This window comes from Leptinotarsa decemlineata, unplaced genomic scaffold (genome assembly GCF_025532065.1).
Source record: "Leptinotarsa decemlineata unplaced genomic scaffold, Ldec_3_MD MMD2_tig00003736_RagTag_RagTag, whole genome shotgun sequence".
In the NCBI taxonomy this organism is placed as follows: Eukaryota; Metazoa; Arthropoda; class Insecta; order Coleoptera; family Chrysomelidae; genus Leptinotarsa; species Leptinotarsa decemlineata.
Genome location: NW_027412593.1, coordinates 744,713 through 884,694, shown reverse-complemented (window position 1 = coordinate 884,694; position 139,982 = coordinate 744,713). Strand labels below are relative to the sequence as shown.

Here is a 139,982-nt window from a genome sequence, read left to right as displayed (position 1 = left end):
AAGCTTCAAAGGGCGAAAAAACACCATGGAGTGAACATATACTGGAAGACTCTGTAATACAAAGGAATGTCTCGAGAAGGAACTAGACATCATCAAAAATGATCTTCAGCGGAATGGATACTCCAAAGCGATGGTAGAAAAGACTTTGGCTAAAAGACAGCAGGAGCCTCGCAAGGAAGAGAAGCCGTCACAACCAGTGCTTGCACTTCCCTACATCAGAGGATTATCGGAGAGGATAAGAAGAATTGGTTCCAAGTACAACATTAGAACCTGTTTCAGATCCGGTAACACTATCCGTAGCAGTCTCACGAAAACCAGGCCCCCAAACGCGGACTGCGATTCCAAGAATTGCATTTACCGGATACCCTGTGAGTGCGGAAAATCCTATATTGGTGAAACTAAGAGGCCATTGAATGTTCGCATTGCCGAGCACAAGAAGCACACACAGCGAGGAGAAACCAGCAAATCAGGAATAGCAGACCATGTTTGGACCCATCAACACAACATCGAGTGGTCCCAAGCTGAGATCTTGCACAGAGAGGAACATTGGTTTAGGAGAAAATATAAGGAAGCCGCATACATGTTGTCCAACAACGTATTCAGCCAGGCCAGCGTAGATATACGAAACATATGGAAACCCATCATCAAACGAACAATTACCAACTCCCGCCAAAACGGTCATCTCTCACGGAATCAGTGAAGCGGAAAATGGAAAGTAGAGAAAGTGAAAGTATTTCAACGACCTATAAAATAGTCATCTCTCGGAGGAATCAGTTCAGTCATCACCCGAAGACGATTGTAGATACCAACAATCGAAACGTCGTGAACTAACGTGACTTGGAATCTCTACACTTTATTTTTATTATTTTCTTTTTGCAGTCCTTTAATTTTTGTTTATCCAATTATTATATTTTTACTCGTAGGTTATTTCACTATCATTTCATTTCAGGTTTATTGTTGCTTAATATAATTGTTATTTTCAACTATTCTTTTTAATTATTCTTTTTTACTTGTTTCAGGGATTTCAAATCATTTCATATAGTAGACAATGGAAGTCCGAACTAGTGAAATTCATCACGAAACATTGTCAATCACCTTCAAACAAACTGTTAGGTATTTTTATCGAGGAGAGTCGATTTTGGCAATTTGATACCAATTTAGACTTGGTTCGGTAGGAGCCAAGAGCTTCCAATGCCGATTGACTATCCGAGAATATTTTCAATAACTTGTGTGTGAGGTTGGATTCTTCTAATCTCTCCGCACACAATTCAATAGCGTAAATTTCCGCTTGAAATACAGTCGCATAGGTTCCTAGGCAGGTTGAAATATGTGTCCTGGGTCTGCGACTGAAAACACCTGCACCAGAACCGGAAGGTGTTTTTGAACCATTTGTGAACCAACAGCTATCTGCTCTGAATATTTCCTTCTCCCAGAGGATCCAGTCTTCTCTACTCGTGAACAGTACTTCATGAGGCAGTTCGTCGTTAACAGTTGGAGGCACCACAGTGAAACCAGATCGAGAAAATATATACACACACACATATACTACACAAAACTCAATAACATTATCCGGCACACTTCTTGGACCTCTGTTTATACTGCGTCCAATTTAGACACTGCAGCACACAACTTTGTTGCATACTTATCAAAAACAATAGATGACTGTACAAATCATGTGAAAATTATTAGAAAAAATACAAAACAGTACCATCGATGGCTGAAGGTCTATTGAAATCTGTGGATACAAAAAATGACTTATATAGATCGTTGACAACGTCATCTTGGAACAACGTTACATCAATTCACAACACAACAAAGTTTCTGTTTCGGGGTTGAATTTAGATGATTTTAATGTATTTCCACGTGTTAAAACCGAAAGTGACCATGAAAAGTATATATTAGCTCTTGTTTTCAAGATATAGTATCATTATATTTGATATATGTATATTGAGTTTTCAACAAATGAAATATTTCATCACCAACAGTTGGTACACATGTTTGTTTACATAACACCCCTCTCATCAGCTGTTCTTAAGTAGTAAACATAACCTATGTGAGTTTGTCAATTGTACGCACGTGGTTGCTATTGAAATTATCGTGTGAAGTTGATTTTTAAATTAATTTAAGTGCTGATCTGAAATTCCTCGAAAGTGTGTGAATTCTGTTGATAGCTTTTGCTATATATGTGGTGAAATAACATTTAAGGCTCAGAAACGTAAAATGACACCTATCGTTAAGACAGCCTATGAACATTATTTTGGTGTGAAAGTTGGGGACCAAGATAAATCATGGGCTCCTCATATATGTTGTAATTCTTGTTCCGTCATATTGCGAGAGTGGCTGAAAAATAAAAACCGGGCAATGGCTTTTGCAGTACCTATGGTTTGGCGTGAGCCTACCAATCATACATACGACTGTTATTTCTGCTTAACTCCTCCCATTAAGCAAGGTTTATCTATGAAGAAAAGAGGAACGGTTAAATACCCTAATCTCCCATCTGCTCTTCGGCCTGTACCACACTCAGACAATTTGCCAGTCCCTTCTCCACCCCAAAACTATGAAATTTTAGAGAAAGGTGATGAAGACTGTTTAGAAGGAGCAACCCATCCTTCTACATCCTATGACCCTGATTTTGAGGTAAGCGATAGGTCTAGTGATCCGCACAGAATTAGTCAAGCAGAGTTGAGTGACCTTATAAGAGATCTTCGCTTGTCTAAGGAAAAGGCTGAGCTGTTAGGGTCAAGACTACAACAGTGGAATCTTCTAAAACATGATGTGAAAATATCTCAGTACAGACAGCGTCAAAAAGATTTGCTTCCTTTTTTTGAGAAAAAAGAAAACCTCGTAGTTTGTTCTGATGTTAATGGTTTGATGGACTGCTTGAATTTGGATCACACTCCATCTGAATGGAGACTGTTTATAGACTCTTCAAAACTAAGCTTAAAAGCTGTACTTCTGCATAATGGAAATCAGCTACCCTCTATTCCTATAGGTCATGCAGTTCACATGAAGGAAACGTATATAAATATGAAAACATTTCTCCAATCAATCAAATATGAACAACACAAGTGGCACATCTGTGGTGATCTGAAAGTCATTGCTATACTCCTAGGAATGCAATTAGGGTTCACCAAGTACTGTTGTTTTTTGTGTTTGTGGGACAGTCGGGATAGAAAATCTCACTATAAAAAAATGAACTGGCCTACACGAGACCTAAACCCTAATGAGAAAAATATAGTTTACGAGCCTCTTGTAGATCCTAAGGATGTTCTCCTTCCCCCATTACATATTAAGTTGGGACTAATGAAAAACTTTGTGAAGGCCATGGACCAGGAAGGCATCTTTATTAGGCCTCAAATCCGTGAAATCATAAATGATCCTGCTTTTGACATGATTTTAACAGGAAATGAAAAAAGAGCCTGGGAAGCCTTTAAGGGGGTTGTACATGGGTTTTTAGGTAACAAAAGAGATGATAACTTCACAGCATTGATTAAACAGCTTCTTCAATCTTACCACCAACTTGGATGCAACATGTTCTTAAAAATTCATTTTCTTCACTCTCACCTTAATTTCTTCCCACAAAACTGTGGAGCTGTGAGTGACGAACATGGAGAAATATTCCATCAAGACATTGCCTTAATGGAACAGAGATATCAGGGCCGTTGGAATGAAGCAATGCTTGCAGACTACTGCTGGTCTGTGTGTAGGGATGCTCCAGAAGTGTTTTATAAAAGACAAGCTAAACTACAGCGATCTTACAATGAATCGGATGGACTTAATTGAAATTTGGTGGTACAAACTTCTTTTATTTGTCAAAACACTAAGAATAATGTTTTTTTTTTTATTAATTTTGTACTTAAAATATTCTAAAAGGAACATAACAATATTGTTTTATGTACTTTCACTTTTCACGTATAGTATAACTACTCTTTAAGATTAAGTACTGTGTATCTCAAAAACCAGAGCTAATAAAAATTTTTCATTGTTATTTTCGTTTTTATCACCCCAAAATTAGTAGAAATTGACTAATTTAGTGTAGGAAACATTAAAAAAATATTTTTTTTGTTGTGTTAATTATAAAAACAAACTCACAAAGTTGATAAAAAAATGAAAGCTTAATTACTATTGCAACAAAATAAGCAAAAAATCAGATTCTAAACAACTGTGGAAAATAGTCAACGAAATAAGTCCTACCAGAAAAAAGCGGGAAAAATTGACTCTACCATCGATTCTACTGTAAACCTGTTAACCAATAAAACAGCCATAACCAACGAATTCAATGCATCTTTCATAACAGCTGGTTTGACATTATCAAATAAAATAAGGTAGATCCACACTATGTTATCCAAAGAACGTATACTTTGAACTCGTTCTTCCTAGCACCGACTGATGCATCTGAAATGCAAAGTGTCATTGATGAGCTCAAACCAAACGAATCTCCTGGGGTAGATGGCATACGAGCTGAAACCTTAAAATGTATTTCTGAATATATCATTGAACCACTGACCTATATAATCAATGAATGCATGAGAGTTGGAATTTGGCCACGAGTTTTCAAAGAAAGTGTAGTTGTGCCCATCTATAAAAAAGGAGACAAAAATAATGTGTCAAACTACTGACCAATAACTTTAATAACTCACTTGACGAAGGTTTTCGAGAAAATTCTTGAAAAACGCCTCAGTTGATACTTTGCGAAATATAATCTACATGAAAAACAGTACGGATTCAGAAAACAAAAATCAACTGAAGATGCTATATTGAAATTAATTCAATTGATTCCTTCATGGAGGAAAGTAAACTATGCTTATGTGTTTTCGTGGACCTTTTCAAAGCCTTCAATACGGTGAGCCATCAATCATTGCTTGAAACCCTACAATATATTGGAGTCAGAAGTAATACTTTGAATTTATTCAAACCTTATCTCCCACATAGACACCAATTTGTGAAAATAGACGACAACTGCAGCAATCCCAGCACTATTCAGTATGGAGTACCTCACGGAACAATTTTGGGACCACTTTCCTCTAATATTAACGTGAACGAAATGTTTTTGCTGAAGTCTAGGGGAGATATACTAGGTTTTGCTGATGATACAGCCATTTTTTACGAAGGTAATTCGTGAGATGAACTAAGGGACATAGTTGCATCGGACTTTCATATTATCTGGAAATGGTTAAATTATAAATTACTCACAATTGATGTTGATGAGACACACTTCCTACCATTTTGCTGCAATAGGACAACTTCCCCTAACTTCGATAAAATTTAAGTTAATATTCCAACAGAACAGTTCGTTATCAAATCAGCAACATCTTCAAAATATTTGGGAGTACATATAGATACGCATCTCAGGTGGAACATTCATATTCAATCTCTATGCCAAAAGCTGTCCTAACTACCACGAAAACAAGTAAAAACACTGTATTATGCCCTAGTTGAGAGCCATCTTCGATACGGCTCATTAGTATGGAGTAGTGCCCTAAAAACTCATTTATATCCTAAATTATCTTAAAAAAAGAATCCACTTTTCCATCTGATGCTCTCTATGCGGAATTTCATGTATTTGATGTCTACCAACTTTTTTCCTGAGAATAAATATGTATTACCACCAAAAAAAAATTTGAATTACCCACATATGAATATGATACACGTAAACGAACTCAGCATATCACACCACAAATGCAAAAACTAATATCCCAACGCTCATATAAATACCTTGCTCCAAAATTATACAACACACTTCCACATGAAATCAAAATAATTATGAATCCACATCGCTTCAGAAAAGAACTGAAATCTTTCATACATAGAGAACCCCGGAAAAAATTTCGTGAAGTCATTGTTAGTCGACTCGAATGATTAATATTTTTTATATTCTTGCATCTCTCCTCTCATTCACTACTCGCTAGTATATAACCTAATGTATTACAACATTATACAGGGCTTTTCATGATGAGCGTTAATTAGCCGTTTCTGACAAACTATTTAACGGATTAACCTGAAAATTCCACAGTATGCATAAATCAATATGACCTACACGCCTAAAATATTTCAGACGAAGCGGCGCTGTCGCTTCTACTATAAAGTAGCGGCTTCTTTGATTTTTCGAATGGAACATCCCGTATATAATATCATATTATGATTCATTATCACTTTGTCAACAAATTCATATACAATTTCCCTATACCTATCTATTACCGTTTAGAAGATATAAATTAATTTCGATATTTTTTTTACCAAACATGAACTTTTATAAATGCTGATAATCTTGAACTCTCTTGCACTAAAACGATCAAATTTGAAATGGAGTGGAGTGATACTATTAGGATCTTCACTCCGAGGCATATTTTCATTTGCCTCATACAGGGTCTTCAAAAAATGCAGATACTTTGATTTCATGAAAAAATGAGTGGAACTCAATTTTTTCAAATGGAACACCCTGTATATTTCAACATTTTTGAGCTCTACATACAATTTTAGATCAACTTTGTTCAGATAATACTATTTCTATTTTGAACCGTTTTCGAGATAAACTGTTTCAAACGGAAACTGACGTGGTTTTCTTGGTCGTTTTTTTGAATTCATCACTTATTTTGGATATTCAACATTTTTTTCATACTTAGTAATATTTCTTTTTGATCCAGTTTTTTAACTGTCTCAGATCAGTCAATTCGAAATTGGTATGTACCTACCTTAGAAAAAGTTACAATTTGTATACATTGAGGTATTGGTCTCTAACGTACAACAGTACACATTAATATTTTTCAATAGTGTGCTTTGGAAAAATAAATAAACCAATTATTTAACGTCAGACTTTCGTTGGTAGTTTTGACTGATTGTGATAGCTACCAATTATAATAGAATATCAAGATTAAGTTACAGTAATGAAGATTTCTTGAATTTATCAATAACTTATGGTGAGTGCAATAGAATTGCAAGTAGAACATGCCGAGTATTTCATGAAAGATATCCACATCTTTCGAAGCCGAATAATAATGTGATAAATCGACTACTGAAAAACTGTAGGTTGAATGGAATCTTCCGTACAAAAATCATTCGTAAGAAGACTAAAGTGGATGGTGATGACAATGGTATAACAGTTTTGGGATAATTTCATGCATTTCCAAATGCTTCTCTGCACGAGGGTGAAAGGGAGATAGGTATACCCTACGTGACAATTTGTCGAATTCTTAATAAGCATAAGTGGCATCCCTATAAGTTCTACTGTGTCCAACATTTGAAAGAGACTGATTTACCTCGTAGAGTGGAATTCTTTGAATGGTTACTTGTCAAGACTCAAGAGGATGAACATTTCCTTGACAATATCATATGAACAGATGAGGCTAAGTTCACAAAAAATGGAGTTTTCAATAGACACAACAGTCATTATTGGGCACCAGAAAATCCCCATGTTGTCCGCCAAAGGGGTTTTCAAGAAAGATGGCAATTCAATGTATTTTGTGCCATAAAGAATGAGTAAATTTTTTATATCGAGTTTTATGATGATAATTTGAATGCATCAAAATATGAAGATTTACTGAGGAATGGAATTCAAATGATTTTAAATAATAGACCAGGAAGAGAACGTGTATGATACCATATGGATGGTGCTCCACCCCATAATGCTCATTCAGTCAGCGAAGCTTTAACCGAAATCTTTGAAGACAGATGGATTGGTAATAATGGACCTTTTCGTTGGCCTCCTAGAACACCAGATGACAATCCATTAGATTATTTCGTGTGGGGTTTCATTGAGAATATGGTTTACTCTAGTCCAATAACAACAATGGAAGATATGAAATCGAGAGTTACAACTGCTTTCAATAGTATGACTCCAGACTTGATCAGAAGCGCTATACATAACAATCTTTTGAAGAGATTACATGTTTGTTCAAGTAGAGGTGGAGATAGATGTGTTTGAACATATTCTGAAATACACTGACGATTAAATTAACTCATTAATTTATGGGTTTATTATTTTCAGTTCGTGTTTCAGCGTTAAAAAAACTATTGTTTGAAGAGAAGTTTCATTCGATGGTTGAGGAGTATTTTAATAATTATCTTTCCATTGTATTATCTGTGACTAATTGAGAAACATCAAACGGTTTCTGTTTTACAAAAATGAGTGATGCATGTCAATTTCCGTTTGAAACGGTTCAAAATAGAAATAGTATTATCTGAACAAAGTTACTCTAAAATTGGATATAGAGCTCAGAAATGTTGAAATATTTCCAGATATTTTACATACGACTGTCTTCATTTCTCATTAGTTCATTTTGGTTACGTTTTATTTTTATGTACATAATCAGTTCAAGAATATATAAACATGGAAGGGTTAGTATTTGGAGATTCTCAAATAAAGGTTTACATGTTGTGGTTGGATGAGCATGACAAATCGTTCTTATTATTGAGTTCCACTCATTTTTTCATGAGATCAAAGTATTTGAGGACCCTATATGAGGAAAATGAAAATATGACTCAGAGTAAAGATCCTCATAGTATCACTCCACTCCATTTCAAATTTGAACGTTTTAGTACAAGAGAGTTCAAGATTATCAGCATTTATAAAAGTTCATGTTTGGTAAAAAAATATCGAAATTAATTCATATCTTCTAAACGGTAATAGATAGGTATAGGGAAATTGTATATGAGTTTGTTGACAAAGTGATAATGAATCATAATATGATATTATATACGGGGTGTTCCATTCGAAAAACCACAGAAGCCGCTACTTTATATTAGAAGCGACAACGCCGCTTCGTCTAAAATATTTTTGGCGAGTAGGTCATATTGACTTATGCATACTGTGAAATTTTCAGCTTGATCCGTTGAATAGTTTGCAGAAACGGCTAATTAACGCTCATTATGAAAAGCCCTGTATTATAGGTGACAGGTATAAGTTTATATTGCTCTATCGTAATTTTATCGATATTGTCTTTGTCTTTTGTCATTCATTATATATATATATATATATATATATATATATATATATATATATATATAATATATATATATATATATATATATATATTCATTCATACATTCATACATAAATCTTATATAATGAACTTTATTAATATTATTATGAACTCAGAGGTCATTTTCAGAATGCTGTGACCTCCAGTGTCAACTAACAGTCTGTTGCACTTTGCATTAAATTGATTTGTGCGATTGGCAAAGTGCACAAGTCTGTAGGCAGTCCATCTAGCCTCTATTTCCAGAAAAATGTGGAGAGTAAGTAGGTCTAGAAGGATCTCCATAGCCGCTGACGGTGTGGTACTGATGGCACCACTGATAGCCAGACAAGCCTGTCTCTGTAAGCCAGAGAGCTTCGCCTGGGCCATTTTCTGTCAAGCATTTGACCACCAGGCAATCGCACCATAAGTGATCATTGGTCTGACAATCATCACATAAATCCAAGGATTTGTTTGGGACCTGAACTCCAAGTTTCACCACAAAGCCTTCGACATGTCCATAGGAACAGTCTGGCTTCGAGTAAAACTTTTTCTAAATGAGCATTGCAGGTGAGTTTTTTATGAAGGACAAAGCCAAGATATTTCACCTCCGTTCCAAACGGAATGACCTCACTATTGAGGGAAAGGGGGCGTAAGTTCGTCCAATTTTCTCTTACTGATGAAGGGGAGTCTGAAAGTTATTTCTTTGCATAAGTTCGATTTTAAATTAATTGCTTTCTTCCCATCTCTGGAAGATTCACACATTATTATTGTATAAAGATGGAGAAGTAGAAAGCCAAAACCTTCATCATCAAAAATAAATTTTTCCTGAAAATATGCTCCATCAAGACTAGAGAAAGTATTATCAGTGATACATTCTAGAAATCCGTTTGGTAATTGCAGAACTTGTTGATCTGAAATTCTAAGCTTCTTGCTAATAGAAAACATGCAATTCATAGAAGAAAATATCTATATTCTACACAGGTAACACATATATTTCTATATCCTACCCTATCACAATAGTAATGTTCGATCAAAACTCTAAACACCCGAAGTTATATCTGGAACAACATGATCGAAATTTACCATTGTGATAGGTCAGAATCAAGTTGAGATAAGCATTCTGCGGAAGTGAAAAAAGCAATGTTGGTGCCAGTTGGGACAGAGTGGGTGTTTTTGGATTCTAATACGATATCAAAGCCAAAACGTACCATTTCATTAATTCGGCTGCAAGTCCTCTGAGGGTAAGGTGTGAAATGCAAACACGCTTTTTTTTTTCATAAATTTACTTTGTAGGCTATTAGTACATATCCATTATCACCTTTTTCATTGGCAATAGGATTACATTTCTGTAGGTTTACTTCACTTACTTTGGACACCTGTCCCAGCTGACACTAACATTAACATCTACTAAGTCAATGTTCTAATTGGACAAAAACAAGGCATTTGTCGAGATTAAACAAAAATTGCAACGACTAGCTACTACCTAAATATAATTTTTACAATATTGTCATTTTGTGAAACTAGTAGACTACAGACAGGTGACAGGTATGTATAGACATACGTTTCGGGTAAAATTTCGGATAGGCTGGATCCGCCGATTTTGATGAAAAATTGTATGTACTTATTTGACGTTGAAATCGGTGCTCCTCCACATTTACAGCCCTCAAAAGTTCCGTAACTTTTCATCCTTCTTTTTGCACTATACAAAATATAGCTTCACATCTATTTATTCACCACATCACATTCACATTTCATTTCAATTTCATTGACATTTTCCAGTTTGATAATCGATATATTTCGTATGAAAATCTCGATTCGGAAATAGACTTCTTTTTTAGTAACATTCCCTCATTTTCAGGTTATTTATTAGCGGAAAAAGCAACCCCGTTTTTTATAGGATTATGAACTGAAAAGTAATTTTATAAACTACACCTCACGATTTGAAATTTTTTAAAAAACTCTACGGAAAAGCGATTCGAGACGTTTTTTCTATTAATAAGTTAGATAATCAAAATCAAAATTATGCAGCTTCAACGTATTTTGGACAAATAACGGAAAAAGTGGCTTCATTTTTGAGGAAACGATACCTATATTAAAATTGCGTATTTGGATGTTCCACTTGGATGTTCCAGGTGGAACATCCAAATACGAGAAATCAGGAGTTTATAAATTAAAGTATGAAACGTGTCCTAAGGTATATATTGGTCAAAATGTCAGAACATTTAAAAATCGAATCCAGGAACATCATATGAGCTTTGTAAATAAGAAAACAAGTTCAACATATTCAAATCTTCTTTTACAAGAAAATCATATCTTTGACGAAGAGTTCAAAATTTTACACATAGAAAGTAAATGTTTGAAACTGAATTATTTGAAAGCAATGGAAATTATTCAACTCAAAAATTCAAATATTCTAATAAATGACCAACTGGATTTGAATAGATCACCATTATTGAACTATTATTGAAATATTATTATTGATGTAGAAGTGAGGTAATATCTGTTTAAAAAAAATCTGTTTAAAATATGTTTTTCCGTTAATCAGCTTCAGGTAATCATAATTGAGAATTGTAGAGGTTCAGGTGATTAGATGGAGGTAGTCCCAATTGAAATTACCTCTGGTATATAATTATTAGCGTAAGAACCAACTTTTAGTATGACTGTTGAAGAATCTACTGTGTTAGCGAAAGATGTCGTAATATATTTTTCAAATAAAGTTCATGGAGATCAAAAATCATGAGGTGTAGTTTATATTTTCATCAAGTAACGGCCGGATAAATCAGAAAATAACTGAAAAGTGTCAAAGACGGTAAAATAAGTTGAGAAGGTGATGTGGTACCTAAATACTTGTGTTTCTGTTGTTTGTATTGTGCAAAACGAAGGCTGTAAAGTTGTGATTATTTAAAATTTTGAGGGTTGTAGCTCTGACAATAAGAAAAGGCATCGATTTCTTCATTCGGATTTTTTTTAAATCGTCGGATGCAGCCTAAATTTTACGAAATTTCGGATCACGTCTGATAGAGAATTATATTTTCAGAGAAATTGTTTCTTTTGAATATATATATATCTGAATTATTTGGTATTTTCGCCTCTTTAGATTACGGCAACACTGATTGGTCCATTATACTATTATAATAATTTCAACCTTGAACTCTTCAAGTTCGGACTTTCATTATCTGAATAAGGTTTTAATGGATTTGATTTGAAGAACAAATAAAATGAAAATGATGGAATGTTAAAATAATTGAAAATGCTAAAAATTACCGAACTGAAGTGTTCGGATGAGTTAGTTGAAACAGAGTATGAAAATTAATAATAAACTTGAGAACGCTAATTGGTGAATAAAACCATTTATTTCGACTTGAAATGGAAATGGAATAAAAATTAGATGATATAATAAGCTAAATGATGGGAATTGCAAAAAAAAGTGAAGAAAATATTTCAAATCAACTTACTCTACGACGTCATCACCTGAAGATGATTCTGAATACTAGTAATCGAAACATCGTGAAGTAAATTGACTTGAAACGATTTTCTTTTTTCATATTTCTGCACTTTCCATCATCTACCTTGATTATTTTACCTAAATTTTTGTTGTTTGTACATATTTGACATTCAATTGTCTTTAACCCATTAATTAATTAATTTTTATTCCAGGTCACAGTAATTTTTGTGTTCCACGAATTAGCGTTCTACCATTTTTTAAAATTCTTATACTTGTCTCGCTCATTTTTTTCTGTTTCAACTAATTTATCCCAATATTTTAGTCCGGTACTTAAGTGAGTTGAGTATTTTCAATAATTTCAACATTTCACTCATTTTTCTCGTTTTTCCATACATTTCAAAACTATTTTCAGATAATAGAAGTCAAAACTTATAACATTCACCAAAAACATTCAAGCAAATTATTTTGAACAACCACCTCAGATATTACTAATTTCGAAAAATAAAACTGAATGTAGTGGAGACCGAATCAAAAATTAGTTTTTCGATGTTCTGTGATTCAGTGTTTTTTAGTAGTGCTTAGATGATGACATTAATGTGACTGGTTTCTTCATAAGATCTTATAAACGATATCAATTGTAAGTTTGTCTGTGTGTGTGTGTGTGTAGCTGCCGGTGAGAAGCCCCTCCTTCAAGATGTGCAGTAGATATGTAGAAACCTGTTATCAGTCTGTTAGATTATTCGAGCCGTAAACGTGAACTTGCAAACAAACGTTCGCATTTATTTTTTCCTAATACTTTCTTTGTCAAACACCGACCCAAACTTTACACAGATACAATTTCTCTAACCGGCCATGACTCAGTCCGGTAGCTGTATGTGTGTATGAATGTCAGTTCTCCACAATGAAATGATTGTTACTTCGTCTATTCAAGTACAGTTGACACAGACCGAAATATAATTTACGGCCCATAACGATGCCTTTGCCATTGACTCCTGAACACTTATGAAGCATGTATACGGAGAATCTTGAAAGAATTTTCACAAGGCTGATCTTTTATATCGTGAACGTTTTCCACAGTTTCATCCATTCTCACTTTCAACTTTTCATGAAGTGAAACAAAAATTTCACTATGGATCTTGTGCATCTTTCGAAGCCCAACATCGAGCTCCAGCCAGATGTGGAGAAAATGGAATTACTATTTTGGCATAAGCTGAAATGAATTGAATTGGAAAGAATCGAAAATTTGAGGCTGGAATTTATCGCATGCCTTGATACTCAAGATGCTCACACACACTGAGAGGACTGATCATGAAAGGATGTCCACAGGGAGGGGCCTAATCACCCCTTCTTTGGAACATAGTTCTGGATACCCTGATTATTCACCTCAACAATAATGGATTCTACACAATTGCACAAGTGCGATAGAGCGCAGGATGAGCTCATATAAGAAGACTGAGATGGTCACCAGGAAAAGGAGTTTATTGGGCTCAAAATCTCCCGATATCATCAAAAGCAAACTCAACTTCTCTGAAGAGGTAAAATACCTTGGTACTATCCTCGACAGGAAGCTAACATGGAACTCTCACCTACACAGTAGAGCAAAAAGATCATATGTGGCTTATGAGCAATGTCGAAGGGCACTGGGACGCACATGGGGTCTTTTACCCCGTGTGATCATCTGGATCTACACTGCAATAATGAGACCTATGTTAACGTACGGAGCCATTGCATGGGGACCGAAAGTTCTACAAGCAACGGCCACCCAAAAATTATATCAAATACAGCGACTGGCTTGTTTAAACATCACAGGAGCCATGAGAACAACACCAACCGCGGCAATGGAATTAATTACGGGTCTGACCCTTCTGGACCTATATGTTAAGGATGTTGCGTTGATGGCCATGTTACGATTGCGCACGGCTGGTGTAAACCTCGAAGTAGGAATGGGTCAATTGAGGCTGAGTCTATGGCGAGAAGTGCTTACTGCGCAACCTCTGCTGCAGGCAACCAGTTATGCAATTGAACCCAGGTTGTTGTTTAACAAACCTTACAAAATACAAATAAAACAGAACACAGAGTCAAATTCTACAAATGCAATACATACGGCAAAAAACCAAAGAAGGCTAAGGATGTGATGTGTACTCCAGATCACTAAGCCTGAAAATCAAGAAGAGAATGGGAAAAAATACCAACAGAATACCAAACAGAACTGGCTGGTATCTCAATCGCCACAAAAGAAATAATCAGGAAAAGAATTTCTCGCAAAAACATAACAATCTGTACTGACAGCAGACAATCTCTATTAGACTTGAACACAAACAATGTGTAACCTCAGGGCTAGTACTAGAGTACCATCAAGATTTATCCAACGGTAGATAATAACATCATCCTGATGTGGGTGAAAGGGCAAGACAGGAGTAAAGGTAATCGCATTGCCGACTCTTTAGCCAAGAAAGTGGCTGGATTAAGAATGTTAGGACCCAGTGGCATCTACGGCCTGATGACTCCGACAATTGTGGAACTAGCCAAATGTTACACCCATGCTCAATCCCTAAAGAGATGAGGTGGAGTCAAAGGATGCAATCTTGCCAGGATCACCCTGGGCGACCCTGGGAAGCTGGCGCCAAAAAAATTTCTGGCGATGACCTGCCGATATAAAGGAGATGTATCCCAGTGACCTGTACACCTTCCTGGAAAGGACAGGATGGACGAGTACCTAAGAGGACAACTCCTCGGGAGGATGTACAATGGGTGACATGTGGCCTAAGTGCTGTGGGCTTACATTTACCCACCCTACTCTACAGATACAGAGATTATCGCATGCCTCCAGGTTATGGTTAATGACAATCCAGAGGTCCTAAATCGAATCTTCTGGAGTGATGAAAGAAGGTTTCAGAATAATGTTGTGGTCAAAACACAACGCACATTACTGATCCAATTACAATCCCCATCGGATTGCAAAAACTCGTTTTCAAGCAATGTGGAGTGTAAACGTGTGGTGTGGTTTGGACTTAACAATGGGTATGGTCACAATGGACATAACCACGATATTTAGATTTTCTACTGACGCCTTACCAGAACCATTAGACAATATTGAACGGAAATCATTTTCTGTGAAGGAAAATCAGTTTTTTCTCGATTTTCTTTGGCTATTTTCCCCTCTCACAACATGAAAAATATGAAAATTGAAATGGAGAACTTCTACATAAGAAAAATAGCAAAATACCTTTTGAAAGTCTTCTCACAATTGTTCCTTTTTCAAATTGTAAGATCCAGGTTGGGAAATGACTCAACTTTAGGATATCGAACGAAAATGGATGTTGGTTTAATATCAGAACTTTCAAGATTATGTAAATAAAAATGGCATTTATGAGATACCTTGTTTTTGTGGTACGAGTTATATTGGTAAAACTTCGAGACGATTAGAAATTCGAGAAAATGAACATCAACATCAGAAATATACAATTAACAGGATCGAAATTGCCAGAACACATTTTGAAATCAGACGTTGAACATCGAGTTGAGTGAAAGAAGACAAGCATAATTGCCAATGAGCCTCATCTTGAGAGATATAAATAATAGCACTTATTCTCATACCTAGAGAGAAGTGTATTTCGAACAGCTTCTCAGAAATAGTTCGTACTTGGCTACCCGTCTTGAAGAAAAATATGGATAGTGGTGAAATAGGAACAGACTGATAACAGAGAACACCTTGTAAATCGAATGTGAAATAGTGTGAACTATCTCTACCTTCATATCCTTCCGCGTTCGTCAATATTGGAAATGCAAATTGGGATTTATGCAGCTGCTTTCACACCTATATGAGCATGCTCAAGTGAACCCTCTGGCATTGCGAGGTCAGACATAAATACTGTATAACATTATAGGCAAGTAAGCAAAACAAATATCGAAGGTTTGCAGAAGCTCTGGCAAAACTTCAACAATACTTAGAGCAATTATACCAGAGCTAACAGAGGAGCCGATATAAAGTTCCATAGGATATCGAAAAACACCTCGATTTGTCTTTCACCCAAGCCTCAAAAGAAGTTGTGCTGCAGATTTGAATACAAGCACCCACCAACGAGATATAAATTTCCCAAAATAGATCTGCATATACATAGATGGTATAAATTCTAACATCTGGGAGCTGCATTCGAAGATAACGCTTTGGAAACTGATCGCGATAGCATAACAAAAAAATCAGGAAGAATCAATAGTAGACAAGCTACTACGAACCATATGCAAATGAATCAAACCGTATCAGAAAAAAAGGATTCTTCATGGAGGGGCACTGAAGAAACTATTTGAAATGGACGAGGTTTTACATCATACCAAGAAAGTATCCACTGAATGTAGTGAAATAGCAGATGCTCCAAAAACAAAGCGTAACAGAAAATTATCGCTAATATTTGAGAAAATGACAAATGCATAGTAAAGTCGATCAGAATTAAAATGGATTCTGGTAAGGAAATATATATCTTGGAGCTTCAAACCGCGAAGAAAGAAGAAATGATGCTTGATAACGGATTCTAAGGGACTGGATCTTTAAATAATGGATGATATGAGAAAAAGTAAAAAAAAAGACAATCTGAAGCTGGTTTGGAACTGTCTCAACAACGGAATTCGATCTGTTAGGCAGCAAATCTCCAAAAATGGTGTAGTCAAGCTGTATGAAGCTCAATACGAAAGAAAGGTCAAGGTCATATTCCGACTTACCACGAACGGAGTTAGTCGAAAAATTGTCAATGTTACGCCCCCCAGTATTGTTGCAACTAATGTGAAAATAATGAACGAGTCGTCTATGGACAAGCGATGTGTGTCTACCTACAATAGACGGCAATATAATAACTGCCATTGCGATGATTAACGTAAAATATTATTTTATTCATAGAGATCGAGGTCGATCACCCGGTTCTTCGGTGTCGATATTTTACCAGATGAAAAGGCGATTGAAATACTTTATGGCTGTCGGACCTTCAAGCGTCGTTGTGGTCATGTACAAGTTGGGCTTGACTAAACAAATGTATATATTACATCATACGCTTGGGTAAGTTAAAAACGCTGAGATGAGATTTGTGGCTAGCGTTGCTAACATGAGGGCTTGGGAAGTTTTGCGAGAACACAAAAAGTCAGTCATCAGAGCCCGTCGAGACGAGATCGGGGGTCTCATCCCTCATCCTTCGAGGTTGAGGAAGATGGTCTAAATAGGAGAGTTATTTTGTTTCTAAGCGCGTCGTGGGAAATTTCAGGAAAATCGGTAGTGAAATCGTAAACCGGTAATGGGCACAGGGAAGTTGAAAGTAAAAGTGACACACCAAGACCACCAAAGAGTGGTCAACTAACCAGTTGATATTGAGAAGAGAGTTCACACATTATTTTGTCTAAGTTCACTTCCTATTTGCAAATAGGTTTTACATTGTTGGGTTCTTAGTGCGGGTTGTTTAGCTAGAGTGTAGATGTTACACTGGTTCACACTACGGTGTGAATGAGATTTCACGAGGATTTCTCGGTTGAGAAATATAATTTCACAATTCAGACGATTTGTATTTTTGTTATCATCAGACCTTTTTCTATAATAGGGTAGCCCAAGCGGGGCAGATTAATATACAGGAAGATACCTTTTACCTGGTTGAGTACCTCCACCAAATATGAGCCCCATATATAAGGCTGCCCGTGAAGGATAAAGGATCAGATTAGTAAAAAAAAATGGATCATCAGAAATTCTCGAGCGCGTCAGATTAAGTTAGAGTGAGTTAATTACATGCTAAAAAGTGTATATTCCAGTAATCTGACGATTTGAGAGTGACGTAAAGAAAGGGGAGGGCAGCAAAGTTTAATGCGTGCAGCTGTGTGATACCTATATTTCCCTATCCGAATTTGTATTCCTCTATTCTTCATTCACTTTTTCCGTATCTATTACTCTCTCACTCAGTCCCCACTCAGAATTCTGTTACCGTGATGCCATCACAGTGGATCACAGAGACTCGTTCGTGATGAAGATGATGATTAATTGATCAATTGATTATAAAAAACCGATTTTTTGTTGAGCATTTAAAAAAAATATTTTCTCATAAATACAAGTATCGTACTTAAAAAACCAACAATTATTTATTTGCATGCTATTTCCTGAGCTTTTCAATTGATTAAGTTCAATGATTAAACAAAATAAAAAAAACTTTTTTTTGTCAGATTAGGCGAATCCCTCTAGATAATCGTCAGATTATGAGACAGCACGTCTAGAACATAAAGATGAACGATATATACCTCAATCTGACGCGCTTGAGTATTTCAAAATGACAAATTTTTTTGCACATCATAATAATGGTCGCGAGTTTGCGACAGATCGAAATCGTCAGATTATTTAATGAGAGCTTTTTTTTGTTGCACTCAACACCACCTTAGAAAATCTTTTTTTCTTTTCACCTTTAACCCTTACGTACAACCACCCGCACCATGCAAACGATCAGATTAACATAGGAACATTATTAAAAATACGTAGGACATTGATGCTATCAATATCTGACGCGCTTGAGTATGTCCATGCAACAGTATTTTTTACATATTTAAAATTCTATAGCCGCTTTCCCCACCGATGAAAAGGTATATATTATATAACATTTTTTTCTTCTTATCATCTAAGATTTGCAACCTAATATGTCTCTATGACGCTCGAGTAAATCCCCATTTTGCATCGTGTGCTCCCCTACTATTAATGTTTGTACGTTATTACACTGTTGACAAAAAGGATCCTACTGTAGATCATCACAGCAATGAGTCATCGTAGAAGGATTCAAAGTATTATGACGGAATAGCTGAGGACAAATAATGGGGAGAGCGCCCATATCGATGAGTGATATATGTTGTATATAGTAGGGGCCAAATGGAAGTTCAGACAAATTAATTCAGACAAGTGGGTATGCGAAAGTAAACAAGAGATTTTGAAGTATATCAAAACTTTCATCTTAGTTTGTTGGTCGCGGTCACATGTTTTTATGTTTGGCGTAGATCAAACGTTAGGCTCATTTCGTAGAATGATGGTCTTCGAATGCTGTATATATTACGAACAAAATGGAAATTTAGACTAATTAGTTCAGATTCGTTACGGGATGTGAATATGTGATAGTAAACAAGTGAAATAAATAAAATGACTGTAAACTTACATTGATGAGTATCAAAGTTTTTTTTTGGGTATATTAGTCGTTGTCTACAGGTTTTCATATCTGATGTATGTCAGTCACCTATCAATTAGTTACCGTAGTTCACCCCTGTTGTAGTCTAACAATTGTTTGTTAACATTCTTCAAAGGATATATGACTGTCTTGGAATCGGCCGCTTCTGGTGCTGGAAGTCTGAAACTTTTTTGCAGTTCATATCGTGTTTTATTGGCAAACAGATTCTGTTTCTTTGGTATTGTCTATAGTGTCAAGGCTTGCTGTCCGATGACGAATGGATACACTGCCTCCGAGATCAGAAAAGCTATTAAACCGAAGAGCACCACGGTTCAAAAAGCGAGAAAGGATCAGATGGTTGCACGCGCATATCTACCGTCTATCCCTAGAGTCACGGACAGAATTGGAAAACTATTGGATAAACACGACATCGAAACAGTCTTCAAACCCACGAGGAAGATACAACAAAGCCTCAGGTCGGCTAAAGACGAAAGAAACCCATTATCAGCAGCAGGGGTCTATCGCATACCGTGCATTTGTGGGAAGGTATATATTGGAACCACCAAACGATCCATGGGAACAAGACTGAAAGAGCATAAGAGGAACTGCAGACTAGGCCTAACGGACAAGTCAGCTGTGGCAGAACACGCACTAAGTGAAGGAGACCACATAATTTTGTTTGAAAACACAAAACTAATTGCCCCCAACCAGGGATACCATAGCCGATTGGTACGGGAGGCAATAGAGATCCATAAACACATGGAGAATTTCAACAGAAGAGAGGAAGCGGTGAACCTCAATCGAATATGGAACCCCATTTTGAGGAATTCGAGAATAACGAACAGAATGACGACAGGCGGCAAAATTGTTGATGTTCCAGGTTCAAGTACAGGTAAAAGTACACGTACAAGTAAGGTACAAGTGCAGGTACAAATACAACTGATTACCTGACAAGGCATAAATATGCTTTACGAAACCAAAAAGTTTGTCATCGGACATGGTTAAACCTCTGAAGAAGCTAGCCACTGGCGCCAGCGAAACGTCAGGAGGAAAATCCAAAAATCCATGGCTTTCAAACTCGAAAAACAGTGACACTGAAAACCTCAGCCGCGTTAGTCTAAACCATTTTGACTCTTCGTTGTATTTGTTTTTCGTTTTTGTTTTTGACTCCAATAAAATACAAAAGACAGTTTTTTTCTCAGACGATTTCTACAGTCATGGGAATGTGACAAAAACAAACAAGAAACAAAATGTTTCTGTATTTCTATTTCCCTATTTTTCTACAAAAACCAATCTCTTCTGAAAAATATACTTTTCAATTCAATCAAAAACGAATAGATGTTTTCATCTTGGAACATTTGTATCAAATTACTGAAAACTGCTCTTTCCATTTCAGTCGACTATTTTGATGTATGTTGTGAGGCAGTTGTTCATATGATTGTGGTACTACTTTAGAAAAAGTGTAATTTCTGAAAATGTTAGTTTCACTGTCGTTCAACAAAACTTCCAATCTAAGATACGAGTATCAATGTAACATCAAACTATACACATCAAACAAATAGGTACGGACACTTACCAGTATTGCCGTGTAAACTGAACCAATCCTAAACACTAGTAAATACCAGACGGTACACTTATTACAATTAACCAACGAATAATTTATGACATCGAACGAAGTAACGAAATATTGTTTGTGCTGTATTCTTTAAACAGTGCACCTGAGAAAATAATTATTTCACTCACAATCATTAAAAATGTGTTTTATTACGCAAATCATATTTTGTTTTGTTCGAGTTTGAATGAATGGTTATTCTAGCTTTTTATAATTTGAACTTAATTCTCGTTTTTGGTAGATTTGGTAGATCAAGAATCATAAAATCTACCAAAAAAATCAAAAGAGGCTTCTAAGACTTAACGTGTTCTGGTGTCGATAAGCTGTTATAAGTGATCCGCCTGCGAAACATAAACATGGAAAAACAGATGATATGTACATTCAGATAATTTTCTTAGATAATTCACAGACAAGTATACAAACATATATTTAAAGCTCTCAGTTTTGATTCTACTTCCTAATATACATTTCCTATAAAATTCACGATAGAAATAGCAGTCACAATGATTTCATGCAAATGATTATAAGAATAACCATGATACAGAAGAGATGCTTCTGAAGTTTTCATTTGGGTGAAAATTAGGAAGTCATGGAAATTTATAGGGAAGGTGTTGCGCGATTTTTTTGACTAGTCTAGTCGATTATGAACGATTTCACATTTTTCATTCCAAGAATGAGATTTATGTTTTGAAGTGTTCATAAATGAAATAACATCTTGCTATTAGATTGATGAAGGAATAATGATATTCAGTTATTTCAGTTGAAAACAATTCCGCTTTTCCTAGTAGTGAGGCCGACGAAGTCAGGTATCAGAATCAATATATTATTTTCAAATATGAAAGTGTCTATAGCAAAACAATTGAATTGCTCCCGAACATTTTCTATTTGTTTTACCCAAGAAAACATTTCCAGCAGAATATATGATGATGTAATCTCAAAAAAGGTATTGTAATGATTACTCAGTAACTAATCAAGAGGAGTCACAATATGGGATTTTGATCATTACATTTTTCAGAATATAATAGTTGTTTTCAATGATATTCATCATGAATAACAACCAAGTAACTATCTGTGTTTCAACTGCAATCATTATGTTAAATAAAATAACACCAAAAACGCCCCTCACTTTTTCTATTAAACAAACAAGATTGTATCATGATTCCTACAAATAATTGTGGATAATTAATGAAATGCCAAATTTCATTAAAAATTTTTCAAAAAATATTTAAGATATACCATCATAATATATGTTATCAATGTGGTAAGAAAATTGCAGGGTATTGAATTTTCGGCAGAATCTCACATTTTTGCATTTGGATATATTCAAATGGAGGCGTTTCTTGAGACACCAAACTTGTAATAAATCAATTTGCTTCTGTAAAGCAGTGCAGTCACCTGAACTGTTCAAAGATGTGTAAAGTTTCAAATCATCAGCAAACATTCATCTAATGCAGGTTGAAGACTTCCACAGATCGTTATTGAATAATAAAAACATTGAGAGACCAAGAGTAGTGGCTATTGGATAAGTACATATTTGAAGAGAAGTATATTGTGTTATATGAAAAAACCGAAATAGAACAAAGATAAAGAAGTCAAATCTGTACAAAAACTAAGAGCTATCAAATAGTATTTCGTGAAAATGGATTTTTTGAACTGCCCTCGTACTACATATATTTCATTTCCTGTTTAGAACAATTTCAAGAGGCCTCAGCCCATAGGTTGGGCTACCTATCGAGCGCGTCCCCCAGGTGGCGGATAGGGGAACGACCAGGGGACTGGAGGCCCTGTCCGGGAATCCAATGTGGCCTTGCTGAAGGGGTCGCCAGACTCTTGGTCAGTGGCAGAAATAAGTAGAGTGAGGGAAACTAAAACTCCCCAAAAGCTTTTGCAAAACATGCCAACGTGGAGTAGCCTACCCAAGCTAAGGTGTAAGGAATCGTGCTGACAGCTGAATGGCCGCAGGGTGATATGCGGTCATTAACGATCCCCTTGGGGAACTGGGCGAAACCTCATTGTAATCAGCCTACCTCTGGTAATGCGAGGCTCTGCCAGAGGTGACCAACTCTTCCCTTGCTACTCGTAAGAACACACATGAATGAATTAACAGAAACAACAAAAACCAATCCCGAGGCTGGACAGAAGTGCTCACCTCAATCTAAGGCGGTGGCTGGGGATGAACAGAAATGTCCACCCCAATCTACAGAAATGTCCACCTCAATCTACCGCTTTGAATGAAGCTGGACATGGCAGATCACCTCCAACAGCAAGGGCAATTCCTGCGGCGTGCGTCAAGAGCTCTGCCTTGAGTAAAGGCAAGGAACCGGCTGCCCCTGCAGGAAAGCTCCCTCACTTGTGCACCTCCACGGAGGGAACCCCAAGAAGGTTGAAGAAGCCGCGCAGCAACAGTAAAATCGCTGCACCTTCCAAAACCTTCGCGAAGGCCTCCGTGAGACACCTCAAGGTTGTCAAAGAGAGTGTGTGTTTGGCGAGTCTTGGCCTACACCTGCCTAGTGACCTGTTCACCTTCCTAGAAAGGACAGGATGGACAATGACGTAGGAGGATAACTCTTCGAGAGGATGTAACTCCTATGGAGTCTACACTCACCCTCCCTACTCTACAGATACCAGAGAAGGAGCCTCATTCTTCTCTCTTCAACTCGTACTTTTTTCTAGGGATCGTTAAAAAAACGTCTTGCGAAAAAAGCTGAGGACAAGGGTCGGCAAAGTTGGAATTGAATACTTTTTACCTGACACTAAGAGGTATTGGTGGTCACATGATGAATTTCAACTGTTTTTTTACATTGATGACACTGTATACAGGGTGAATCTCTAGGAACTACATCGATCGATTGTAGGAAAACTATGGTTAGAAAAAAACTGAAAATTGAGTTGATGAGGGCAAGTCGACTAAAATATTTTCAAAATGGCGGGACTTCCGGTCGTACTGGAAGTAGCTGTCAATTTTGTTATTCCAAATAGAACAACCTAAATATTATTATAGTTTTGGACTCTACATCAGAGTCTGAATACTTTTCGTGTATAATGTCCTATATGTGAGTCTAACCGTTATTGCCACATTCAAGTTTCTATGTCAAAAAAGATGTTTGCGGACCCTACAATGATTATCAAAGAAAACCTTTGTAATTATGTTTTAGTCGAGTGTCTTGTGGAGTAGAACCAAATTCAATAGCCTTCATATGAAATTTCGAAAATTAATAATATACCCTGATTTCATATGAACTCTACTAAATTGGTTCCCGTTTACAAAGAACTCGACCAAAACATGATGATAAAGGTTTCCTTATATGAAAAATTGATAATTATTGTAGGGTCTGCAAACATCATTCTTGACATTTAGACTTGAATCTGTCAAAAACGGTCAGACTTAGATATAGGATATCATAGGATATCATACACAAAAAGTATTTACATTCAGATGTAAAATCCAAAAATGTAATAATATATACGGTGTTCCATTTAAAATAACGAAGTTGACGGCTACTTCCGGGTATAACCGGAAGTGCCGCCACTTCGAAAATATTTCAGTTGACTTAGTATATTGTCAACATTTCAGATTTTTCCTAATTATAGTTTTCCCACAACCGATCGATGCAGTTCCTGGAGATTCACCCAGTATATGAAGAAAATTTTGCGTATGGAGACCAAAATCCCATATCGAGATCATATGTCCTTTGGGTCGTCCAATTTGGAGCTTCGGCAATAAACTGAAATTCTAAATGGAAATGTAATCTCTCGCAAAACACAGATTTGCCCGAGCATCAGTTTTCCATTTGTTGTCGACGAGTCACCCCTTTCACAAATTCAATTAGAAAATCTCGGTGATTGTCCACTGTCATTCTGATGGCAGTTTTGAATAAACCCTGTGTCAAAAATATCTATTGAGTATTTAGGTTAACCCACTCTGATTCGTACTCAAAATATTTGGATTATCACCGATTCGATATAATGTTCGATTGATATGAAATGGATCAGTCTGAATAATGAAGATATGTCAGGATAATATTCAAGTGAATATTGGGGAAAAATAGTGATAGAGATAATATATCCTTAACGATTTTATACCGGAGTTTTGGGTAGTTTCCGTCTTGTTGGGGAAGAAGGCGCCTTGTCTCCATCTGGTTCTGAAACAAAAATGATAGGTTTGTGTGAAAATAATACGAAACAATTCCACTTCATGTATTCAAGAATGATTTCATAACTTTGAAGACGACAAAAACAGATAATACGATGCAATTGCAGTCGCTAAAACTGTAAAATTTTACGTTGTGAATTTTGGCCAAGACAATATTTCAATAGTAGATAGATTACACATACGAAATCTGTTCGAAAAATGCGGTGAAAGTTCAAATTTCCCGAGCTACGTACATTAGATTAGTGGTATTTTTATGTTGGTACACTCACTCGTCTCAAAAATATGTTCGAGACGAGAAAAAGTCGCCTCGCCTTGAACGCTCCAGCACATCAACAACCGATGGAAATGTTGGGAAATTAAAGAAAATTGTTATAGAGAATCATCGAGTCACTATTAGAGAAGTTGCTGAGGATGTCGGGATATCGGTTGGCTTATGACGTGCAATTTTTTCGTAAATTTTCTTGAAAATGTCAGAACTGGAGACGAATCATGGGAAGGGTAAAACCGGGATAGATGCCCCAGCGGGATCGAAGCCTCATATCCTAAAAAGCTAACTTCCCGAACTCGCGACTAAGAATTAATTCTATAATAATAGGGGAGCCCAAGCGATGATTTCGGGATTTAGTAAAGCGCGGCAGATTAATATACAGGGGAATACCTTGTACCCGGTTAAGTACCTCCACTTAATAATATTAGGTGGAGGTATATATGGCGCTCATATTATGAGCCCCATATATAAGGCCGCCTGTGGCGGATAAAGGATCAGATTAGTAAAAAAAAATTTCATCAGAAATTATCGAGCGCGTCAGATTAAGGTAGGGTCAGTTAATTACCTGCTAAAAAGTGTATATTCCAGTAATCTGACAATTTGAGAGTGACGTAAAGAAAGGGGAGAGCAGCAAAGTTGTGAAAAAATAAAGTCATTTCGACATTCTCGAGCGTAGCTTTTTTTTTTTTATTTTGAAGAAAATAAGTCATGATTAACGAAAAATATATAATCTGACGATTTCCGCAATCCGAAATAACAAAAATTCGTCGATAAAGTTTAATGCGTGCAGCTGTATGATACCTATATTTCCCTCTCCCAGTTTCTATTCTTCTATTCTCTATTCACTTTTTCTCTATCTATTACTCTCTCACTCCGTTCCCACTCTGAATTCTGTTGCCATGACGCCATCACAGCTGATCACAGAGACCCATTCGTGATGAAGATGAAGATGATTAATAAATAATTGATGGATTTAGCCTTTACTTCGTGGTAGGAAAACACAATGAAGAAAAGAGAAATTAAACTTTCTATGTTTTTTACCACTTTTATTTGTAACTAACGTTTCTGCAGTTTCGTCCTATAAGGACATTTAAAACCTTATACTATATATGAGGACATTTTCAAACTTATACAATATATAAGTTTGAAAATGTCCTTATAGGAAAAATGTATTAACGTTAGTTACAAATAAAAGAGGTTAAAAACAAAGAAAGTTTCATTTCTCTTTCCTACATCAATTAATCAACTGATTATAAAAAATTAAATTTTTTTGAGCATTTAAAAAAAAATATTTTTAAGTATTCTACTAAAAAAACATACACTTATTTATTTGCATGCTATTTCCTGAGCTTTTCAATTGATTAAGTTCAATGAATTGAAAAAAAAATAAAAAAAATATTGTTTTTGTCAGATTAAGCGAATCCCTCTAGATAATCGTCAGCTTATGAGACAGCACGCCTGAAACATAAAGATGAACCATATATATCTTAATCTGACGCGTTTGAGTATTTGAAAATGGCGAATTTTTTTTGCACATTATAATAATGGCCGCGAGTTTGCGTCAGATCGAAATCGTCACATTATTGAATGAGAGATTTATTTTGTTGCACTCAACACTCCCTTAAAAAATCTGACGCGCTCGATTGAATTTTTTTCGTTTAACTTTTAACCCTCACGAACAACCACCCACATCATGCAAACGATCAGATCAACATACCAACATTATTAAAAATACGTAGGACATTGATGCTATCAATATTTGACGCGCTCGAGTATGTCCATGCAACAATATTTTTTTACTTATTCAAAAATCTATAGCCGCTTCCCCCACCGATGAAAAGTATTATATAACATTTTTTTTCCTCATTATCTAAGCTTTGCAACCTAATATGTCCCAATGACGCTCGAGTAAATCCCCATTTTGCATCGTGGGTTCCCCTGCTATAAGTAGGAGCCGCTGTCACCCCGTACCTCAGTTATACAAGGACGTCAAAGATTCAAAGGTTAGTATTTTGCGTTGTTCAACTTTTTATTACGTCAATATACTGGTTCATTGAGTCTACATCTAGGTGCAAATAGATTCTTTATTTTATAATTCATTTTAAAAAAATACTTGGGAATCTATCCCTATCAGAAAGGGTAGTTGCTCTGATTTCTCAAGGTATTGGTGCCCTAAGGGGCATCTATCTATCATTTATGATACACCGTCATTTTTGATTACAGCAGAACCTACAGTCAAGTTTTGATGAATTGGACAAGAAAATCATCGGAATAAGCGAAATATCCGAACAGTTTGGGATTCCATCGAGGACATTGCGAAGACGATATGCTGCTAGAAATACAACAAAGTCGAGCCTATGTATGTATCAGGACATTACAAACTTTCAATTAACTAATTGTTGAATATTACTGGAGTTTTATCCCAACACAAAACCGTTATTTTCAACACTTCGACACGTGTTTCGATCACCAAGTGAACATCTTCAATAGGAAGACTAAACTACAGTTCAGTCTTTAGATCACCAAGTGATCATCTTCAAGAGAAAGACTAAACTACAGTTTAGTCTTCCTCTTGAAGATGATCACTTGGTGATCGAAATACGTGACGAGGTGTTAACAATAACGATTGGGTGTTGGTATAAAACTCCAGTAATATTCATTACTACACCAAAGGTTCCAAACAGTATATTACAAGTAACTAATTGCTGTATAGAGACAGCAATTAGTTACTTGGAACTAGAGAGTTTCCAATACATCCATTAACGTAGGCATTTTTTAGGAAAACATCGTATTTTGGATTTTAACAACGGGAAAAGGCTAGTAAAGCACATTCTCAAGCTTGGTGATGCAGGATTTTCCCAAATAGACAAGCCATACGCATGTTAGCTTATCAATATGCTGAAAAGCTGGAGCTGAAACACACTTTCGACCACGAAAAGGAAATGGCTGGAGGTGTATGGTGCAGATGTTTTATTGAACGAAATCCGGAGCTCTCTATCAGACAAGCTGAAGGTTTATCCGTGGCTAGAGCTATAGGTCTTAGTAGAGAAGAAGTCAATAACTTCTATGATCTTTTGATCAAAGTTCTGAACCAAAATGCAAATGGATAAAATAATGGATATATCTTTATTGTGTTATTTCAATGTGAAAAAGAATGATTATGTGATGTACATGTTGGAACTTAATGTGAATGTTCCATAACAACAATTGAGAATTTATATTTTTATTGACAATAAATGCTTGTAAAATTTAATTTGAGAAATATGATTACCTACGCATGTTGAAACTTAAAAATTTATATTTCAGTTGAACAAACGCTTTAGAAATTTGATTATGATCATCAGTGCGATATTAGAATTATTTTCCAATGATAACAATCAAAAGATCAAAAAAAAAATACAAAATGTTTTTTATAATTTTGACTCATGCTTTTTGGAGACAACTGCTGTTTAAGGAGTGAAACTACTTAAAATTTGGTTTGGGTTTTTGTTTACCTACACGTTATAAAAAGCATTTATCTTGCACTGCAGGCATCTATTCTTTTCACTATTTTCATGGTGGGGCAGCTATCTATACAGATTGGCATCAATCCTCAAAAAAAAATGCTCCACGTAAAGTTAATTCTTGCGAAATCTGTATTTGATAGGTTGAATAATAATAATTCAACATAAAGGATTGAGCTAGCTATATTATTGAAATTATTCGTATAAAATTATTATTTTTGGGCTGAGAGATCCCAAGGACATACCAAAGAGTGCATATCAGAACTGCTTTGAGCAGTTCTGATATGCACGGCGGACTACGTTGACGGGGAAGATTTTAACGGCACCTACCGTTAAAATCTCAGAAATCCTCATTAAATTGATTCAAACCTATACCAATTTCAAGCCTAAATTTAGTATAAATGATTCTTATCAATTAGTGGATAACAATAAAGACGTAATCCTCCCAGATAACTCAAAATTAATATCGTTCGATGTCCAAAATGTATTTCCCAGTATCCCGCCAACTGAAACAATTGGTCTAGTGGAGTGTCTCTTAGACAAAAACCACGTGAATCCACATGATAAAACAGGAGATTGTTGATTTACTCACCATTTGTGTGTCTCAAAATTATTTCCAGTTTGACGGAGAATTCTTTTCATGCAATGAAGGACTAATAATGGGGAATCCTTTGAGTCCCTTACTGGCGGAAATTTTCATGGATAACATAGAGTATGAAATCCATAATAATCAGTTAGCCAACAATTTTTTGTACTGGTACAGATACGTAGATGATATCTTAGTATGTTTTACTGGTACAGATAGGCAATTAGGCAAGTTCATTGAATATGCCAATTCCATCCACCCGTCAATAAAATTCACCACTGAGAGGGAGGTAAATAATTCAATAAATTACCTGGACTTAACCATTACGAAAAACAACAATAAACATGAGTTTGCAATTTTCCACAAACCATCGTACACGGACATTATCATACATAATTCCTCCACACACCCGTACCAGCATAAAGTTGCTGCATTCAATAGTATGCTTCACAGATTATTGAATATTCCACTGTCTGATAGGGATTTCTAGAAAGAGCTGAATTTGATCAAACAAATCGCGATTAATAACGGTTATAAGGTAGATATTGTAAGCTCCATTCTTTCCAAAAAACGACAAAAGCAAGCCATGGATCTGGTCTACCCATATTCAAGATGTGATAATGTTAGTTATAAGACATTGACATATGTGGGTGAACCAAACAGGAATATTGCCCGTTTTTTGAAGAAAGAAGGTGTAAACGTAGCTTATAGAACGAATAATAACCTAAGTAAATTTATTAAAAACAATAAGGACAAAACTTTGGTGTGGAATAGATCAGGAGTATATAAGCTGACTGGTGGCTCTTGTCCAAAACTGTATATTGGCCAAACAGGAAGAACATTTTTCCAACGAATTAAAGAACATAGGAGTAGTTTTGTAAATAGAAAGACCAATTCTACATTTGCAAACCATCTTTTAGCAGAAGGACATGAGTTCTATCATGAGTACGAGGTGTTACATTTAGAAGAGAAGAGTTTGAAACTTAATCTTCTAGAATGTTTAGAAATCAATAGATTCAGGAATTCGGGTAATTTACTGAATTAGAACTCAATAACTCTCCGTTACTGAATATTTTTTCAAATGTGGAAAATGGAACATAAGTGCAGGTAATTTAATTCGTTAGAAACTCAGGTAAAATATCAGCTACTTAAAATTCAGGTACTTCGTTTACAGGTACTTTGATTTCAGGTACTCCATAAACTATATATATATTTAGTATTGAATGTGTAGAATTAGTTGAAAGACACGCCAGATGAAGCCATTTTATGGAGAAAGACGTGTTGCGTTTTTGTAAAACAATTTAGTGAAAATCTCACAATAAAGTGTTTTTGGAATATGTTACTTATGGATTTTCATCAAGTATCGGCCGATTCCATCATATATCCTTCATATATTCTTGTTGGTTTTGCTGATCTCTTCAGTGGTTCTTATACAGGACATTCCAACAACCTTCTTGGTACGAGTTCGGAACCAGCACAGGGTTATAATCAGTCGTTTGCGTGTTTGTGTGGCGTGCGTTATAGTATATTGTTTAAAATTGTTTTCCATGATGTCCAGTACAGACACTGCTGATTGATACTGTGAGTTGTCCTCTGAGTCCAGCCAGGAAACGATCCAAAAAAAACATTCGAGTGTTGAGATGAAAGAAGTGATTTTAAATGTCTTCAAGAAAGAGATTGAAGAAATTGAGACATCAACTGTCGACGAAGTCGTATCGAAAGTATCCGATAAAATTGGAGTTGCGCTTCGATTTACAATGTTTTACAGGAATATAAACAAAATCATACATTTTCCAAACCGAATACAAATCAGAATTGTCAAACCATAATAAAATCAATAGATGATGCTGATAAACATGCAATCAGGAGGAAAGTGCATGCGTACTGTTTCAGAAATGAAATACCCACGATAGACAAAGTACTCACAGAAATAAATGAAGATGTTTTATTGCCAAGTTTTAAGCGGTCAACATTCCATAAAGTATTGAAACATTTGAATTTTGTATGGAAAAAACGAGGGCGCAATAGTTTATTATTGGATAGAGAGGAAATTGTGTTATGGAGGAAAGAGTATTTGACCAAAATTAAATATTATAGGGAACAACAGAGAACAATTTATTATATGGATGAAACCAGGGTTAATGGTGGTCATACTACCCCTAAAGTATGAGTCGATGAAACTGTGACCTCATCTAGGAGGGCCTTTCTAGATGGACTATCCACCGGATCAACAAATCCATCAGGTAAACTTATATTTATATTAAGACCTGCCTCAATCTCAATATATAAAAAGTTAGCCTCGTATTTGTTTTATTTACTTACATACCTCTTCATAATTTCAGGTAAAGGAAAACGGCTTATTATTTGTCACATCGGCAATGAGAATGGGTTTGTTGCTGAAGGGCTGTGGTGTTTCGAGTCGAAGAAAACTGGAGATTATCACGAAGAAATGAACGGTGAATCTTTTAAACAGTGGTTTTCCAAAGTTCTACCCATCTGGAGGATAATGCTGTGATTGTAATGGACAATGCACCTTATCATTCGCGACGGTTACAGAATATTCCGACAACGTCTTCAAGGAAGGTTGAAATCCAAAATTGGCTACGATCGAAGAATATTAGCTTTGAAGACTCAATGCTAAGAGTACAGCTACTAAAAATCATCAAGGAGCGCAAGCTTGAATACCAAAAATATATAGTCGATGAGATGGCAGCAAGTCAAAACAAAATTGTCCTTCGCCTGCCTCCATACCACTGCGAGCTCAATCCCATCGAGTTAATATGGAAGGATGTGAAGAATTTTGTTGCTCAGCATAACACCACGTTCAAATTTGCATATCTCAAAGTACTTTTTGATGAGGCTTTGAAAAGAGTCGCAGCGGAGAAATGGGAGAAGTGTGTTCGGCATGTGATATCGGAAGTCGAGACAAAGATGTGGAAGCTTGATAACATAATAGAGGCACAAATCGAGCCACTGATAATTCAGATTGGTGAGGATGACACTACTGATGAAGAGACAAATTCATCCAGTTGAATAATTTTGATTAATATTCCTTTTGATTTTACATAAAATAAAAATTATCAATAAAGAAATGATTACGTCTCTTTTCATATAATGCTTGAATGAGGTGTGAAAAATCCAATGAAAATCTTTTTATATTACACATATTATCTGCATTTTTCCCGTTAAACTGCAAAATTCGTGCATTTCACTCGTTATTATAAAAAAGTTTTCCTAAGTATGATATAACATTTGCGATCAATAAGATGTTGATTCTGAATACGACCCTTGCCAATTCTTGGGATTTTCAATATCACGTGCGTAGGGCATGTCAATGTTCACATCCACTCTATCTTGGATTTGAATTTGCTTTAGTTCCATACAATAATACAGTCTACTCTCGAAAGCATTCCGTACATTATTCAAGATGTTCGCAGTCAGCAATCGGCCTTCCCGAACAATTCTCTGTCGCTGGTCTTCTAGATTTGTAGGAATCATTCAATTAATAGTGAATGTTTTGAAATCGATGATACTGTTAGTTTTTTCTGCACTGAGATCAGGTGATCTAGCTGGCCAGTCCACTGATCCTCTTCTGCCGATCCAACACCTTTGAAATCGTTCGTTCAAAAACTGTCTCATTCGAACATCAAAATGTGGGGATGCACCATGCTGCAGGAATATTATTTCATTTTCTACTAAATTGTCATCATTTTCTGACATTTGTGTAGTCATACGATGTACACAGTCTTGTAATAGATTCAAGTATGTGTCTCCATTGAGATTACCTTCAATGAAGAATGGTCCAACAATATGATCACCAAGAATGCCGGCCCAGACATTCAATTTTTGTTGAGTTTGTGAATGTGTTTCCATCACCAAATGAGAAGTCACGTCGCTCCAGTGACGACAATCATATCTGTTTTATTCACCATTCAACACGAAAGAACTTTCATCTGAAAAACATGTATTGTATAGAAGTTTTGGGTTATTGGTCAATTTCTCGCAGAAACCTCACAAAACTGTAGTCGACGATTAGGATCATCTTCGTTTAATTCCTAAACTAGTCTCATTTTGAAAGGATGGAATTTGCAGGTTTTCAATATCCGAAAAACACAAGTAGCTGATACACCAGACGCTCTAGCTACTTGTCTGACAGATTGTCGATTATCCATTTGTACATGCCCTAAAACTGCAACTTCAACTCCATCATTTCTGACAGGACGGGATACTTCATGTTTTCTGTTGTGAACAGAACCTGAAGTTCGAAACTTATCCATTAACTGTTCAACTTATTGATGACTCACGTTGTCATCTGGATGATTCCTATTATAAATTCTTGCAGTAGCTTTAGCATTTTCATTATTTCGTTAATACGTTGCAACAATTTCTATTCTTTCTTCAGTAGAATAAACCATATTGAAAGACAATGATTAAGGATAACTGAATAATAATTCGTGAAGAAGTGACAGTGGCCAATTATCTACTTTTTGTTCTGCGACAACTAGATTCAACAAAAACTACCAGTGCAGAAAAAACTCACAGTGTCGTCCATTTCAAAACATCAACTACTAATTGAATGAATTCTACAAATCTAGAAGACCTGCGACAGAGAATGTTCGGGAATGCCGATTTCTGACTCAGGACATCTTCAATAATGTAAGGAACGCTTTCGAAAGTAGACTGTATTATTGTATGGAACTAGACGGAGGTCATTTTAAACAATTTATCCATTGATTGTGTTGTCTTTGATATTAATTTTGTTGATTTACTCAATAAAATGAGCGACAGCGAATTTTCTGTTTTTTTTCAAATAAAACGGTCAACATTCAATTTCTCAATAACGTATGAACCAATTTCGAAAAAAAATACAGAAATAATAGAGAGACAAAAGACCTTTGAAATGATGTATCACTCAACCCCCCATGCCATTGAAAAAAATAGGGGGGTAGTTGCTGACCGCAGGGGGGTGAACTTTATTATGCCTGAAAACATCAAGTGTACCATCAATATGAACAAAATCGAAAGCCTGCCCAATTTTCAAGAAAAGAGATAACTCAATGGCCTCAAGTCTGTAGAATATCAAGCCACATCTGGTATACCACAAGGGTCAAACCTGAGACCCCTAATGTTCAATATGTTCATCAATGATATCGGAGCTGAGACTGATGTTAATTTCCTTCTATATGAAGATGCTTTGAAACCCTATCACAATATTACATGTTCTAACGATTGCGAACGTTTCACCCTGAATTTAAATCGCATTGCGGTATGGTGTCGAAATGATAATCTATGTCTCAGAATATCCAAATGTAATGTGATATCTTATTCACTGAATTTGACATTACTCAACTACGTCATAAAAAATCAAGTTCTGGAGCGTCCTGACACATTCACTGATATAGGTGTTACTTTTGATTCACCCTCTCTGTCAATAAACATATTGACACCTCTCTGATAGCTGATTATCGTATATATAGATTCTCAGTTAGAAATACTAAACACTTCGAAGAAGCTTCAACACTTAAATCACTTTATTTCACTTTCAATCGATCTAGGCAGGAATAGGCATCTGTTGTGTGGAGTCCCTACTATCGGGTTCATATAGATCATTTTGAAGCCCTTCAGAAGCTCTTCTTGAAGGCACGTATTCTACTGTAGGAACACCCTATTATGAATTGCTTGAAATTCATATTTTTTTTTAGTCTCGAGGTAAGGCGTGAATATTATTCTTTTTCTTATTCTATATCATAAACGATATCAATACCTCCTCTCAATTGTTAGATATGATGAATTTTTGGGTTTCTAGAAAATCATCTAGGAATAGTGTCACTTATTATCTTTTTATTCCCAATCTATACAATTTGCAATACTGGTTATTCTGTTAATCGTGTCCTAGATATATTCAACTAGCAGAATATAGAAATAAAAAAAAATTCTTAGCTAACTGACAGTTCTGTTCTTGATATAGAATCACAAATTATATCATGGAGTTATATATTTGCAAATGCCACCGTTTTCCCTATTATGTAATTGAACTCATCCTGTAAAATAGTGTATGGAATGAATAAATGACTAAATAAATAAATACCTATATGCAGTGCTGCGATCCCCGCTTCTGACGGCTTCCTCGTGACCAGCGAGCTCGACGGTGGTATGGGGTCGTCCAATAGATCGCACATCCGCAGATCGGTGGCGTGTTCTACCAGCAGCTCCACCATGTCTCCGGTTCTGTCCATGATGGAACACACCTCTTCGAAGGAGCGGTCGATGAGCGAGACGCCGCTCCACTCAAGGACTTTGTCGCCCTGCTGCAGACCGCCTTTCTCGGCGGGTCCCCCGGGGACGGTCCACACGATGTAGGCGAAGAGGCGGCCGTCGGGAGCCGTCTTGCCGCCCACGACGCGCATCCCGAAGCCGCGGGCTGCAAATGAATGATGTTCGAATTTATAATGAAAAATCTCTAGTAATACGACTTTATTTTGCCACAACAGAGTACATTGGAGAAGACAAGAACTTCTTTCAAATCTAGATATAGTGATAATGATGATGTGTCTATTGTTTTCAGGACAACTTTCACATAATCAGGGTGAAGACATTTTACATTGTTGCTTTCCCATGACACCCCCAAAATTAGCAACAGAATGAGAGATATGAGTGAAAATATAAAAACACATATTTTACCATTAACGCTGGTGTTCCTCAGGGATCCATATTTTCTTCAACCCTCTTCTTATTGTATTGAAAAAACCAAGAATTCAATATATTGTTTTGCTGACGACAGCACATTTGTCTCGTCATTCCATTTGGATTACAGGACAACGGCATGCAATTGCACATTTTCATCGGCAGCAGGAGGTTGCACATTTTAATGAGGTTCTAGAAGTGATTTCCAATTGGGGTAAAAGTAACCAGGTTTAGTTCAAGGCATTGGTTTTCTCCAGAAAGATAAATGTCTTCGAGCCGGAAGACAATTCCGCTTTCGGCTTCGATAAGTTTGTTGAAAGTTGAATTGGACACCAATATATCTTGGCACAATCATGCCGCTGGAATTGCAAATGTTGCTTACCTTTTTATCAAATTTTGAAAAATTAATGTTACGCCTGATGCTTCGTTTCAATTTTTCCAAAATCAACTCGATGGGATTGAAAACACAAAAATAGGGGGGAATACTCAGCAATACTCTCAAGGGCATACACTTTTTCGAATGTTTTTGTCTATAAAACTTCAAGTAGTTGGTTTTTGGTATAGTAATATTCAAAATACAAATTGATATCCATTGAGAAACTTTGTATTTCATCTTTCCTCGAATTTCCATTCGGTACTTTGATGAATTGTCGTAAATTTGGGATCAATGTGTTTTCAAACCATACCTCAAAAATATTAGCTTCCATGTTCTTATGATACTCAACATTGTGGTCCTCAAGTTTTCTCCACATAATTTCAAAGAATTTGGAACACATCTTTCACTTTCTCCGCAATGCACAATGATTATTCGCGATCCCTTGTTTGCAGGCATGCTAGGCATACACATTCTCGAACCATCAGTCCACCCTTTCGTAACTGTGTTGTGAGTGTCATACCAAGTTTCGTTCAGATAGAAAATTTGATGTTGTTCTTGTCTATATTTAGTTATTTGTTCTACCTATTTGTTACGCAATTCCACTATTCTTCTGCTTTCCATAACTGCTTGACGTTTGTTTATTATTTCGAAGCCAAATCCTGATTTCTTTATCCAATTCTGGAGAGTTTTGTCACAGCAGCTCACGTTATGGCCGGAAGTATTCAATTTCTTCCTTACGATTTCAGTTGTAGGAACCTTATTGCTTTTGAAACGGTTGTACATTGTTTTTTTCAATGATTTTATTGGATAAACATCTGAAGGTTTTGGTAGTACTGTGTCACATCGCGTCTTGCTTTCATAAATTTTGTTTTTGACTGTTTCACGTACAGTTGAGAGAGGAATTTTGGTCAAATCTGATGTTGCTTGTAATTGTTTGTTTCCTTCGAACCAAACTTGAGATGTAAATTCTTATATATATTGAAATATAATCTCTGTGTTTCAATATTCAAATGCATCCGAATTTTATTCACTGGTATCACTTTTTCGCATTGTTCACCATCGCTATTGTAATCACTACACAGGAAAAAGTCTGCGTTGTTATCACACTCGTTATTATTATCAGTACTTGTCTAAGGACGCTTCATTTTAAACGAATAACAAAAATTTTAGGTAATTATAACTGCACCAATATCGCGATCAGTTCCTGAATTGATACCCACATTCCCCGATTTCTATTCGTCACCGTAACATGACTTAAATTTAAGTTTGACTCTTCAGCAAGTCATAAAACTCGGTAAGTGGAAATTACCCAATACGAACCACCAAGTCTACAGTTCACGTGGACTAGTTTGCTGCCGGTTCATTTCTATGTATTGGATTTTTTGTCCTTTGAGAGTGTCAACAAATTTAGAAAAAACAATATCGTTTACTTCGACTATACCTAGTCTGAAGGACCTTTCACGTTCAGCATACCGTTTTGAGAAGAGAATAAAATATTAACTGTGGCAAGCATATTAATTTCAAAATTCTTGACATACTTTCATGAGAATATAAGACACCTTGACCTAGATCGGAAGTACATAATTATAATACTAGAAAAAACAGTATGCTCACAACCCGAAAACATAACTCTACAAAATATCGATATGTGTTTGTTGAAATGAGTATTTAACTTAAAAATCATTTTTATCGACAAATGGGTTCTATACAGTGGACGAATTTTTACTTGAAATTGTAAATATTTAATATTTTTCACAAAGTAATTGTCTAATTGGCTAAGGCTAATGTTGATGTGAAACTGAGATCTTTATGTATTTGTGAATAAGTAAATATGTGTATATATATGGGTCAATATATGTGAATATTATATTATACTATTTGTAGTACTTATTCATATGAATCAGATCAAAATATCATTTGACGTATCCTGTCTATGTAATGTAGCACAAAGGTTAAATGAATTTTATCTATAACAGTCCAAACATATGAGATTACGAGCTCATAAATTTCAGATTTCTCTATCTTGTCCGCTTCATCTTTGCCGCTAAGAAGTAAATTAGATAACCTGGCAAGAGGCCTGAATGCCACTTCTACGTTTTTTTTACTGAAAAATCCCGCAATTTTCTCTGTTCTTTTACCAAAATATGTTATAATTACAAATTTTTTGATTTCTGATTGTTTGATCTGGGGTGTATTAATCAGCACGTAAATTTGAGGCTTTGTTTCCTGACTAATAACGGTTTCAGTTCAGTTCAGTTTGTATGCGTAAACATAGGAAGTTTTCATTCTCATCTTTCATGAATCTCATATATCTCTTATTGCAAATTGAAAATATAGCCATTGGAGAGTATCAAACCTTATATCAAAGAAAACTCGTGAAACTTTTCATTGTATTAAAAAATTATATTTAAAAAAAAGAGTATATAAATGAATGATTGAATTTCAATATTCTTTTATACACCACTGTTACTTTTGCTGTCAGATAATAACTCCTAATCCTTCATAGGATGTTGAAGTGAAATTGACTGTACACGATTATGTTCATTCAAATATTTAACAATTTCTTTACTGCTATACACTGCTATCAACTCTTATATCTCTCTTCTATAAAAATTTGATATTAAAACAGAATTCATGTAATTCTGCCTTCACTTTGAACTGCTGTATCTTCTTTCGAAGCGGGTTATAAAGTGTTTTAATGGAAATATACAATATCCCCATAATCTAGACGTGCTACAAACAACTCGTTCACAAACATTGAGCGGATCATTTGAGTGTATCAATAACAGTAAACAGGTACGTTTCCACCCCATTTCGCGAATATTTCAGTTTGATAGACCTGAAAACTGTACTTTACCTCGTGAAATTCTCAACATCGCTAAAATGTTACTTTTTTCTTGGCGATTCTTCTCGGTAGGTAGCTTTTCAACTTTTGGAAAGTATATGTGAAATTTTCATGCTTCACGATCTAAGGGCTGGGTATTATTTACAGATTAATTCGAAGAATGCCATTCAATTCAAAGAATTGGTGAGTGATTTTTATATTCCAAAATATTCTATTTATTATAATGAATCAAAATTCAACCAAAATGATGGTGTCATAATTTATGTTAAAGATACATTACCGGTTCTTCCAAAAATATTTTATATGGTAGAATCTAACCTATTAAGAATAACATTGACAGTTTTCAATTTAACAATCGGGATTACCGCTTCCTACCGCCCACCTTCCACAAATATTAAGACGTATATACAAGAACTATCAGAATATTTGTCAACACTAAAATACTCCAACATAGAAATTTTTCTAGGAGACATAAATATCAACCTTTTGGATAAAACTTCAAATGACGTAATCAATTATGTAAATATCCTAACAGAAAGTGGATTTATATGCTACATAAATGAATCTACCCGTATAACAGAAGAAACAGAAACACTAATTGATCACATTTATATTAAAAAACATAAAATTGCAGAAAATTCAAAAAAAATGAGGTATTAACAGAAAGAGGTATGGATTCATTAATGGAAGTAATAATGAACTAGCTGTTTTAGATTTATTTAAGCAAGCATCGGATGCCTTAGACAATTCAAAATAGTGTCTTGCAATTTTTCTTGATTTGGCCAAGGCCTTTGATACAATTTCTCATGAAGCACTCTTAAATAAACTGAATTTATATGGAATACGAGGCCCAGCAAATAATGTTTTTACAGATTATCTTTCTTGTAGAACCCAACGGGTCAAAATAGGTAACAATGTTAGTGAACTGGCTAAAATCTCTAGTGGCGTACCTCAAGGTACCGTTTTAGGCCCAATACTATTTTTAGCATATATTAATAGTTTAAGTCGCATAAATAATTTCAAAGGGCACCTCATATCATATGCTGACCATACTGCAATTATCTGTACAGGTGATACATGGCAACAGGTATATAAAGTTGCAGAAGAGTGTTTGGGTAAAATACAAATTTGGTAAAGTAACAATCTTCTCAACCTTAATGTTGAAAAATCGAAATTTATTACTTTCACTCTTCTGAGCAACCACCAACCTGTCCAACAAAAAATTTATTTACATATGCCAAAGTGTTCTGAAACCATTTGTGAATGTTCATATATTGAAAAAGTAACTGAAATGAAGTATTTAGGAGTTGTAATGGACCAACATCTGAGATGGGATGAACATTTGCAATATATAGTAAAAAGACTTAGACATCTTAGCTATAAAATGTATGAACTCAGGGATATACTCACAAAAAAAAGCTTAATTATTGTTTACAAATCTCTTGTTGAGTCAGTTATACGATACTGTTTTACAGTGTGGGGTGGAATGTTTGAGAATATGCTAAATATTGTATAGGTGCTCCAGAATACAGTTTTAAAAATAATTTTGAAAATAAACAGACAATTTGATACAGAAAAACTCTATTCTGAAACTAATCTGCTTGATATAAGAAGTTTGTATGCACACCAGTGTCTTATATGGATATACTCAAACAATATCAATTATTCTAAGGCAAATACAAAGTACAACAGAAATGTACATAATTTATCCATTGATATACCCCTTTACAAAAAAAGTCATACCCAACGTTCAGCCTACTATTTCGCTCCAAAACTGTATAACATGCTTTCCCTTGAAATAAAGATAAATACCACATTTTTAAAGTATGAAAAAAATACAAAAGAATTCATAATTGTAAATAATACCCGTATAAACAGATTATTCAAACATACCCAATAACCCAGAAATATCACTCAGTACATTTTCTAATCTTCCAATGTGTCTTTCAGTGTATGTGTACCTATTTCCAATATTATGTAAACCTAGATGTATAGATAATTATAGGTACTTATTCTCATAAAATATACCAGCTTTCTCTGTCTATTCACTAATACAACTGCAACAGTTATTTAATCTTTTATTACTTTTTTGCCTGATATATTTTAAAAGTACTTCCACGGAAAGTACTTACAGACGGAAACACATTACAAGCCACCTGCGCTTAGGCTGCTTTCCTCAAACTCCAAGTGGTCCTAACCATAATATTAATAAATTGTTTATTAACATATTCCAAATGGATTGAATTGAATTGAATTGAATCTAAAGAAACCAATTCCCCCCTTCAGTGTTTTTACAAAAGTTGATCATCATTATTGAAACAGAGGCGACAGTCCGAGTCTCTGCATATGATGATTCATACGACATTGACCTGTAAGGAGGCCTGTTAGAAATCGTAGTTCATCCCTGTTGTATTCCAACAATTGTTTGGTTTCAAGCTTCGAACGTTTTGGATTAAGCCAAACCTGGAAGATTTTGCCAGAAGTCTTCAAATCTTCTTGCCATCCAGGTTTTCAATGTTCGTTTGGCAAAACTTGAAGCGATGCCAATGACAGGTTCTGATCCAATGAAACTGCTTGCAGCACCCTCCTTTGCAAGGGTGTCAGCAGCCTCATTGCCTTCCAGGCCAGTGTGATCAGGAATCCAGATCAGATACATTTTCGGCAATTTGCTACCAACTTAGTCATTGCTCGGTGGGAGCCAAGAACTTTCAACGCCGCTTGACTGTCCGAGAAAATTTTTATCGACAGTCGCATATATGCCTAGGTCCCGTCCTGGGTCTGCAATAGATGAGACATTGTAAAATCAATTCAAGACAATTAAGACCCAGGTACCCAGCAGAGGTATCTATGTTATCAATAAGGACAACATTGTATGTCGATTTAGTTCAACCTTTTTCTTGAAGATTATCACTTGGTGATTCAAACACGTGTCGAGGTGTTAGAAATAACGGTTTGGTGATGGGATAAAACTCCGGTAATATTCACTGTTTCAGAATATATTTAGAATATGAATATGGCGTCGTCGTAAGGAAAGATATCAGTTAGATGTCGCTCAGCTAGGCTTGTCCTTCAAGATAGTTGAGTCTAGCGAAGCATGTCGAATTCAGCCTAGTAACACTCATTAGACCTATGGCGAGTTAAAACTCTGGTGTCGATCGAAGTTCTTAGTGTCACTTTTTTTCGGGTTTGAAGGCCGTCGAGTTTTAGATTCACAACCTGACGTTTCGCTAGCGCCAGCGGCTAGCTACTTCAGAAGTTAATGCATCCTGAGTAATCTCAGTTGACCATATATTACGGCTGCGTAAGGTTTATTTATGTTGATGCAGGTAGTTTGGTGTGCTAATATCAGGTAAATTGTCAATAACATTTGTCGAACCGTTTCTACTGTCATGCTGTTTGCTATTCTTGAACTTCTTAGAATGGGTTTCCATATTCGATTGAGGTTTAGAGCTTCTTATTTTCTGCTGAAATTATCTGTGTATTTGAGAATCTCTATTGCTTATCGTACCAGTCGGCGATATGATATCCCTGGTTGGGAGTAGCGAGTTTCGTGTTTTCAAACAGCCTTATTGTCCGTTGAGCCCAGTATGCAGTTTCTATCATGCTCCTTCAGCCTTGTTTCCATAGATCTTCTGGTGGTTCCGATCTTTACCTTCCCACAAGTGTACGGTATGCGATACACAATTGCTGCTGATAATGAGTCTCTTTTGTCTTTAGCCGACCTGACACTTATATTTTCTTGGTCTTCAAACCAGAAAATTTGTTACGAGCCTCATTTATCTTCGATATTCGTGAATCCAGCCGATCCTATAGATAGCGTATTTGTCATCGCTCTCACTTATACAGTGCATTTCTTTAATGTCCCCTCCTTAAATTTTTTAAACCGATCCACTCAAAAAAATTAAATTTGGAATAATGAAATTAATGCATGAATACTTGATTTTGAAGTGAAATTGACAGATGAAACTTTCAAGATGGCGACTGTGCGCCGTTTGGGAAAAAATTAAATGGGAAGGGGAATCTTGTGACACATCTTTTTCAAGCTCCTGACGAATACTTCACAACTCTAGAATATGAAGTCAAATCGATATTTCTAGAAATATTTCTTTTTATCTGCCATATGACAATTCCAACAACCTGATAAGGTTTGTTCAGTTATTTTTTGTTTATAAAAACGACAAAAAATATCAGTACGACAATGAATATCATTGTTCAGTTAGAATATTCTAATTTAGTTTTCGGTTTTACTAGCAGAAAGGTACTACGTCAACAATCTCTAAAATGGTCAATTCTCGTGCATTGGAAGAAAAAATTGAAGTGATTTTTTTTACGGTGCAACACGTAACTTTCAAGAGACCGAAAGGATTCTCAATGAACGTTTTCCGAATCGTCCTATCTGTAGAAAATATTTGAGGGAACTTGTATTCAAATTCACAACTACCGGTAGTGTACGTAACAAAAAGCCCCCATGTCATCCGTCCATTCTGGAAGAACAGCAAGTGCAAATAATTGGTGAGATGGTAGTAAATCCTGAACAGTCTACCGTCGCGAATGTTTGTGAGGTGTCTCCTTCTACTGTGTGGAGACTTTTGAAGAGGAATAGGTATCATTCATACAAAAGTAAAATGGAACACCAATGACCTGAAGATGACCCTGATCGAAGAACAGAATTCTGCGAAATCATGACGGAAACCATTGCAAGGCATCCTACCTATCTCCACAATATTTGTTTTAGTGACGAATGTACATTGTTTTGAACAGCAATGTTCACAGACAAAATTGCCGTTATTAGACACCTACCCTCACGTTTTCCAAGAAACACATACCTATTATCCAGAAAAAACTATCGTGCGGGCAAGAATATTGGGAAACCATATTGTAGGAACCTCTATTGATCAAAATTTAACAGGAAAACTGTATTTGAGTATGCTGGAAACTACTGTCGACCCTCTCATCACTGAAATCGTCGAAGCGAATCCTAATGAATTCGATATGGATATTGTATTCCAACAAGATGTAGCACCACCATATTAGTTCACATAAATAAGAAACTATTTGGATACTACTTTTCCCGGTCGTTGGATTGGCCGTCGAGGTCCTACAGAATGGCCAGTCCGCTCGCCAGATTTGACACCTTTGGCATTTTTTTTACGGGGCTATTCGAAACAAAATGTGTACGAACCTGAACCTGCTTCAATATTGGATATACGACAGGAAATAATAAATATTTGTAGAGATATTGGCGTTACTGTGTTCGAAAATGTTCGGCGTGAAATATCGGATAGGCTGCTCATATGTCAAGAAGTTCAAGGCAACCATTTCGAGCATCTTCTGAACTGATCTCAAGCTTATTACCTCATATTATGTAGTTAAATGTCAATGTATTCAGGCAATTATTAAAAGTTCCGCCATTTTGTAGTAGGTGAAGATAATGACTTCATATTCTGAGGATGTGAAGTATTCGTCAGGAGCTTCAAAATGTTGTGTGACAAGATCCCCTTTTCTATTTATTTTCACTTCAAAATTAAGTATTCATGCATCAATTTCATTATCCCAAATTTCAGTTTTTCGAGTTGACTCTTTCAAAAAGAGGGGGACATTAATGAAATGCACTGTATATAAACAGATATCTTATGAATGCATCAGATTCCAATGTCTCAATGATATCATTTCAGGATATATTTGCTGGAAAAACTGATATTGAAACTCCCCACTAATCAACTATATCAACTTCTTTGCTTCACCATCCGTTTCTACTATTGACGGGAGCAACCATTTCGAAAGCCTCTTCTTCTATTTCCATATCACACGCTCCGACAAAAGCTCCCAAACTAATACATCTCAATTAGTGCAAAACATGGAGGTGTTTTATGTCAACAGGTTAGGATGATAGTTACCCTCGTCTCCTTATAACACAGTTTATTATAATAACGTGGGTTTTACTGGCATTTCGCCTTCGGAACTAAATTACTGTGTTCAAACGGAGATTTATTTCACACTATCTCCCAAGAAAAAAGTAATTACGAACTTGGCAATCGTGCAGGCGTTTGTTTTTTTGCTAGGTTGAAGATTCCTCATTGGGTACGCTATTTTTGAACGGTTTCATTTAGCTTGCTCTGTTTGTTTGTTCAGGCCAAATTTAGTATTTGACATTTGACCCCCATTCTGTTGACAAATTGATCTGATACTTACTACACACAAATAGTTTTGTGACAATACAATTTAATAAATTCAGAATCATTATAAATCCAAGATGGCCGCAGCTACAAAATGGCGGATGACATATTGTTTCAAAACTACCTCGATATGAATATCAAATGACATGGCTCGACTAGTAGAATAGCTTGAGGTCAGTTTAGAAGATGCTCGAAATGATTGCCTTGAAGTTCTTGATATATGAACAGCCTATCCCATATTTCACGCCGAAAATTTTCGAACACAGCAACGTCAATATCTCTGCAAATATTTATTATTTCCTGCTGTTTATTCAATATTGTTTCGTACACCTTTTGCTTCAAAAAGGATAATAAAAAAATTCCAACGGTATCAAATCTGGTGAGTGAGCTGGTCATTCTGTAGGACCTCGAAGGCTAATCCAACGACCGGGAAAAGTGATATTCAAATAGTTTCTCACTTGTCTGGAGTGATGTGGTGCTTCTGCATCTTGTTATCTTGTTGGAATACAATATCCATATCGAATTCATTAGGATTCGTCTCGACGATTTCAGTGATGAGAGGGTCAAATAAATAGAGGCCTACAATATGGTTTCCCAATATTCCTGCCCAAACGATCATTTTTCATATTGGGTATGTATTTCCCGGAAAACGTGGGGGTTGGTGTCACTCCAATAACGGCAATTTGTCTGTGAACATTACCGTTGAAAAAATGTACATTCGTCACCAAAACAAATATTGTGGAGATAGGTAGGATGCCTTGCAAAGGTTTTCGCAGAATTCTGTTCTTCGATCAAGGCCATTTTCAGTTAATTGGTGTACCATTTTAAGTTTGTATGGATGATACCTATTCCTCACAAACATTCGCGAATGAATAAGTAGACTGTTCAGAATTTACTACCATCTCACCAGTTATTTGCACTTGTTGTTCTTCCGGAACGGACGGATGACCTGTGGGCTTTTTGTTATGTACCTACACTACCGGTAGTTGTGAATTTGGATACAAATTCCCTCAAATATTTTCTAGAGATAGGACGATTCGGAAAACGTTCATTGAAAATCCTTTCGATCTGGTAAAAGTTACGCGTCGCACCGTAAATAAAAATCGCTTAAATTTCTTCTTCCAATGGACGATAATTGATCATTTTAGAGATTGTTGACGTGGTACCTTTCTGCTAGTAAAACCGAAAACTAAATGAGAATATTCTAACTGAACAATGATGTTCGTTGTCGTACTGACATTTTTTGTCGTTTTTATAAACAAAAAATAACCGAACAAACCTTATCAGGTTGTTGGAATTGCCATATGGCAGATAAAAAAGAATATTTTTAGAAATATCGATGATAATGTGTTTGTCTTCAGGAAATTATTAAATGTTCCGCCATTTTGTAGTAGGTGAAGATATTGAGTTCAAATTCTAGGGTTGTGAAGTATTAGTTAGGAGCTTCAAAATTATGTATCACAAGACTCCCCTTCCTATTTAATTTTTTTCCCGGATGGCGCCCAGTCGCCATCTTGAAAGTTTCATCTGCCAATTTCACTTCAAAATCAAGTATTCATGCATCAATTTCATTATCCAAAATTAAATTTTTTTCGGTTGACCCGTAATAAAAGGGGGGGGGGAATTTTAAAGAAATGCAATGCACAATAATTTCCAATTTGAAAAAATATAAATAAAAAATTCTCTCCAACAAGTTTTTTGATCGATTTAATTTTTTTTGAATACCTGCATATTCGTAACGATCAACGTGAAAAAAGTTTTCATCAACAAATTTGAGTGGCTTGTTGGAAAAACAGAGGTCACATTGAAGAAATGATGATCGAATTTGGGAGAAAAGCTTGCAGAAATTTTATAGGGAATTGTGTTCAGCTGCAAATGATGTTTTCCATATTGTCAAATCTTATGTGTATAGTCCGTTAGCTTGAGCTGAGGGCTTGCCAAAAATATTTTTTGTTTTGTGAGAGCAATATGAACCTTCATATCAGATTTCGCAATAAAGTGTTGCGTCGCTATAAATGATTTGGAATGAAAATTGTATAACCTTTTAACTCAGGTTGGAAATTCCACGGCTTGAGGTCTTGCAGTTTGGCTGTCACTTCAATTAAATAATACATATTTTGTCCAAATAGATTAAAAAAGGCGACAGCTGTAGGCTCATATAATTAATAAATCATGAGAAATTCAAGTTTTATGCTCAAAGTGCTAATAAATATTTGGTAATATCTCTTCTCATAATGGTCGGTCGGTATCCAGGCGGTTTGACGTGGATGCTTTATTCACTTACTCAAATTGAGTGCCGTGTTGGTCGGTGGTTCAAGTCCTAGTCTGAACGATCGATTTTACCTTGCTATCGTCCAACACGTGTTAGGAATCACACGTTAAAAGGTAAGACCTCGTTAATCCTTAGCTCGCACAATTTTTGACTTTTGAGGGTTGTCGTTCGTAGGGGTGCGACAGCTGATTAACGAAAAAACAGACTTTTTTAATACCATGTTGTCATGCCTGCTGAAACGACAAGGTAAACATTTTTACTATTGCAAAATTTCAGTCTTTTTCTTGAGAGTATAGAGTCCGGATCTTCCACCGGTATATTATACAGATGTCAAAATCATCCCACATATCATACCGAAGACACAGCCTTTTTTTGCAAGAGCTTGGAACATTTTTGAATCTCAGTTTCTAAGCAGTTCTTGAGCAACCATTTTTGTATACTAATTTCTAAACAGTTCTTGAGCAACCATTGTAGCGAACACTCTCTTTCTAATAAACTTATAGTATGATAACACACAAGTCAATGAAAATATTCTCCGATAGTCAAGTGGCGTTGGAAGCTCTTGGCTCCTACCGAGCAACGTCTAAATTGGTAGCAAATTGCTAAAAATGACTTTCCTCGGTAGAAAGGCATAACAAATTGTCTCTGGTCCGGGTTCCTGGCTATACTGGCCTGGAAAACAATGAGGTTACTGTCTCCTTTGCAAAGGAGGGTGCTGTAAGCAGCTTCATCTGACCAGAACATGTTATTGGCATCGTTTTAGGGTTTGCCAAATAAATATCGAACACCTGGATGGCAAGAAGATTTATGGACTTCCGGCAGAATCTTCTAGGATTGACTCACTTCAAAGCGTTTACTCATTCTTCGAAGCTTGATACCAGACAGTTGTTGAACTACAGCAGGGATGAACTACGATGTCTAACAGGCCTTCTTACAGTTCACTATCATTTGAATCATCATATGCAGAGACTCATACTATCGGAAGAAAGTGTGTGTCTCCTCTGTTTGGAAAATGATGAAACAGCAGAGTATATACTTTGTGTCTGCCCCGCTGGGGATCGAATCAGGTTTTTAGAATCGGTAGAGTCGTATTCTCATCATTTGACCTGAAAGACCACTCACCATACAAACTAATCGGCTTCGGTAAGAAGCTGGGTTTATTTGGTCGAGTGTGAATAGATGTCATCCACAAACTCTTGCGGGTTATGGTGGAGACTCGAATAGATCTTGGACCTAACCTAACCTAACCTAGAGTATGTTTTTTTTTGCGGCATCAACTGCTAGGTTATTAGCCGCGGACTTGTTGTTTGTTTTTCAAATTTCATCTATTATATTTGCATCTTTCAAAAATGCCATCATGTTGCTCAACGTTCGTCTATCATCAAATAGAATTTCTTTCATTGCCCCAGTTATATTATGTTGTCTCCTGGTTTCTTCATATTTTGGATATTCTACAAGTATATGTTGTATCGTTAGTACTGTTTGGCATGTAGTACATTCGCTTATTCACACTTGGTTTCGAGCATTTCAGTTTCGCATCAGTTTCATTCCAAAGAGTCTGCCAGTCAGATATTTCTTTGGTTTTATTAAAATTCTTCAGATCTTCTAAGTGGAGTGGTACATCTTCATATTCGTTAGAGTTAGCAATCATCCACATCCTCGTTGTTCTTTATGCCACAATGACTAGGCACCCACATGAAGCTGACAGTTCTACCGCTTTCCTTCATAATATGAATTCTGGCAAGAATAATCCTTACAAGGGGGTCAAGAATAAATTAATTTTGGAATGATCTTATGGAACTCAATGAGTCGGTACAAATTAGGAAATGAGTTTCGTTTCGTGCGAATTCACAGAATAATAAAGACTGGTATATAGCGTATAATTCTGCTGTGTAAACGCTGGTTGTTGAGTGCATCGACCAGCTATGGAGGTGTTCATCTACAAGGAATGCACAGCCCACCCTATACTCGGTCTTTGATCCATCAGTATATATTTTGCAGTAGTTTGGAAATTTACTGGTGTTATTGTAATAGTTCAGTTTGTGTTGTTGTGAATTCAATTCTGACTTTTTCATTTCACTTCCCGAAACATTGCAATATATATCAGCCAGTTTCCATGGAGGGAACTCCGGGAGAGCGAGCGTGAAAACTCTCGAATATGGGATAATACGTTGTTCTTTTATGCGTGTACCTGTTGGTCTGGTTGCCGTTGGGTTTTGTAGGAATAAATCATGGATTTTGTCATTGAAGAAGATATCATAATTAGGGTGGTTAGGTTGACAGTATATTTTCACAGCATAGTTTGCAAGAAGTCTCTTTCATCGAAATTCAAGAGGAGGGGAAGCAGTCTCACAGCAGAGTGATATTACAGGACTCGTTCTGAAACATCAGTCTCAGAGAATTATTTTGAAGTTTGTTTAAAGTTTTCAATCGTGTTGGTCTGGCCGAGGAGTATACTACACTACCATAATCCATTCGAGAGAGAATAAGGCTGCGATAAATATTCAGCAGAATTTCACGGTCTGCTCCCCATTTGATTCCTGCAAGAGCTTTTATGATATTCAGTGTTTTCTGGCATCTCTCCATCAAATTATCTATGTGAGCTCCCCAATTCAGTTTAGAGTCAAATATCTTCCCCAAGAATTTTATTTTGTTTTCAAACTGTATAGGTATTCCATTCATGTTGAGGTTGGGATTATTATGAAGTTTTCGCTTTCTACAAAAGTGAATCGCCTTTGTTTTGCTTGCTGAGAATTTGAGACCTGTACTGTGTGCTCTGCTGTGAAGCTCATTTATGGTGTTCTGGAGTTTCTCCTCAGCATCAGAAGTGACTGAATACGAATAGAATATAGCTAGATCATCCACATATGCAGTTATTTTCACTAGACCTTCTACTACTTCTATTATGGCGTTTATGGCAATTGCAAACAGAGTGACACTCAATGTAAAACCTTGGGGTATACCGTTCTCCATTTCTCGAAGGTTTGATATAGCTTCTTGAATTCTAGTCCTGAATTTCCTGTCATTGAGAAACTGTTGTAGAAAAAGTGGCAGATAGCCTCTGAATCCCCATTCATACAAAGTTCTCAGTACCCCATATCTCCACGTGAGATCGACAGCTTTTTCAATATAAAAAAATATAGCTGTTAGATGTTTTTGTTTGACGAAGCTGGACTGTATTTCATGTTCCAAACAAGACAGTGGATCTAAAGTCGAACGAAATTTTCGGAATCCTGCTTGGAATCTGGAGAGAAGGTTTCTATTCTCTAAACACCAGGTTAGACGGTTGTTCACTATTTTCTCCAACAACTTACTTAGGCAGCTGATAAGAGAAATTGGGCGATAACTCTCAGGTAAGGTGGGGTCTTTACCAGGTTTCAGAATTGGAATAATATGAACCTCTTTCCATATTTCAGGGTAGGTTCCTGTAGACCATACATCATTGAAAATGTGTAAAATGTTCATCTTTTGTTTTTCAGGAAGATGTTTTAGGTATTCGTAGTGGATTTTGTCAGGCCCAGGTGCTGAAGGTTTTGCTGTGCTTAGCGCTTCCCTGAATTCATCCATAGTGAGAGATGAGTTGTAATCATACAACTCCTCTGTCTGAAAATTCATTTTGTTTTGTTCGTATGCCTCTTTAATATCAAGAAATGTAGGATCATAGTTTTCTGATGAATTGATATGTTGAAAGTGGTCACTAAAAATTTCAGAGATTTCTTCTAGAGTATGTTAATTGCTCGTTTATTTCCAATTTGGTACGAGTGTTATTACTAGACTTACATGTAACCTTCCTTTAAAGTAACTTCACTATTATTATGTACAATTGTCAGCTTAAGTATAAAATATAATCATTAATTTTATTCGTAATACCACAATTCGCGGTAAACTAATCGTGACTCAAACAAGAAGAGAGTCGATTTGTCTACTTTGAAGGTAGAATTCGATTTGATTTCTAGCCAAGCCGACGACTGATATGTTCGAAAAAAAAAGAAACGTCATAAGTTTTTATATTCCACTAATAAGCTACCACCTACTTTAGGTTTACTCTGGAAAATTAATGATGGAATGTGTGATTGGGATTTGAAGGTTGATCCAAAAATCCATAATTTTCTATAACTTCTCCCTTGAAATGTAAAAATATATAGTATGCTGAAACCACTTATGGCACTGTATATTAGAGGTGTGTTTCAAATCAATTTCATAAACACAGTATTCGGAAACGATGAATAATCAACTATACCAGGATCATTTGGAAATATATAAGAGCCTCCGATCAATTCTCCCAAAATTCCTACCTACAAATGAGCAGACAATTTATTATAAGGTGAGGGATTTCGCTTCTTCCTTTTCCGGAATTTAGGGTTGAATTTACGTAATACTGTCATTATCATTAGGATGGCTGATATAATGGGTTTTTAAATATAGTTTCGAATAGATTGATGAATCAAGTCACGAGAAATAAGTATGAAAAATTCTTTCAAAAATTGTATACGGTGGTCAATCGAAAAGTAGCATCCCAAATAAAGAACCGACAATATTCATTCGTTACTAGATCGTGTGAATACGTTATGGATTTTTATCAAGTATCGCTACAATCAAATATTTGGGAGTAGTTCTAGATCGACATATGAAAAGGGATCTACATACAGTGTCACCATTAAAGTGCCCACCATATGGGAAACTTTTTTTTCGAAAAGTTCCAATGAAGATTAACTTCGGCACTTGTTTGTGCTTTGAATTTAACTTTAAATGATACGGCCAACTGTGACCCACTGACGTTCAGTGTTTGTCAAATTCAACTTTTTTTATAAAAAATGAAAAAGTGCATTTCTATATCGAATTCAACAAAAAGTAACTTGGAAAAGTTGTGTCTACGATAATTTTATATCTATATGCCAAATTTTATGCAACTAGGATGAAGTTGACGTTTTGCTTATTTTTGACAGATATCCCCTTTATTTTTAAAAACAAGTTCGGTTAATTGTCATCAATTCATGTATACATAACAAACTCATCATGGAGTTTGACTTTTCTGATACATTTTTACTTATTCGGACAGTTTTAGAGAGAAATTAAAAAATTGCTATAAAAATTGGTGCAAAGTTTCAATCACTTGGCTATTTTCTTGAACAAACCTTTGAATTCGAAAAAGCAGAGGCAACTAAAAAACTGCGAATAATTTCGATAGAAATATTATTATTATTATTATAAAATTCAAACAACAATAATATTATAGAAAATACAAATGGTACAAAAAAGGTTGTCAAACACTTACATACATTTCAGTATGTCGTCCTCCACGTTCAATACAAATCATGATCCTTCTACTGACATCTGTAACTGCATTTTTAATAAATCGGGGATTTATATTTGCACAGCACTCGCGAATGGTATTTTCCAGATGTTGTATGTCAGTAAATGGTCTACTTCGGTACACTTTTTGTTTCAGGTAACCCCACGAGAAAAAGTCTAAAGGCGTCAAGTCGGGTGATCTAGGTAGCCAATAATGTTCCCAGTTACGTCCAATAACTTTGCCTCTGAACATTTGTTGGAGGGACTATTTTACAGCAACCGTGTGATGTATTGGTGCGCCATCAAGCTGGTACCATAGGTCGTATTTAATATTCAAAGCCATATTATCTAAAACTTCACTAACCTCATTATTTTTAAGGTTGAGATATCCGACGGATGATAAATTTTCCCTAAAGAAAAATGGCTTAATAATTTGGTTGTTAAGTATCCCACACCATACATTAGTTTTAAAGGAATACTGATCACCACATTCAACTGTGAAATTGAGATTTTCTTGGGCCCACCATCGGGCCCAAGAACTTACCGTTCCATTTGAAGAGAACGTTGCCTCATCTGTCCATAAAATTTTATACGGAAACTTTACATTTTCTTCTCGCTCACCTTGAAACCAGAATGAAAACCCCAAACGGATATCAAAATCTCGCTCTCTCAATGTGTTAATAAATTTTGGCTTGTAAGGCCAGAATTTATTATTTAATAAAATTTTTCTAACACTTTCTCTCTCTTGTAATCGGTATTTTTTATAATATCGGTTATGCTCGTTTGCCCGTGTTCAATAACTTTTAAACAAATGTTAAGTTGGGCCTCCTCATCATATTTACTTGGAGTGTGCTTTTTCTTGAATTGATTTGCTACGGATCCTGTTTCTCTGAATTTCGACATTATCCTTGACACAGTAGTATGTTGAACATTTTTTCCTGGATGCCGTTCATTAAAAATGTTAGCTACTTGCCGGTATGGTGTATTCTCACCACATATTAAAACTATTTCTACTCTTTCCTGAAGAGACAGCATTATTGCAACAATAACTGTTGAAAATCTGACAAGCAAATCAACAACTTGACACTACCATAGCATGCATTTTATTATTACTTATTGCAGTATTTGAGTTGTGTCTGCTTTTTCAAAATTGAAGGTACTGCACCAGTCATGTTGAAATTTTTATAGCACATTTTTAATTTCTCTCTAAAAATATCCGTGTGAGTGAAAATGTATCAGAAAAGTTAAACTCCATATATATATATATATATATATATATATATATATATATATATATATATATATGTTATATATATATATATATATATATATATAATATTATATATATATATATATATATATATATATATATATATATATATATATATGCTACACACCGGTCCAATACTGATACTAAATATACTACAGAATGTCTTCATATACAACATTTACAACTCTTACAGTTGAAATATTTAAACATTCTTTCCTAATGCACACCTACATCATAAAATTAATCTACATATACCTAAAGTTACAGCCTCTGAAAATATAGCGGTACGGAAAAACAATGATAAAAAGGTGATTTTCATATTTAAATGCGCCCCTTTTATCTCCAGGGAGCTCCCCAGTTGGAATATTTAAAATGCATTCCTTATTGCAAATCTACAACATAAAACGAACCTACATACAAACTTATAGCCTCCGAAATTATAACAGTATGGAGAAACAGTGATTGACAGGCAATTTTCATATGTAAATGCGCCCCTTTCACCCCCCATGGGCAGCACTACAGTTGGAATATTCGAAAATCCTTTCTTAGTGCACATCTAAGACCTACGAAGCACCTATATATCAAATATATCGTAGTTATCGTACTATACTTTGATATGCTTCCACGGAAAAATGTTACCCCTACCTTCAACCCCCGTTGAATGACAGGTACAACCCCCAATTTTTCAAATCGGAGGTATAGGCTTGTGATATATCATTTGAAAGGTTTCTTCATTCTCTATTCAAAAATGTTATCGCTTTCAAGTTTATTGCAACAATTGAGAGACAATAAATTAAAATCATGTGGATACCGAAATTCGATAAACTACACTCAAAACTTATTGCAATATGCTCAAAACTTATTTCATTGGGGTATTGATAATAAGAAAGTAAGCAAAAACCATAGCAATTTTCTTTTTAGACGGTATCCTTTGAAAAACTGTAAATAATTTCCGTGGCAACGTTAGTTTAAAACACCTTGTCAACGTGTTTCGTATGTTACAACATTAGTTGTCAGTATTTTAATTCAAGTTCGAAGTTCGTTAACTTCAAGTGTGACAAATGGTTAGATCAATGGTAATTCATAAAATAACAGTTTTACAAATGATTGGTTACGGAGGTAAAATCCGAACACAACAGGAAGTAGCTCGCCTATTCATGAAAAATTTACTAATTTACCGCCCAAATCTCAAGGAACAATAAGCAAAATAGAGAAGCAGTTTCTCGAACTTGATCATGTGGAGCAGATAAAAAAAGCAGCTGCCAATGCAATGAGTGATGAACTCAAATTAGATGTGATGCTCGAGTTTGAGGAAAACCCACATGCATCGAGTAGACAGGCATCCACTACATTCAATGTTAGCCATACATCGATGTAAACATATTAAACGAAAATAAAGTGCATCACTTTGAAATTACACCTACTCAGGAGTTAATGGAAGACAATTTTGTAAAAAGAACTTATTTTTATGAGCAAATGATCGACATGTTGTATAACAATATTATCCAATTAGAAGCCGTTATGTTTTCTGATGAGTATACTTTATCTCTTAATGGTCATGCTAATCATGCTAATGTTTGGGCAGGGATCGTAGGAAACCATATCATTAGTCCCTTTTTCATTGAGGGAAACTTGAATGACGATAATTATTTGGCACTACTTCAAAATGATGACATTCCAAGTTTAGCAAATTTATATCCTGATCCAGGAAACCCTACAGTAAATAATATATGGTTTCAGCAGGACGGAGCTCCACTACATTACCAATTTAATGTCCGGCAATACCTCGATACATTTCCCAATCGGTGGATAGGGAGAGATATGTGAAGAGCAATGTGTACAAATCTAAACCTTCAGATTTGAATGACTTAAAAGAACGAATGTCGCTTGCGATTAGGTCGATTAGGACAGTTTTATTTGAGATTAGGATGTTGCCAAGACGTTCGCGGTAAACATTTTGAACATCTACTTCGTCAACATCCATAGTTCTCTTTCGTATTCTACATTTTATTACGTTTTGCAATACATTTCAATTTTTGAGTGTATTTTATCGAATTTCGGTAACCACATAATTTAAATTATTTTGTTTTGGTTGTTGCAATAAATACAAAAGCGATAACATTTTTGAATAGAGAATGAAGATATCATTACCTTCACTATACTTTCCATTCAAAAAATTGGGGGTTGTACCTGTAATTCGAAGGGGGTTGAAGGTAGGGGTGGCAATTACGTTGAAGAATATCAAATTATGATTTACATTTGACTTGTTTCGGGATTTTTGTCAAATATGCAGTAACCGAAATAATAAATGTATTCCATTTGACTTTTACACACTGTAGAATTATTTCAATGTCAACCCTCTGAAGCCTACCATACATTTGAATGATTTTTATATTTTTTGTTCATTCAGGAAGGTTTTGCTAGCTTGATACTAAGCTAGCAGTTTACCACGAATCAATCAAATATGTCAATGATCTGAGACACTTACTTCTGTGAGCTTTGTCGGTGGGATCTCTCCTGAGAACCACTCTTTTCTGAGCAGCAGCCGCCGTACCGGAATCAACATCGTGTATAACTATTCGAATAGCTTCGGCGTCCACAGAGGCTTGTCGCCTTGGAACCGCCTCTAAATCTTCTAAAGCCGGGGTTGGTCTTGGAGCAGCTAGCGGGCGCAGTCCCACTATGTCCGGCCTGAAAAAAAAACAAAAAGTTACCCAAAAAGGTTTGAAATTATCTCTTATATTATTTAACTTGGAAAGTATTGCAAAGTTATCGATGAAAATGTTTCAAAATTAGTCATGCCGTACTTATTATTATACCTTATAACCAGTATTGATATACTATATCTCAATCGGAATGCAATCCAGGTCAGTGATGAAAACTTCAATGAATTCCAAAAAAAAATCATTGAGGAGGTTTGCTGGTAGGTTATAGGTTTCTATGCCTGAGGTTTCATCTACAATATTGGTAGATATCATTTAAGCGATTATTTTTTTCAAACCGATAAAATGTTGGAAAAATTGAAGGTTGGACCACCAAAACAGAGAATTAAACTGGAATAACCATCTAGGTGTCATTATTCTTGAATAATATGTGACTCACAGGGCTTAGTCATGCATCATTATTACAATTTCAATCACTTTCAATGTCCCAATAAAATCGAACCAATGGAATCGAATGTTAATTATGACTGAGATCACTAAATGAAAAATCTAAACTAATCAATAAAACTGATTATTTCAGGAGAATAACCAAAGCAACTTTGAATAAACTAAAATCCTCCCTCTCGGAAACGAGCTGGGATATTTTCTAAAGCTCTACCGATGTTAACATGCTTGCTTCATATTTATCCAACACGTACACTTCTTTGGTTCACAAACACATGCCTCTAAGGAAATCCACACCAATCACCAATAAATCTCCAGTAACCTGGTTCGACGATTCCCTGAAAACTTTCAGAAAGACATTGACTAACGTCAAACTTATAGCTGACGTGAGCAAAGATTATTCTGATGTTGATCTATATAAGTACCTGAAGAGGGACTTTAAACAGCAAATAAAACTTGCTAAAAAACGAGCTTATGATGATTACATTCGTTCAGCAAAAAATGAATCTAATGCTTGCTGGAAGATCATCTATTTCGAACGAAATAAAAGAACTTGTCAAATTGCTTCCCATATCTCACCGGAAAATTTCAATGACTTTTTTGTGGATATTGCAGAAAGTATCATAAAATCTTTATCTAAATTACCCATATCTGATTTACAAAACTTTAAAAAATTTCCAGCTCCCTGCAACACCTTTTTTCTCAAGCCCGTTACCGAGCTTGAAATCACAAAAGCGGTAAAATCTCTAAGAGATTCAAACTGCCTAGATACCCAAGATTTAAATAGTTCTATTATCAAGAAAACACTTGACATCATACTATACCCGTTAACCATGTTAGTAAATCTGATTTTTGAAACAGGCATATTTCCGGATTCTTTTAAGTTCTCCAAAATGATCCCAATATTTAAAAAAGGAGATAATTCTTTCTTGGATAATTTCCGTCCTATTTCCATAATTTCAATTTTCAGTATAATTGTTGAAATAATTTTAAAAAGACGCCTATATTCCTATTTTGAAACAAATAAATTTTTCTCAAACTCCCAATATGGTTTCCGCAAAGAAAGATCCACCTCGCAAGCTGTTTTAGATATAGTTGGATATGTCATTGATGGCCTTGAAGATGGACTGCATACTGCCATTACACTTTTTGATTCATCTAAGGCTTTTGACTGCGTGTCACACACGCTGTTATTTGAAAAATTACAATATTATGGGGTGAGAGGAGTTTCGTTAACACTTATCAAATCGTACCTCACAAATAGATATCAAGCTGTTCCTTGCAATAATACCATTTCTAGCTTCAAACCTGTAGTACATGGAGTCCCTCAAAGATCTATCCTTGGGCCCTTACTTTTTATCATCTACGTAAATGATTTCTGCAATTTTATGACGCCAAATAAAACAATTCTTTATGCTGATGATACCACCTTAATCTACAGTGGAAACAGTATCAACAAACTAACAGAAATATCGGAAGACATTGAAAATAAAGCTAATACTTGGTTTCTAACAAATAATTTGAAATTAAATACCAATAAGACACAGCGTCTTCAATTCTCCACTGTAGCCCCTCAAATGATAGCGTGAAATTGCTTGGCATAACACTTGACAATACTTTATCTTGGCATCAACATAAAAATCAGCTTAGGAGCAAGTTATCCAGCACTATTTATGTTCTACGACAACTTCAAAATATTACCAGCTTCGATACATTAAAAATTACTTATTATTCGCTTTTTCATTCTCACATTGGTTATGGAATTGTTCTTTGGGGAAACTCACCTGGTTCTCTCAATATCTTTAGGTTATAAAAGCGAGCCATTCGAATATTGGCAGATGTCGGTTTTCGGGAACCGTGTCAGCCAATTTTCAGAAAACTAGGTATCATGCCTGTACCAACGTCATTCATTTTTCATGTTTTGCTAGACATCCACAGAATTGCGAGTACCTTACCTAAACGTTCTAATAGTTATCAGTACCGTACGAGAAACGCTGAAAAGATCTGTACAAATCGATATCGCCTAGTTAAATCACAAAAAAATTCTTTGGATTACAACTTATATAACTGTTTACCAGTCAAGCTGAAAGATCTTAGTGTGAATAAATTCAAACAATCCATCAAACAACTACTATTGGAGGGCTGCTTTTACTCTGTCTCTGATTACCTAAGTCTCAACATACAAGCAACATACTCATCTGACTACCGTAAATATGCTATATCATGTTGTTCTTTCATGTTTTTAATGTTAATCTTTATGTTGCTCTACTTTTTATCTCAAATTATATTTTATACTCATCCGATCTGAAATTACTTTTGCTGTGCGTAAGCATATGTAACAAATTTGTCATGACTTGCTACAAACATGTAAAGTGTAATGTGGTTAAATAAACTTCTATTCTATTCTATTCTATTCAATATTGTTACTTTTCTTAAATGTCTCTACATGCATTATGATATTATGATTATGATGTCGACTAGATCCTAACTCTAATACAACAACTTTAATGAATATTCAAATCATATAAATCTCAACAGTACAATGAACAGATACGAGAGACCAAATCGAAAAACGAACTGTTCTCTGTTTCATAAACCCTCACAAATATAAGAATAATCCTTCAATTCGAACTCCACTTTGAATATCAACAATTTATATATGCTATTCTTATATATAACAACAATAGTAGGTATCAAACTCAATTGGTAATTAGTGAAAGTGATACTAGGTAGAATTTGTAAACCTATTACACTCTTAGTCCTTGGACAGTAAGTAAATTTTTGAATATGAATGAACGTATTGATGTTGAAGAAGGTTCAACAATGATGAAAGGGTAACCTCTTGTTGGTCATTCACCAGGGAACCTGAACGTTTACCCTTATTTATTTCCAGAGACTCCAGCAGGTTCAACTTCTGTCCCAAAACTTTGCAGAAAAAAGAACAATTCAAAGAGCAAGAATTTAAATTGGCCGCGTGTCTGTTGACCAATAAAATTGATCGTATATAGAGCGGAGTTGCTGCCAATTTGACAGACGCCATTTTTGTAATTGTTGTCAACTCGGTCTGAAAACAACTGTTACAATTTTCTAATTAAAGAACGGTTTTTTATTAAAGGTAGGTCTCGGCTGATGCCTATTTTGCTACATATTCCGTGTCATTAGTTTACATCTCGAAAAATATTTTTTCAGGACATTTTTGGATTGAATTCTACTATTACTACCTTGGCCAAGCTAATATAAAAATTAAATGAAAACTTTCCATCCTTCGATAAAATACAAAGTCTGAAATGAATGCCATATAAATAAAAGTGACCTACTAAATGTGCCACCCATCGTTTCAATTTTTCATTCTTCATTTTGGTACCAAAGTATTGCAAATTTTTCAAGTAGTAGATCACTTCAAAATCGACTCTTGGTAAGCTGTCGAAGTCAGCTTTAACAAAACTAACATACAAAACAAAAATACGAATATTATGTGAAGAAACCATTGACATTAGAAAGAGCACATTTTCGCATATACTACAGAGGGCGATGGCTGACTGGATGACAATATGGCCATTATACCAGTAACATTGAATTTCTTATTTTTGGTGGGTGGCATGAATGCATAATTGATTTATTTTATTAGGGTTCATGAATATTCGAAAACCATTTGAAAATACAGTTCGTTAAATTCTATTTAGAATCATATCTAGATATAACTTGTACTATATCAGTTATCAAGGCAAATATTTTCCATTTTTATGCTTCATTTGTGGATTCGAGTTATCTTATTATTGTATATTCATTTGTTTGCTTGCTTCATTTCTAACAAAAATGAATGAATAATTACAAGAAATTTTAATTGATCGTTCATTTCCTCAGGAAAATGGAGTGCCCATATCACAATTTATTGGTTTATTTGGCATTGAAAATGTATGTCATATCGGATCCATTCTGCGTATTTTTGCAAATTGAGTTTCAACTTTTTCTTAGCTGACAGCTCGCCTAGGAACAATTCGTTTTTTCATCGAGTTTAGTTTATGTGTGTTTTAAAAGTGTTTTAGAGATATATTTGAATATTAATATGGTGCATTCTTGTGCTGATTTTAATTGTGCGGAGAGGCACAAGAAAACAGAAAGCGCATTGGGTTATAGATGAGTTATTTCATATAATGAGTTTAGGTTCCCAAAGGATAAAATGATGAGAAAAAAAATGGGTGGAAGTATTGAAAAGAAATAACTACAATCCTTCTACTCTTCCAAGACTTTATAGAAATCATTTAAAAAGTGAATATAAATGAAAGGGAGACAAAAATATTGAATTTGATGACACAGTTTTTCATTTCAACTTCAAGTATTCTCCACAGAAAGTATTATCTGGAGTTAATACTGTTTCTGAAAGTATTATACATTTCACTTCATTACATATCATTAATGGTATTACCTATAATGCTTGAATTCAGTAACAATATCAAAAAAAGATCTGTATGTAGGAAACTTTTTTTTTATAATAAATTGCAGTTGTAAATATTGTACATTAGTTTTTGTATTGAAAGGAGAGAATAGGGAAGGTTAATCAATTTATGAACAAATCAACCCAAATGATGAATCATACGGTTTTTCATATTGAGCCAGCGGGAGTTTTTAAAGGCTTCAGAAATGGAATCATATTTACCAAGTCCATAAATCAGGCGGCAATAAGAATTTTGCACTTTTTGTCTGAATTATATAAGTATGAATATATAAGTATGTGAAGTCACAGTAGTTGAAATGGCTTAGCACCAAACTATCACAGAGCATTCTTTTTAGAGGTTGGTTCAAAATGCATCGATTAGAGTATAACAGTTTCAATGACATATAAGCTTTTTTTCATTAAATTTTTAACATGACTAGTGAATTTGAGATCAGTACCAAGCATCACCCCCAAGTTTTTAGATGTATTAACAGTAGTCAAGATAGTATGACCTAGTTCTAAATGGAAATTGTTTTCTGCAAATTTACGATTCTTCTGCGATCCAAAATGCATCATCGTTTTATTAGGATCAACTTTCAAATCATGTTCACTTGATAGCCCATTGATGAAGTCGAGATCAGGGTTGAAGAGATTTTGTGCCTCAGCATACTCATCGATTTTAAAGTGCATATATAATTGTATATCATCAGCATACGCCTGTATTTTAATTTTCTTGATGGACGAGATAATGTCTGTATCATGAATGATGAACATTAAATGTCCCACAAGAGAACCCTGTGGTACTCCTGATATTATATCCAGAGGTAAGGAGTGATGACCATCAACAACAACTTTTTGAGATCGACCAAGTGAACAAGAGCAGATGAGAGATAAGGCACCACTATCAAAACCATAATATTTGCGTGTCATGCAAATCAGCTCATGATTGATGGTATCGAATGCTTTCGAAAAATCTAGTAGAACCAGAGTACTAATCATTCCCTTATCAAATCCCTCAACAATGTCTTGTGTAACAGTAGCAAAAGCTGTAGCCGTACTAAAACCCTGCCTAAAACCACATTGCTATGGTAATAACAGACTATTGGTATTGAAAAATTCATTAATTTATAAATGAATAACTCTTTCACAAATGTTACTCATGGTTCGGAGTATACTGATAATTCTGAGATCAGAATAACTAGCTGGATCATTTTTTTGGGAATGGGTTTCCCAACGGCAATTTTCCACAGGTCTGAAAAATATGAACGTTCAAAACAACAATTAATGATATGTGTGATATATTTATCCATAAACGGGCTACAAAGTTTCAACATTCTGATTGAAATATTATCAACCCCTGAAGCTTGACTTTTAAAATCATTTCAGATTTCATGAATAGCTTCTTCAGTAGTGAATTGCCTTGCCTGATTAAATAATTATTGCTATGAAATTCAATATTTTCATCACAATTATTATCAACATTTTGTATGAATTGGGCAAAATAGTTGTTTATTTCATCGGGATTCGAGAAGTGATTGGGAAATGAATATTGATTTTTTAAACGAACATTAAGGTTAGAGAGAGCATTCCAGGTTTTGCGTGGTATTTTTTCAGAACAGACAGACTTGAGATATGTCCTTTTTTCAGTTCTAACTATGACCAGGTATGAATGAATTGAAATTGTACAGTGTATTATCAATATAATTTTCACTTATAATTTCGAACCACGGCAGCTGGTATAAATCTGATAAGAAAGTATGCAAAGGGAAATTATTGAAACAACCGTGTGTTACAAATTTGGGCTGTATTTTGAATTTCTTTGTTGAATATTCAACGTAAACTAGGCTGTGATCTGAAATGCCTTGAGATGATAAAGTACCAGATCATATAACATGATTATTATTACTAACGAAAATTGGGTCAATAAGCGTGCTGAAAACGTTGGTGATTCTAGTAGGCTCATTGAGAATTTGTTGTAAATTATAGCATTCAAAGCTGTTGAGTAGGATTGGGTAGTTTGAAAAGGTCAACGTTGAAGTCTCCCATGCATATCACATGATCAGAAACAAGACAACCAGCGGATAAAATATCATTCAGGTCACCAATCATACTCAAGGAATTAGTATTTGGAGGCCTATGAAATATTCTTTGGACCAGACTCCTACATCCAAGTTCCAATAATGGAACTTCAAAAACTCTGTTGCACTCTGATTTCTTTTTTAGTTTTGTGGGCTCGTTAATTTCAACTCTGAGTCATGTAAAAAGGTTAAAAACTTGCTTGTGCACATGAATGAATGAAGTGTGGTGCATTCTCTGTTCATATCCGGTTAGTGAAAAAATGTTTTTTTTTCTTTCGAAGATCAACTACATCCGACAGATCTTTTTTCTAGTTTTTTTTTGACCACATACAAAAAGCATGCTCTCAATCATCTGAATATACAAACTCCCAAATTATGTGAATTTTGCAATACCCCGTTGACAGTGGAACACATCATATGTCTCTGCCCCTACTACAATGAAGAACGAAAACTAATAAACATCTGTGAGAACATAAAACTTACTTTGAATAACAATGTGGAGAAACCTTTACAATTTATAAAGGAAATTAATGTATACAATCAAATATGAAGTTCGTATATATGTGTGTATATATCTATATATGAGTGTATATATCTATTATAACTTGCAAAGTAACCCGCTAATGACCCTCTGTGGTTGATGCGGTTCTTGCTTGAATAAAAAAAAAATCCATTCAACATTTTTTCTCTGTGTGTTGAAGGAAGCAGGTTTCAGGCTCTCATGGACAGTCGATTCCAGCAATACATTCTTGGTTTAGCCTAGTACCACTAATAATAGCTATGGCAGGTCGCAATAGTGCTGTCTGGTGTCTGATTTGTTTTGGGCTCTGGTTCCAACTAGAAAACTTGTAGCGAAAGCTGTAGTGGAAGACAGAGGACGAATCTCGTTCGGCAGTCAATATTGAAGTTTGGCTTTTCAACAAACCTGCCTTTGGAAGCCTCGTTCATCTTTGATATTTGTGGAGTCTTCCACCGATCCCAGTAATAACGTATTCGTGGGGAAAATGTCATTGCTCTCTCCTACCCGGGCTCATTTTTCAAGGACAGTCGAATCCAGTAATGTATTCATTTTCTACCTTAGTATAACTTATGAGACACATGAAGGTCGAAATAGCGCTGTCTGATGTTGCATCATCATCTTATTTTCAGGCTCTGATTCAACAGTGGAAGCTTTAGAGAAAGACAGAGGACGAATCTTGATATTCGTAGATTGAGTTTTCTATCGATTCCTGAAATGACGTATTGCCGTGGGAAGATGCCACTGCCGGTTTTTTTTCTATCGCCGTTTCTTCAGGAGAAAGCTTACAAAGCAATCCGTTGCATAAGTTTCTGGAGATTTTTCAAGTATTGACTCAACAACCTGTTATAATGTATATGAAAATTGAAAAGAAAACATTATTAATTTCCGAAGAATACTGGTGGTATAAAGGCAAATGAATATTAATGTTTGTGGAATATTCAAAGGTATAAAAAAATATGGGAAATCAATGAGTTCATAAATAATTCGTACCAAAAATATTCTGAAAATCAATAAAAGAGACATTACTGCTTTTGGAGTTCAAATAGTGAGTATTTCTGTCATTGGGCCAAATTATTTCCCTAATAGCAAGTTTCATTTATCATCCCAAACATTACTACCTTAGATATCAGTGAAAATATAGATTTTTATCGTGACTAACGGTATGAATATTGATTTTTCAAAAGGTTTTTCGACGGGGTGAGTAATTGCCATAAATTTCTCTTGCATTTATAACCGATTTCAACCCTGTCACTGCTGATGTGTAATAATAATGTTTTGGTATCCAACTTTATCTATCGTAACAAATTTCCTCATTTCAATTGCTGACTCATGGAAAGTAATGATGGAATACGTGAAAAGAAGACTGGTGATTTTTTTCTTTATTTTTTGTGTTGGTGCAATTGTCTCGAATATATGTTCATTGTTTTAGCTGTTTAGTATGTTTCTTTTGTTGGTGAGAAGCACAAAAGTTGGATACAACATTTAGTAAAAAATTTTATGTAAAAAATGGAGTAAAGTGCTCAGAAACACTCGAAATGTTGTCAGTGGCATACTGTGACTATATTCTGAGTCATAAAAATGTTTACAAGTGGTACAAGCTTTTCACAGAAGTTCTAGAAGATGTAAACGTCGATGCTCGACCAATGAAAATTATTATGAAGAATCATAGAAACATTATTAGAGAAGTTGTTGCGGATGTTTGCTCATGACATGCAATTTTTTAGAAAATTATTTATTTATTTATTTTCAAACAGGTAAAATGATATGAAAATGTCAATACAGTCTAAATCATAAATAACATTCTAATATTTATACGTGACTACAGTTACATTGTATTTACGAGTAGTTACTATATAAAGCCGAATGCAAGGAAAAAACATAAAGTTATTCTAAGCTTGAAAAGTACGTTTTTATATCACTATAAACTTGTTTGGGAGGGAGAACAAAGTTGATATCTGACATTAACAGGAAGTTGTTTGTTATTTTGATCATTGTAATGCTAGGTTAACAGTTATTTGTTGATACATATGGTACATCAAATAATTGAATGAGTCTTGTTGTTCTTCTGGGAATTCTCTCTTTCAGTAAAGATTTGAGATTGGGACAGTTGAAATTTTTTCTATATACACATTAATACTATACTTGCCTAATTTATATTTTCTAGACTGGGTATTTTAAATTCGTTTCGTGGTACTACTGTTCTAATTGTATTATAATCTGTGTATACTTTATATTCTTTGTAATATGAATATCTCAAAAATCTGTTTTGAATTTTTCCTAATCAATTTTTATGAACAATATAGAAAAGATGTCATACTATAGCCCCGTATTCAAGTTTAGATTTGACCAAACTATTATAAAGTGTAGTAATCGCTTTAATATCATTGAAATGTGCACTTTGTCTCATTACATGTCTCATGTAATCCAAATGTGGTTTGTATGAGAGTGTGGAGTTATAGTATATCCCTTAATCTTGGTCAGTCTCTACCCTGGATAATTCAAAACCATTCATTGAATGATTGTATAGTATCTTATTTAGTTTTCGAGTACAAGACAGGACAGAACATTTGGATATATTAAACGGAAGATCATTTTTCACACTCTATCGATGAACACTATTGATGTCCTTTTGTAGTTTGACACAATCTTGAGAGTTTTCGATCTGTCTATAAAATTTAAGGTAATCTGCGAATAAGAGATACTCAGACTTTGAATTTTAAGTTAGATCATTAATGAATATAAGAAAAATTAATGGACCCAAGTTTGATCCTTGAGGGACTCCAGAGTTTGCGCGAAATTTCCGTGTACAAGTATGTGGCAGCAAAGTTCATTTCAAAATAGCCGAATTTCGATAAAAAAAACCGTTGCATGAGCATTGCTCAGGAATTGTTGAATGACGTCAACGATGATCCAGATTTGCTAAAAAGGCTCAAAAGGTGTGACGAATTATGGGTAGATGGTTAATACTTCGATATTAAAGTCCACTAGTCCTAATGGAAAAATTCAGGAGAGTCAAGACCAATAAAAGCAAGCTCTGTTACGCCGTTTTGTTTTCATCTTAATTTCTTGCAAGCACCTAATTGACACTTTATTACCACGCTTAGTTTATACCTGATAGAGCATTCGTCCTCGTTTTCGAGAGACCTGATTCTTAGATCTGTTGTTTAGCGAAATTGGAAACTTTTGTTTATCAATTAGAAAATTTTACGATCCTCACCGTTTAGCACTTGATTATCACCAAATAGTGTCCCCTTAACATTCATTATTTTATAATCATTTTCATTGCAAGTTTGATCCAATGTCAAGGTTTTCTCACTGTTTTCTTCGATTACCGTGGCGAAGTGCTCAAGATTGATCTTAGATTTTTTTGAGGACAGAACACGAGCACTACAGAAAAATCCTTAGGGTGCTCTAAGAGCGGTGTCTGTGCGAAAGTAGCGATTTATATTAGATTTAAATGTATGTGTCGCTCTTGGTGGAATCAAATATGCCAAGTCACTTGAACAGCTCCCGTGAAAGTATCTTTAAAAGAGAGGCAAGTCCCCAACCTTTCTTCGATGTTCCAGACTATCAAGGTTGCAAGTGATGTTCGCATCTCCAATCAGGCGGATGACTCTTTTCTGGATAGAATCCAGCAGCTTCAGGGTATGTTTAGGGTCGGAGCTCCATACGTGAGAACAATACTCCAAAGAAGGTCTGATCCGAGTTTTATAAAGCATCAAAAGTTGCTGAGGTGTGTACAGTTTTCTGGTTAAGAATAGTGTTTCAAGCTTTTGAGAAGCAGCCTTTGCAATTCCAGCCACATAATTGTGCCAAGACATATTGCTGTCCATTTTAACCCCAACAAAGTCATCGAAACAGAAAGCGGAATTGCCTGTCCTGACATTATTACATCCGGTTCGGAAACACTTATCTTTCTGGACAAAACCGATACCTTGGTTTTCGGGGCAGTGAATTGAACCTGGTTTCTTTTACCACAATTCGAAATCACCTCTAGATCCTCATTAAATATGCAACTTTATGCTGCTGGTGAAGATGTGCATCCGCAGCCGAAGTCTCAGAATCCAAATGGAATGACGAGACAAATGTGCTGTTATCAGCAAAGCGATATATTGGATTATTGTTTTTTCCAATAAGTTGTTGATATACCATAAAAAATTGGAGACAATATGGATCCCTGGGGAATACCTACGTTAATGATAATAGTATTCGTGTTATATCCACCGACGGTCACTGGCAGGGAACGTTCTTCCAGGTAGCTGGAGAGCCATACACAAAAATGTTCCAACAAGCCATATCATCGAAGTTCGGCCAGCAAATCCTCATTCCACAAACGGTAAAATGCCTTATAAATATTAAGCGCAACAGCTCTTGACTCTACATGTTTTTCGATTGCGTTATTTCAAATATAAGTGACATGTGATGAAAGGTCGCCTGTTGATCTTTGTTTCCGAAAGTCATATTGATGATCGCTCTAGACGTTGAAGCCTTCCAAATATCCAAGGATATAGTGGTTTACGGCTTTCTCCATGATTTTATTTTTTGTATCACTGAAAGAGGCAAGTTATATTCTTGAATTTTTTTTTGTTACGTTTGCTTCTTTAAAAGTTAAAACTACTTCGTGGATTGAATGTCTTTCAGTTTTCACCTGGTTCTTCCCAATTTCATGTAATATCTTGTTTCCTAGACTTTTTATGTGTGTACAAAGAGAGTGAAAAAATGGTTCGGCTCGTCAAGGACCCAGCAAAAGGATGTCCTTGGGCTTTGCTCTGCTCACCACACTCTGAATTCGCTATGAGGAAAAATAACTTTCAAGCAAGATACCAGAAACGAATATGCCGAAATGCTGAATATATAGAACTTACAAGTGGGATCCTCTTCTTCGCGTTCTACGATCTTCTTCAGGTGCCACCAAGACTGCGGGGGAACCAGTTTCCGGACTCGGAGGACTGCTTGGTTCTTGAGCTGCGATTCTGAACGAAGCTCTTCGGCCGACACCAGCAGGAGCAGTCACTGTGCTCAAACCAGGCACCGAGAAAACGTCATAGGCGGAGGCCCTCCTGGGCATAGGCGGAGGTAATGCGAGGCCGTTGTCCACGTTGTTGGCAGGTGCGGCTCCGGATTTCACTTCTTCGTCGTAACTATGTTGGCGAGCCACTCTCGAAGCTCTTCTGGATCGCGGGGCGATCGGAGCTGCGGTCGTTTCTCGAGGCGGACTGTTTTGCCGACTGGAAGCCTGGCTGCGGCCGCCTCTGCTTCGGCTCCAATCTGGGTCCGGGTTTTGTTACCGCAACCTTTCAGCTGGGGAATTATAATATATCAGTATCAATTCGTAATTGTGCCAATGGGGATGATGGACTGTTTGGAAAAAGCATAAGGAGGAATGCTATTGGAGAAAACTTCCCCATTACCAAGAAGAGGAGGGAAACATCTAGAAATGGAAAATTTACATTGATCTTCCAACAATTGTATTGTACAATTGTGTGTAACCACACATTATAAAACTTATAATTTGTCAATATATTTTCATTTTTATATCACATCAATAATAACTTGCTTTCACGAGTTGATTCAATTAAAGAAATAGGAGTTATTTTTGACTCCAAAATTATTTTCATTGAACATATAGATTATGTAATCAATAACAGTAGTAGAATTCTGGGATATGTCATGAGAAAATGTAAACTTTTCAATCAAACAAAATCCAATCTGGGTCCAGGGTTTTGTTACCGCAACCTTTCAGCTATGGAATTATACTATATCAGTATCTATTCGAAATTGTGCTAGTGGGGTCATATTATTGTCGAATAGTGGAGTTTATTTTGTGATTAGGACAATGGAATATTTGGAAAAAGCATAAGGAGGAATGACATTGGAGAAAACTCTTCCCTTACCAAGAGGAGGAGGGAAAAATCCAAAAATGTAAGTTACAAAAAGGATTTGAAGCTCTATCAACTGAAACCACAAATGTGCGGTTGGCTCCTGCTGGTGGCTCCGTGCATTTGTATTTCTATCTTTTGGTAACCAAGTGTTGCCCATCCTTACACTTGGCTGCACCATACTGATGCTGGGCCAAAAGCCCATCGTGTCTATGGTTTGCCACTTTCTTGAGTGCTATGTCCGATATTAACTTCTGTTTGTATATCAAGACACTCAATAACTTTCAAATTCGTATAATTTCCCGGACCCGGATGTCACGCAGGTAGCTCTAGCTGCCTCCGTGGTGATTTTGATAGTTTTCTTGTAAACACAAGATCTATCAACTGAAACCACAAATGTGCGGTTGGCTCCTGCTGGTGGCTCCGTGCATTTGTATTTCTATCTTTTGGTAACCAAGTGTTGCCCATCCTTACACTTGGCTGCACCATACTGATGATGGGCGAAAAGCCAGAAACACGTGTCTATGGTTTGCCACTTTCTTGAGTGCTATGTCCGATATTAACTTCTGTTTCTATATCAAGACACTCAATAACGTTCATATTCGTATAATTTCCTGGACCCGGATGTCACGCAGGTAGCTATAGCTGCCTCCGTGGTGATTTTGATAGTTTTCTTGTGAACACGAGATCTATCAACTGAAACCACAAATGTGCGGTTGGCTCTATCAACTGAAACCACAAATGTGCGGTTGGCTCCTGCTGGTGGCTCCGTGCATTTGTATTTCTATCTTTTGGTAACCAAGTGTTGCCCATCCTTACACTAGGCTGCACCATACTGATGATGGACCAAAAGTTTTTAATGATTATTGTTTTGTGTTAGGTCTTGTTGTGTTTCGATTTGTATTTGTTCCTCGATAAGTTTAAAAAAATCTGTTCAAAATCTGTTTTTTCGTTAATCAGCTGTCGCCCCCATACGAACGACAACTCTCAGAAATTGAGAAACTTGAGGGAGCTAAGGACTAACGAGGTCTTACCTTTTAACGTGTGATTTATAACACGGAGTGCGTAAATTATGAGTTTTGAATTTATGGATGTTTAGGTTTTCCCAGATGTTCATACGGTTTCCTTTATTGACTAAGTTTATGAGTTTGATGTTTTTTGGTAGGGGAAAGTTATGTTTCTTTTGTTTGACGTGTGTTGCGAGGTTTTATTCATACGTTGTTGGGTTTATGTATGCTTTTTTGGGCTCGTCGTACTTTTGGATCAGTTTGGCCGATATAGATTTTGTTGCAGTCCGAGCATTGTATGCTGTACACTCCGTTTAGATTTTTGTCTTTTTTCTTTTCATTGTTTCGCAACTTATGGGTTAGTTTTTGTATGTGGGAGTCCCATCAGTTGACTGAAAATGTTCAAAAATGTCAATTTTGCAAAATCTTCTCCGACGTTGTTGACTGAAGGACTCCATGAACTTTCAGAATGAAAGACTGCCGTATCGTCCACAAAACTGATGATATCTATATTATATAAATGATCTGAATATATATTGAACAATATAGGCCTCAAAATGGTATCTTGTGGAACTCCAAATTATACTGTTCAAAGTAACTATAATTGTCAACAAGAGTGAATGGTTGTGGGTAATCCCTTGTCCCCCTACCTGGCAAACCTGTTTATGAGTAGATTCGAAATGGAAACCAAAGAAAAGTCAAAGTATTTTTCTAGGATACGGCTATGGTATGTGAATGATGTTTTCACGATATTCGATTACAAAAAATCGAATATGGAGGGCTTTGTTTCCTTTTTACATAACAGATTTCCATCAATGAAATTCATGTATGAGTTAGAAAATAAAGGACAACTACCATTTCTTGACATTTTGGTAACGAGGTATGGATGGCTAGAATATGAAAGGTAACAAACACGTACAGGTATATTCCTGGCAATTCACATCACTGTGGACAGCTCAAATGTGCAGGGCTGAATTCTCTATTGCATCGTTTTTGACTTTTCCATTCACACATGAGAGGTTCACAAACAAAATCGTATAATACAGGAAATATTAGCCAGTAACGGTTTCTCGAGGGGTATTATAGATGATATAATGAGGAAGAGAAAGTTTAGGCTAAAATTGAACGATATCTCAACTTTTAAAAACGACGACAACAAAGATAAATATATCTCAATTCCATACCACCAATACACGAAGAACTTTGGAAAGGTTTTCAAGGAACTAGGTATGGAGGTGGTTTTTTGAACAAGTCATACATTACAAAGCCTTTTAGGAAATCCAAAAGACGAAGTCGAGAATTCGGAATAGTCTGGAATTTACGAAAATGAATGTAAGGACTGCGATGCAAAATATTATGGATAGACAAAAAGATCTATTCAAATAAGATAAAAGGAACACTTAGCACAATTATAATTTGAAAGACCTGAAAAGTCAGCAGTCGCTCATCATATCTTGCAACAAAACCATTCCATAGACTTCAGTTCATTAAGTTAACAGTTAGTTAACAACAACAGGCATCTAGATGCCTATGATGAGAGTGTAGAAATAAGTAAAAATAATAATATTATGAATAACAATGGTGGACCAATACCTAATAATATTCTATATAGCTTGTTGAAATAATATTTTAATTATTAGATTTACCTGACTATTACATAAGGGCATATTGTTAAATTATTTCAAGACTAGTGGCAATAAGGCAATATAGTGAAATTAATTTAAGACATTTAAGACGCAGATACCTAGAAGAGGTGTCTTTCAAAATAACGGTTTGATGTAGGGAAAAAACTCCATTAATATTTTTTACGTGTAGAGGTGTTAAAATAACGGCTTCATCTTGGGAAAAATCTTCAGTATTATTCATTACAACACCAAATGTTCCAAACAGTGCATCACAAGAACTATAATTATCGTTTATTTTTACACATTCATTTCTTTTTTTCAACTTTATCTCGCAAACCAACTCGTTCTATAGATTCGAGTAGTTTTTGATGGCACACGGTGTCAATTGCTCAAGCTAGAACCACAAATATGCACGTACATGTGATACTGTGATATTATGATACCACAAGTTTTATTTTATTTCTGTACGTTTCTATTTCAGCTCTGTGTTGGTCCAGTCCCATTCATTAAATCGAATACCATAGAAACTGAGTTATCTAATTTTCAGTTCGCTAAATATTCCTGTCCTATTTATGTAAAACAGGACCCGTTTTTATCAAGAGCGCTTACAAAGTGTGTCACGAGGACCAGCTAAACATGGGTCGAAAGAAAAATCATTTTCTCTCGTCCTACTGGGGGATTTTCAAAGACTTTCCTTTTATCTGCTTCCATGTTTTCTCTGTTGGGCCATTTTTTCTCTGATGTCCTGGAAGCACATGAAACAAGGGTATTTATTGGAATTACTTTGCCGTCCAAGGGGAAATTTTGCCGCTTTAACGTCCACACAAATCACATTGATGTTCTTGGTGCTTTATATTCTCCAATACAAAAGCTCTGTTTTTTCTTTCATGTTTGTTGGATGTACAAGCTGTAATGAACCATTTTTATTTACATTGTGAGAATGAACATTTTTCAGACTTGCTTTGAACTATCAGCAGATTTTCTCTGACAAAATAGAAGATTCCTAATAGTGCAAATATGCAGTAACAAATTTTTCTATATTCAATTCATAATTCCTAAAAAATAAGAGCTGAATCTTTTATTTGCTATCAGGAAGAAATAACATTGAATTCAAAAATAAGAGCCCTACATTTTGTTTTATGAGAGAGGGGACATTGGCAGATCAAGATCTTCAGACGATGTGGTGCTGCAGGTTTTTCTGGGTTTTCCTGCAGCTGAAAAAGCAAATGCGCCACTGGAATCAATGAAGTCGCCCCGGAGCGCCAATTAATTTTTATTGTTGTTTTTATTTTTATCGTTGTTTTATAATTTCACAAATAAGAGTGAAAATGAGTGAAAAAGTTTGCTATACGAGCGTAGCAAGTTGAGCAATTTAACGAAAAAGAAAATAAACTTACTTTTAACATATATATCATACAATATTTTTGGTCAATATTTCAATATTTCTATAAAAAAAACATTTTGACATCCCCTGTCAGTTAATTATATTCATGTTATCGCATTTGCTGTGAAGTGGCCGTGTCAGGTGATGCTGAATCACCTGGTTACCAACAAACAGTATTGTTTGCAGCTCACGCGGTTTATTTAGAGTCACATTTAAAGTTCTTGCTGGTGTTTAATGTCTTGCATAATGAAGAACAATAGTGAAGAATTGTGTGTTCCTGACGATATTGAAGAGGCTGCAGAAAGAGCTTCAATTGAATTGTTACCAGCAGTACGACATCACATATTCTAATTTTCTTAGCCGATGTAAGTTCAAAAACATCGAAGAAAATTTCAGCGAAATCGTCTTCTTAGCCTATCTAGAAGAGAATTCAAAAATATGTAAGTCGTCAACTTTGTGGACCAAGTTTTTAATGATAAAATCGAGTGCGCTAGTTAAAAATAGTGTTAATACAAGCAAATATTTCAAGGTAATAGCTTTCTTGAAGCGGAAAAATGAAAGTTATAGGCTCAAAAAATCAAAAACTCTTACATTTGAAGAAGTCCAGAGGTTAATGAGTGAAGCGCCAGATGAAAAATATTTGATAATAATAGTTGTTACTATTTTCGGAATATATTGTTCCTGCCGGTGTGAAGAGCTAAGTCATTTATTGATTGAAAACATAAAATAAATGGATAAATCATTGATTGTTCAAAATCCAAATACAAAAACAAAAATTGATCGTTCTTTTGGCATTGTTGGAAAAAACATTGACTATTTTAATGAATACGTTGCAATACGCCCTTCTGTTATTAATCATCAACTTTTTTCAAACCTCCCGGAACCAAAGAAATATACAGGTCACTCTTTCGAAAGGTCTTCTGCTTCTTTGTTATGAATCAGGAGCAAATAGAACAGATATCAAGAAGCACGGAGGATGGAAGTATACAACAGTAGCTAAGGGTAACATCAATCAATTTTTTTTCATAAAAAGGCTATAGCTGAAATAGTACTACCAACAGCTAGCTCCTGCGTTACAGCATCGTCCTCTTCACGTCAAGAATTAAATGTTAATGCCCATGAAATTTTCAACTCAGATAGTTCAAATATATTACAGGGCTCTTCAACATCGCAAGCAAGGTATTACTATTAGAAGTTTATCTAATGGGGAATGTTCGTGCTGACGAAACTCGAGTAGTTTTCATAAAAGAGCTCTAAAACAACGCATTTTAAACTTATCATTTCAACCTTTTTCTTTGAAAAATTATTTAAACACTTGAAAAAGAGAAATGAAATAATGCATTCAACATTTAAAGGGATTCGTTTCTATTTCACCATTTGGCAACATCGGTTATAGCTAATAAAGGACAATGAATCTGTAACCTGTATGAGACAAACAAAGATGACATATTTTAGAGGCGTGCTGTTCTTTTCACTAATGCTCCGAGTTCCGAAACATTCTGTGACATATGACATTTTGTGCACCTAACCTATCTTCCTCTATATAAATAAATAACAAAACAACTGTTGTTGTGGCTTATGAAGGTGGTATTGAACTATAATTTATATTTTGCCTCAATTTGACACTATTGACATGATTCTTCTTCTTCTAGCATACCACGAAGCTGAACTACGATCTAGCATTCTAGGCGCTGTTGTCAATATGTGAATTAAAAAAAAATCCCTTTAAAAATTAAAACCCAACATTTGAAACATCAATTTGAATACTTTTCGAAGTGAATTTGAAAAACTCATGAATTGAACTCAACTTTATTTTGTTCAAACTTGCATTTGCTGTAATAACCCAAATTGAGGAACATTTCCCATTGTACTTTCCATATTAATGTTCATAAATAATAATAATGTGATTATTGCATATAATACATAATTGTATCTATATCTATAGTTCATAATGAAACTTCCTTGAAAATTGATTAATTATGTTTTGTTTATTGCTATTTGGTCGAAAAATATGTTATCACTAGTGTTAAAAATATTTTCAACACGCTACTTTGTGAACATCCCATTTTAATACTCTTGACAATCATTAAAAATATCAATTTTAATGACAGTTGTACAGAGAGATTGTTTTATTCATTGAATTATTTATGGGTTTATGCTTATTTAATTTGTCATAGAGAAGGTTTAAAGGCTATCAATTTTTCTGTAACTCACCGATAGATTGTGCTGTAGAACAATTTTTTGAAAGCACTGTTCTATAACGCTGCGCACGCCTAAGTTCGATGATTCTGATTCTGTTTGTTGCGATCAAACAACAACATAGCAACATAGTACTAATTAGTACTACAACTACCAAATTTTACACGGGCGAAGCCGCGTGCAACAACTAGTAATAATATATAATAGATTGAGGTTGTCTTGCAAACATTATGCATTTGAAATTAAAAATGGAATGTGCTGTAAGATTATTCGTCAGAATGAAGATAGGCCGACAGCTATCTTTGTAGCCCATACTATTATAGAAAGGTCCCATTATTCGTTTCTGGGCTAAAAATACTCGAGAGGAATCTTTAGCCGTACCCCACACATGCATATTCATGCTCATTTGAGAGTAGACCATAGCATAGTAGAAGCTGAGTAAACCAGTTTCGTTCAAACTCGTTTGAGTTACTTAGTGGCATATAGTTAGCTTCATTTCCCAGTTCAAAATTGGAGTCTAGATAGGAACCTGAGAATTCAATTGAGAATTCAACTTCAACAGAATTTTTGAAATCATAGTTTTTTTGGACCACATGTACTGAATATAATATTAGATTGTTTCAGAAGTTTTGTCCGTTTTCTGAGTCTACTTCAAACTGTGATATCTTAGTGGATAATTATTGAATTTAATCAAAATAAGGGCAGCTTTGCCAACGTAACACGAAACAATAAATTCCGTCAGTGCTCAAAACTCGATGAAGTCGACGAAGGCCATTTTTGCCTGATCCTGCCGAAAGTTCTACCGTGAGGAAGTTATCGAAGTGCTTAAAAAGATGATAGTCGGTTGGCGAGAGGTCTGGGACGTATGGTGGATGAGGTAGAACTTCGACGCTTGATTCGTTAAATTTTCGAGCAGTGATTTGTGGAACGTGGCGGACGGCTGTTGTCGTGAAGCAGGATCGGACCTCTTCTGTTGACCAGTGTCAGCTGCTGCTGACGGCAATTTTCGGTACATTCTGTCGATTTTCTCACAATAGGATCCTCTTGTGACGGATTGACCTGGTTGCAGAAAGTTTTAGTGAATTACACAATTCCCTGACCACCATTTAGTAACCACGGTCGCTTTTTGGTGTATTTTCGCTTTTGGGAAGTGCGTGGGTAGCTCATCGGCGTCCAACCACCGTTCTGAACGTAACCTGTTGTCGTAGAGGATCCAGATTTCATCATACGCAACGATCCGATCCTAAAAGGATCGTTTTGGTTGCCCAAAAGCAAAGAAAAGAGACCTCAAAACGTGATAATTTCTGTCGATCGTTTAAATCGTGAGGAACCCACTTTTCGGGATTTTTGATGTTTTCAATACGTAAAGAAAAATTGGTCGAAAATCAGTCGACATCATATAGTGGTGAGTTGAAAAGAGGGAAAAAATCAAAATTTGGATAAATGTATAGATCAAATCATATAAAGGAACAAATCGTTCACGCTAGTCTCAACTCCCTACACTGTAGTTAATCAACTGACACATATCAGAAAACAAATACTTCCCTGGCTGATACCACGAGGGGCGTTGGATTATTTCTAACAGGTGTCAGTGCAGGATTCTTCACTGAAGTTATTCCTGCATATGCTGTTGGCGGGCTGTTTGACCACTCGCCAGTGCAAAGTAGTGTCTATCATCAACATAAAGCCAATGATCGGCAATAACTGAAATCGAATTCCTTCAGAGTATCATTCCTCGAACTAGGCTGAAGAGAACAACAAACAAGAGGTTTATCATCGCCCCATCTGCCTGTGAACGAGGTAACCAATCGCATATCCGAAATTTGCCCAATTCCTCGTATACGGAAAGAAAACTTTCCACATATAGTCAGTGGGCATACTTGAAGACTGGCTATGAATCAAATCATATAAAGGAAAAATTCGTTCACCTGACACCTATCAGAAAACAACTACTCCCCTGGCTGCACTGACGAGTGGCCAAACAGGCCAAAACCGGCCTGCAAATGTGTTCTAATAATCAAAAATCTATTGAGGCAGGTGTATCGCCAACAGCACATGCAGGAATAACTTCAGTGAAGAATCCTGCACTGACACATGTTGGATATAATCCAACATCCTCCGTGGCCAGTGGATAATTTGTTTTCTGAAAGGTGTCAGTCCATCAACCTATATAGTGTAGGGAGTTGAGATTGGCCTGAACGAGTTGTTACTTTAAATGATTTGATTCATAGTCAGTATTCAAGTATGCCCACGGACTATATGTGAAAAATGTATAGATGCAAATTTCGTTATCGATCAGTATATATCATGACACAGTACAATAAATATTTATTATGATATGGGGCAATAAAAACACATGATCTTAAAACGGGCAAAACTTCTGTAACAACCTCATAGCTGTTTCGAGAGGGATTTTCTTCCAGATTGTGTTGTTGGGAGTTACTTCTATGCATCTTTATATAGAGTTATGAATTTTCTTTCCCAGAAATATTCACATTTGAAGAAATTTAATTTCTCATCTAAGATAATATTCCTGCAATTGGTCTGATTTTTTTATCATCTCAGTATGAGTATTCCAAGAGAGACTTTCATCAATGTATGCTCTAAAGTGTTATGTTTCTGTTCTTGGATATCAACATTAAAGAAGGTAATTTCATGATAATTTATCCAAAAGGTGAGCAATTTCATGTAATTATTCATGTTATTGTGAATTTCTTCAGTATCAATAGAAAAATAAATGATGTGTTAGGCGCGTAGAATTTGATATTCTCTTCTAACAATAATTTTCAAACAAAATTCTTGTCAATGAAAATAGACCCATCAATAGGAGATTGGTTACGTCCAATTGTTCACCATTTATGTCACATCTGTATGGAACGCCGTTTCACTTTTTATTGTCACAAATATTCATTCCTCAATTTATTCAACTGACAATTTATTTGTTTGAATTCAATTCTTTCATGCATTTGTTCGACACATTAAAAACGATTGTTCGCAACATTTGCGAATGATAAAATGACACTTGATTTAAAATGTTACATGAGTTAATTTGTTTGATGAAAAGTTGCGAACAGTTATAATATAGATTCATTGTTTGAAATTTTTGGAAGTGAATGTTTGTCATATATACTTTTTTTGTAACCATCGTATAATTTACTACAATCTCTGTGAAATAGGAATAAAATTGTTTGTTGATAATTATAGTTACATGAATTGAAACGTTGTTGATAATTTTAATTTGGCGCTAGCGTCGAGCGGATTATTGCAGAAGCTGAATTTTTAAATCAGGCAACACGATTGTCTAGTGATAGTAACACAATATTCCGTCCGACCGCAGCGCCGAATAAAAATTATCAACAATCAATTTAATTCATGTATCACCTAAAGACAAAAATCAAAACAATTCATTTTTACAAAATACCAATAGAAAGTAAAATGGCGTGCCACGCCGTTTCACTATAAATATTCCTTTGAAATGAGCTGGATTATTTTGTTTTTTGAATCTCAGTGATACATGAATTAAATTGATTGTTGATACATATTATTGGAGTTTTTTCCCAACACCAAATCGTTATTTTCAACACCAATATATGTTTAACTGTTATAGCTGTATATAAAACAATTTTCAGCTATAACAAAATTAATTTCACAATATTGCCTATCTAAATAACTAGCTAAACATTGCAAAAATGAATTTAGATAGGCAATATTGTGAAATTAATTTTTATATAGCTGAAAATTGTTTTATATACAGATATAACAGTTAAACATATATTGTTAAATAATAGATGAGGAAAAATTGTAAAATTAATTCAGGTTGGTATACCTGTATGGGTGGTACACCTGGATGGTTTACCTGTATTGGATATCTATATAGCATACATAGGGTTAGCTTCGCGTTAGTTTCTAGTTTCAATCTTCCTCTTTGAAGATGATCATTTGGTGATCGAAACACGTGTTGAGGTGTTAAAAATAACGATTTGTTGTTGGGAAAAAACTCCAGTAATATTCATCACTACAACAAAGGTTCCAAACAGTGCATCATATGATTGTTGATAATTTTTATTCGGCGCATTTTTGTTGAACTACATAACTGCATATATGTTTGGCGTTGGTCATAATACGGTAATAATCCGTTCGACCGCAGCGACGAATAAAAATTATCAACAATCAATTTAATTCATGTATCACCTAAATGCAACAGTCAAAACAATTCATTTTCACAAAATTCTAATAAAAAGTAAAATGGCGTGCTACGCCGTTTTACTTTTTATTAATATTCCTTTGAAAAGAATTGAAATATTTTGTTTGTTGAATTTCAGTGATACATGAATTAAATTGATTGATGATAATTTTTATTCGGCGCTGACGTCGGGCATATTTTTGTGGAACTACTCAACTGCATATATGTATGCGTTGGTCATAGAAGGGTAATTATCCGTTCGACCGCAGCGACGAATAAAAATTATCAACAATCAAATTAATTCATGTATCACCTAAATGCAACAGTCAAAACAATTCATTTTTACAAAATACTTATTATTAATATTCCTTTGAAATGAGCTGACATATTTTGTTTGTTGACTTTCAGTGATACATGAATCAAATTGATTGTTGATTATTTTTATTCCGCGCCACGGTTGAACGGCGTTTTGTCGTACTGTAAATGAACTAGCATGTTGCCATATGTAACACTTGGAGTTCTTGATTAATCCGCTCGATACCAGCGCCGAATTAAAATTATCACCAATCGTTTTAAATGTATCTTTCAAATACAACAAACTTTGTAAATCATCAAAAAATGTTATTCTTTGTCAGAAATTAGCTTTTTGAAAAGATTGATGAAATAAAATTATACTTGCTTGAGAATATTTTGCACAAAAGTTGTAACCAAATTTCAAATTGAATGCATTGAAGTGAATGTTGGAAATATTCAACACTTTCAATAAAATTGAAATATAGAAATCTTTATTGTTTATAGAACAATATTTATTATGGAAAGTTAATTTGATATATTTGCAGACAAACGAAGGTCTATTTTTATTACCAACAATGTTTCATGGGAAAACTTTGACAGTCATTCAAATATATTCATTGAAATTTTATTCCCAAACTTACTTTGAGAAAGTGAATTTAGAGTTTCATTATAATTCAATATTCATATAAATAACTTACATTTCATTCAAAGGTCAAAATTATATGCGGAATTGAAACGTTTGTTGAATTTACTCGAATAATACATTCCATTGACTGTTGAATAAAAATGTTTGCTCATTGTTGAACTATATGTATATAGATTATTTTTCAGCATAATATATAGTAAATTGGCGTTCCATTTTCCAATACCCTGAAACAATATTTTTCTTCGGAATCGATAAAAGCTTTGAGTTATTTCATTAGTCTTTTTTATTCAAATAACAATTTTATTCATGTAACATTTTGAATCAAGTGTCATTTAAAATAGAACCAATTTTTCGAACAATCGTTTTTAATGTGTCGAATAAATGTGGGAATTAATTAAATTCAAACAAATACATTGTTAGGTGAATACATTGAGGAATTAATATTTGTGACAATAAAAAGTAAAACGGCGTTCCATACATCTGACTTGAAAAAACTGCTGTAATGGTGAGTCGTTTCATGATGTGTGAGTTTCTAATTCGGGACAAGGTGTATATCCCATCAACCACATCGAAAGGACGTGGTTCCGCCATCGATCAAATTTCGTTTCACAGATATAATTCGTCGGCACTGCCCTAATCCCCCAATAAAAGCGACGCCAAGCAGCGGACATGACCCTGCATATAATTCATTTTAATGGCACCTACTTTTTCGAGCTCCTTGAGAGATGCCGGAGACACGTCCGAGTGCCGCCGCAGCTCCGGACTCCGAGGGGGCGCCAGCCCGCTCCCTACGCCGCCACCTGCGCTTAGTCCGCCCCCGGATCCTAACCTGGCCTCGGAATGCCTCCGCTGCAGCTCTTGTATCGGAATTTCTAATAAACTCTCGTTCGAATCCTGTGCCATCGCTGCTCGAGACTGGAGCTTTCTGGAAAAAGAAGCATGATTGTCATTATACAGGAAGTCTGGAAAGATCTTTTGCTGTCTACTTTTTGATGAAATATTATGGAGTGTGGCTGAACATTACGAAATCGGCAATTTTTGCGGTTACTTAATAAGGAGATGACGAATTATGATCGAAGCTACATTAAAAATGATGTTTCATGAAGTCATTGCTCAATAAAAAAAATAAATGGAATAAACAAAACACCAAACGACGAGAAAATACATTAGTTCGGACTTTCATCGTTTGATTATTATGTGGAAATCTCTGAAGGAACTAATAAAAAAAAAGAATTGAAAAAGAATAGCTGAAAAAAACAATTATATTAAGCAAAAAACCCTGAAATGAAAAAACACTGAAATAAAATACAAATGAAAATAGAACAAGTGAACAAAAATAAAAAATGAAAATTAGGAGATTTCAAGCCAAGTTACTTCACGACGCGACGTTTCGATTGTTAGTATCCACAATCGTCTTTGGGTGATGACTGAACTAATTTCTCCGATAGATGACTATTTATGGGTCATTCGAGTACTTTCACTTATCTACGCTTTTTTTTTTCGCTTCACCGGTTTAGCGGAAGATTAACGTTTGGCGAGAGTTGGCCATTTTTCGCTTGATTATGAGTGGAAAAGACAACAGAAGCCTCACAAGGAAGAGAAGCTACCACAACCAGTGTTAGCACTTCCCTACATCAGATGATTGTCGGAAAGGGTAAGAAGGATTGGGTCCAAGTATAACACTATCCGTAGCAGCCTGACGATAACCAGGCCACCAAACGCGGACTGCGATTCCAAGAATTGAATTTACCGGATACTCTGTGAGTGCGAAAAATCCTAAATCGATGAGACTAAAAGACCATTGAAATTTCACATTGCCGAGCACAAGAAACACACACAGCGAGGAGAAACCAGCAAATCAGAAATAGCAGACCATGTTTGGACCCATCAACAAACAAATCACTTGTAACGCCAGTGATAACATCGGTAGTTGCTGATAGTCATAGTGAGAAGTAATCACGGTAGTATCATCAGCAAACAAAGTACACTTTTCCGGTATCAGAAATTGGCGCAAATCATTAATGTAAATTATAAACAGTAACGGTCCAATGACCGAACCCTGTGGGACACCATGTATGTTAGTTTTTAACTCTGACCTCTCATTGCTGACTTCTACCACTTGATAGCGATTTTTTAGGTGAGATTCAAAAATCTTTAGAGTAACTCCTCTCAGTCCATAATAACTCAGCTTCTGAAAAATGATATCATGAGAGACACAGTCGAAAGCTTTCGACAAATCACATAGGATTACTGATGCATGATGTCCTTTGTCCATCGCCTCAAATATATCTCTTACAACACTCATCACTGCACGAGTAGTCGAGTTGTTTGTTCGAAAACCAAATTGAGAATCATGGAAGTAGTTATTTATCTCAAAATAAGCTGCCAACTTCTGTTTGATTATCTTTTCGAGAATCTTTGAAAATATACAAATTATCGAAATCGGACGATAGTTATCAGGAAGTGCTTTGTCACCCTTCTTATGAATTGGCATAACTTTTGCATAATTGAATACATCCAGAAACACACCAGTGAATAAAATTAAGTTGATGAGCTCTGTTAATGGTAGTAATATTATGTCAATGGTATCTTTTAATATTCTACTGTTTAGATTGTAAAAATGTGTGCATTATGAATTTTTCAAAGAGTTTACAGTATCCAGTACTTCTTGAGATGTAACTGGTGTGAAAAAAATTACTTCGAGGGAGCCGAAAATTTTTTGAATTGAAGTAATTCAGAGTCTGATATTTGCGGTAAAGAGTTAATTATATTTTCTGCTATTCCTATAGAAAGTTATTGAAATCATCTGGGGTTATTTCCATATCTAATTGGTTGAGTTTATTTTTGTTCCTCTCATAGTTCACAACTCGCCAACAGGCTTTTGATTTACATAATATCGAGTGGTCTCAAGCTGAAATCATACAGATGAAGTCACATTGGTTTATGATAAAATTCAAAGAAGTCGCATACATGTTGTTATTCAACATTGTATTCAGCCAAGCTAGCGTAGAGATACGCAACATATGGAAACTCATAATCAAGCGAAAAATGGCCAACTCCCGCCAAACAATCATCTCCCGCTAAATCGGTGAGGTGAAAAAAGGAAAGCGTAGATAATTAAAAGTAGTTTGAAACTGCATCCTGATGTTTCGCCAGCACGAGTGGCTGGCTTGTGAGTCACTTGCGTTAGCGAAACATGATGCAGTTGCAAACTAAGTCGGCCTTCAAACCCGAATGAAGATAGTAACACTGAAAATGTTGGCCGCGAAAGTACACACTGAATAGGAAACAGGGATTTTAGTGTGATTGAATGTTCATATGAAAATAATTGTTTCGAAAAGACTTATATACTATATAATTGAAAAAAAAAATAGTGGGCACTGAATTCTCACTGATTACTGTGACGTTTTTGCCTTAATCTGTCCCTTACAGTGGCGTACGGAAACTATACTACGATTTATGTGTGTGAGATTCAAACAGAAGAAGATGAAATATATAGACTTACATCCTGTAAACAATATTTTTGTTTTACTACAATAATATTTTTGAGAATTTAGTACCTACTGTTATGGAATTTTAGTTTAGTCGATCGGTTTCGTATTCGGTGACGCACACTATATATATATACAGGATTTGTTTTACACTTTATGAAATGAATTAAATCTGGTTGTAACGTTAATATGTGTTTTTGGTTGCCTCACAAAGGGGCCATCCATAAATTACGTCACACGTTAAGGGAAGGGAGAGGGTCGACAAAGTGTGACAATTCAAAATCAATTATAATCCAATGGTTAAAATACGAACTTTGAATAATCAACGAAAAACTCAAAAACATTTGCAGTAATGAAACCACTGATTTGACGTTAAATAAACAAAACTTCGTTAAATGAACAAAACTTGTGCTGGCTATTATTTGGAGCCAATTGGTCACTGATGATTTTTCTGTGGTTTCCGAATCCATTGGGTCAACAGATACTAGAGTGAATATTAAACATGCTGAGGAATTGAAACGTGATTCGACTTGGTACCCAAATCATGTACGTGAATCACAATATTTATTACAAATAATGAAATGCGAGGTTGTCTTATGTTGTGGTGTGCTACGATCTTGCCTTTGGAAACTATTACGAGAGGATTTTTAACTACCATCTGTTTCAATTAAGCTTGTCCCCCATTTGTCCGGCACAGCACAGCACGGCCGGTCCCGTCAAAATACGGATAGGATTGGAACATCGAAATTGAATGGACAACCGCCAACTAGCCCGGCACGGCACAGCCAAGAACATCTGCCGCCGGAAAGGATTCCAGCTCTCCGATCCTGCCTGGCAAATAATGGTACGGGCTGTAAAGGACAGGCCAAGTGAGCGCGTCGCCGGACAGCGCTTGCCAGCATCAACTTTTCCAAACGTGCCCGGGGAAGTTTTTGTCTCTCTATTTTGCTATTCCGTCACTTGCCAGCAGAGTGTCAGAGGGTACCTATGGAAGTGGACGAGGAAAAATTGAATTGCTTGTGAAGGCAGGCTCTAGAATATCCAGAAGTTCTGAAAATTTGCCTAGAGTCATTCAGAAATACTGGAGAAATCTCTCCTCGTCTTCTTTCAGATCGTTGAAAAGATGAAACTCTTCCAGATTTGCCCTCTTTTGATTAATGGGATGGACCTACAACATTCATTTTTGTGACTATTTTTTTCTACATTCGAACAAACAGCACGTGTGCTGCGCCGACAAGTGGGCGGCAAGCTATAACCGGACGTGAATCGGGTATGTACCCAGAGAAAAAGATGACTCCGAAGCTGAATTTGCTCCACTAGTACTTCAGCAAGCTTTGGATCGCGGAACGTGAAGCAAGTTCCGTATGGTAGCTATTGCCCAAGTGCGGAGGCATACTTGTTTAAGTGATCATGTGGCATCTGCGTTCATTATTTTGCATCATAAAAGGTCACTAATCGACATAAGCAATTACAACAGTAGTTTTACCCATCGCGAAGGATCGTCTTCAAAGAATTTCTGCTAGACGTGCCAGAGTAATTCTTTGCTCGGATGATGACGATGACGATGTTGACATAACGAATGGTCCTGATAGTAGCAACCCAAACGAGAACGAACTGGCTGCTATGCCAGTTATAAATAATGTAAAGGAGTGGGTTCAATGTTTATGGACTCAGGATGAATCAGTTCGAAATTTAATTATTATAATTTTTCGTTTCGTTACTTTCTTGATATGTTTGATTTGATGTTCATTAAAACATAATTCAAACTCAAGGTATCCCCTTTCCAGAACTGGAAAGTCTCTGCATGATGCCGGTTTTGACATAACTGCCTGCTGGCGAGAAGAATGGGAGGTCAATGGTCCACCAGCCTACCACAATATGCCTTGTATATCCAGCAAACCACATGAAATTGACCTACCCCACAAAACATGGTCAACCATGAATAGAATTAGAATCAAATACGGAAGATGCGCTGACTCACTTTTTAAATGGGGTAAAAACCTTTCCCCCAGGTGCGACTGTGGAGATGATATGCAAACAAACAGCTACATCGTTGAAGACTGCCCACTGAGGGTCTACACTGGTGACCCCTCGTGACTTAGATGTTTTTTTATTCAGCTCCGGAAAAATACTCGTACATTGGAATCGTACGATGTGTACAAAACGGAATTGAAATAAGTTAAATTAAAGGTGAATTCGTATGATTTTACCGGATACACTCTAAAATAAATGTATTCAATTACAATACGATACATTATTGTATACACCTTTATACAATAATAATCTTGCTTTTTTCAAAGTGGGGTAGAATACACCTGAACGTATGTCGCCTATTTTGTGCTTTTTCTACCCCACTTGAAGAAGTATTCAACTTCTATAATAACATTATTATCTGCATATAATAGCAGTGGTAAAGAATAAAAATGTAATCGTAAACAAAAAATACAAAGAATAATATAAATTTAGAAAATAGAAATTATAATAAAAAACTGGTAATCATAATGATGGTGATAATGCAGAGGAAGGGGTAGCGATCGGCGATGTAAGATTTTGAGGTGAGTCTTCAATTTTTTTTATTTTGAATGTCATCGGGTTCTCTTGAATGTGTTTCTTGAGGGTCGGTTTGAATTTACTTGATTTTTGCATTTTTTTCAGATGTACTGGAAGAAGGTTGCATAGTTTAGGTCCGAAAAAGAAAATGAATCTTTGTGTATGACTTTTTTTAAAGAGCGGAATTTTGTTATGCAAGTTTCCGACTGATCTTGTCGTTTTGTGATCGATAAAACTAAATCTCTGAATATTCAAGAACATCCATATCAAACAGTGGTGCTGTTGTTGTAATGTTGAGTATATTAGATTCCCTGTATAGCTGTTCCATTGGGAAACGTCTAGCTCTTTTGAATGTAATTTTCATCAACGAGTTTTGGGCTGTTTGTAGGCATTATTGAATGCTCCTTTTCACACTTTTCAATACCTGAGAATAGGTTCTGCCAAGGAATTATATAAAACTAATATATTTTTTTGAACATGAGAAGTCTCATACTTTTTATAAGTAGAGAAATGTCTACTTCCCACCTCAGATGTTGGTCAATAACTATGCCCAGATATTTTATGGACGTTGCTTTTTCTATTTTTGGGCAGTTGCATGTCATATTCTTAGTGCAGGTGGGTATGTGTATTCTGAGTTTGTTGATAGGGGGTTGGTCGTCAAAGTTTAATCAAAAGCATATAAATTTTGTCTTTTTTAATAAATACCCAGCAGGTTATTGTTGAATCAGATTTTTGATTTCTGTAAAGCTTCCTGAGCTCGATTGAAGATATTGTGCCAACTGTCATCGCTGAATAATAGCGCCGTGTCATCAGCGAAACAAATGCTAAGGCTATTGAATTTTTGTATTTGTGATATAGCGTCAATGTATACAAGAAACAGAATCGTGCACAAAACTGTTTCCTGTGGAACACCAATAGATATATTTAATATCTCATGTGAGACGGTATCAGAAGCCTTTGCTAAATCAATGAATACCGCTAGGCACTTCGATGATTTATCCAAGGCTTCAACTGTTTGATCTATAAAATTATTATGTCATTTTTTTTGTTGGAATTGTTGATGAAACCAAATTGTCGTTCAGTTGGTACATGATATCTATTGAAAAATTCAACAAGTCGTTTTTTGAAAGATTTTTCAAAAAATTTTGATAAAGTATTTATAACAGAAATGAGACGATAATTATTCATTTCATTTCGATATCCAGATTTAGAGACGGAGGTGACTCTAGATTCTTTCCATTGGTGCGGTATATTTGAGTTTTTATAAAAGTTAATTATATGTACTAATGGTTTCAATATGTAGGGATGGATATGTTCAATGAGGGTTGTTGTTATTCGGTCTGGACCTGGAGAAAAATTATTTTTGAGTTCTGAAATTAATATTATTACCTCCTTTCCATCAATAGGTTTGAGAAATAAGGTAATTCCCACTGATGGTTCTTTCAAAAAATTCTGTGGTAAATTATATTTTTCAATTCTTTTTGCCATATTCAATCCTATATTTGTAAAAAAATCATTAAATAAATCAGATTTTTCTTCATTATTTACTGTAGTTTCGCTGTTTCCTTTAATAAAAGTGGTATTTTCAATATGATTTTTATTCGATTCGGTTTTATAAACCTTCTTTATCACTTTCCATGTCTGCTTTCAATTGGCCGTAGCTTCATCAAGCTTGTTTTTATAATATTGTTTGTTTGTAAACTCAAATTCCTTTCTATGCTTTTATACAATTATGTTTGTTATGTTAACTTTTGTGATGTGAATAAGCCATACGCTGAATAAATAAAATTCAATAATTGTATCTAGATGGAAAATTGTAAAATATGTGACATCACACTAGGAAGGTAGGAGTCCCACAAATGTGACCAGCTGTGACAAGGACAGGTACGGGGTTGAAAATCATGAAATTCGTATGACGTAATTTATGGAAGGCTCCAAACGATAATTTTCAAAAGTTAAAACCTGTTCAAATTAATGATCAATGGCGTGTTGTCGTACAACAAGCGAAGAAAAAGTCCTTGTGGAAGTGTCATAAACGGTTATGTTACTAACTGTGTGTGCTTTCCTGGAAAAAGTTTGGTGGAATTACAAATTTTCAATGTGAAAAAATGGAGTGGCAAGTGAATTGAAATCTTCAGCAAGCGATCGCCAAACTCATTTCACGAGTTTTCATTACCAGAAGTGAACTCCAGCGCGAGCCCAAAAAAACGAAATTTGGCATCATTCAGTTGCAATTACAATAAATATATTTGTTTGAAGGTGGTTGACAATGTTTCGTGGCTTATTTTATCAGTTCGAACTTCCATTGTCTAATATCATATAAAATGATTTGAAATTCCTGAAAAAATATCAAAAAGATTAACCGAAAATAACAATTTTATTTGAACAAAAAACTGAAATTACAAAGAAATAACCTAAAAACCAAACAACAACCAAAAAATGAAAATTCAAATATTAATTTAAGCTGAAAATTAAAAATTATCATCAACAAAAAATGAAAAATAATAAAAGTAAAAATTAAAAGATTTCAAACCAAGTTATGTCACGACGTTTCGATTGTTAGTATCCACAATCGTCTTCGGGTGATAACTGAACTTATTCCTCCGAGATCCGACTATTTATAGACCATTCGAGTGCTTTCACCTATCCCCTCGTCTCTCTTTCCGCTTCATTGGTTTTTAGCGGGAGATGACCGTTTGGCAAGAGTTGGTCGTTTTTCGTTTGATTAGAGGTTTCCATATGGTACGTATCTCTACGCTTGCTTGACTGAATGCGTTGTTGAACAACATATACGCGGCTTCTTTGAAATTTCTCCTAAACCAGTGTTCCTCTTTGTGGATTTCAGCTTGAGCCCACTTGATATTATGTTGATAAGTCCAAACATGCTCTGCTATTCCGGATTTGCTGGTTTCTCCTCGCTGTGTGTGTTTCTTGTGCTCAGCAATACGAACTTTCGATGGCCTCCTAGTTTCACCGATGCATGACTCTCCGCACTCGCAGGGTATCCGGTAAATGCAATTCTTGGAATCGCAGTCCGCGTTTGGTGGCCTGGTTTTCGTGAGGCTGCTACGAATAGTGTTGCCAGATCTGAAACAGGTCCTGATGTTATACTTGAACCCAATTATCCTTTCCGTATCCTTTCCGATAATCCTCTGATGTAGGAAAGTACAAGTACTGGTTGTGGAGGCTTCTCTTCCTTGTGGAGCTCTTGCTGTCTTCTAGCTAAAGCCTGTTCTACCATCACTCTAGAGTAACCATTCCGTTGAAGGTCGTTCTTGTTGATGCCTAGTTCCCTTTCGAGACCTTTCTTTGTATTGCAGAGCTCGAAGGCACGGTCTAGCAGAGTCTTGATGATTCCTCTCTTAGTCGATTGATGGTGGTTGGATTTCTGGCTCAGATACTGTCCTGTGTGAGTGGGTTTTCGATATACAGATGTTCCCCATGTAGTGTCGGTCCTCTTCACCAATACGTCTGAAAAATGCAATTCGTTGTGGACTTCTTTTTCCATTGTGAAAGTGATGGAAGGACGTTCGTTGTTGATGTGCTTCAGGAAAGTGTCTAGTTCTGCATTCCCATGGTTCCATATTATGAAGGTGTCGTCTACGTATCTCAAACAGACTCGGGGCTTCTTGTGGGCTTCTTCAATGGCCAGAGTTTTTATTCTTTGGTTGTTGTTTGGTTTTTAGGTTATTTCTTTGTAATTTCAGTTTTTTTGTTCAAATAAAATTGTTATTTTCGGTTAATCTTTTTGATATTCCTTCAGGAATTTCAAATCATTTTATATTATATCACACAATTGAAGTCCGAACTGATGAAATATATAATAAATATAGTTTGAAAAAACTAAAACACACGCTTTTAAAGAACATCGAACTAAAAAGTTGAAATTATTTCCTTAAATAAGTTCGAAACAATAATGAACGGAAAATAATAGTATCATGGTGAAAAAAACGACAAGCGCTTGATCTACAAAAAATATGGCACGAAGCGCCCACGCTTTTTTCGCAATAATACGGATATTTAAGCTTATTTAAAAAAATATTCTTAACTTCTCAGTTTGATGTTCTTTAAAAGCGTGTTTTTTAGATTTTTTAACTGTATTTATTTTTCATTTTTTAGTTTCGTATGCTATAAAAGCGTGGTTTTTAGTCTTTTTGAACTATGTTTATTTTATCAAAACTTTGGGATCAATCAGCCGTGTATTGTTCAGAAGAATGACCATTGATATTTTCCAAGTCCGTAGAGGGAGCCTGAAAATCTGCTACCAAGTCCAAAGAAGGCAGCGAGCGCGCAAAGGAGGGTTACAAATGAGGCAGCAGACGCGCGTGTTAACAAAAAAAATACTTTCTTCAAATGAAGAAATACATGTAAAGTGAGTTCGAATTATATCAAGGAGGTTACGTATAGCGCTATCTGCCCGCGAATAAATCAAGCAATAATGTCGATAATTCTGTCAAACACAGACCCGAGCATTCAAACGGGAAAGAAGAGTAACAAACAAACAGACATATAGATGAAGCTAATGTGAGCATATTGAAAATACATATTCAAGTTCCAAATATAACTCGAATGTAAGTTATTCAACAAGAAATGTTTGCCCTCTACCATCATAGGAGAAGAAAACCATGAAATTCACCTTCTGCACACGCTGCACGTCCAATTGGCCGGGTCTTCATTCTCCGCCAATTTGCTATAACTGGCGCAGTCCTCGCAGACTCGCTGCGTACATTCTGCGCACGTCCTGCTGAAGTCCTCTGGCTTGAACGCCTTCAAGCACACCCTGCAAGCACCCGCCCGGCTTGGCGGTTTCCCGGGCTCAGGCTTGTTGACGTTGGTGGCAGCTGTTTGTTGATTCGTCGGCGGTGGCTCCATCGGTGGTTTCTCTTCGCTGGGTGGTGTGACCTCTTGTAGGTCCGGGATGAGGGAAGGCCGAGGGTTCATTTTGGTGACTGGAAATCAAATGAGAGTTTTACACCATACATCAAGTTCGGTTATCAATATGTATTTCTATATACTATTTCTTCAATACATTATGATTTAATCGTTATCTTTTCATTATGAAAAATGTAAGTTTTTTGGCACCCGTCCTGGAAAGTAGCCTCTTCCCGAACGCATCGTCTTTGGGAAAGTAGCTTTCTTACGGTTGAGTTCGAGAAGTACGTACTTTCAGGACTAGGCCGGTAAGAATCACAACTTTCTTGTCATTGTAAATATGAAAATCTTGGTAGGTATGGTTTTGAAAAATGCAGCGATAGTGCTGGTTTCCATAATGCAGCAGCAGCTGCTACAGCATATTTATTGTAGGAAATCGAATTGCTAACCGGGTTTTGATTATCAACATCAAATTGATACATTCAATACAGTGTCACACATACAGTTTTTTGATAGATATTAAATATAGATATGAAATAAGATATAAAGAACACTTAGCACACATAAAATATGGAAGACCTGAAAAATCAGCAATCGCCCATCATATTTCGCAACAAAACCATTCCATTGATTTCAGTTCATTAAGATTAGTTAGACAAGTTAATAACGACAGTCATCTAGATGCCTATGAGAGTGTAGAAATAAGTAAACATAATAATACCATGAATAACGATGGTGGACCAATACCAAATGGTATACTATATAGCTTGTTGAAATAATATTTTGATAATTGGATTTACCTATTACATAAGGACACATTGTAAAATCAATTAATGACCAGTAGATAAGGCAATATTTTGATATTGACTTTATAGAGCTTGTTAAAATAATATTTTGATTATCAGGTTTAACTGACTATTACATAAGGACATATTGTAAAATTAATTTTAGACTAGTAGATGAGGCAATATTGTGAAATGAATTTAAGACACTCAAGACGCAGATACCTGTAAATGAAGATGAATAAAGATAACTTTGTAAGTATATTCAGTTTGATCTTCCTCTAGAAGAAGATCACTTGGTGATCAAAACACGTGTTGAAATAACCTTTTGGTGTTGGGATGAAACTCCAGTAATATTCATAACTACACCAAAGGTTCGAAATATTGCATAAAAATTTCAATTATCGTTAACCCATTCATTATTTCATTTTCATTTCAGGTCATTTGGGTATTCCCCGAATTAGCGTTCTAACATTTTCTTGAAAATTTTTATACTCTTTTCGCCCATTTTTTCCGTTTCAACTAACTTATCCGAATATTTTGGTTGAAGATGATCACTTGGGGATCGAAACAAGTGTCGAGGTGTTGAAATAACGGTTTGGTGTTGGGAAAAAACTCCAGTTATATTTGGAGTTGTAAATCGATTTTATTATTTTTTTTGAAATGTCAAGTACTAAAAGGTCTACCTTGGGACAAAATTTGAAATGTTTATTAAAGTTTCAGGGCATACTACGATATTTTTTCTTAGACGAAAATCGGGAATTTTGGATTAGCGAATTTTTTATTGAAAAAATCACTACGCCACTGGATTCAGAGTGCCTCTAAATAGGTGTGGCCAAAATTTCATGGAACAATATTCATTATTATTTGAGTTGTCATAACAAAGTTATGACAACTCAAAAATTCGAAAACTCACACAGCTAACAGTCACAATATATCTTTTTTTTTATTTCAACAATGAAGTGCCGCCAGATGAAAAAAAAACAAATAGCGTGAATATTTTTAATGAAAATAACGGAATTACATTCAAGTTTTCACGCAAATTAACTAAAACTAAGACCTAATATTTCAATTTAAATCTTAGTTGCCATGGAAATGATATTACAGTTTGACACTTGTGAAAGTGTACTATTGTCAACAATATTCACCTTACAGTTCTTCGAATTATTTGTTTCTGTTAGTTTCTGTTAGTACCTATCTCATGTTCGAATTTCAATATTGAATACAAATAAGAAATGAAATATTTCAAAGAAATGGTGGAATGTGTCTGTTTAAAATCTGTTTATTCGTTAATCAGCTGCCGCCCCCATACGAACGACAACTCTCAGAAGTTGAGAAACTTGTGCGAGCTAAGGACTAACGAGGTCATACCTTTTAACGTGTGATTCCTAACACGGTTGCAGAATCATTCCAGCTTCAACCAGATAAATTCTCTAGAGAAAAATATCTGGTCGAGGCGGGAATCGGTCTATACGGTTGCCAAAAACCAGTTTACGCAACACATCTAGCATTTTTAACAAATAATATCATGACCTAGATATATAATGTGTATAATTCGTTTTCTAATTCAAGAGTTCTGAGTATTCTGAGAGAAACTTCCATACATGATCTACATATCCTCATGTAGATTCTTTGCTTTAGTTATTTACTTTCTTCCTTTATTCAGTTGATAAAGGAGAAATCGAAACTCCGAAACTTTTTTTATAAATTCCACCTGACCTGCATTCTCCAAAGAGTGAATTATAAATACTGAATCGAAAATTTCAAACAAAAAATGACAATTTCTCAATACATGTTAGCTTAGGTTAGGTCCAAAGTGAGTGGGTCTATTCGACCCTACACCGCAACCCGCAAGGGTTTATTGTGGCACATATATATTCACACTCGATCAAATAAACCCAGCTTCTTAACGAAGCCGATTAGCTTGTATGGTGAGTCGCCTTTCAGGTCAGATGGTGAGAGTACTGCTCTGCCGAACTCTAAAAACCTGATTCGGTCCCCAGCGGGGCAGGCACAAAGTATGTGATCTGCTGTTTCATCATTTTCCAAACAGAGGCGACACACACTGTCTTTCAATAGTCCGAGTCTCTGCATATGATGATTCAGATGACAGCGATCTGTAAGAAGGCCTGTTAGACATCGTATTTCATCCCTACTGTAGTCTAGCAACTGTTTGGTATAGAGCTTCGAAGGGTGAATAATCGCCTAGGAGAGAGCCAATTCTGGAAGATTCTGCCAGAAGTCCATAAATCTTTTTGCCATCCAGGTGTTCGATTTTTGTTTGGCAAAACCTAAAGCGATACCAATGACAGGTTCTGGTAACGTTTATTTGAAGGTGATTGACAATGTTTCGTGATGAATTTCACTAGTTCGGACTTCCATTGTCTACTATATGAAATGATTTGAAATCCCTGAAACAAGTAAAAAAGAATAATTGAAAAAGAATAGTTGAAAATAACAATTATATTAAGCAACAATAAACCTGAAATGAAATGATAGTGAAATAACCTACAAGTAAAAATATAATAATTGAATAAATAAAAATTAAAGGAATGAAAGAAGAAAATAATAAAATAAAAAAGTGTAGAGATTCCAAGTCACGTTAGTTCACGACGTTTCGATTGTTGGTATCTTCAATCGTCTTCGGGTGATGACTGGACTGATTCCTCCGAGAGATGACTATTTTATAGGTCGTTGAAATACTTTCACTTTCTCTACTTTCCATTTTCCGCTTCACTGATTCCGTGAGAGATGACGGTTTTGGCGGGAGTTGGTCATTTTTCGTTTGATGATGGGTTTCCATATGTTTCGTATATCTACGCTGGCCTGGCTGAATACGTTGTTGGACAACATGTATGCGGCTTTCTTAAATTTTCTCCTGAACCAATGTTCCTCCCTATGCAAGATCTCAGCTTGGGACCACTCGATGTTGTGTTGATGGGTCCATACATGGTCTGCTATTCCTGATTTGCTGGTTTCTTCTCGCTGTGTGTGCTTCTTGTGCTCGGCAATGCGAACATTCAATGGCCTCTTGGTTTCACCAATATAGGATTTTCCGCACTCACAGGGTATCCGGTAAATGCAATTCTTGGAATCGCAGTCCGCGTTTGGGGGCCTGGTTTTCGTGAGGCTGCTACGGATAGTGTTACCGGATCTGAAACAGGTTCTAATGTTGTACTTGGAACCAATTCTTCTTATCCTCTCCGATAATCCTCTGATGTAGAGAAGTGCAAGCACTGGTTGTGACGGCTTCTCTTCCTTGCGAGGCTCCTGCTGTCCTTTAGCCAAAGTCTTTTCTACCATCGCTTTGGAGTATCCATTCCGCTGAAGATCATTTTTGATGATGTCTAGTTCCTTCCCGAGACCTTCCTTTGTATTACAGAGCCCAAAAGCACGGTCTAATAGAGTCTTGATGATTCCTCTTTTTGTCGATTGATGATGGTTGGATTCGTGGTTCAGATACTGTCCCGTATGAGTGGGTTTTCGGTATACAGATGTTTCCCACTTAGTGTCGGTCCTCTTCACCAAAACGTCTAAGAATGGCAATTCATTGTGGATTTCCTTCTCCATTGTGAAAGTGATGGAAGGTCTCACGCTGTTGATGTGTTTCAGAAAGACGTCTAGTTCAGTATTCCCATGTTTCCATATTATGAAGGTGTCGTCAACATATCTCAACCAGACTCGAGGTTTCTTGTGGGCTTCTTCAATAGCCAGAGTTTCAAACCACTCCATATATATGTTGGCTATGACTGGTGAAAGTGGCGATCACATTGGCAGTCCCTCATCTTGTGTAAAGAATTCGTCCTTCAGTTGGAAATAACAGTTTCGTACACAGCATCCTAGTATGATTTGGAGTGCTTCCTCGACCGGAACGTTGGTGTGAAGGCTTTCCACGTCCAGCCTCATTGCCTTCTAGGCCAGGAATCCAGTCCAGAGACAATCTGTTACGTCTTCCTATCGAGGAGAGTCATTTTTACAATTTGCTACCAATTAAGTTGCTGCTTGGTAGGAGCCAAGAGTTTCCAATGCCGTTTGACTGTTCGAGAATATTTTTATTGACCTGTGTATGAGGTTGGATATTTCCAATCTTGGATTCAATGGCGTAAATTTACATTTGAAATACAGTCGCATAGGTTCCTATGCAGGTTGATATCTCTGTCCTGGGTCTGCGACTGAAAACACCTGCACCAGAATCGAAAGAGGTTTTTGATTCATCTGTGAACCAACAACTATCTGCTCTTAATATTTCCTTCTCCCGAAGGATATAGTTTTGTCTACTTGAGTACTTTATAAGTCAGTTCGAAGTTGACAGTTGGAGGCATAAAATCAGAGGTTATTTCCAGAATGCTGTGATTTCCAGTGTCAACTAACAATCTGTACACTCTGCATTAAATTGATTTGTGCAATTGGCAATGTGCACAAGCCTATATGCAGGCCATCTAGTCTACCTCTTCAAAAAAATGTGGAAAAGAGGTAGATCTGGAAGGATCTCCATGGCCGCTGACGATGTGGTACTGATGGCACGACTGATAGCCGGACAAGCCTGTCTCTGTAAGCCACAGAGCTCCGCCTGGGCCGTTTTCTGTAAAGCCTTCGGCCACCATGCAATTGCACCATAATTGATCATTGGTCTGATAATCAATACATAAATCCAATGGATTTGTTTGGAACCTGAACTCCAAGTTTTGCCACAATGACATCGCCATATGGACAGTCTGGCTTTGTGTAAAACTTTTTCCAAGTGAGCGTTTCAGGTGAGTTTTTTATCAAGCACAATGCTAAGATATTTCACCTCCGTTCCAAATAGAATAACCTCACCATTGAGGGAAAGTGGAGTTAGATTGTCTAATTTTCTTCTCCTGGTGAAGGGGATTACCACAGTTTTGTTGTGATAATCACCCTTCAATACATGTATTACGGTCTCTGAATTCATGAGTTTGAGATAATTGTTAGCTCATATAAAAGTTATTCTATTTGAAACTGTCTGCAGGAACCACTTTTTTAAGTAGAAATTATTTTCAACTGGGTAATCCATAATATGAAATTCATTCAAATCAGTTTTCGAAATATACTCACTAGATCAGCAGGAATATAAATTTTGAAAATGAAATGACATGGTTTTGCGATTGAGCGAAGTTATAATCGAAAAATAGAAACAGATTATTTTTTCAGAAGGATATGAATTATTTTTGCTATGTGAACTAGGTTTCACAAAAGCATTCAAATTTTGAATCTACAAGAAAATAAAATATCTGCTAACATTAGGAATACATTTGAATATCATTTACAGGTAGATCTATATTCAAATCAGGAAAAGAGTCGTATTTCGTGTTAATAATTCATTTTGTAAATTGCAAACGGCTTTCGGCTTTGCAATGACGGCTCAATGACGGGTACGAGGTGGAAAAGAAAGTGGGCATGCTGGAAATTTTTTATAATTTTCAAACAAAATATTAATATGTTGAACCCAAAAGGGTATTTATTGTAATGTTCATGTTCACGTCTACTCGGAATAGTGTTTTACTAAGGTTTTGTACTTTGATTCTGCAGGATCTTTTTGGATATACTTGACGAGTAAGTGATTCAAAAAAGAATTTAAAGTTCAACTCCAAGCAAATTGGCGACTAATACTTATTGGTAGGTATTGCACTGATGATGGTGTAAAAGCCGAAAGCGCTTTTCAATTCACAAATAAACTATTTACACGAAATACGACTCTACTCTTGATTTATCAGTCACTTGTATGCAGCTTTGACAAATCTCAGATCTATATTAAACTTAAAAATTCTCCATGAAACTTGTTATATAGAAGTGATTAAGATGAAAACTGAGCAACATTTAGATATAAGTTTTAATAGCACTTTTTGCAATCCTGTTACTGCCATCAAGTTGAGACAAAAAGAAAAATTGGATAATAAATTAAGGCCATCCGACTAATAATTTATGAAAACGAAATTTCTAGCAGTCAAATATTGAGCTGTGTAGGCAATAAATTAACGGAGTTTTCCGAAACGTTTTCTTTAGTTCGAAGATAAATTTCTCCCCTTAACATAATTCTATTGAGAGCGAAATTTATAATTTACAGTGACGCTATTGAAGTCGGCAACTAATTGGATTTTTCATAGACTTTGGAAATGGACTTTGATGTTTGTCTTGAATTAGACTAAAGACAAAATGAACACTTGGCACTAATTTAAATCAGAAACAAAATCAGAAATATAGGGTATTTAATTAATGACAATAATGATAATGATGATAAATTGACTTTATTCATTGACATACATCGTTTATGAAGAAGAAGTAGATACAAAAATCAATGAGAAAGCGAATTTCCGCCGAAGCTGTTTTACAATTTAACGTAGGGGATAGCATGTATTGTACAGAAATATAAAAATAATTACCTAGTATACATTGGTAAGTGAGTAGTTCATGAATCTTTGTGAAACTAAGAAAAAAACGAAGGTTATAAATTGCAAAGTGAATATTAAAAATCAATTTAACTTAAATAAGCAAATAGCAAACCATACACAAAAGTGAGACAAAGAGAAAACCATATGAGTAAGGCAGAACATGAATATATTATCTATCCAGAAGACTTTAGATATGTTTTCAACTTTTTCTTGAAATTATATATGGAGTAGTGTCTGAATTCACTGGGCAGCGCGTTATATTGTTTGATATAGTTGTAAATGAAACTACTAAAGAAGCAGGCTGTCATGTGTTTTTGAATAATAAAATTGTGGCGGTTTCGTGTCCTCAAATTATTCTGAGATTTGAAAGTTTTATATCTTTCATGAATATAATTTGGCTTTTTGTAAATGAGGAATTTATGTGTATTGACGAGTAGGTGGAACTGCCAGGTTTTAGCAATCGGTAACCAACCTCCTCGAAACTCCTCGAATTTGGGGGATATATGGTCGAATTTTCTCACACCATAAGAAAGACAACTGCAATTGTTTTGTATTTTTTGTAAGCGATTTACACCAATTTGTATCAAAGCAGGCCCTTATATTATATCGCAATATGCTAATCTAGATAATATGAGGGTTTCGCAAAGTTTCAACTTCAATTTGGAAGTCATAATATCTCTACTTTGATAGAGTTGACGTAAGATACTGTATATACGAGCTAGGACAAAGTGAATGTATATATTTGTGAAATCTCAGACCAGCATCTAGCCACAAACCCAAGTTCTTGCTTTCTGTAATTATTTGTAGTAAGTCTTGTCCAAGTTGGATTTCCATTTTTTTTTCAATTTCCCACTTTTTGTGTTTCGGGTCAAAAAGTATTAGTTGAGCATTTTTATAATTCAATTTCAGATTATGAGCTATAGATAGATCCAGTAACTTTTGTAGATCGCTGTTAATTTTTTCAATTGCCAAATACCAGTTACTTGGAGGAAATCGATAATATAACTGAGTATCACCTGCATAGTGATGGACTGTGCAATGATCAATTATTTTATGAAAGTCAGATATATATATATATATATATATATATATATATATATATATATATATATATATATATATATATATGATGTCTTCGTCTTCGTCTTCGTCTTCGGGTGATGACAGTCATCACCCGAAGACGATTGTAGATACCAACAATCGAAACGTCGTGAACTAACGTGACTTGGAATCTCTACACTTTATTTTTATTATTTTCTTTTTTGCATTCCTTTAATTTTTATTTATTCAATTATTATATTTTTACTTGTAGGTTATTTCACTATCATTTCATTTCAGGTTTATTGTTGCTTAATATAATTGTCATTTTCAACTATTCTTTTTTACTTGTTTCAGGGATTTCAAATCATTTTATATAGTAGACAATGGAAGTCCGAACTAGTGAAATTCATCACGAAACATTGTCAATCACCTTCAAACAAAAACTGAAAACGTAATGAGTACTTTTCAACAAGACAATGCAAGTTGCTCTCCAAGTCATAAAAAGTTGTAAATGTTCATGAGTAACCTATGCGAAAAATATCTATTTGATTTTTATTCCAGTTTTATTGTGCCACTTTCAAATAGTGATAATGAACCTTAATGTACATTTTGTTCCAGGTATTACTATTGAAACACTGGCTGATGCATTGTTGAACAAATATAAGGAAAACTTTTTTGGTGAGCAAAGTTTGGATAACTTTAAGTAAGTGAAATTCATTGAAGAACCCATCATACCACTCATTTTAAATACTTCATTTGTGGGTTTATTTTTGCAAGTGAGAAACCTAACCTAACCTATTTCTTGATGTAATACATTTTTTCTTTTTCAATGAAATGATATATTTATTATTTTTTAATTAGTGCTGATGAATTCACAGAGTTGTTTTTTTAGTATATTTTTAGTATACATTCGTTTGAGAGTAGAAACATCCTAATTTGAATACATTTCTAATATTTGTAATATGACAATATTCAGGAATATTCTATTCACTGAATATTGGTTGAAATGTCAAATATTTCAGTGTATTTTGTTTTTAAAATATATTTGTTTATGAATATTATGTGTTTTATTACTTGTGTGAATCTTGAATCAAAATGCAATATATACATGCCTAATAGCGTTTACTCATCACATTCTTGGAATATTCCAAATATTCCTAGAATATTTATAAAATATATTTAAAGAATAGTCTATGGTGTTTCACTATTGTATATTCCTACAATAAACTAAGAATATCCTGAATATTTTATGAATATTCCTCGGGTTCTATTCCTGGAATATTCTTAATAGAATATACCTTACATATTCTAAGAATATTATAAGATATTCCAAGAATATTCCCAAGGAATATTCTTAAAATATATCAAAGGTTCGCCAAGAGCACTTCCAGGGAATATTCTCCAGAAGATATATATATATATATATATATATATATATATATATATATATGCTATGCATATTCATAGCATAATACAATATCCTTAAATGTATATTCATGAAATATACCTGGAATATCTATTGCTATGTGGGTATATATATATATATATATATATATATATATATATATATATATATATATATAGAGAGAGAGAGAGAGAGAGAACAGAATGCCTGAGGAGGTACTCCATTGTCAACAGGTAAAGCACTAGAATACTTTCCATCCATACTGACCAGACATACTGACTGAGTCCGATTCCTGAGGTAACCTCTCAATTGATCTACAGTACCTTCACTAAATCCGAGGAATGACATTTTCCTACACATAATATTGTGGTCTAATGTATCGAATGCTTTACTGTAGTCCAAGAGTATCATGACAGTTACTTCATTATTATCAGTTGCTTTGAATAAATCTTGAATGATGTTGACAAGAGTGGTGGTGGTGCTATAGAATTTACGAAATCTAGATTGAACATTTGTTATTAAATTATTATTGTATACAAAAGAATCAATCTCATCTTTCAGAATCCGCTCGAACACCTTAGATAGGATAGGCAGTTTGCTAATTGGCCTCAAATGAGATAATTCAGTTGGATTTTCACATTTCGGCAAAGGGAGTACAATTGCATGTTTCCATGCAGAAGGAAAATGATTTCTATAGACAAATTGAATATGTATATTATGTGGTTGATAAGATAATTGTCAATATACATAATGAGAGAAATGCTGTCAGATCTAGCACAGTTACTTTTCATACCACTGATGTATTATTGAGTCTGGAATGGTGTCATTCTGCGAAAATTCAAAGTAGGTCCATTATAGGCCTACGGCCAAAAGAAGTTGGTAATCTTTGACCTATAGTGCTCGCCGTTGACACTGATTGCCTGGCCAACGTCTTCCTCGAAGAAATTTGGAACGATGACGCCGCTAGCCCAAAAGTCACACACCGGGATGCATCGAAAGCTAAATTCGACAGTTTTGCTTGTTCACGTACCAAATGGACCAAAATGGACCTCATCGCTGAATATGATTTTTCGATGAATATTAAGGTCATTTGACAACTGCTCCGCCCATTCAGCGATCACCTGTCGTTTTATATGGTCTTTACCTTCAGTTCCTGGGTCAGTTGAATTTTGTACCAATTTGTGGCCAATCGACAAAAACAATATTTTTCGGACTCGTCTCGTAATGAAAAATAATGATAACTGTTGAAGTTATTATCTGTTAATCTAATAATTTGATTCAGAATAGAGTTTCCATTTTGGAAATGAAAGGGTATCGGTGTATGTTGTTTCATGTTTCTTTTCTGATAAAAACTATTTTGTTGATGGGAATGATTTCTACACTAACGAAAATAATATATAAACTATCAAATGAATATTTCGCTCGATTTCTTGAAGACAGAAATGGGAATCTATACTAAAATAAACGTGAAAAATTTCTTTGGTTCGGGCTGCCGTTGTTTGATATTATAAAAAATGATATGAAATCCCTGAAAAAACTAATAATGAAAAAGAAGAAGAAGAATTGAAAATGAACAGTTGAAAATAAAAATTATATCAAGCAAAAAACCGGAAGTGAAATAATGGTGAAATAGAATACAAATAAAAATAGAACAATTGAACAAAAAATAACAATAAAAATTAAAAGTTAAGAGTTTTCAAGCCAAGGGAATGATGTAGCAAAGTGCAAGCAGTAGTTGTGACGTATTCTCTTCCTTGTGTGATTCATGTCTTTCAGCCAAAGTCTGTTCCACCATCGCTTGGGAGTACCCATTCCGTTGAAGATCATTTTCGATGATTTTTGTTCCTGTTCGAGACCTACCTTCATACTACAACGTACATACTACACAAGGTCTAATAGACTAATACTACACGGTCTAATAGACTCTTGATGATTCCTCTTTCAGTCGATTGATGGTGGTTGGATTCGTTGTTCAGATAGTGTCCCGTGTGAGTGGGTTTTTGGTATACAGATGTTTTCCACTTAGTGTCGGTCCTCTTCACTAATACGTCTAATATGTATTGGTGAAGAGAACCGACATTATATGGGAAACATTTCTTTACCAAAAACACACTCATACCCACGAATCCTACCACCGTCAAAAATAGGAATCATCAAGACACTATTAGACCGTGCTTTGGGCTCCAAAATATGAAGGAAGGTCTCGGGAAGGAACTAGACATCATCAAAAATGATCTTCAACGGAATGACTCCTCCAAAACGATGGTGAAACAGACTTTGGCTAAAAGACAGTAGGAGTCTCGTATGGAAGAGAAGCCGTCACAACCAGTGCTTGCACTTCCCTACATCAGAGGATTATCGGAAAGTTTAAGAAGAATTGGATCCAAGTACAACATCAGAAACTGCTTCAGATCCGAAAACACTATCCGTAACAGCCTAATGAAAACCAGGCCACCAAACGCGGACTACGATGCCAAGCATTGCATTCAACAGATACCCTGTGAGAGTCCATTGAATGTTTACATTGCCGAGCACAAGAAACACACACAGCGCGAGGAAACCAGGAAATCAAGAATAGCAGAACATGTTTCGATCCATTATCATGATATCGAGTGGTCCCAAGAAATTCAAAGGAGCCTTATACATGTTGCCCAACAATATATTCAGCCAAGCTACTGTAAAGATACGCAACATATGGAAACCCATAATCAAGCGAAAAATGGCCAACTCTTGCCAAACGGTCATCTCCCACTAAACTGCGAAGTGGAAAAATGAAAGCAGATATAAGTGAAAATTCTCGAATGACCCATAAATAGTTATCTTTCGGAGAAAGTTGTGAAGTAACTTGGATTGGAATCTCTCAACTTTTTAATTTTAATTTCAATGTTTTGTTCAATTGTTATATTTTCACTGTATTCTTTTTCACTTTTATTGCATTTCAGGTTTATTGCTAAAATAATTGTTATTTTCAGCTATTCATTTTTAATTCTTCTTTTTTTATTATTATTTTTTTCAAGGATTTCAAATCATTTTATATAATATCAGACAATGGAAGTCCAAACTGAGGAAATTCATCATGAAACATTGTCATTCACCTTAAAACAAACGATCAATTCGAAAGTTTGTGAGGATGGATGTATGAATGTACTAGTTGTCGCCCGCGGCTTCGCCCGCGTAGAATTTGGTTTGTTGCATTAAGATTCATGACTGACCATTTTGAACAAATAATTACAACATTTTTTCAAGAAACCAGAAACTTACAATTTCAAAACTGACTAAATTCAATAAAATATTTGAACCCCTATTCATAGGGGTTCAAATAACAGGAAATCCTGTTTCCTTTTCTTGATGCTCATTCACGCTACACAAAGAACCTACCTGAATATTTCAAGATAATAAATTCAGTGGTTTCATGAGTCAAATTATGTTACCTATAAAGGAATTGGTAAAAGTAACACAACCGTCAACGACGTCAGCCCTCACGCGTCCGCCTGCGTTCGGGTCGCGTTTTCGGCGATGGCGCTTCATTGCTTAGACCACCCCCTAACCCTGGGTATCGTTCTGCGTCATCTTACAGTAGACGCGATGCGTAATGGATCACGGCGTTGCGTCAAGTGGGAAAATAGTGGTTCAAAGATTGTATTCCGGGCTGCGGGCAACAATTAGTAATGAAATAATCTAATTTGAGAAGAACTATAAATGAAATCGGAACTATACATTGAAAAGTGGAGTAATGATAAATATACCCATTCTGCATGTAAATTTGAAGGGGATTACCGGATGTAAACAACATCATTAAAAGTGAAGAAAGTTTGTCAACCGTGAACTGCAAAAGTTGAAACGTTTATAAGCTTATTATAACAATTAGTACGTTTCTGGTATTCAAAATCATAGAGAGAGAAAAAGTTAGGAAACTTTGTCAAATACTCCTCATGAATAATTATAATTGAATGACTATCATGAATGCTCTCTGAATTATAGGGTGGGATTAAGTAGTGAACTGTAATAATTATGGAGAATTATGATTTTGTCACAATGTTTTTTTCAGAAAGGCATACAATAAAAAACTTTTGAAAAGGCTATCTGATGAGTGATCTTTATATAAATTCATTTTATAGACGTATGACGTACTAGTGGAAAAAATAAAGTGTTTCTGTGATACAAAGTCCAGACGAGGAGTTGGACACAGTAGCTCGATTTTATTACAAAATTATATAAGAGGAATACTACGAAAACTCTCCAAACGAATGAAGTAACTTATAAGATCCAAACTAATTAAGTAATTATGTTATAAATTACAAATATATCAGTAATTTGAATTATACTGAGTGTTAATACCTACTTCATGGTATATAATTTCAACCATCATTATTTGTCACCAAATTGGATGGGTGATAAAGAAGAAAAAGAATATATTTATTGAAATAGGTAATCCTGATACACAATATTATATAAAACATATAACAAACATAGAAATTGAAAATAATTATATAAAAAAAATCAAAATGTAGATATAATTCAAAATTGAAAATAAAAATTTTTATTTTGAAAAATCACGACATATGCTATTAAAAATACATTGCAATATAGGTGCGGCTCCAATACAATGATAAAAAGCAGAAAACAATATACAAATACAATGTTTATTAATATCATCTCATCAAGTATTATTCTATCTAGCATTATGGAATAATACCATGTGAATAACTGTTTTTTAAAAATACTTAATGATGGACTACATTTAATTTCATTTGGTAATTTATTGTATGCATCAAACCCTTTGAAAAATAAAGAATTCATGGCACTTCTCCTATTTGTTCTGCATAAATGCAAATTAGTATGATTTCTTGTGGCATATTTGTGCACTTGTGATGTTTGATTTAGATTGAACAAGAAAATAATAGAAGCACATTATCAAAATGAGGTTGGTTAATCCCATTGTACACAATAATTTTAGACTGGGTGGATAAATTACCAGAAATTCTTGCAAAGAAATATACTTTTTAAGATATTTTTTTACATATATAATCAAGATGATTGCCAAAAAGTAATAAATTATCTAACTGGAATCCAAGATATTTGATACATGACACAATTTCAATGTTTTCATTATCAATTTGTAGATTTATTTCATTCAAATCAAGGTTGTTTCATTTATATTGTGTTGTAATAATCATTCCTTTAGTTTTCATTTTATTCAGTTTTAATTTATTTGCCATGAGGTACTCATTTACAACATCCTTTAATGCGGCATTCATTTATCAATAGCTTCATCTAAGCTTGTATCGTAGAATCCCAATAGTGTATCATCTGCAAATAAATTCATAAAACGTTTACAAACAAGTTCATGTCACTTAAGCATAAGATAAAAAACAGAGATCCTAGAATAATCTGTGTCCCCTCACCAACTTCAAGTAATACCACCTATTCATTACCAATTTCTTCATTAAGAAACAAATTCCACCAAAAAAAATATTCGATATATTTGGTCACAAAACAAATATAAGGAATCTATTGATTTCTAAGTATACAAAAAGTGAGTCCTAGACCTTTCTCTTCCAGATATATCACGTCGAAGTAATGACTGAATTCGTAATCGTTTGTCAGAGAATGATTTGCAAATGTTGAATTGATCTTCTTGTTCGAAACTATGTCTATGGTCTCTTATCATTTTTGAGAAAGTTCTCCTCGTTTGCCCAATATAAAGTTTGAGACAAGAATCCCAAGCCAACTTGAATATTAGTGATTTATCCAATACTGGACTTTTATTTTCAATTGTAATGAATTTGCACAAATTATTATTCGTTTTGACATTTACGCCTAAGTCTTGATGTATTCAGCAAAGTATGTCAATGTCGCTTACTATTATTTTTGCTTAGTTAGGTAGACTTGTCTCTAAACTTGTTTCTGTAATTTATTAGAAAGAACTGAGTCAATAATATCCACCTCTTAACCACTGTTGACAGCAATTTGATCAATAGAATTATTTTTTTTTAATGAATATTGCGTTCTGAACGTGGAACATTCAACAGTCTGTGGAGCAAAATTATATGAATTGCATAAAACTAAGGTACATTAGATACCTAACATGAAGAGGGTGGTAAATAACAGTCGACCAGTAAGCTGCTGAATAGACTCATCACACGCACCTGGGTATGAACGCATTGGTATGGTGAACTGATGGGTTTGAAGTGGATGTAGGGATTGACGTGGTAGTGGCATGACTAAGATTCAACCTATTTCAACAGACTTGAATCCTTCTGTATTCAGGGTACCTTATTCTCTGAGAGCTAATACGGATTCCAATCTGGTTTATCAACTCATAATGCTACTCTTTCCCTGGTCAATCAGGCTTTATCCAATTTTGAAAATTGTCTAAAATCAATAAAGTTTTTTTTATTTACCACGTGCATTTGACACCATCAGTCATCAACTTCTTCTCGATAAGCTTCATGACATATAGAGTTCGCGGCCAATGTCTCAAATGGATTGAGACTTATCTGACTCGCAGATCATAATCTGTTAAAACGCCAATACTCAGCCTTTAGACGAATTTGCTGAATAAGTTCATTGTCGAACCACGGCGCATATTTACACTTGAAGTTACCAGTTCGTGAGGGTACACATTGATCCAGTATGTTTAATATTTTTCCGTAAAAATAAGGGCAAGCATCATTTGATCTATCGGAAACTTCTTCAATTACTGTGGCGAAATCAGGAGCTTTTGCCACATAGTCGTACGGTCGATAAGGAGTATTATCTTAAAGTTATGCGCCGCTTGCGAGAAGCAATACGAAGAAATCGTCTGATATTTTGGAGAAACAATTCATGGCTTTTGCATCACGATAATGCACCTGCTCACTCGTCTTCGCTTGTTCGTATTTTTTTGCCAGAAACAACACCGTGGCAATTCCTCAGCCACCGTATTCACCAAATTTGACTCACCGTGACTTTTTTGTTCCCTAAATAAAGAGACTCACGGAAAGATGGCGTTTTGCGACGATTTGAGGGATAAAAACTGAATCGCTGAGAAAGCTCAAGGAAATTCCAAAAAGCGCATATCAGAACTGATTCGAAGATTGGAAACAACGCTGGCACAACGCATAGGAGGAGTAGTCTGAAGGGTAAAAGGGGAAAAAATCAAATTTCACCTTATTTCTTGAACAGAGTAGTAGTGGTTTGAGTTGTGGTTTAAGCCATATAAGTAGTTTTTCACGGCAGAAATTTACTAGTGGAAGAGGACGAGGTCAGTTTAAAATATTCATTTTATCAGTTTCCAATTACGCCAATATTATGTTCGGACTTCCATTGTCTGATATTATATAAAATGATTTGACATCTCTGATAATTTTATATATTCATCATTTCATATAATACCAGACAATGGAAGCCCAAACTAATGAAATTCATTATGAAACATTGTCAATCACCTTGAAAAGCAGAATTCGAAAAACAATGTTTCACTGAAAATAGACTGTAGTAGAATAACTAGAAATTATTTAAATGCACGATGTTTTAAATTCGATCTTCACTATTGGGATCTCAGAAACTATGAGATATACGATGATGGTTGAATTGGGGCAAAGTTGCACATTAACCTGACTAACAATATGCCGTTGAGGAAGGTCTGAGATTTCTAATATTTTTCGAAGGATTCGAAAATGAATTGCACTTCCGCATTTCCACTTTGATGTTGACTTTCAATTTGTTACACTCAATGACATTTTGTTTTTGTAGAAGTCATTGAATTTTTGTCGAAAAATGGCTTTCACAGATGGAGAAAAAAAAGATATGATACAAATACGATAGAACCAGTGTTGGGACATCGAAAATGTATTTGAACTTGTATCCAGAAAGACGAAAACCACATCAAACTATGTTCAAGTTATTGGATCAAAATCTAACCGAGTTTCGTTCGTTTGAAAAGCCAATGAAAAAATACGGAGGCAGAATCAACAATCAAAATTTAATAAATAAGGTCTGCATGAGATGAAAAAGACATTGTGTCCTTTTCACTGAAAATAGAACTTTAAACAAATAACAATAATTACCTAAAATGTATTTCCTATCCATTTATCACCAAACCGGTGCGGTGGAGCACTCTAATGTTGAAACCAGATGTTGTTATAGTTAGCCAAAGGTAGACCATCCAAATAGATTTCGAAAAACGACATTAAAAACTGGTTCAGAATTTCGTCGAATTAATTAGGACCCAAAAGTCTATCTTTGTAAATTCCTGCCCATACGTCAATACTGAATCGCACTCGAGGTCGAATTTCTCGGAACTGCCTGGGGTTGTTTATGCTCCAAATGGGTTCGTTATTTCGGTTGAATATTCCACAATTCGTAAAAGTGCTTCCATAAGTCCAAATTACATTTTCCAGGGAAAACAGGAAAACCAGGTCTTTTTATCAGGCAATTACAAAATTCCAATCGCCTTTCGGGATCACCAGGGTGCAATTTTTGAGATATTTGTATTTTGTAACATTTTAAACCGCTTTTTTTGAGATGTCTCCAAGCACTTGTTTGACAAATACTAATTTCGGAGAAAATTTGACGTGTAGATTTACCCGTGTTTATCTGCAAATCATTAATTTTTATTGAAAAAGAAACCATGTGTAACTTACCTCATACATAGTTCCTTTTGCCAAATTTTCTTTAGTTTCCTGATCTATTCTGTCTCCGTATTTTTTCTCGGATTTTGGTCCAATAACTTGAATCTAGTTTGATGTGGTTGTCTTCTTTCGGAATACAGTTAAAATACATTTCCGATGTCCACTGTTAGGACATGTTCATTCGTGAAAAGCATTTTCTGCCAAAAATTCAATGACTTGTGTTATAACAAAATGTCTTTTTGGGAAAGAAAGTTTTTGGCTTTCAACTACTCCATCTTGATACAAAAAAAGAAGGATGAGGGAGTCTTATAGAGAAAGGAAGGAAGTAACTCTATACATGGATGTGTAGATCATGCCAAAAAGTAACTTTCAGACACAAACTGAAAGAAAGTCCTCCTGAAACAGCTACTTTCATATAAACATTGAATTATACGAAAGAGAAAATTCTTTCGAAACAAATACTTCTATATGAACACTGAATTATACAGAAGATACTTTTCTCTACTCAGTTTGTATTTCAAATATTCGTTGTGGAACAAAAATCAGATATCATTCACATGAGTTCTACTTTGAATGAATGGTAGTAAATTGTACTTACATGGAACACTGTCACCCTCACTGGTATACACCGATGTTTCGCCTTAGGACACTTGTCCTAAGGCTCTTCAGTACCAAATTGTATAACATTATAGAAAATTCACACACTTCATTCATGAATTACGATTTTCTAATGTCACGGAATAAGCTTGATCTGCTTATGTCATCGATGACATCGTAATGACATACATTCACCTATTTGACTTTATTCCAGCCTAGAGGAATTGAAGGGGTTATATTTTTTAGGAGTGAATAATTTTTGGGAAAGAAAGTATTTAGCTTTCAAAAATTTATCACTCCTAAAAAATATAACCCCTTCAATTCAAACAAAATGTCATTGGGTGTAACAAATTGAAAGTCAAATTAAGAAACATCAAAGTTGAAGCCTATTATGATAAGAATACATGTTTTTCAATTTCTCCAATTTTTCAAAAAAGACTGATAACTTACGATACATCATAGAAAAGGTAAAATCTGGTTCTATTCAAAACAGAAAGAATCCAATGTAGCGCCCATAAGAAAAATAAAGTTGATGATGGTGGCCGGAAGACGAAACGTCGGATACCAAATATGAAAACACCATTATGTAGCAGGGAAAAAGTGGCAAAATGGAATTGCAATTTACTGCCGAATCCTTCGAAAAATAAAGCCATAAAAAATTAAAATAATTTTCCGAAATTTCTTTTTTTTCCGGATATCCCCGGATACTCGGAATTTCAGAACTTTCTCAACGGCATATTGTTAATCAGGTAAATGCGCGCAACTTTGCCTCAATTTAACCATCTTCGTATCTCCCATAGTTTCCGAGATCGCAATGGTGAGGATAGAATTTGAAACACCCTGTATTAAGCTGGAAAATGCAATATTCATAATGATATTTCGAAATTTTTCGGGCCCATTCACAGTCGTTTCTTCATTCACATCCAGGCGAAAGCGTTAACAGCTTTTTGATATATTGTCGAAGAGCAATTTTTCTTCGTATATGAAAGTGCGGTCCATTCGATTCTCATTATAATCGAATAGGAACAGAGTCGTAAAATATCGGAGAGGACCGTTGAAATGGATAAACGTTTATCGAAACTCGGGTCGAGTCGGGATTTGAATACCTAATGAAAATTGCCCCTCGCTTTCAAGTCTTCATCGGAGTGAAATATATTTACCTTTATCCTGGGCCGTTAGCAGAGAAGAGGAAAGTGTTTGCCTCAACTTTCCAAAGGTTGTTCCTCCCTCTGGTGGTTCAGCGGCGGTATTTCCAGCTCCGGGCTCGGTCGTCACCATCTGTAATCAATTGAAAATATTTAATTCCAGTTGTGGGGTATCGAAATACCGACTGATTGATAAGTAGAGTCCGAATACAACACATTTATTATTCAATACCAGAGAGCGATGTTTCGACCCGCCGTAGGTCTCCTCAGTGGTGCTAGGCTGAGCCACAAATGCGTTGCTGGACACAACTGTCCTCAAAGAACAAACCTGAGTAAGTTCGATGCTATCGCCCCTACAAAGTCGCCATCTATGGGATCGGCAGGGAACTCAATCCCTGAATATGAAATTAAAAACGATACTCCGAAGGCGGACATTTTTAAAGCCAAGCTTCAACCTAATTATTATTATTAGCCCCGTCAGCGTGGTGTGGCCAATCATGAAGATGGGTAACACTTTTATTCATATTAGAAGTTCACAAAATTTCAATATTTATGGAAACTATGACATCAGTTAAGCCATGTCCGAGGTGAATTATAATGACCAGGTTGATACTGATATTAGAAAATATATTTTTAATAATTTTCCTGATGAATTATATATACAATTCAATTTTTTTCAAATCATTTGTTACTTCTTTTGCAATAAAAATATGTTAGGTTCCTCGATACTCAAACAGATGAAAATAGTTCATCCATATAAATCATGCAATGAAAAAAATACTCATAGATATAAAATAACGATATATACACTTTACAATATGAAATTTCAATATTGATGGAAACTATGACTTCAATTATGTCATGTCCGACGTTAACTATAATGACAAGGTTGATATTGATATCAGAAAATATATTTTTCATAACCTTCCTGATGAATTATATATACAATTCATTTTTTTTTAATTCATTTATTACTTGTTTTGCAATAAAAATATATTAGGTTCATCAATACACAGATAGACTAAAATGGTTCATCCAATGAAAACAATACTCATAAATATAAAATACCAAAATGTATACTATACAATATAAAATTACAATATATACACATCATATGTGTAGGTTTTTACTCATTTACACATATTTATATACATAAACGAATGTACATAAAGTTTTAGCTGCCAAGAAATTTATAGTTCACGCTTCTTCTATTTCGGCAGTAATTTCTTCACTGACCAACCGTTTTAATGGAAATTGCCTGTATTTTGTTTTCTCTAAATTAAAATTAAATAATATGTGTGATTGATGACTCTTTTATTTTTTGAAAATTCATAATAACTTTAATGAAATGAATGAAACACTTTTGTCTAATTTTCACTAGTTATTTTATTTTTACGAACGGCACCCTTGTTAATTCAACTCCCTCTCCTTCTAGCTTACCTTAAAACTCCCTTCAGATTTCACATGTCAGTTTTACACTTGAAAAGGGGGTGAAATCCGAAACCGGTCGTAAATATAAAATTCTTTGCAATTTCGTATGAGTTTTAACGTATGAGTTATCATAAATCCAGTTATGAACCAAATTGATCCACCTTGTGTATGTGTTTTGTTCACATTGTTTGAGTTTTTGTTGTTTTCAATCATTCTAAAGAAAAATATTTTAGACATGTTTCTCACTAGATATGAAACTTTTGGTCCATCAAATTCATTTGTGTTCTAAGCTATAAAGGAGTGTTTGTTGTGCTAGTACACAGTTTGGACATTATAATACTTGTCTATTATATAAAATGATTTGAAATCCCTGAAACAAGTAAAAAAGAATAATTAAAAAAAAGAATAGTTGAAAATAACAATTATATTAAGCAACAATAAACCTGAAATGAAATGATAGTAAAATAACCTACAAGTAAAAATATAATAATTGAATAAATAAAAAATTAAAGGAATGCAAAAAGAAAATAATAAAAATAAACACTATCCGTAACACTATCGGTAACACTATCCGTAGCAGCCTCACGAAAACCAGGCCCCCAAACACGGACTGCGATTCCAAGAATTGCATTTACCGGATACCCTGTGAGTGCGGAGAATCCTATATTGGTGAAACTAAGAGGCCATTGAATATTCGCATTGCCGAGCACAAGAAGCACACACAGCGAGGAGAAACCAGCAAATCAGGAATAGCAGACCATGTTTGGACCCATCAACACAACATCGAGTGGTCCCAAGCTGAGATCTTGCACAGAGAGGAACATTGGTTCAGGAGAAAATTTAAGGAAGCCGCATACATGTTGTCCAACAACGTATTCAGCCAGGCCAGCGTAGATATACGAAACATATGGAAACCCATCATCAAACGAGAAATGACCAACTCCCGCCAAATCGGTCATCTCTCACGGAATCAGTGAAGCGGAAAATGGAAAGTAGAGAAAGTGAAAGTATTTCAACGACCTATAAAATAGTCATCTCTCGGAGGAATCAGTCCAGTCATCACCCGAAGACGATTGTAGATACCAACAATCGAAACGTCGTGAACTAACGTGACTTGGAATCTCTACACTTTTTATTTTTATTATTTTCTTTTTGCATTCCTTTAATTTTTTATTTATTCAATTATTATATTTTTACTTGTAGGTTATTTTACTATCATTTCATTTCAGGTTTATTGTTGCTTAATATAATTGTTATTTTCAACTATTCTTTTTTTAATTATTCTTTTTTACTTGTTTCAGGGATTTCAAATCATTTTATATAATAGACAATGGAAGTCCGAACTAGTGAAATTCATCACGAAACATTGTCAATCACCTTCAAACAAACATTATAATACTTATATCACATATTTTGAAAGCTGGACATCATTTCCATTGTTGTCAAAACTTAGTGAACTTTTTACATGAATATTAGTTTAATTTTTTCAGATTGTCAAAAGTGAAAATTATTAGAAAGATTCATTAAGTTTTGAGTCTGTTAACTTATCAAGTTGAATAATAACATTTTGAAAGTACATCAACAGGCTGTAATAAAATAGTTTCCATTTCTGTATACAGTGTGGTCCACTAAGTCTACAACAAATGGGAAACTTTTTTATCATCAATTTCTCAGAAAATTTTATTCTTGACAAAAGTTGGTGCATGTTCCAAAACTATACCAAGTGTACCAAAAAATATAAAGTTCATTCAAGAGTAAAGTACCCTTATTTCAAAAAATATAGTAATATGTTGAGGAAAAAAGTTGCTTTGAATTGAAAGTTATGTTCAGATACGAAGTCATGGCCTGAAATTCGATTTTTTTTTCTTTTGGGAAATTTTGAATTACCCCCGTATGATACATATTTTTACTAATTTGATTCAATATGTATTTGAAGTAGCCAAAATCGAATCAGTTTGGAGTATTTTTTAACAAATTGAAGTGTATTTGTAAAATTTACTTGGATTTGTATTTTTTAGGTGACCGTCAACTTCATGTTTGTTGCAACATTTCTGTATATATGTGCTTCCATGTATATTTAACGTAGCAACTTCTTTTTATATGGAAGAACAGTTTTTTTAGAGACCTGTCTCTATATAATGAACTCCGCCTTAAATTTTCATTTATATTGAATTATAATCAACTTAAAATATTATAATGGTATCTAATGAGTGGAAATGATAAAGATGTCCATTATTATCATAATTATTATTTTTTACGGTGATATGGTGGTCGTGCCCTATCCCCAGAAGCCTCGATACATTCAGGAGGGCGCGCCAGCATTATCAACCAACGACCACTCCCCACACCGCGGAATAAGTGATCGTTGGGTCCGAGAATCATGTGCCCTGAGCAAGCGTAGTGAGCCAAGAATGACACCATCTGTCCGGCTAAGATTTCTGCCTTAGTGAGGCATGCCGGTATGATTTTGAGATTTGGGAGTAGAAAGGGCATCATTCCACCAAGGACTCCAATGATCAGAACAACCATCTTGACAAAGAGGTCTGGATAGAGTCTGCGGAGTTCGAAAAGATAATCTCGATATTTTATACGTTTTTCCTCCTCTTTTCGGACGATATTCGTCTCGCGAGGAGCTGAAAATAAATATCGTTTTGGTCTGGTGGTCGAGAAGGACTACATCAGGCTTATTAGCTTGTATGAGCCTGGGGGTTGGGAACGAATAGTTCCAATTAATTCGGCACTTCTCGTTCCCCACAACGGATTCAATATCCCCCGGAGCGTAGGGCAACACCGGTGTCTCGTCAATACCGAATTATTATTATTATTATTATTATTATTATTTTTTTTTTTTTTTCACCGTAGTGTGCGCTGGTCAGGCCCTATCCCCCGAAGCCCCGACACATTCGGGAGGGCGCGCCAGCATAATCGACCAATGACCACTCCCCACACCGTGGGGTAAGTGATCATTGGGTCCGAGAATCATTATTATTATTATTATTATTATTATTTTTTTTTTTTCCACCGTAGTGTGCGCTGGTCAGGCCCTATCCCCCGAAGCCCCGATACATTCGGGAGGGCGCGCCAGCATAATCAACCAATGACCACTCCCCACACCGTGGGGTAAGTGATCATTGGGTCCGAGAATCATGTGCCCTGAGCAAACGCAGTGAGCCAAGAATGACAGCCTTCTGCATCTGTGCGGCTAAGATTTCTGCCTTAGTGCGGCAAGCCGGTATGATTTTGAGATTCGAGAGTAGAGAAGACGTCATTCCACCAAGGACTCCAATAATCAGAACGACCATCTTGACAGAGTGATCTGGATAGAGTCTGCGGAGTTCGAAGAGAAAATCTCGATATTTTATCCGTTTTTCCTCCTCTTTTCTGACGATATTCGTCTCGCCAGGAGCTGAAAACTCCACGACAAATATCGTTTTGGTCTGGTGGTCGAGAAGGACTACATCAGGCTTATTAGCTTGTATGAGCCTGAGGGTGGGGAACGAATAGTTCCAATAAATTCGGCACTTCTCGTTCCCCACAACGGATTCAATATCCCCCGGAGCGTAGGGCAACACCGGTGTCTCGTCAATACCGTAAGAGTGCCGTAGATGGTAATATAGCACTCTTAGGGCCGCGTTATGTCGATGGATATAGGCCGAGACCGCATATGCTGGACATGCTGATAGCAAGTGCATTAGGGTCTCGGGCGCCTCGCGGCAGGCCCTGCACCTTGTGTCAGGAATCTCTATACCCATCACGCGACTGCGGTAGACTAAGGTGTTGAAGACACCATCCTGGCAAGCCATGATGAACCCCTCAGTTTCCGACTTCAGCCCACTCGACCTGAGAAAAGCGAACGTCAGGCGCTTTGATAAGCCAAGGTCTTCAATGTTATTGAAGAAGACCCCATGCATCGGCTTATCCCTGTGTCTCCGCAGAAGTAAGGTGATCTCTGCGGCTTTTATCTGAGCTTTTTGCTGAACGGGTTCCAACTCGGTGACAGAGTTGTAGTCACCTCGTTCAGAGTCGAAAACTATACCGAGTTCATCAGCTGCTCGAGCAGCTGCCCTAAGGAGAAATGCTCCAATTCCTGCTCTCTCATGGTCACGGACCATGCAGAGAAGGGGATCCGAACTCCTGACGACTTTACAGGCTGTATCCAGTACCATTCTGTCATGTAGACACTCCAAACTCAAAAGTCCACGACCTCCCTGTTGTCGGGGGAAGTACAACCGTGGAACGGACGATTTGGGATGCAAACTCCTATAGAGATGCATCATTTTTCGGGTCCTTACGTCGAGTTGATACAGCTCCTCCCGAGTCCACTTCACTACTCCAAAGGAGTAGAGTAAGATTGGAACGGCAAGCATATTTGTTGCAGCTACTTTGTTCTTCCCCGACAGTTCCGATGACCAGATCTGTCGAAGTTTGTGCTGATACTTGCCGCGGAGAGAGTTTTTCACTGCAGTTACCTCTTGTGAGTGGCGTTGTTCCACCCCGAGGTAAGTATACGTCTCTCCGGCATCCAGATGGTGTAGGATGCTTCCATCTACGAGCTGCACATCCTCTCCGTAGTCCCCGCATCGTCCTCTTTTGAGATGAACCATTGCACATTTGTCTATCCCGAATTTCATACCGATAGCATGCGTGTACTCTTCCACCACCCTCAAGGACTGATAGAGATCCTTCTCTCCAGAGGCATAAAGTTTAAGATCATCCATATAAAACAGATGGGTGACCTTGTGCCTCCGGTTTCCGGGGGTGCCACAGTTATATCCTCGAGTCTTTCTGAGCGCAACGGATAAGGGCAATAGTGAGATGCAGAATAGAAGGGGGCTGAGGGAATCACCCTGAAATACACCCCTTTTGAAAGTGACCCACCCTGTTTGAACTCTTGCTTGACCAGATGTTATGGTGAAGCGAGTTCGCCAAAGTGGTGTCAGTTGTTCAATGCATCTCACTATGTTGTCGGGTACCGCAAGGCATCTGAGCAAATGCAAGATGAGCTCATGCGAAATTGTATCAAATGCCTTACGGTAATCGATCCAGGCCATAGAGAGGTTACGCTTATATTGTATCGAGTCCTGCGTTACACATCTATCGATGAGCAGGTTCTCTTTACATCCAGCGACTCCTCTCTTCGACCCTCTCTGCTCATATATCCGTTCGAACACTCGGTCAACTGCGGTGAGTATTCGTGTGTATAAGATGCTTGTAAACAACTTATAACACGAATTCAAGCATGTTATCGGTCTGTAATTCTTAGGAATCGACAAATCTCCGCTTTTGGGGATAAGAACGGTCCGCCCCTCGACAAACCAATCCGGAATCGGCTGCTCTCCATCGAGCCATGAGTTGAAAACTCTGGCCAGATGGTGGTGGGTACTTGGTAGTTTTTTCCACCAATAAGTGTTCAGCCCATCTGGGCCTGGAGCAGCAAAGTTCTTGGAACCAACGAGGGCCCTTCGAACGTCATCCGGGGTTATCGGGTTGCGCAGTTCATTGAGCTCAGGCTGTCGAAGCTCTCTGTTGAAAGCTTCGAACTGCGCTAGGGCTGGAGTGTCTAAGTTGAGTGGCTGCGGGTGTTCATAGATATCCTTCCAGAAGGATTCCACCTGATCAGCGGTCGGCGGATTATCCACAACACGTGGAGGCTCTTGGAATAAGCGAGAAGGTTTCTCGCGGAACCTAAGGTTTTCCGCGATACTTCTCGCTCGCCTCACTAGTGACTTCTTAGCAGCCACTAGCATTCGTATCCTATCAAGGCAATGCTGTTTGGTGGTCAACAGCACGCCTTGGCTTAGAGTGTGATGGATACGTCGTAAATTGGCGGCTATTCGCCGCACTGCGGGCGTGAAAGGCCTATGGGCCGCCCTGCAGTCCATCACACATTGGATACGAGACGCGTGTTGTCTCGCCGACGTGATCTTAGCCTCCATCTTGTGTACACGCCGTTCAATCTTCCGAACCGCAAGGCCGGGATTTCGTCCTTCCGATTCGGAAAGCAATTGGACGACGTTATACACGGCGGTGTTGATTTGCCAGATGTCAGCCTCTTCTGTTAGAACACTATGAACCTCCGCATCCAAACAAGCCAATTCTTGTGGCTTCAGGGGCCTAATTCTGTGGAGCGCCCTGCGTGTTCTGATTGTCGTCTCCATTGGTGGTAGAACTGCCACTTCTACCACTTCGTTAGCAGACTGGGGAGGAGCTATATAGCCCTGCTGCCGAAGATAGGATACGTAATCCCTAAGATTTTGGGCGGAAAAGGCGGCATGCTCCGGATGTATTTCACACCACAGAGCATGCACCCTCGCCATGTACCCTCTTCGCGCGGGCTCACTACTCTCGTAGCAATGCATAAGGCTATCTCTCAGCTCATGCGTCCACTCAAAGCGTCCGTTGTCGTTGCCAGGGTTGTCATCAGTAGGCAAATCATCGTTATGGGCTCCACCACCTTGCCTCTGACCCCTCCGAGCGGTTCGATTGTGGGGGCCCCTTCCTTGATCACTGGGAACCAAGTGTTGGGTCCACCGGGTGGTTAGCCCTGTGGACCCACGGCCGGCACCGGAGGGAGAATAGAGTTCTCCTTCCCGGGTGCGCCTGGGCTGCCGGTCCGGTTTTGCACCAGTTGCTCGGGTAAGTGGTGTCGCAACTCACCAAAGGCCAAGGGTGTTAGTGGCCATCCCTGCTTATTATTATTATTATTATTATTATTATTTTTATTTTTTATTTTTTTTTTCACCGTAGTGTGCGCTGGTCAGGCCCTATCCCCCAAAGCCCCGATACATTCGGGAGGGCGCGCCAGCATAATCAACCAATGACCACTCCCCACACCGTGGGGTAAGTGATCATTGGGTCCGAGAATCATGTGCCCTGAGCAAACGCAGTGAGCCAAGAATGACAGCCTTCTGCATCTGTGCGGCTAAGATTTCTGCCTTAGTGCGGCAAGCCGGTATGATTTTGAGATTCGAGAGTAGAGAAGACATCATTCCACCAAGGACTCCAATAATCAGAACGACCATCTTGACAGAGTGATCTGGATAGAGTCTGCGGAGTTCGAAGAGAAAATCTCGATATTTTATCCGTTTTTCCTCCTCTTTTCTGACGATATTCGTCTCGCCAGGAGCTGAAAACTCCACGACAAATATCGTTTTGGTCTGGTGGTCGAGAAGGACTACATCAGGCTTATTAGCTTGTATGAGCCTGAGGGTGGGGAACGAATAGTTCCAATAAATTCGGCACTTCTCGTTCCCCACAACGGATTCAATATCCCCCGGAGCGTAGGGCAACACCGGTGTCTCGTCAATACCGTAAGAGTGCCGTAGATGGTAATATAGCACTCTTAGGGCCGCGTTATGTCGATGGATATAGGCCGAGACCGCATATGCTGGACATGCTGATAGCAAGTGCATTAGGGTCTCGGGCGCCTCGCGGCAGGCCCTGCACCTTGTGTCAGGAATCTCTATACCCATCACGCGACTGCGGTAGACTAAGGTGTTGAAGACACCATCCTGGCAAGCCATGATGAACCCCTCAGTTTCCGACTTCAGCCCACTCGACCTGAGAAAAGCGAACGTCAGGCGCTTTGATAAGCCAAGGTCTTCGATGTTATTGAAGAAGACCCCATGCATCGGCTTATCCCTGTGTCTCCGCAGAAGTAAGGTGATCTCTGCGGCTTTTATCTGAGCTTTATGCTGAACGGGTTCCAACTCGGTGACAGAGTTGTAGTCACCTCGTTCAGAGTCGAAAACTATACCGAGTTCATCAGCTGCTCGAGCAGCTGCCCTAAGGAGAAATGCTCCAATTCCTGCTCTCTCATGGTCACGGACCATGCAGAGAAGGGGATCCGAACTCCTGACGACTTTACAGGCTATATCCAGTACCATTCTGTCATGTAGACACTCCAAACTCAAAAGTCCACGACCTCCCTGTTGTCGGGGGAAGTACAACCGTGGAACGGACGATTTGGGATGCAAACTCCTATAGAGATGCATCATTTTTCGGGTCCTTACGTCGAGTTGATACAGCTCCTCCCGAGTCCACTTCACTACTCCAAAGGAGTAGAGTAAGATTGGAACGGCAAGCATATTTGTTGCAGCTACTTTGTTCTTCCCCGATAGTTCCGATGACCAGATCTGTCGAAGTTTGTGCTGATACTTGCCGCGGAGAGAGTTTTTCACTGCAGTTACCTCTTGTGAGTGGCGTTGTTCCACCCCGAGGTAAGTATACGTCTCTCCGGCATCCAGATGGTGTAGGATGCTTCCATCTACGAGCTGCACATCCTCTCCGTAGTCCCCGCATCGTCCTCTTTTGAGATGAACCATTGCACATTTGTCTATCCCGAATTTCATACCGATAGCATGCGTGTACTCTTCCACCACCCTCAAGGACTGATAGAGATTTTTCTCTCCAGAGGCATAAAGTTTAAGATCATCCATATAAAACAGATGGGTGACCTTGTGCCTCCGGTTTCCGGTGGTGCCACAGTTATATCCTCGAGTCTTTCTGAGCGCAACGGATAATGGCAATAGTGAGATGCAGAATAGAAGGGGGCTGAGGGAATCACCCTGAAATACACCCCTTCTGAAAGTGACCCACCCTGTTTGAACTCTTGCTTGACCAGATGTTATGGTGAAGCGAGTTCGCCAAAGTGGTGTCAGTTGTTCAATGCATCTCACTATGTTGTCGGGTACCGCAAGGCATCTGAGCAAATGCAAGATGAGCTCATGCGAAATTGTATCAAATGCCTTACGGTAATCGATCCAGGCCATAGAGAGGTTACGCTTATATTGTATCGAGTCCTGCGTTACACATCTATCGACGAGCAGGTTCTCATTATTATTATTATTATTATTATTATTATGCTTTAAAATAATTGTTGTTTGCTATGAAAATACACCAGCCTGAAATGAAAACTTAGAATCATCTCACAGGTGACTACGGTTATATCAAAAAAGACTCGAAGGTGGGTGAGAAAGTAGCTATTGAGAAATTTTTCCAGGAAAGAAATTCGAGCCGTGATAAAAGACTTGCCAACATAATTAAAGCAACCGCCGGAAGGCTGAAATATTCCCCAATGAATATTCAGAGCGTTATCTTGGGAAGCAGTTTACATTTTTGGTATCTGAGGAGAGACATAGTAATTGCATTTGTGAAAGAGGGGATGAATTGGAGATCACTAATTGTAGCTTTATCAGCACAGTAGATTTGGCAACTTGAGAGAAATAATTGATGCCTTGTGGGGGAATTTTGCGGATAAGGATGCGATATCATCTGTATGCTGATTCTGAATTTAAATATTTATTTTCTTAATTGAACTCAGTGTTGGTAGTAGACATATGACACAAATTTCAATTCTAAAGAATTCATGTTTTCAATTCATTATTATTGAAATCGTATAATTCTTGCAGAAATAGATTATGACTGAGTATACAGAGTATATATAATATCAATGCTCGTGCATGAATATTGCCACTGGAAATTAATGATCAACTGCTTACGATTTATTATGATTCACGACTGTAGAGTGGCTGCATAAATCCACTCTTATACCTAGCTAATTAACGATAGCGAATTTGCTTTCATAGTCCGGTCAAATTTGACCAAAAAAAAAAGAGTAAAGCTACCTAATATAACGATTCAAAAAGTTGTAAAAGTTGTAATCGTCATAAAAGGCATGAGTACACCAAGTATATACATCCCTGTAGTTATAATATATGTTAAAATATTTTTCTATCGGTCATTGTAACTTGCACAACATCTACATCATCTACATCAATTGATATTTCATTTGATGAAAATATGACAGTTCCAACCAGTCAACAAAAATTTTTTACAAATACTCACAACAAATCTCGGTTCATTTCAATGTTGAAAGAGAAATTTACTGCTGAAAATATATACGTAAAACAAGCTAATAATAATGGTGATGAATTGATAATTGAAACAACAATAGAGCAATTCAATTTGACAATTACAACTATTGTTGTTGGTGAAGATGTAGACTTACTCGTGTTACTCACTGCTCGAACTCCAACTGAAAAAACTTTTTTTTAAAATCAGGAAAAGCTCAACATCAATCGGAAATATATTCATCAAAAAGTTTATCTACTTTTGCAAACTGTAAAAATTATGTACTATTTTTACACGTAATAATTGTTTTTAATAAATATAGTTTAAAAAGACTAAAAAACACGCTTTTATAGCATGAGACTCTGAAAAATTAGAAATAAATATATCTTGTTTGAAAAACTGAAAAACACGCTTTTAAAGAACATCGAACTGAAAAGTTAAAAATATTTTTTTAAATAAGCTTAAAACAATAACGAACGGAAAAACTAGTATTATTGTGAAAAAAGCGACGGGCGCTTGATATACAAAAAATATGGTACAAATCGCCCACGCTTTTTTCACAATAATGTTAGTATTTTTCGTTTGTTATTATTTCAAGCCTATTTTAAAAAACATATTTTCAAACTTTCAGTTCGATGTTCTTTAAAAGCGGGTTTTTCAGTTTTTTAAATCATATTTATCTTTAATTTTTTAGTTTCGTATGCTCTAAAAGCGTGTTTTCTGAGTATTTTTGAGCTATATTTATTTTATCTAAACTTTGGAATCAATCAGCCGTATATTGTTTAGAAAAATGACCATTGATATTTTCGTATAGCACCATCTGCCCGGGAAAAGATCAAGCAATGATGTTGATATATCAAGGATCTTACGTACAGCGCCATCTGCTCGCGATTAGATCGAGAAATAATTTTGATAATTCTGTCAAATACAGATCCCGAGCTCGAGAGTTATAAACATACATACATACATGTGAAACTAATATAAAGCGTGTAAAAATAGTAATTCAACTCGACAAGAAATTATCACCAACGGCATTAGCTTTCTTTTTCGGAGCTCCTGAAAAAACTACCTGCTTAGAAAAGTATAGATATGCATGTTTCGTTAAAAATATCAAAAGAGAAAAACAAGTACAATTACCTAGTCTTCCTCCAACCTCAGTTGCTATTCATCAATATCTTTTTCGGGTATATTACCAAGTTCAAGTGTGGCTTGGTGATTAAATTTTACTACTTTTTTCAACTTTATTTTTTCAATATCTACTAATATCCATTATTTTGCAATAGTTTCAAACTAAACAGGATCACAATTGACCCGTGGAATAGGCCTGCTGGGGAAACCACGTTTAAAAAAACGCGCTAACTACATTACCTCATAGGTGGCGTGGAAACGTGTGCATATTATGACGATTACAACTTCAACAACTTTTTGAATCCTTTATCTCAAAAATCACCATTTTGCTGAAAATCGCGAAAAACTCATTTTTTTGACTTTTGACCTTGATGGGAAACTTTCAAATTTCATTTTAAATCATATTTTGAACAATCTTACTGCTTCTCAGCTTAGTGGGAATTAGGGTAACTTCGAATGTCTAAATTGACCGGACTATTAACGAGTTGAACGTTTTAATATGCGTGGCCTGAACCGTCAGGGAGAAATATCACTCCACAAAGTTTTTGTTGACTCCTCAGCTTGCCCTTTGGAAGACATTCACTCAAAAATGCCTCTTTTCGTGCTACTAATATTTTTTGGGCTATAATAAGGCAACAAAAGAGATTATCGGATTGAAAAATTGTATTTATACTGCAAAAATCTAAAAAAGAATAATCCTGAAAACTTATGCAGACGTAAAATCGAAATCAAAATTTTTCACATTAATGTCTAACCTGAAAACACCATAAACCAATTTTTCCCCATGTTTTATAACGCGTTCGGTCAATTTTCATTCCGAAGTTATCCAACAAGGAATGTGGCGCGAATAATATATTTCAGAAATGAATCTTTCGGAAAATAATACAGGAGAGATAGATCTGGAAAATTAGTCCAAATTTTAAAAAAATGAACACTGTGTTTAGAGGAATCCAAGATCTTTCAAACAATGTGCGACTCGCCTCCAGTTCCCTATCAAAATTCCAAGGATTTCTCACCCCTCTGCTCAGGGTTTGAAGTGACGACGCTGTAAATGGGGAAAAAAACTGCTCCCCTTCCAATAAAAATCGACCTGTCTGAGCATTTTTTGGATTTGCAAGATTAGTACCCAAAACCGCCATGTAAAGTTTTCGATGGCCCACCCTGTATAGAAAACTCGAGTTCATAATTCTTCGAAAAGGAGTTTATTTCATCAACAGTAATGACTATTATGTCGATTTTTCGGTTCATTCTCCCGATCCATAAAATTCTTCATTAAAATTGAAATTATTACGCACTGGAAGACTGGATTTCGAGGATCCTTGAAAGTCAGTGGGTCGCAAAAGTTTCACTTTTCTGCTCTGTCGAAATTATCTGAATGGTAAATTCACTCAGACCAATTTATACAAGAAGAAAAGAAGTGCTCATACAATATTTCAAAGGTAGAAGAATGCAAATATTCAGGACTCGACTTCGATTCAGATCTACGATTTCACAGACATAACATACCTATTGGTGTGACGTAACATAACACACCTATTGGTGTGACACCCAAGTCAACTTGCCAAGTTTTTATGTTAGTGTTGTTGGTTTGACCAATCAACTGACAACTGCGGTGGCAGAAATTTGTAAAGCTAACCTGGAATGTCATCGAAAAAAGAATCCACACCAATAGGTGGTTCTACTTATGTCCCGCTTGCGTTTACGCAGTTATTTCTATTAAGTATGTTTCTTGGTTTTTCACATTTTATCTTCAATCGAGGACCGCCTGCCCGGTACTGACAATGCGCAATAGGCTCAAACAGCCTATTTTGAAGCTTATCTTCTATTAATTATCTAGGCACTCCTCGTGAGACGACAGGATGACAAGTTCAGTTTGAGGAGTGCCTAGAAGATGACAGTACTACCAGCTGTCGAAAGCGCTCGCAGATAATTAATAGAAGATATAAAGCTATATATATATATATATATATATATATATATATATATATATATATATATATATATATATATATATATATATATATATATATGTATGTATATATGTATATATATACCAGCTGTCGAAAGCGCTCGCAGATAATTAATAGAAGATATAAAGCTATATATATATATATATATATATATATATATATATATATATGTATGTATATATGTATATATATATATATATATATATATATATATATATATATATATATATATATATATATATATATATATATAAATCGATTTAATTCGTGAGGTTGCAGTCAATAGCTGGGCTGTTACAAAGAAAACTCTTTGTTATATGTCAAGCTTTCGGTATATTTCACACCTTCGTCAGGACAACTAAAACATATATAGGACAAACATCTAGACCTCTGAGTAGTCGCATCACTTCCCATAAGAGCGACTGTAGACGAAATGTTAATTCTTGTGCATTAACAGAACATGTTAATTCGGAGGATCATAAAATGAATTTTGAAAATCCAAATATTTTAGATAGAGAAACCAATACAACGAAAAGAATATTTTTGGAAATGATACATATTAATAACGAAGAACATTCAATGAATAAACGAACTGATATTGATAGTCTCAGCAAAATTTACACGTACCTACTGAAATATGATAAAGAAAATAAAAAATCTAATTTGAGTATCACTCAGAATTTTCCCACTTGACATTGTCAGCCAAAATTTTTATCAACTGTCATTTATTAATGTTTTTCTATCTGTTTTTGAACCATTTTATATTTTATTCTCACGTTAGTAAGTTCTCCATTTTTATATATATTTTACAAGATATATAATCTTATTATTGTAGTTGTCCTGACGAAGGTGTGAAATATACCGAAAGCTTGACATATAACAAAGAGTTTTCTTTGTAACAGCCCAGCTATTGACTGCAACCTCACGAATTAAATCGATTTATAGTTAATCCAGTCACTAATTATTCTGTTATATATATATATATATATATATATATATATATATATATATATATATATATATATATATATATATATATATATATATATATATATATATATATATATATATATATATATCGGAATAGTCTAGGGATATTTTTATAACATACTAAATATAATAAAAATAAATGCATGAGGTCGTTTAATTTCGATTAAATTGGTATACTCGACCACCCTGTAGATTTCTATGGGTTGAACAAAGCCTGCAAAAACGGTAACTTATCTTTTATCAAGTTTTTTACAAACTGTAGGTTTTCGGCTAGAATGAATAATCTGAAAGTGTCGAGTTTGTACATTCTATGCAGTTCTTGCTCAGCAATTAAACTAGAAATATTGTGCGACAATCACAGCACCTGAGTTGGTTAACGTGTTGCAGCAGACGCACCAGATAACCATTGGTCGTGATACTGTCAGAAATCGACTGCATGAAGCAGATCTCCACAATAGAAGGCCACTTAGATGTCCACCTTTGTCGAGAGGCAATCGCGGTAGAAGATTAGAGTCGTGTCAAGAACATCAAAACTGGGATACAAATGATTGGGCCACAGTTTTGTTTACAGACGAATCCAGATTTGGATTTCATCCAGATTCTCGTCGAGTAAGACTGTGGAGACGACCTGGAAATAATGAACGTTTGAGACACGTCCAGGAAGTCCACACATACAGAGGTGGTACAGTAATGCTATGGGGTGGAATCATGATCGGCGGCAGAACCGATCTCGTTTTTCCAAATCGCTCCCTCACAGCTTGACAGTACCTCGACACCATTCTTCTACCTATCGTCCGTCCGTTTGCTGGTGCTGTTGGTGAAAACTTCCACGTAATGCACTATAATGCTCGTCCACATGTCGCGCGTCTAGTGACTGACTGGCTCACCAACAAAGGAGTTGATGTATTGCCATGGCCAGCACAATCACCGGACCTGAATCTCATCGAACATGTGTGGGACATGCTTCAACGAAGAATTACTCCGCATATGGGGAACATTCACACAACGTTTCAATTGAGAGAGCTTTTAATCGCTGAATGGGCAAATGTACCTCAACAAGACATTGACAATCTCATTTTGTCGATGCACGATAGATGTAGGGTCGTAATAGACCAGCGTGGAGGCCATACTTTGTACTGATTCCATTTTTTTTGTATTATGATTTTTTTTCGGGGTGCCAAAGAAAAGCCATATTGTACAGCATCCTGTACACGACGTTTTGAAAACCTGCAATTTTACAAAGTATACAACTATGGTGTTAACCACGGTCAATTTTTTTGAAGAGTAAAATGATTTTCAAAGATTTTGGTGCAATAGTTATTTTTATTTCTTGTCAACACCGAAAATTACTCAAAATTATACTGTATTGTAACAAGAACTCAATATTCAATAATATTAAATCACAAAACACCAAAATAAAATTTGTATTTTGGAACAAACTCATTGATTTTCTGGAGATTATTCTGGAGAATTATTTTTGATAAGAAAATCTCCAGAAATTAATGAGCTTGTTCCCAAATACCTATTGAATTTTGATGTTTTGTGATTTGATAATAATGAATTTCAAGTTATTGTAACAGTACTGTATACTTTTGAGTAATTAATGTGTTAACAAAAAATAAAAATAACTTTGCACCAAAAACTTTGCAAATCAGTTTACTCCTCATAAAAATTGACCGTGGTTAACACCATAGTTATGTAATTCAAAATGAAGCGTCTTATACAGGATGCTGTCTATTTATCGTTTTAGCAAATTTTTTTTTCGTAGTGCCCATTTGAAAAAATGGATAAAAAAATTAAACTTCACTTAGTTGACCATGACTTCAAATCCAGATGTATTTTTCAATGCTGATAACCCAGTAGCATCCTCGAAGTAAATGTCTCAGTATAGAAAAAATTATTCAACAAGCCGATCCACAACGAAGTTACAATCATTGCAACAAAATTTCGAAAATTCATTCACACACTTTCGAAACTATTTCCGAAGACTCGTACGCTGAAAATCATATTGTGTTCAAAAAACGTTTCTAATTTCCGAGAGAAACGTACGACGAAATCACCGTGTCTTCACCTCCAGGAAATTGAGAGCATATAAGCTCATCTCGAATTCCCGTTCCTTCGCGTATTCTCCGGTGAATACAATATACACGATTTCTCTCGCCAGAGACGTCTTCAGTGGAGGGGAGTTTGTTTTTGTTTGAAGTGGAGAGAATACAGGTTGGCAACATGGAAAATTGGAGCTGAACACTTTATCACGTCAGGTGGGAATACAAATTCGTTAAGACCTTACGGAACAAAGGAATGTTTCTGGAAGATTTCTGCAATGGCCTTCGAGTCGTTTTTATATTCAAATAGCATTCGGAAATTTCTCAGCATCTTCGAAATTTATTTCAAGTTGCGATGGTCCCAGGGCAGGGCAACAAAATTGGTTTTTCAGACAATTCGATTCGATTATTTTTAAATAATTGAATTTTGGAAAAAGTTGAGTTCAATATGACAAAGTTTTCAAAAAATTCCTTGAAATAAATTCACATGTTTCCTGTCAATTTTGAACCGTACTAAAGAGATCTACAAGAACTCATTGGTTTGCTAGAATTCGGAATGAAATACTGAAATATTCGGTTGACTTAGTTGAAACATAATCACAAACATTATCAGACATAGAAAACTGAGCAAAAAAACAGGAATCTTTTGAAACGGTAAACTTTTGAAGAAAACACATTATTGTGACCAGAATTGAAAATGAGTTCTGGTAATGGGTTGAAGATCAAGTGAAATGTCAATGGGCTTGTTTCATGATTTTTGGTTTATAGTTCACTTGATAGAAATTTTAAATTGAAAATTAGTGCACTTTGTTTCATCTCTCTAAATACGGTATTTTTTCCGTAATTAATTATTAAAAATCGAATGTGATAGAGTGGTGACGTCACGACCCTATTCCCGCTTATTGTTCGATTGACCAATAGAAACAATAGAAATAAAATTTACGAAGCCTATAATCATCCATTCAATTATGGAAGTGTATATGAACCCGTTAACGTTTCAATTAATGTAAAATTCTCCACATGGAATAAAATGTACACGATGAATCATGTTTGGAAATAAGTTTTATATCTAAAATCAGTGCAGAAAGTCAATACATCACAAAATATTTACCTAAACTATGATTTTATGCATTATTTAATGATATACAGTTATGAAAATAAAAAAATATAGCAAACGGGATAAAAGAATCATTTCAAATATTCAATTTATTCTACAATCCTCAATCTGTAAAACTGCAATTTATTACAAAAAGAAAGATTCCTACATACATACCTCTTTCTGAAATAGCTACTAAATTCAAGCGTTATAGGTCCGCTAGGGTAATCTGTTGAATCTTCCAAAACTTGGGATGAAGGTTGAATGGGGTCAAGTATAGACAGAATTGATTGTACTCGAACTGATCCAATAAAAGCTTCCGAGGTACTACCATTATTCATATCATGAAATTCAATGAAGTAAAATGTATCATACTTTCAGCAACAGTATTAGCTCAAGATAATACTTTCTGTGGCGAATACTTGAAGTTGAAATAAAAAACTGTGTCATTAAATTCAATATTTTCGTCTCTCTTTCATTTATAGTCACTTTTTAAATGATTTCTATAAAGTCTTGGAAGAGTTGAAGGATTGTAGTTCTTCCTTTTCAATAGTCTACTATCAAATATCTCAGCCAGGACTCTTGTGCTTTTCTGCGGTTGCTCAATTTTTCGTCAATTTCTCTTAATACCGGTTCAGGTTTCTCAGAAATTCTGTTGAGGTCGTCATGTAAACCTTCTACAAGATATCGGAGGAAGTCGTCGGTAGACCCATGAATCGAAGGGCAAATTTTTGAATCTGACTTTTGAAGTAGACTGTGTTAATTACTCTATCAGATGAATCTTCTGACAACAATTCATTGATAACTTCTGCGAACGCTTTGATTGAAATACCTTTCATACTAGAACTACTAGTATTGATATCTTCCATGTATGTATCCTTTTTCAAGTATTCCAGCAACCATTCCGTGTCTGATAAACATTGGATCACTCTGCTTATGAAACAGGTGTTTCCAAGATTTTTTAATCCATCAAACCCAATAGTTTCGACTGAAGGATGTATCACCGATCTATTGTTGTAACTGTTGATACTATGTTTGCCACTACTATCTTTTTCTGAGTAAACATGGACACGACGATTCACCCCTTCATTGAATTGGTAGGATAAGGAATTCGAAACAGAACTGCTCAAAACTGAACTTGGATATTAGTTCTTTAGGGAACTGTAGCTGGACCGATTTGCTGCGAGTCTTGCACTGTCATATTCGTTGCATTGCGTGAAAACATGAGAATTGGATAGCGGCGTCGGTGAAAGAGATTTGTGACAGATAATGCTCGATTGGAGATGAGGATAGGATAGGATTGGCTGTACTATCATAGGTAGATACCGATATATTTTATTCATGGGAAACATTGATAATTCACTTAAGGTTTTTGATTGAGGAATTGTACCTGAACATGAAGCTGCATTTCCTCTTTGAATCAGAATGCTAATTTTATGAATCAAGAAAGAGGTAGCTTTCGGGTCATTCGTCTCTTTGGAGATCCTAATGCCAATTTCATGAATGAACTCAAATGCTTGGGGGCCTAAGGTACCAAATGTTTCGATTTCTATTGCATAAAAAATCAAATTATCTCCCAAATAATTGTATTTTCGTGTTTTTGACAATTCAGCTGATGAAGCTTCTCCACTGCTGGATACAGGAGTCGAAGGAACGTGACAAGGAGCCAAAGTATCGACGCAAGTGAAATCCCAGATAACCGAAGAAGCTGTCAATAAGTCCATCGAAAAGGTCAATGGTATGTTGGTGAACGGTAAAATAGTCTACGTAGGCCGCTTCATTCCGCGCAAAGAAAAGGAAACGGAATTGGGAGAAAAAGCAAAACTGTTCACTAACGTCTTTGTTAAAAATTTTGGGGAAGATTTGTCTGAAGATCAGCTTCGATCCATGTTTGAACCATAAGACAAGATAACCAGTTACAAGATTGTGAGCAAAGATGATGGAAAGTCCAAGCTGAAGCTACAGCAGTATTTTATGATGATGATATGTTTTTTTTTGTTCATTGTGATTGTGAAGGAAAACTGATTCACTAAATGTTTGATTGATTGATTCATTGTGCAACCGAAACGACCCTTTTTTGGATCGGATCGTCACGTTTCATGAAAAGTGAGTCGTCTACGACAACAGGAAAGTTGTTGGACATTGATGAGTCACTCAGGCACTGCCCAAAGGCGAAAACCCACCAAAAAAGACCATGGTTACCGTATGGGGGTCGGCAGTTGGTGTGATTCACTATAAATTTCTGCAACCGGGCCAAACCAATACAGCAGAGCCCTATCGTCAGGAAATAGACACAATGTACCAGAAATTGCATCAGCAGCAGCCGACACTGCCGACACAAATCATCGTCCGAAAATTGAACGAATTGAGCGTCGAAGTTCTGCCTCACCCACCATACTCACCAGACCTTTCGCAAACCGACTAGCATCTTCACAAGCACTTCAATTATTTCATCAACGGTAGAACCTTCGCCAATTAGGATCAGACAAAAACGGTCCTCCTCGACTTCATCAAACCCTGAGCACACAATTTACATGCTGACAGAATTGAGCGACTTGTGTTACATTAACAAGAGTACTGATTCAAATGGCGCTCATTTTGATTGAATTGAAGTATTTACTAAGACCCATCAACATAACATCGAGTGGTACCAAGCTGAAATCATACACAGGGAGGAATATTGATTTTGAAGGAAATTCAAAGAAGCCGCTTACATGTTGTCCAACAAAGTATTCAGCCAAGCTGGCGTAGGGATACGCAACGTATGGAAACCCATAATTAAGCTAAAAATGACAAATTCCTGCCAAACAGTCATCTCCCACTAAACCGGTGAAGCGGAGATTAATGAAAGTACTCGAATGACACATAAATAGTCATCTCTCAGAGGAATTACTCCAGTCATCGCCCGAAGACGATTGTGGATACTAACAATCGAAACGTCGTGAAGTAACTTGACCATCGTGAAGTAACAGACCATCCGCAATTACCCCACGTGTTGAGGGGTAATCTCGGACACCAATGTTTTGTTTTTGTATTAATGTTTTATTTTATATAGAACATTTATCTACATTGATTATGAGACCATAACATTGATTAGTTATAGTTAACTTTTAGTAATAATTAGCTCTCATAACCTTAACTGGTTTTGTTTAATTTCAGTTTTTCCTTAGGTGATCGCAATTAACCCGACTCTCCTTCAATACTTCTGTATACCGTCTTTCATAACCATTTTAACGTATGTTTCCAGGTAGTAGAAAGAGAAAATTCTTTCTCGAAAATTATCGAGTACACAAAGATACAAAGACTTGCGAATTATTTACTGTGTACCAGAACGGTAGCAACCAAAGTAGAAAAGATAGAGAGACAAATGGCAAAATCCACATCAGGTAATGAAGTGTACATTAACTTATGTATTCACTTCGTCAAGAGGGATAGAAAACATTGGATCATAAACTTTTTGCGGATTATAAAACATTGCGTAAACGTGAGCGCAGTGGAGGACGACACAATGTGTACTCCTGGCAATAATGAAACATACACAATGTCGGTTAACAGCGTAGAGGAAATGCTTGCAAATGTTTCACAGGTATAAGCGGTCGTGATCATGAACGTGCATGCTCGCACCCGAATATATGGGTGCGAGCATGGTAAAATCCTAAATTCAATTGAGAAAATAACAAGAGTGCGTGTTATATTAGTGATAAAATAATCGTTGTGTAGGAAGTAATACACTGAGTTGCGAAGATACGAAACAAATTTGTTATTTACAGGCCATGTATAGGTCAAGTAAATGATATAGCAACCTATCTTCCAACAGCTCCCCTTTAATAATAGAGTTAGGGAACTAACTAATTTCGTTAGTTATATAAGATTCACAATAACTAAACAATATATATATATATATATATATATATATATATATATATATATATATATATATATATATATATATATATATATATATATTATATAATTAATAATTCGTATACAGGGTGTCCCTGGACTTCCTCTTTTCCATTCGGAAATGTATAGATGGAGTCAAAATATCACCAGTACTTCATATAACTTTTTTTCCTAAAATCCTTCGTTACCAAGTAACGGGCCCTCGAAGTTACAAAATGAAAAATGTTTTTCTTTGATAACTTTTCAAGTGAATATTCAAAATCATCCAAATTTTGGTAATTGACTAAACAAATGAATTCCTTCGATGAGCTTTCATGCAGGAGTCAGTTGTTTTGCTACAAAGTCAGGAACGGACTACCCCCGATGGTCCACACCCCAAAACTTTGAAATGACAGATATTTTTCAATATTTTTCAACAAATTAAGGTTACTTGGACAATTTTATGAATAAAAGTACTCGTGTGGAAAGTTGATCGGAGCAACGAGTCTTGATAAAAATGTAGTTTCACTCGACGACATCAAACCCGCTCGTCCACCATTATTTGAAATGAATAATTATCAAAGCAGAAATAATAATGATAACGTTAATTCAACAACATTTATCCTGAGATGTCTACCATTATTCGAAAATATTAGTTTTTATAGAAAATGGAAATGATAGGTAAAATGTTCATAACGAATTTTTATAATGCAAACACGTTTAATTAACGAAACTCAAGAGCCTCAAGAGCAAACAGAAATGAAAAATCCGCTACAGAAACTGCTCGATATGACCACCTTCTCCCTCTATACATTTTCTTAGTCTGCGAAGACACCCTCTCTGTACTTGAAATAGCATTCCAGGGTCGTTTCGTATGGCTTCACAATGTAATGTTATTCTATTCAACAATGCATCTCTTGTGTGAATAGGTGTAGCGTAAACAAGGCTTTTTAGATGCCCCCACAGAAAGAAATCCAATGGATTTAAATCCGGAGACCGCGATGGCCATGAATATGGCCCACCTCTACCAATCCATCTATTGTGGAAAATATGGTTCAGATGGTCACGCACAATCAAACTAAAATGAGGAGGAGCGCCATCATGCATAAACCTAATATCTCTTCGGGTTTGCAATGGAACATGTTCCAAAAGTCCATTCAAATCGTTCTGAATGAACTCCAAATAACGTTCTCCATTCAATCGGTCCTGTAGAACGAATGGTCCTATAAGATGGTTTCCTATGATACCAGCCCAAACATTCACGTTGAATTTCCGTTGGTGTTTGGTTTGCAATATCCCATGGGGATTTTCTTCGGCCTATATATGGAGATTATGAGAGTTGATAACTCCATCTCTACTGAAACCTGCTTCATCAGTTAATAAAACTCGATTAATAAAAGTCATATCCTCTCTTTGCCTATCCATGAACCAATTGGCATATTCCAGTCGTGCTGGAAAATCTTGAGGTGTCATGGCATGTACCATCTGGATGTGAAATGGGTGGAGCAGTTGTTCCCTAATTATTCTATGAATAGTGGACTTGGATGTATGGAACTGTTCTGATAGATTTCTGATGCTCATTGAAGGATCATCAGCGACGGCTTCCAAAATATTTTCCTCCAATACAACGGTACGTACAGTCCTAGGAGCGCCCTCACCACCTCGTTTTGGCAAAACTGTACCTACAATAATATCGAAATAAAACAACTTGCTCAAATTAATTATCAATTATTACATACCTGTCTCCCTCAAGCTGCGATCGACATGCTCGAATGTTTCTCTTGACGGTACCGTTCGATTGGGAAAATGCTCGGAATACAGACGACGAGCTTCTGCAGCATTACAAAATGCTCGTCCATTAAATACATGCATATCTGCATATTCATTGAATTCAAACTATTCGGCCATATCAAAAAAATTCAAAATATCCTATAGAATATTGACAATACAATGATAGTCATATGACAACGCACCACTCAACAAAACAAAATCGCATTCCAGTTTCTCATTTTTTATCAAAACTTTCTAAAAGGTTTTTTTGTTAACATCTGTGAAAGAAATGGAACATAATTATTCCCTGGATATTTTTCACCTGATCATGTGCAGCCGTTTTTGTAGTTCATTCGTTTGCTTTTTATTAGTATAGTAAATATTTTTTCCGATGTGCGTTTTTTCAGCTAAATTTAGATTCGTGTCAAAGAATTTCTCCCATAAAATTATAATTATCAGTGAAACTCCTCAACAGTTTAGCTGTGAAGAAGAATTTGAAACATTCGAATGTTGAGTTTCATGAGATTCAGATAACTGATCAACACGAAACGTGATTATTCCACACGTATTATGTACATACAAAATATGGAATGAATTCGATATTTCATAGTAGAGTAGCTTGTTAGTTTAAAAACACCACGAATCTACAGAACTTGATATTTCTTTTGAAAAAATATCTGCTATCACAATTGTGACTTAAACTTCCATATAGGTACTGTACTTTTTGTTTACGACTTCATTTTAGCATACTTTGTATTATTCCTGTTATAAATGTTGTTGAATTAACGTTATCATTATTATTTCTGCTTTGATAATTATTCATTTCAAATAATGGTGGACGAGCGGGTTTGATGTCGTCGAGTAGAACTACATTTTTATCAAGACTCGTTGCTCCGATCGACTTTCCACACGAGTACTTTTATTCATAAAATTATCCAAGTAACCTTATTTTGTTGAAAAATATTGAAAAATATCTGTCATTTCAAAGTTTTGGAGTGTGGACCATCGGGGGTAGTCCGTTCCTGACTTTATAGCAAAACAACTGACTCCTGCATGAAAGCTCATCGACGGAATTCATTTGTTTAGTCAATTACCAAAATTTGGATGATTTTGAATATTCACTTGAAAAGTTATCAAAGAAAAACATTTTTCATTTTGTAACTTCAAGGGCCCGTAACTTGGTTACGAAGACTTTTAGAAAAAAAAGTTATATGAAGTACTGGTGATATTTTGACCCCATCTATACATTCCCGAGAGGAAAAGAGGAAGTCCAGGGACACCCTGTATACCGTGTGACACAGACTTATGGTTCACCCCCTTTTATTTCTTTATTCTTTCACCTATTTTTACGGAACTATTAATTGTGATTATGCTTACAAAGAGGCACTTTTTGACGTAATGTGAGATTTTTTCAACTTCCGGTTTTTTCGGAAATCTTATCAACGTTTAGTTTTCACATAGAACACCCTGTATATCATTACATTTTTGAAATCTACACAATTTTCTGAATACAATGATACCTCATACTCGATAATTCAAGTGTTGAGACGCTCGGTTTATTTTTCGATCTAGAGAGACATGAACGTGAAAAGAATTATTATTATTTCATTGTATGGAATAAAACTTTTCGAGCTTGTTGAGGCGTTATATTCTGAATGGCTTGTTTTCCTCGTACTTCCAGGTTCTCGGGGGTTGTTGAGGAAGTTGCGTAGACAATATTTTTCAAATGACCCCAAATGAAAAAATCCAACGGAGTTAAGTCGGGTGATCTAGCAGGCAACCTAATAGGACCATGTGTTCCAATCCATCGCCCCCCAAATCTATCACGAAGATACTCCGTCACTATCCCACTATTATGGGGAGGTGCTCCATCCTGATGAAAAACAGTCGATTTGCCAGATAAAGCGGTAAATCTTCTAAATATTCTTCAATTTCATTTCTGAGAATACCTAGGTATCTATCACCACTCAAAGGACCATCAAATATCATGGGGCCAATTATCCTAACCCCTACTATTCCCAGCTCGACCAATATCAGGTATTCTGTCTATTAAAGAAACCAAGATTGGTGAATCTTGACTCATCTGATACTGTTTTATCGATTTCCAGATAAAATAAAGTTTTCATTACCCTCATTATGATCAGGATCACGTCTGAATTCCTCTTCAAGACGCTTGAAATGATTTCTAACCGGACATTGTCGTGCGGGATATCGCTCCGAGTATAACCGATGAGTCGCAACTGCATTTTGCCGACATTTCCCATAAATCAATAGCATATCTACTTTCTCGTTTCTGTTATCCACTTGTGGCATTTTTAACTTATTTTTCTTATAAATCCGATTGTCAACAATGTGTTCAGTAACTAACAAACAATGTCAGTTTATAGAAATGTCAAAAGTTGTTAATTCATAGCCACCTCATTAAGTTACCTTTATTGAATTGAGAAAATACTTAATAAATTCTCATGGCCCTCTAGATCGAAAAATAAACCGAGCGTCTTAACACTTGAAATATCCAGTATGGGATATCATTGGATTCAGAAAATTGTGTAGATTTCAAAAATGTAATTATATACAGGGTGTTCTATTTAAAAATTAAACGTTGATAATATTTCCGGGAAAACCGGAAGTTAAAAAAAATCTCAAATTACGTCAAAAAGTGCCTCTTTATAAGCATAAACAATAGTAATAGTTCCGTAAAAATAGGTGAATGAATAAAGAACAAAAAGGGGGTGTACCTTAAGTCTGTGTCACACGGTATAGTTGAGTGGGATGAAGTAGGGATTCAATTAACAGGTTGATCTGTTTGAAAATCTGTTTAAAATATGTTTTTCTGTTAATCAGCTGTCGCCCTCATACGAACGACAACTCTCAGAAGTTGAGAAAATTGTGCGAGCTAAGGACTAACGAGGTCTTACCTTTTAACGTGTGATTCCTAACACGGT

At 35.8% G+C, this 139,982-nt stretch overlaps 1 protein-coding gene across 1 annotated transcript; it reads right to left on the bottom strand.

The window, feature by feature from the left end:
- Positions 1 to 24,812: 24,812 nt before the first annotated feature.
- Fife (regulating synaptic membrane exocytosis protein fife) lies at positions 24,813 to 113,006 on the bottom strand. Its single transcript, XM_074178198.1, has 8 exons — positions 112,889 to 113,006; positions 92,643 to 92,955; positions 82,671 to 82,890; positions 69,614 to 70,029; positions 62,937 to 63,219; positions 57,097 to 57,358; positions 35,782 to 36,114; positions 24,813 to 25,325 (listed from the first exon to the last, which is right to left on the bottom strand). Exons 1-8 carry the CDS (start codon positions 113,004 to 113,006, stop codon positions 25,261 to 25,263), a joined length of 2,010 nt encoding a protein of 669 aa, XP_074034299.1. The 3' UTR covers positions 24,813 to 25,260.
- Between the last annotated feature and the right edge of the window lie 26,976 nt (positions 113,007 to 139,982).

Bases quoted from the DNA above. Each gene is read 5' to 3' on its own strand.
- Fife (XM_074178198.1), bottom strand. From the start codon at position 113,006: ATGGTGACGACCGAGCCCGGAGCTGGAAATACCGCCGCTGAACCACCA. The intron at 70,030-82,670 runs GTAGGTGCCATT...TTGCGGTAACAA, and splicing joins CTCTCAAGGAGCTCGAAAAA to AACCCGGACCCAGATTGGAG. The intron at 57,359-62,936 runs GTGGGACATTTA...ATACTTTCCAAG, and splicing joins GAGTACCACAGGGTTCTCTT to TTAAATAATATAAGAGATAA.